Source organism: Gigantopelta aegis, chromosome 1 (genome assembly GCF_016097555.1).
Source record: "Gigantopelta aegis isolate Gae_Host chromosome 1, Gae_host_genome, whole genome shotgun sequence".
Classification (NCBI taxonomy): Eukaryota; Metazoa; Mollusca; class Gastropoda; order Neomphalida; family Peltospiridae; genus Gigantopelta; species Gigantopelta aegis.
The window spans coordinates 43,442,924-43,587,102 of record NC_054699.1 but is presented as its reverse complement, the minus strand read 5'-3'; the positions used below and the strand labels follow the sequence as shown (position 1 = coordinate 43,587,102).

Sequence of the window (144,179 nt, the reverse complement as noted above, 5' to 3'; positions counted from 1 at the left end):
AAATAGATGTGAATGGGGGGGGGGGGGGGGGTGCTGACCAGTGCTATACGCATTTATCGAATCGACTTAAATTTGATAGGCTGGTCCTGTCGACTGGCATCAAGGGATCCACTGAAATACACCACATAGCCTGGTCCTGTCGACTGGCATCAAGGGATCCACTGTAATACACCACATAGGCTGGTCGTATCGAGAGGATGCTTTGTCGTCAACCACAGCATAAGAAACCTTTGTGAATTAGGCCCCAGGGCCCCGTTCCACGAGATCAACTTAAGTGCATAGGGTAGCTATGCGCTTAAGGTAATCTTAGGGCTAAGATCGCTTCGTGGAACGGAGCCCTGGACGGTTATCAACGCTCTCTTAACGTCAGAGACCAATCTATGTAAATTCTGCGCAATCGCTGCCTACCAAACGGTGGTCGATGATTCTCGCTCTAATACCACAACAATCCTATGTTTGACTTTAAACACATTTACATCGATCATTTGCGAGCTCCCTGATAAAACCATTTTCACATATTAATCATTAATGCACACATTACAGGAAAAAAAAAAGTTTGTTTTATTTAACGACGCCGCTAGAGCACATTGATTTTTTATCTTATCATCGGCTATTGGACGTCAAACATATGGTCATTCTGACACTGTTTTTAGAGGAAACCCGCTGTCGCCACATAGGCTACTCTGAAACACTCATTGCCTTTTATGTTTTCAAATGAGGTCTTAAACGTGACCTGAACCGTGACAGACATGAGAACAGCCCGTAAAGCAGACAGGCTACTAAATACCAAGTGATTTGATTTCGTGAACCAGTCGTGTAGTGTCGGTAATGACCTTAGCCAAGCGCCTCTGTGTCTCAAGGGACCGAAAGGAAAACAGCGCATTATTATACAGAAAGCATAGCGAGTGTTGACGGAATCAAACGCCCCCTTGTCTGAACGACTTCAGACATAGGCATTCATCGGTTGCAAATTATTGGCTGGGGGTAGGGGGGGGGGAGGTGGGGGGGAGGGGGGGGGGGGGGGGGGGATACCACGCAGTCAACGGGGAGGGACGTAGCCCAGTGGTAAAACGCTCGCTTGATGTGCGTTCGATCTGAGATCGATCCCCATCGGTGTGCCCATTGGGCTATTTCTCGTTCCAACCAGTGCACCACGACTGGTATATCAAAAGCCGTAGTAGGCCTATGTGCTATCCTGGCAGGACCATAGCTAGCAGCGGCGGCTGGGGGGGGGGGGGGGGGGGAATGGGGGCTAGTTGCCCCGAAAAAAATCCTAACTACGTCCCTGCCTGTCTGTGGAATGATGCATATAAAAGATCCCATGTTATTGCTCGAAAAATGTAGCGCGTTATACGTCAAAATTACTAAATGTTTAACATCCAAAAAAGGCGATGATTAATAAATCGATGTGCTCTAGTGGTGTCGTTAAACAAAACAACCTTTAGCTTAACCGCCGAGCCATTGAAAAGCAAACTATGCACTAAAGATTTTTCTAGTTTGTTTTGTTTAACGACACCATTAGAGGACATTTATTTTTTAATCATCGGCTATTGTATGTCAAATATCGTCTTATAGGGTGTATACTACCAAATCAAATCCCATAGACGACAATAGTAACATATGTGGCTAAAACTCCTACCTGCAACGTATCAACCGACATAAACGCCACGGATATAAATACTACCACCCCTCACACTTAAAGTGAATCAGAAAAAAATGGGGGTCAAGCTGCTCGTTTCTGAGATAACGGGTAGCGTCTATGACTACCCTAGTTCCGCACAAAATTCGAGTACTTTTTTTTACAGGTACCCCATACATGTTTCAAGCACAAGGCTACTTGGACACATTGGTACTAGATGAAATAAAATTGCATTTTTTTTTAACCCAGATAAAACTATTATTTTTTACAACCAACACACTCACATTTATAACCAATCACAGGACTTGTGGTGTTCACTTCTCTATCAAAAGTTGGGTGCACCTCGAACTTTGACCCAGCCGGAAGTTATTTGGTCTAGTACTACCTAAAAAACCACGTTTGTTTGGTTTAATGACACCACTATGTCAAAAGTATTAGTCAGGTTCATTATGTCAATTAAGGAAAAGACTATAACATGAGCAATATGGAAACCAATGTGTACATTTGCGCAGATGCCCGTATGGCCGCCATTTTGGATTTTCAAAATGGCCGCCGTAAAATAAGAATTTCCAGGTATCTCAGCTTCTAATTGACATAGAAAGTCCAGTTAAAATGTTAATCCTATGTTTTCGAGCCCAGGGAATCCAAAAATGACATCAAATAAGTGATAAGAAACATCCAAAACCAAGAGAAAGTATATTGCCAAATGAAACAATTAACATATTTACATTGTCGGTTAAGATATGTCTATCTCAATTGAAGTCGTGAAAATATGTCCTGTATCTCATGAACAGATTACATATTATTATCATCATCATCATCGTCATCATCACTGTCCTCATTTCCAATGTTACAGTCTTCATCATTTGCACATTCTGTATCGCACAAGCACAGTTCTGTGCACGGTAAGTTATTCCTTCTGCATGAACATCTGTGCATGTCGTGTCAGAGTTGGAATATGCTTTTTTGCTTCATCACTTCCACCAAGCATTGATATGTAGGTTGTCCCGATGGCATCCATGGGTAGATAAGCCTTGTTTTGTGTTTAGAAATCAACGAGGTTGATCAGTTCAATCAAGCATGGTATTTGCATAAGTTGGTTTGTATTTGTAGACTTGGCTTGATTACAGGTGTCATCCCTCAGGACATGGAATACGTGTCATGTCCAGCATACTTTGTGGTATCTCACATCAATCGCATGAGCGTCACTTGGTGAGATTGCACTGTTTAGTCTTGTCATCAATGCTGGATCTTGAGATATTTCAACAGCTCGTCTAAGTGCCTTCCCAGCGTTTTCAGTTCGTAATGTGAACAGATTCTGATCATCATCCTTTTGACAAAAGAAGCAGTGAGCCTTTGTCAAAGGTTCTGTCGCAGATCTAGTGAAAGGTGCTGAGTTGCCCGGTGTTTCTGATTCCTTCATTTCAGATTTTGTTCTTTTATGTCCACGTTTTTTTCGCAACATAGCTTCCTGTAGACATGGCATGCTGTAAGCGGTCCCTTGCTCGCTGTATGGATATTTGATTTGTGGCATCAGAATAACAACCACGATGCCACCTAGGTTTCTTTTTAATGAATGTTTCTTTGTTGAATTGTTTTAGGTGTCCATGGATGTTAACATATGTTGCATCCTGTAAGCTGGCCCTTTCTTCCACTACATCGAGTAGTTTCTGATATGATTCTGTTCTGGGATTTTGAACAAGCGTTCCTTTACTGGCACTAGACTCCTGACAAAGAATACACAGTTTCCAGTCAATTGTGTGCATGGATGACTTGACAAAACATGGCTTGCCTGTTCCTGTGTCTTCATTCATGATGATTTAGGCACTGAAAAGAAAGAAAACACACCAACACCAAGTTAAGCATGCACTAGTTATGTCAGTATTTGGCTGGAACTGCTGAAAGAAAATTATAGACTTTAGTAACAATATTTTTGCCTAAACATGAACTCTTCCTTCCGTTGACAACTGGCTGAAAATAAATCGTATATTAGCAATAACTTGTTCCTATATCTTCTGTACTGAAAAGAAAGAACCACAACCATATAAAACAAAACCAGGTTAATCATGTACTACACGTACTTGTGTGAGTGCTTGACTATATCAAAACATCTCTTTTGTAGCAATATTTACGACTTAAAATGAACTCTGCCGTTAACAATCGGCTGAAAATGAATGACATATCAGGCATAGAGATTTTAATATGCCACCAGTGGGTTCCTTGGGCCTGAAAACATAGGATTAACATTTTAAATGAACTTTCTATGTTAATTAGAAGCCGATACATCTGAAATTTTTTATTTTATGGCGGCCATTTTGAAATGGCGGCCATACGGGCATTAGTGCAAATGTAAACATTGGTTTTCAGATTCCTGATGTCATAAGCTTTCCAAAAATGTGCTGCTTTGCTAATCTCCATACATTTTGAACAAACGTACATAATGAACCCGACTATATGGTAATTTTGACATAATAGTCTTCGAAAGGAAACCCGCTACATTTTTCCATTAGTAGCAAGGGATCTTTTACACAGATAGGATAGCACATACCACGGCCTTTGTTACACCAGTCGTGGTGCACTGGATGGAACGAGAAGTGGCCCACCAACGGGGATCGATCCCAAACCGACCGCGCATCAAACGAGCGCTTTACCACTGGGCTACGCCCTGCCATGAAAGACAAACTATATGCACTAAGCTTTGCATGCATCTTCGTGACAAACACATTAAGAATTTAGAGTAAAGCTGTTAACGTCAATAATTGACAGACTGCTGCGATCCTATTACTGTGTGCTACATACAGAGCGTCTGCTACACACAGAGCGTCGTTTCCATCTTGCATGGGAAGAGGCCTGAAGAATAACATAAACGTCCAATGACGTTGGGATTACAACTTACAGGTTGTTGTTGTCGCAAGTCGAACAGACATCTCACACGCGTCGTGATATTGATTAATTATTTATATGCATGCACACATACATAAACAACAAGAAAACACACACACACGCACAACACGGGGCGGGGGGGGGGGGAGGGTAAACTCCCCCCCCCCCCCAGTGCTGGAGTGAATTTATACAAACACACACACAGAGAGAGAGAGAGAGAGAGAGAGAGAGAGAGAGAGAGAGAGAGAGAGAGAGAGAGAGAGAGAGAGAGAGAGAGAGAGAGAGAGAGTAAAAAAAAGAGTAAAGTTTGTTTTATTTAACGACGCCGCTAGAGCACATTGATTTTTTCTCTTATCATCGGCTATTGGACGTCAAATATATGGTCATTCTGACACTGTTTTTAGAGGAAACCCGCTGTCGCCACATAGGCTACTCTTTTTACGACAGGCAGCAAGGGATCTTTTATTTGCGCTTCCCACAGGCAGGATAGCACAAACCATGGCCTTTGTTGAACCAGTTATGGATCACTGGTCGGTGCAAGTGGTTTACACCTACCCATTGAGCCTTGCGGAGCACTCACTCAAGGTTTGGAGTCGGTATCTGGATTAAAAATCCCATGCCTCGACTGGGATCCGAACCCAGTACCTACCAGCCTGTAGACCGATGGCCTGCCACGACGCCACCGAGGCCGGGAGAGAGAGAGAGAGAGAGAGAGAGAGAGAGAGAGAGAGGGGGGGGGGGGGGGAGAATTTCGTACCTAATCTGAAGGATTCAGTCAGGGAATCCTCAAAACTAGGTGACTGCCATTAAGCGTAATGCACGTGCTATACGTGTAATATGTAAATTTCCGTTTAGTTTCAGACGATCTTCGCCGTCTTGACAGAATACATTACTATCACTAGTATCGGATTTCTAAGGCTTAAATTAGACAATTCGATAATGCACCATCTTTGGCCTCGTGGGCTAAAGCGTCGTACTTGTTTACATTGACCAATTCCTATTAATGCTGGTTTAGAATTTTCGAATCCCAGGGGCGGATCCTAAGGAGGGAACCAGGGGGGACCTGTCCCTCCCCCTAAAAAATAAAAGTGCCCCCTTTTTAACAATTTATTTACAATTTCCATTGAAGTGCCCTTTTCAGGGAGTTCCTCAATGTATCCATGGTCCCCTCCCTATAATGTTTCCTGGGTCCGCCCTTGAATCCTTGACCTGAACACACAAAAAGTTAAAATTGCATTGCTTCACAGGTGTTGTTTCTTGAAAAATAATCTACACCTAGAATAATAGTGATATCTTCAAACGAAACAAACTTTTAAAAAAACAAAAAACCCACCTGAACAGGATATCGTATAACGGAGGAAGCGAGACGGAGCCCTGTGGTAAAGCGCTCACTTGGTGCGCGATCAGTTTGTGATCGATCCCCGTCAATGGGCTCATTGGGCTATTTCTTGCTCCAGCCAGTGCACCACGACTGATACACCAAACGCCGTGGTATGTGCTATCCTGTCTATGAGATGGAGCATATAAAAGATCCCTTGCTGCTAATCGAAAAAGAGTAGCCCATGAAGTGGCGACAGCGGGTTTCCTCCCTCAATATCTGTGTGGTCCTTGACCACGTCCGATGCCATATAACCGTAACTAAAATGTGTTGAGTGCGTTATTAAATAAAACATTTCCTTTCTTCATATAACGGGGTGTTAAGGGACGAAAACAATGAGGGCGATCTATCGTAAATGGTTAATTAATACTTACAGCGTTTAAATTGTTTTTACTTTTAAAAGGAACATACCCTAGTTTTTAAACACCAAGGCATATTTTGTTTAACTATTATAGCCGTTTTTTAAAACTGAAATCATACTTTACTTAGATTTTATGGTTTAGATTATCAAATTTCCGTACATTCGAAGTGTTTTTGGTCATCCTGGCGTTTTTAATATCACAAAATGCATTTATCATATTTTTAAAAACGCACGTGCGTCTGAGATGTAACAGTTATGGAGTCGAATTTTAGTTTATTTTTAGAGGATATTTCACCATTTTAAAGTCACAGACTCGTGTTTCTCTCAATTGTAACTTTATCCAAATGTGTTACAGGTTTGTAGATAAGTAAACTTAGTGTTAATTTTCGCGGGTTGAAACTAGGGTCCGTCTCTTTAACACGATTTTAAGTTGGCTTCCTTTTCTTTTTTTAACAATTTGAATACCGGTGTTGTAAAAAACGAAAAATCGGCATCATCACTGACCAGTCTGAATAACTGGGATAACTAATAAAATAGAACACAAACAAACGTGAGTGTGTATTGGTCCCCACGAGGTCCAGCTTTATTTACACGTCAATTACTGGACAGTAAAACACGAAGCAGGAATGCCTCCTTCATCACACTGGTTTTCATTCAACAAGATCCAACACCTCGTAACGATAGGTTAACATCAATCTATTAAACAAGAAATTCCAACAACAAATATGGTCTAAAGAGAGAGCCCAACGAAATGGCCTTTCTGGACAGATGACCTTGATAGTTGATACAATCTTGACCAAGCACCCTGTGCTTGATTATATATATATATATATATATATATATATATATATATATATATATATATATACATACACACACACACACACATTAGCTACGGCGGCAAGTGAATGCTTAGCGAGTGAATTTTATTTTCTAAACACCAACCATTATTCCGTCCTGGAAAGACAACTATGTAAGCTGAGGTGTGCGCCCAGGTCAGTGTGTTTGAATCTTAATTGGATATAAGCACGAGAATAAAAGTTAAAAGTTGAACTGGTGACTTTACATCTCCTCAACGATGAACAAATATTAATTTATTCCCATGCTTATATTCAGGCACGCTGTCGCGGAGCATGCACATCGGTATTCCGAGCTCTTTGTTCAGGACAGCCGTTAATGGTTAGCTGTAAATGAATACTGAGAGAGGTTGTATTGCAATTCTACATTTGGTCATTAGGACCTGTTCTGGGTTGAAACCTGCACTTGTATCCGAACAAGGTTGACATGCCCACCCTAGACACAACCTCTCACCTTGCAAATGGCACCGATACTGATGATGATGATGATGATGATGATGATGACAGGGCTTCTAGATTATAGTAGTCCCACTCTCATGGCTAGTGATATTCAATGTTGGGATAGTAAGTAACTACTATTACCATGCCCGATGGCTAGTGAAATTTGTTTGTCAAAAGCTGCAGTTAAGTCTATTTTGTAAATATGAATATTTTGCCCCCACCACAACCACCCAATGTTAGTGTTTTAAGCTCTATCTCCCTCTTTAAGTGACATATCCGATTATTACTATTAATTAGTAAAATTGTATTAACTTAAAGTAAAGTAAAGTAGGGCTAGTGAATTTTTAATCGTGGCTAGTAAATTAAAAACAAATCACTGATCCCATGGCTAGTGGATTTTTTTTAATAACAATTCTAGAAGCTCTGTTAATGATGATACAGCAATCTAGGGTAAATCTTAACTGTTTATCTAAAATGAATTATCTAAAATAAAAAAATAAAAAACAAGATTTTTAAACAAACAAAAATAAATTCTTTAAAGATTATTTTTTTTAAAAAGAAGAAGAAAAGTACAAAAATCAGTTTTTTCTGATGGTCTCAAAAGTTGTAGAGATTATTTGGGCAATTGTGCTAAGAGACTGACGATTTATACGTTTCTAATACATTTGTACTAGCAATACGTTTTAAACCCATACCAAATCACATAACTTTTTTTTTTAAATCAGTAAAAATACGAGTTTCTTTATAAATTATCATCAACAAATTGCATAGGCTAAACCTTATTTTACAAATAAAAAATGCACGTATGAAGACAACTGATGGAAGGAAGACAGGCGCGGATTTAGTGGGGGGGGGCCCCAAGGGCCCATTTTTGGGGTCAAGTTTTTTTTTTTTTAAACTATAACATACACTAGAGTGGAATTACACAAAAATGCACTTATTTCCCAAGAGTCTTTAAATTATATTTTGTTTCGATATTTCTTCCCATTTACCGGCAGCCGCAGTCAACGAAAAACCAAGCCCAATATGGGAAGGAGAGATGACCACTTTAACTTTAAAAAAAAGAAGAGACCAGAGTTTATGAAATTTTGAAGATAACAAAAACAGTATGACAGTACCAAAAACATACGTTAATATAGCTATTTTGTTACTCAGATGCGAGGAAATCGCGTTTCAGGCCACTTAAATTTCAAAATTTCGCGTGGGAGCATGCCCCCGGACCCCCTTAGGAATCTCGGGCGCTTCGCCCCCACCCCCCCCATTTCAAAATCCTGGATCCGCACCTGGAAGGAAATGTTTTATTTAACGACGCACTCAACACACTCGTTGAGTGCGTCGTTAACTAAGTTCACACTCTGTTATGGTTATATGGCGTCAGACATATGGTTAAGGACCACACAGATAATGAGAGAGGAAACCCGCTGTCATCACTTCATAGGCTACTCTTTTCGATTAGCAACAATGGATCTTTTATATGCACCACCTCACAGACAGGGTAGTACATACCACGGCCTTTTATATACCAGTCGTGATGTACTGGCTGGAACGAGAAATTGGACCGACCGCGCATCAAGCGGGCGCTTTACCACTGGGCTACGTCCCGTCCCGACAACTGATGGAACAGCCAACGCAGAGAACACACTGTCCTACCTTTAGTCTGAGTGTACTGCATTATCGATTACTTCGATAGCGATGGGCTACATCCCGTCCCGACAACTGATGGAACAGCCAACGCAGAGAACACACTGTCCTACCTTTAGTCTTGAGTGTACTGTATTATCGATTACTTCGATAGCGATGGGCTACATCCCGTCCCGACAACTGATGGAACAGCCAACGCAGAGAACACACTGTCCTACCTTTAGTCTGAGTGTACTGCATTATCGATTACTTCGATAGCAATGGGCTACGTCCCGTCCCGACAACTGATGGAACAGCCGACGCAGAGAACACACTGTCCTACCTTTAGTCTTGAGTGTACTGCATTATCGATTACTTCGATAGCAATGGACTACATCCCGTCCCGACAACTGATGGAACAGCCAACGCAGAGAACACACTGTCCTACCTTTAGTCTGAGTGTACTGCATTATCGATTACTTCGATAGCAATGGGCTACGTCCCGTCCCGACAACTGATGGAACAGCCGACGCAGAGAACACTGTCCTACCTTTAGTCTTGAGTGTACTGCATTATCGATTACTTCGATAGCAATGGGCTACGTCCCACCCCGACAACTGATGTAACAGCCAACGCAGAGAACACACTGTCCTACCTTTAGTCTGAGTGTACTGCATTATCGATTACTTCGATAGCAATGGACTACATCCCGTCCCGACAACTGATGGAACAGCCAACGCAGAGAACACACTGTCCTACCTTTAGTCGGAGTGTACTGCATTATCGATTACTTCCGATAGCAATGGGCTACATCCCGTCCCGACAACTGATGGAACAGCCAACGTAGAGAACACACTGTCCTACCTTTAGTCTGAGTGTACTGCATTATCGATTACTTCGATAGCAATGGGCTACATCCCGTCCCGACAACTGATGGAACAGCCAACGCAGAGAACACACTGTCCTACCTTTAGTCTGAGTGTACTGCATTATCGATTACTTCGATAGCAATGCAGCTGAGACTGTTCAAGTATTTTGTCTTCATCGCTGTATTAAAAAAACCCGAGATTAATCTAGATAATGTGATGGCAATTTGTTAAACATTTTCATTTACACACAATTTTTTATTTTTTTAAATATATTTAGAAAAAAAGTGTTTGAGTTTGTATGGGTTTAAAAGCCAGTAATATGTTTCATCATCATCCATTAAAGGCTTTTGTTGGAGATATCGCTGGCACTATAATTTACGATATCTGGTTTGTTTCAGCGCTAAACCTACCATTAGTGACGTCACTCCACTGCCGTTCTGCTAGTTAACGAGTCTACCGCTGACATTCAACCCACATTACTGACAGCTGTCGCAAATGAAAAGAATAATAATGGATGATAAAAAGAATAACCCCCTCGTGTCTTGTGATATCATAATTTATCAGCACTCGTTGATAAAAGTTTAAAATCCTCGGCAAGCCTCGGTTTTCATACTTTTATCAACTCGTGCTGATAAATTATGATATCACAAGACACGAGGGGAGTATCCTCTATATATGTTTGAACATAATTCATTATAGAGTTATATGAAAATTCATCGGTTCCTTTTTCACGCAAATAGGACTATAGGGCCAGTGGGTTTAAGGAGAATATTCCACGAGAACAATAAAATGTCCCCCCCCCCCCCCCCCCGCCAAGTTTTTACGGTGCATACTTTTTTTTCTTTCAATGAACCGTTCAAAAATGCGCTAAAAATTCCTTAAGAATTTGCGCACTACTTTCCGTTTTGACTTAATCCTACGAGATATTCAAAACTCAATAGCACCTGCGCCCAGGACAGATGTGCGCCACAACAGCTTGTTCTGAATGTGCACGTGAAACCCTATGACATGATATAACAGTGCACCATACATGTACCAATTCAGTTCACACTCTGTAGGTTAATGACAATGAAAACGAGCACCTGTCATATCAGCCATTCCCTTAAGAGTCGGACCAGACAGATGCAAATTACACAAATTACAATCAACCAGACAACTGATATGTTATCATTTTTACTTCACCTACAAAAAGGTACATGCACTGTTGTTATGACAATCGTGTAATATTATTTTTATCCTCCCAAATAGTAAACGGTCGATGTATATATTCATGAAATAAAAGTTTCTGTGCATGTATTGTACAACGTATATGTTTAACGTGAGCAAAATCAAATGATTTCTGTCATTAGTAAACATTTTGAGACAATATGCCCAATTACGTTGATATTATCATGTTTGTCAAATTTCAACCTTTATTTTGCAGTTGGTTGGAGACCGTTTTATTTCGTGCATAAGAACTTTTTTCTGTGAATATATAAAGAGAATAACCAGTTACCGTCTTAAGATATCGGCTTTATCTTGTGAGTGTTAAAGTGGCATTCCCCATTCGACTCGAGCAGGATAACGCCAAAATATGCATCTTAACACAGTAACCAGTTATTTTATTTATTCTGCAATCCTAAAAAAAGCCAAAAATGTACAAAATTAACCATTTCATTACACAACTTTATCGTTTTTCTATGGGTAGCAGGCTCACACATGTCGAATGCCGTATTGCCTACAAAATCTACACACCAAAGCATACATTCTTAAATAATTAATTTCTTATTTTGACAACAAAAATTATCTTAGAAATGTTTAAAAAACCCCCCAAAAAACCATCAACTAGAAAATAAAATAACAAGTAACATTAAACAATACACCATTCCTTTGCTGATCACAACTAGTGTAAAAGTAAGTCCATCCCAAAAAGCTATGATATTTTTGGTCAGTGTACATAGTAATTTATCTCGACAATATTACATATAGGGATTGCTCAATAAAAAGAATTGCCTCCCACCTCTACCAATACTGTCAGGAAAGAACACGAGTCTGGGACGAATCTACCACAGTAATGATTCAGGGCCACACACTCTGGAGTGTGGGGTGTGGGGGGGGCGTTGCCTCCCTGTGAATCTAACTATTTTTTTAAATCCAGAAAATGGCATACACATCTCAGGATTTAATTTGTAGTGTTTCTTTTGCTTATAAAAAGTAGTGCCCCCCCCCCCCCCCCCCCGGATTTTGATCAAGGTACGGCCCAGTGATTCAATCATTAAAAAGGAACACAGGCAGCCAAAAGTGACTTCGCCAAGTTTACACGTATTAAGTGTCCTCTTTAAAATGATGACATATATAGAGAAAGTTACAAAATAACAATTATTTTCATGACAGGCACATTTGGTGAAGTATGTACAGAAAAAGGAATGTTCGGAGGGTTTTTTCTCTTCCTGTATGGACATTGCTACTTGCCAACAAGTTCCTTCCACCAATTTACAATGCATTGTAGCAAATTTAACTACAGCGAAACCCTTCTAAAACGGACACCCTTGGGACCAAGACAATTGTCTGGTTTTAAGAGGTTTAGGAAGGTTACGTTCTGTACTGGTTTCTAAAAAGGGATTCTGTAAAATGTCCAGTTTTAAGAAGGATCCGGTTTAAGGAGGTTATGTCTGTACTAGTTTTAAAAAAGGGATTCTGTAAAATGTCGGGTATTAAGAAGGATCTGGTTTAGGAAGGTTACGTTCTGTACTAGTTTTTGAAAAGGGATTCTTTAAAATGTCCGGTTTTAAGAATGATCTGGTTTAGGAAGGTTACGTTCTGTACTAGTTTTTGAAAAGGGATTCTGTAAAATGTCCGGTATTAATAAGGATCCGGTTTAAGGAGGTTATGTTCTGTACTAGTTTTTGAAAAGGGATTCTGTAAAATGTCGGGTATTAAGAAGGATCTGGTTTAGGAAGGTTACGTTCTGTACTAGTTTTTGAAAAGGGATTCTGTAAAATGTCCGGTATTAATAAGGATCCGGTTTAAGGAGGTTACGTTCTGTACTAGTTTTTGAAAAGGGATTCTGTAAAATGTCGGGTATTAAGAAGGATCTGGTTTAGGAAGGTTACGTTCTGTACTAGTTTTTAAAAAGGGATTCTGTAAAATGTCCGGTTATAAGAAGGATCTGATTTAGGAAATTACGTTCTGTACTAGTTTTTTGAAAAGGGATTCTGTAAAATGTCCGGTTTTAAGAATGATCTGGTTTAGGAAGGTTACGTTCTGTACTAGTTTTTGAAAAGGGATTTTGTAAAATGTCCGGTATTAATAAGGATCCGGTTTAAGGAGGTTACGTTCTGTACTAGTTTTTGAAAAGGGATTCTGTAAAACGTCCGGTTTTAAGAAGGATCCGGTTTAAGGAGGTTACGTTCTGTACTAGTTTTTGAAAAGGTATTCTGTAAACGTCCGGTTTTAAGAAGGATCCGGTTTAAGGAGGTTACGTTCTCTACTAGCTTTTGAAAAGGGATTCTGTAAAACGTCCGGTTCTAAGAATGATCCGGTTTAAGGAGGTTATGTTCTGTACTAGTTTTTAAAAAGGGATTCTGTATAAAATGTCCGGTTTAATGAAGGATCCGGTTTACAGAGGTTTCACTGTACTAGTTTCAGCGAATTGTAAATGAAAGATCATGAAAAATATCCTCTCTTACTTGCAAATAATTTTAATTGATAAAAACTGAACGAGACATTCAGTAACATTAGATAAGAATCACCTCAAACTGAACGAGACATTCAGTAACATTAGATAAGAATCACCTCAAACTGAACGAGACATTCAGTAACATTAGATAAGAATCACCTCAAACTGAACGAGACATTCAGTAACATTAGATAAGAATCACCTCAAACTGAACGAGACCTTCAAAAACAAAAAACAACAACAAAAACCGCCCAGTGAAACATGATATTTAACAAGTGCTCCAACCTCTTCCAAATTAATGATCTGCGTCTTTAACTACATGGACACTTTGAATTTCACGACTTAACAAGTGACCCACCCATCAAAATGAGCTGCAGTGAAACCCCTTTAAACTGGATACCCTCATCACCAAGACAAATGTCCGGTTTTAAGAGGGATCCGGTTTAGAGAGGTTAACTTCTGTCCTGGTTTTTAAAAAGGGACTCGGTAAAACGTCCGGTTTTGAGGGAATTCCGGTTTACAGAGGGTCCGGTCTTGAGAGGGTTCACTGTACACTGAAGGTATATAACATGGTTACAGTTAAAAAAGTAGTTTGCTTTGTTTAACGACACCACTAGAGCACATTGATTTATTAATAATCATTGGCTATTGGATGTCAAACGTTTGGTAATTTGACTTATATTCTCAGAGGAAACAAGACATTTTTTCATTAGTAGCAAGGGATCTTTCATATGCACAATCCCACAGACAGGATAACACATACCACATGCCTTTGATAAAATAGTTGTGGTGCACTGCCTGGAATGAGAAATAGCCCAATGGGCCCACGAACGGGGATCGATCCTACACCAACCGCGCATCAAGTGAGTGCTTTACAGATAATGCATCACCCCACCCTGCTGAAAAATCAAAGTAATATATTAACTGCCTCTACCCTCATTGCTGTCTTTGATTTTGATCAGGTAACATGGTTTTGTTATTCCGATTTATTCCAATTTGTACACATTACTTGAAAAAGATGCAATTTTCATATTCATATATAAATACTCTATACAGTACTAGGTAAAACAATTCTGGCTAAAGCATTTTCAATATATGGCTAATAAAAATTCCATTGGGCTAATATTTTGGCTACAGGTATTTTTGCTCCAGGGTGAGCCCGGACTTTACCACTGGGCTGTGTCCTGTCCCAAAGAAGGCAAGGGATGTTTATTAACACCCCAGCACATTTTACACTAAAACTGAAGGTGTATAACATGGTAACAGTGATGGCTGGTTTACATCATCAGAGTAGAAACCCACTTTATTACCCATATGGTTTAAAATGTCTTGGTACAAATCAAAGTGATACATCCCACTAGAATGCCAAGTGGAACGTACCACTTAGTGATATCACACAACAACAACATCATTGACTGGCTCACTACAACCTTACAGGAATGTCAGCCAAGCAAGTTGAGCGATATAAATTAAGATCGACTATGGATAATAAATAGGATATCAAACTCGCTACCATTTGGAATTATGTTTATGTCCCTTGTGAAATAATTTTCATTGTCACTCACTAAAACTCAAGACAATTGAACACTATTTCACTCAGGACATGATACGAAATGGAAGCTCGTTTAATATCTTATAAATCCATTTGGTTTAGGTAATTTAAAGGAGAAATCAAAGCTATTCTTAGCATGAACAAAATCAGTCAAAAATGAATTGTGCGTTTCAATTCAGAACTCATTAATAAGTGTCAGGTTGCAATTTGTCACCACCTACCTAATAAGTAAAATGCACCAGGTAAATATAAAATTGCACGTAATACTTTCTAAGCATAATAACCCTGTGGTATGCGTTTGATACCTGAAATTCATCTGTATTGGACTAATACACACACATGTAATACAGCCTTGATAACATACTGGGGGAAACCACACAGCAACAGTCATAACACGGACATGACAGAAGAACCAAAAATTTAATGGAAAAGCAAAAATAAAAGCTTACCTTTTTTCTACAAATGTTAGTAGCTGCAGATTTGCATTGATGAAATAAAATCATTTAACCAATAAAAATACACAAATAATGTGTCTTCTCATGTGTGGCAAAAATGTGAAATGAAACAAAGAAATGGACTAGACAGAAAAATAGAAAATTAAAATGAATTCTAAAACTGAATATCAGTTTTGTGCGTGTGTGTCTGGGATATCACATCTAATAATAATGATAAAATTACACACACACACACATACACACATATATATATATATATATATATATATATATATATGAAAGGTTTAACAGGTGAAAAATGGCATACATGTGTTTTTAGTCACTTAAGACATCTATGCTGACCTACAAACACTTGAATTAAATAAAATCATAAGATGTACAAATATTAATATTTCAAACAGTTTTTTTTATATAATTAAAGGTTGTTTTGTTTAACAACACCACTAGAGCACATTGATTTGTTAATCAACGGCTATCGGATGTCAAACATTTGGCAATTCTGACATTTGCATCATTAAAGCCAACATTAACATGTCAGAAATTAAAGGGATTCCCCAAGAACCTATTTACATATTTATACACATACTTCTCCCTGTTTGAATGTTTTCAGAAGCGGTGGTGTTGTGGTCAAGTCATCGGACATAAGGCTGATAGGTACTAGGTACTAGGTTCGCAGCCCGGTACCAGCTCCCACCCAGAGTGAGTTTTAACGACTCAGTGGGTAGGTGTAAGACCACTACACTCTCTTCTCTCTCACTAACCACTGACAACTAACGACTAACCCACTGTTCTGGACAGCCCAGATAACTGAGGTGTTTGCCCAGGACAGCGTGCTTGAACCTTAATTAGATATAGGCACGAAAATAAGTTGAAATTAATGAAAGCCAAAAAAACACCTTTATAACCTAAGTGCTGTTTGTAAGGTTTTATCACGGGTGTGACAATGACGGCAATACGTACGTAAATAATAAAGGCAACCATCCCAAATGTTAACGAGTACCAGCTGTGGTGATAAGTATTAGAATGAGTAGAATCGGCAATAATACAATCAAATAACACAGTGAAAGTAGGAACAATGTTAACAGTTGTATTACACATGTATAAAAAGCTATTATAAAATTTTTCTTCCACAGAATTTATTTTGTACAGTGGGGACGGGACGTAGCCCACAGGTCAAGTACTCGCTTGATGCGAGGTCAGTTTGGGATCGATCCCCATCGGTGGGCCCATTGCACCACAACTGGTACATCAAAGGTCTTGGTATGTGCTATCCTGTCTGTGGGATGGTGCTACTAATGGAAAAATGACTAAATGTCAAAAGACTATATGTCAAAATTACCAAACGTAACTTAACAAGGGGAATATGACATCATTGGTAATATATGACATCATATTAATGTGACAGAAATACATGAATCTAAAGTGACAGAGAAGAAACCTGCAGCTACCATAGAGGCTAGTTTTCATTTGCTACCAAGACAGCTTTGATATGGACTTCTCCACACACAGGACATTGCATACCACAACATGTTATACACAGGTCACCAAGTGCTGGTTTCTTATGATTTACTTCATGAACAAACTTAATATACAACAAACCTGGAATCATGATAAACAAAAAAACAAAACAAGTCAGTCCATATTAATTGCATAAAGTTTAAAAAGCAAACACTTGTTATTTTTCAAGGCTGTTCCTGAATACTAATGATCACGTTGGGGAGGCAGGTGGCACTGTATTATTTAGGGGGGTTGGGGAGGTCTGCTGTTATTTTTTCTCTTTACAATGGACAAGGAAGAGGGGCAACCACGTACACTTGCTGTCATTGGTATGATAAACTTCAAACCCTGCATGTAATCGTTAAGTACTAAAACATCGCCAAGATATACGATCCAGCCTATACATAAATGTAGTCGCCTGCCCCCACACACGTGATCAATTCTGGAACATCCTGCAAGATATAAAACCCCAACCTATACATACATGTGACATGGTACATGTACTAAATACAGTTCAGTTCGTATTCCACAAGTACAATAAAAGTTTGTATTCCACAGCAGTGAGTATTGCAATGCTAGAATAATAATGTTGCAAGCATACTGGGCGCCTAGCCTTCAAAAAGGACTTCATTTCCGCGTCGCTGTCGACATCTGTCTAATGTCACTGTACATTTTTGGTCCGTTCACACTGCGCGAGAACACCGAACTGAAGTTCCCCGACTCCAACATGGAACTGTCGATGTGGCAGTCGAAAGTCTTTTCAAACGCTTCAAGGAACGGTCCGATAACTTCATCAATTGTGATTGGCCGGTCCATTTCTTTGGAAAGGGATGTCACTTCCTTTTCTGGAATTCCACAGGCCTCAATGTGCTGGAACCACGACAGATCCGTGTTGCAGTTGAGAGAGATGCCGTGTGTCGTCACGTACCGCTTTCCATGCACACCTGAAAATGTCGAAAATATTTTAACAATTAAAAAAACACAAAAACCCCATCTACAGTTGAATCCCGTCAGTTGTCAAGAAAGTGTTCAATTCAGTGAGTAGTTCGATCTAACCATTCCTTAGATTTCACGGTAACGATTGTTTCTGGTACCACGTCAGTAAAATCACGGAACCTAAATTTCATTTCCCACGATTATTATATTGAGTACAACTATTCAACAAAAATAATATAAACATTTTCCGATGGGTTTCCATTATCATATGGCACAGAACTGAAAAAGTGTTTCCCATGAAGTTTGAAATCCTATGACCTGGGGCCCAATTCACAAAGGTCTCTTGGGCTCTGCTAGACAACAAAGCATCCTCTTTGCAAGTCTTTTAACACTGCACTGCGAGATCGCAAAGTTGCGAGAGTTTAGTGAATTAGGCCCCAGAACCCTAACCATGTGGTGTATTCGACCCTTCTCAGTTTGGCCTAATGAGTTCTACTGTATTTATAAAATTAGCAAAATTAACTATACTAAGACAAAATAAAGTACAACAGTCTGGTACTGATGCATTGACGTTAACAGGCACCGAAATAAGCAAAGTGCCTGATAACTGAGGTACAGTATTAATAACTATTATATCATACATCATCCCTGCCTGCTACCGATTTGATCGGGCTGCTGGTGCTCCCTTGCACCTGCCAGTGCAGGCGGTCCCTCCTCTCCCCTCCCCCCACCTTTCCCGTCATGGACAGAGGAACCGACCAAGGCCGGCTCTTGTGCCCACGACAGGCGTGTGCTACAACAGTTTGTTCTGAATGTGCACGTAAAACCCTATGACATGACATGACATACATCATCACAGGCACAGATGCAGGATCTTTTAATAGAGGGGGGGACCATAACCCGTTGTTGTTTTTGAAAATAGAATTTAAAGGTCCTTGACAGGTGGATGGGATAAGTTTGCATTTTTTCTGTATTCTGTAATATAGTAGGCTCTCATTGGGTAGAACTCGGAAGGGTCGAATACACCGCAACGCTCGAACCAAAAACGAGGTCCCGAGTTACACTTACACAATGGTGACCAAATGCTAAGATCAAACTACCCTATGGGTCAAACACTTTCTTGACAACTGACGGGGTTCGAGTCAACAGGATTCAACTGTGTATTGTTTGAACAAAAATGGGGGGGGGGGGGGGGGGGCAGGCCCCTTAGGATCCCACATAGAATCCACGCCTGCTGGTAACCTATAGTTTATGACTATAGTTCATGGCATCAACAATTTTCATCATAAACTCTTCACAAACACACCGATACTTTGTTATTCATTCACATCACTGTTCTCGGTCTGCTGATACAACTATGTGGAACTTGTAATTAAACCGTGCTCACATAACTGATCAAAATTTAGAAAGAAATGTTTTATTTAACGACACACTCAACACATTTTATTTATGGTTATATGGCGTCGGACATATGGTTAAGCACTACACAGATATTGAGAGAGGAAATCCACTGTCGCCACTTCATGGGCTACTCTTTTCAATTAGCAGCAAGGGATCTTTTATATGCACCATCCCACAGACAGGTTAGTACATACCACAGCCTCTGATATACCAGTCGTGGTGCACTGGCTGGAACGAGAAACAGCTATTACCAATGAAATAACAAGCCTTAAATAGGAAGTAAAGTACGTCCAGCTGCTACAAATCATTACTGTAAATAGCAGTCCAAAAGAAATATTATATCCTCCTCCGCCCGCTACTGACCCCGGTCGAGCTGCTGGTGCTCTCTTGCACTTACTAGCGTGGGCGGTAAAGCCTCCTCCCACCCACCCCAATCCCTTTCATGTCCTGGGCCATGTTCCACGGAGCGATCGTAGTACTAAGATCACCTTAAGTGCATACAGTAATTATCCAGTTACAATGATCTTAGCCCTAAGGTCGCTTCGTGGAATGGCGCCCTGGACGAGTTTTAACGACTCAATGGGTAGGTGTAAGAACACTACACCCTCTTCTCTCTCACTAACCACTAACAACTAACCCACTGTCCTGGACAGACAGCCCAGATAGCTGAGGTGTGTGTGTGTGTGGTGTGTGTGTGGTGTGGTGTGGTGTGGTGTGGTGTGTGTGTGTGTGTGTGTGTGTGTGTGTGTGTGTGTGTGTGTGTGTGTGTCCAGGATAGTGTACTTGAATCTTAACTGGATATAAGAACAAATTTAAAATAAACTGAAATGATATCAATAAATAAATTAATTTGTTATGTATAATGACACCACTAGAGCACATTGGTTTATTAATCATCAGCTATTGGATGTCAAACATTTGGTAATTCTGACTCATAGTGTGCTCTAGTTGTGTCGATAAACAAAACAAACTATAACAGCCTGACAGTATCATTGTATCTACATGTTTACTGGGAGCACTGAAGCTTGCACCATGTTATGTAATTGCAGCTGTTCGCTCATGATGCCAAGGAGACAGAATATAGATCCTGGTAGATGAATTGTGGGACCTGCAACAGGGCACAGTGTGAAAATAACCAGATGTTGGCCAGCCAGGATTTAGCTTAGTTGGTATACTAGAACACTTGTAATATGTGCTTGTGTTATGGATTGATGAATGAATGGATGGATGAATGAAGGGAGGGAGGTATGGTGGAATGAATGGAAGGATGGATAGGTGGATAGATGGATAGATGGATGGATGGATGCATGGAATAAAGGTATGGAATGAATGAATGTATGGATGGATAGACAGACGGATGGACAGGGATGGATGGACAGAGGGATTGATGGAATGGATGTATGCATGGATGGATTGATGCATGAATGGATGGATGTATGCATGAATGGATGGAAGGGTGGATGGCAGGGTGGATGAATGGCTGAATAGTTGAATAGATGCATGGATGGAAGGATGGATGGATGGGTGGGAGGAGGGATGGAGGGGTGGATGGATGGATGGAATGAAGGGATGGAATGAATGAATGTATGGATGGACGGACAGATGGACAGAGGGATTGATGAATGGATGTATGCATGCATGAATGGATGGATGGACAGGGACGGATGGACAGACAGGGACGGATGGACAGACAGAGGGATTGATGAATGGACGGACTGATGCATGAATGGATGGATGGGTGGATGGCAGGGTGGATGAATGGCTGAATGGTTGGATGGATGCGTGGATGGATGGATGGATGGATGGGTGGGAGGAGGGATGGAGGGGTGGATGGATAGAATGAATGAATGAATGAATGAATGAATGAATGAATGAATGAATGGATGGATGGATGGACAGGGACGATGGACAGACGGATGGACAGAGGGATTGATGAATGGACATATGCATGCATGAATGGATGGATGGATGAATGGATGTATGCATGGATGAATGGATGGCAGGGTGGCTGAATGGCTGAATGGCTGCGTGGAGGGATGGATGGATGGGTGGGTAGAGGGATGGATGGGTGGATGAATGGATGATTTAGCTCAATTGATAGAACACTTGCATGGAGTGCTTGGGTTATGGATGGATGGAGACTCGGTTGATATTTTCCATATTAAAAAATACTAGTGACGAATCCTCTATGTATATGGTGAGTGTACTGAAGCTTGCACTGTCTAGTAGGTAATTAATTGCAGGCTGTTTGATCACGATACATATCCATCATTTATCCATCCATCTATCAGTTTAAAACTCAGCAGTAAGAACTAATCAGTCATCTGTCCATTCATCCATTCAAAACTCAACCATAAAAGGTAATCAACTACATGTTCATTATTCATTCATCCATTCATCTGTTCATTCATCCATCCATCCATCCATCCATCCATCCATCCAACCATATGTCCATCCATCTCTTCATCCATCCATGCACTCACCCTCAAACCCAGCAGTAATAGCTATCCAATCCAGGGTTTTAGATCTCACTAACTTGGGCACAAAATAATTACGCCCAAAGTAAGTACAAACGTGCTGACCTCTTGAACAATATTCCACCTCAAAACCACTGAAACATTATGTTTAATTAGATTAAAATAACTTGAAATGCATTTCTGACAACTACAGGTGCTGTTAATGATCTAAACGACCTTTCTGCACTGAGTGAGTGCTCCGCAAGGCTCAGTGGGTAGGTGTAAACCACTTGCACCGACCAGTGATCCATAACTGGTTCAACAAAGGCCATGGTTTGTGCTATCCTGCCTGTGGGAAGCGCAAATAAAAGATCCCTTGCTGCTAATCGGAAGAGTAGCCCATGTAGTGGCGACAGCGGGTTTCCTCTCAAAATCTGTGTGGTTCTTAACCATATGTCTGACACCATATAACCGTAAATGTGTTGAGTGCGTCGTTAAATAAAACACTTCTTTCTTTCTTTCTGCACTGAGAAAAGACAAAAGTCCTTGTGCCCAAGTTAGTGAGACAGTGCACTACAACTGGTGTATCCATGGGATGGTGCATATAAAAGATCCCTTGCTACTAATGGAAAAATATAGCGGGTTTCCTTTTTAAGACTATAAGACATCCAATAGCCAACGATTTAACTTTACATTGGGAAAGGTTGTAACTCAGTGGCAGGGCACTTGCCTGAGCTGCGACAGGTTGCAGGATTGATCACTATCAGTGGCAGGGCACTTGCCTGAGCTGCGACAGGTTGCAGGATTGATCACTATCAGTGGACTCTTGATCCACCCCAGGGGCAGGGCACTTGCCTGAGCTGCGACAGGTTGCAGGATTGATCACTATCAGTGGACTCTTGATCCACCCCAGGGGCAGGGCACTTGCCTGAGCTGCGACTTGCAGGATTGATCACTATCAGTGGACTCTTGATCCACCCCAGGGGCAGGGCACTTGCCTGAGCTGCGACAGGTTGCAGGATTGATCACTATCAGTGGCAGGGCACTTGCCTGAGCTGCGAAAGGTTGCAGGATTGATCACTATCAGTGGACTCTTGATCCACCCCAGGGGCAGGGCACTTGCCTGAGCTGCGACAGGTTGCAGGATTGATCACTATCAGTGGCAGGGCACTTGCCTGAGCTGCGACAGGTTGCAGGATTGATCACTATCAGTGGACTCTTGATCCACCCCAGGGGCAGGGCACTTGCCTGAGCTGCGACAGGTTGCAGGATTGATCACTATCAGTGGCAGGGCACTTGCCTGAGCTGCGACAGGTTGCAGGATTGATCACTATCAGTGGACTCTTGATCCACCCCAGTGGCAGGGCACTTGCCTGAGCTGCGACAGGTTGCAGGATTGATCACTATCAGTGGCAGGGCACTTGATGAGCTGCGACAGGTTGCAGGATTGATCACTATCAGTGGACTCTTGATCCACCTCAGTGGCAGGGCACTTGCCTGAGCTGTGACAGGTTGCAGGATTGATCACTATCAGTGGACTCTTGATCCACCTCAGTGGCAGGGCACTTGCCTGAGCTGCGACAGGTTGCAGGATTGATCACTATCAGGGGCAGGGCACTTGCCTGAGCTGCGACAGGTTGCAGGATTGATCACTATCAGTGGCAGGGCACTTGCCTGAGCTGCGACAGGTTGCAGGATTGATCACTATCAGTGGACTCTTGATCCACCCCAGGGACAGGGCACTTGCCTGAGCTGCGACAGGTTGCAGGATTGATCACAATCAGTGGCAGGGCACTTGCCTGAGCTGCGACAGGTTGCAGGATTGATCACTATCAGTGGCAGGGCACTTGCCTGAGCTGCGACAGGTTGCAGGATTGATCACTATCAGTGGACTCTTGATCCACCCCAGGGGCAGGGCACTTGCCTGAGCTGCGACAGGTTGCAGGATTGATCACCATCAGTGGACTCTTGATCCACCCCAGGGACAGGACATGGCTCAGTGGTACAGCGCTCGCCTGATGCGCAATCGATCCTAGATCGATTCCCGTCTGTGGGCCCATTGGGCTATTTTCCCGTTCCAGCCAGTGCTCCACAACTCGTCCACAACTCTTGCTCCTTTATTAGTAGATTATATCAGACTCCCCCCACCCCAACCCCCCCCCCCCAAAACAAAACAAAAAAAAAAAACATTATACCATATGACAGTCCCTACTCAAATGGAAATTGCATCCTAAGGTATTTCATATTATTGCGATATTGGCCGTTTAATTGAATATGATCATCCAGTGGAATCTCAGAGATATGCAGCGACCCAGCCTTCCATGCCAGCCATATATTGCCCCACAATTGATACATCAAAGGCATTTATAACTGGAGTTTGACTACAGATGAACAACAACCGCTCATGGAAGCAGACCATTCCTCCCTTCAGACCACACCATCTTTATTCCAACAGGCCATACATGTTTCTTTAAAAAAGCATTGTAACAGCTGTATTTAGCAGGCCATATTTTTTTTTGGCCTTACAAAAACAGCTGGCCTTTATATCAGCCTCTTAAGACTCATTTTTAGAACTTTTCCAAACACAAAAAAGACAAAACTATTTTTACCCAGAAGGAAATGTATTCTTTAAAAATTATTTGAACACGCAAAGAGACATTTCTTATTCCTTTAGTGATTAAAAAATTCATTTCTGTGTGTATAAAAATCAACTTGTGCCATTTTTCTCAAAGGCTGTGAACATAATGAGTTATATAATTAAGCTAAAAGGCTAATGACACTTTACTTCCTATTTTAAGTCCTGCATTTGTGATGTATATGTGATTAATCTAAATCTATTGAACACAAAATATGTCACCCACTAATCTATAATGCAGCGAGAATAAGTGCTCAGTGGTTGGAGTATCCTGGACAGATGTGACAAAAGCCGAGCACACTTCCACATGCCTCAATATTAACAACCCACTCGGTACCACAAGGACTCCAATAGTGCAAGGTTGGGTTACAGCCAGTCAAATCTTTCAAGGACGGCTTTCACAGCCATGAGAAAGAAAGGAAAGGAATGTTTGTTTAAATTTTGTTTTGTTTAACGGCACCACTAGAGCACATTGATTTATTAATCATCGGCTATTGGATGTCAAACATCGGGTAATTTTGACACACACACACACACATATATAGATATAGATATAGATATATATATAGAGAGAGAGAGAGAGAGAGAGAGAGAGAACATTTTTCCATTAGAAGCAAGGGATCTTTTATATGCACCATCCCACAAACAGGATAGCACATACCACAGCCTTTAATATACCAGTTGTACTGGCTGGAATAAGAAACAGCGCAATGGGTCCACCGACAGGGACCAATCCCAAACTGATTGCTTTACCACTGGGCTACGTCCAGAACATTTGTTTACAAACACCCGAGTAGTGAAAATTACTTGGCTATTTAATATCTGTAACATACATGGTTACTTTTCAGCTTTAATCTGTGTGCCAAAAATTAATAGCAATTTGGTGACTTAATCAGAAAATTTGTCTTGTTATTCAGAGCTATAGCTTCGATTCCACCCCCAAAATTATTATTTTAAAACCCCAAACACTGGTCTATGTCCTGCCCCCAGAGGTTTACAGTTTTAAAACATCAACAAATGTACCAGAGAAGAAAGGAAATGTTTGATTTAACGACGCACTCAACACATTTTATTTATGGTTATATGGCGTCGGACATATGGTTAAAGACCACACATGTTGAGAGAGGAAACCTGCTATCGCCACTTCATAGGCTACTCTTTTTGATTAGCAACAAGGGATCTTATATATGCACCATCCCACAGGCAGGATAGCACATACCACAGCCTTTGATGTACCAGTCGTGGTGCACTGGCTGGAGCGAGATATAGCCCAATGCGCCGACCGACATATACAAGAGAATGCAAAAAAACAAAAACACCTTACCGATTGCAGCAATTTTCCTGTCTTTCACCCAGACTCCCGTGTGCGTGGACGTCTGCGCCGAGACTCCGAAATATTTACAGCTCCGGACGAGTGTTTTCTCCAGGGATGATATGTACCACTTCATGCTCGGCTTGAAGTGTTGCAGGTTGAGGATCGGGTACGCCACCAGCTGGCCCGGGCCGTGGAACGTTATCAGCCCGCCGCGGTTAGTCTGGTAGAACTCTGCTCCCAGACTTTTCAGTTTGTTCTCCGTTTCGTACCCGTACTCGGAGTTGCGGATTCCGACCGTGTACACCGGGTTGTGCTCCACCATGAGGATGACGTTCTTAGGCCGCGTCGATGGGTGTCCGGCTAGCGCGTCCAGGTGCTGGCGGGCGTAACGCATCTGAACATCATTGGCCGCGAGAAATCCCATCCGTCCGAGGTTGATGACGTAGACCAATCGTTTGGAAACCGAGAGCGCCATTGGTTAGTCTAGAAGAAGAAGAGGAAGTTTGTGTAGTGATGCTACTATAGAGCACACTGATTGGCTATTACATCGGCTATTGGATGTCAAACATTTGGTAATTTTTACATACAGTCTAAAGGAGGAAACCCGCTACATTTTTCCATTCCCTCTGGTTCATCTAGAAAATCATACTTGTTTAGTGAACACTGTCACACCTGTTGGGTTCTGGGGCCTAATTCACAAAGGTCTCTTAGGCTCTGCTAGACAATAAAGCATCCTCTTTGCAAGTCTTTTAGCACTGCACTGCGAGACTGCAAAGTTGCGAGAGTTTAGTGAATTAGGTCCCAGGTCTTTAATCGGGGCTCGTGCCTATAATAAAACTTCGAGTCCAGACTCAATCATTGATGACGACACATGCATACCGTAATTACCTTCTGTGACTCCCTAATAGATAATGTGTATTTTTGTGCTGGGGTGTAGTTAAACATTCATTTCTTCATTCACTGACAATTTGTATGGAATGAATGAATGTTTAACGACACCTCAGCATGAAAAATACATCGGCTATTGGGTGTCAAACTATGGCAAGTCAAAACATGAAGTGATCTTGCCAAAACATGAAGTGATGATCAACATCAATATAAAAATTCAAGAGTCAAATATAACACAGTGTAAAGAACTGTGCAAAAATACAAATATCACAGATAGATCAAATTAAAATTTAGAGTAAAATTCAGTATCATGCAAAAATTGTAAAAGTAATTCTGGATGAAAACGAAATGATTCCATCACATTACTTTGGCCAAATATATCTTTTCGAGTTTCGTTCAGATGCTTACACTCCACCAAAATGTGGTGCACCGTCAGAGTACACTGACAGTGCTCACATTGAGGTAGAGGATCTTTCTTTAAGAGAAATGACTGGGTCAAATACCGTATTGTTCCTATTTGTAGCGCCCGGGCGCGATGCAAAACACATAGGGGGCACGCTAATTAGAGCACTAGAACACGTTTCGTAATACGTGTGAAAAATCCTCGTATCAAACTGTCAATGCGTCTGGCTCGCTGAGACATCAAAAGCTTTGCCGCCGAGTCACTCCACCAGTGACGTTTTCTTGTTGAAAGTTAAATTGTTGACATTTGACTCCAGTTTGCAGTTTGCAGTTTGCAGTTTAGTTAAAGTTATCATTTACCCGTTTTTTAAACGGTGTTACGGTGTCGGTGTAAATACCTTTCGGTATGTTTGTACTTCCGTTTTGAACAGCGTTAACAGAGTGTCGTGCATTCATTCTGCATGGAGATAACAACGACATACATTTGATAAACGACATGTGTGGCATACTGTTCGCCCATACTAGTGTCGTAGTGCTTCACCTGCTTGGATTTTATTTGTTTACCGATTATAATCATTGCAAGTCGGCAGTCAGGTAAGCCAGTTTTACTATTTTACGGGTACCGTTTCATGATACATTTCTCGTGATCATAGGGGGCGCTTATATTAGAGGGGGGCGCTACAAATAGGAACAATACGGTAGGTATGACCGATACGAGCACGACACAGGACTATTTCATCCTTCCTGCCCGAGACTGACAATTTGTATGGCGTTACAGTATCAGACTCTTATTAGTTTGGTGGGTGGAATGTAGCCCAGTGGTAAAACGTGCACTTGATGCGCGGTCGGTCTAAGATCGATCCCCATCGGTGCACCCATTGGGCTATTTCTCGTTCCAGCCAGTGCTCCATAGTTGGTGTAACACAGGCTGTGGTATGTACTATCCTGTCTGTGGGATCCATGGTGCATATAAAAGATCCCTTGCTGCTAATCGAAGAGAGTAGCCCATGAAGTGGCGACAGCAGGTTTCCTCTCTCAATATCTGTGTGGTCCTTAACCATATGTCTGACGCCATCTAACTGTAAATAAAATGTGTTGAGTGCGTTGTTAAATAAAAACATTTCCTTATTACAGTGAAACACCTCTAAACTGGACACCCTTGAACCAAGACAAATCCGGTTATTAAGAGGGATCTGGTTTAGAGAGGTTACGGCGTGTCCTGGTTTTTAAAAAGGGACTCTATAAAAATGTCCGGTTTTGAGGGAATTCCGGTCTTGAGAGGTTTCACTGTAATTTGTTTTGTTTAACGACATCACTAGAGCACATTGATTAATGAATCATTGGCTATTGGGGGTCAAATTTAGCCTAGGTAGTACTGCTGTCGCACTGGCTACCGCAGATCAAGCGAGCACTTTACCACTTACATGCATGTATTCCCACAGCTAACTCGCACACCTGTCAAATTTAGTCTAGGTAGTACTGCTGTCGCACTGGCTACCGCAGATCAAGCACGCACTTTACCACTTACATGCATGTATTCCCACAGCTAACTCGCACACCTGTCAAATTTGTCTAGGTAGTACTGCTGTCGCACTGGCTACCGCAGATCAAGCGAGCACTTTACCACTTACATGCATGTATTCCCACAGCTAACTCGCACACCTGTCAAATTTAGTCTAGGTAGTACTGCTGTCGCACTGGCTACCACAGATCAAGCGAGCACTTTACCACTTACATGCATGTATTCCCACAGCTAACTCGCACACCTGTCAAATTTGCCAGTTGTGAATTTTAAAAACAATTGAACTGGAAAATTTTATTTACATTTTTAAAGTTTAATAGGTGATCTATAGTTTGGCCACATTTGTCTGTTATTCAGAGCTATACAACCCTGATTCCACCCACCCCCAACATGACCCTAAAGAACAAAAATTTATTTTTAACATCTGAATGTAGCAATATACTAAAAATTAAGTATATATTATGACTCAATTTAATCTGTGTTCACGAGTACATACATGTACATACATTTATTTAACACTTAAATGATTGTAAACATTCATCCACACCCCCCCACCCTACCCTACCCCCTCTCCCCCCCCCCCCCCCCCAACCAAGAAAATCCGAGGTCCACTCTTGAGACAATGGTGGAAGTATGAAATGTTTAATGACACACTCTAGAATGCAACTTAATAATGAAGCTAGGCTTATGGTCAAGGACCACAGATATGAGAAAGGAAACGCACTTCCACAACTTCATGGCTACTCTTCCGATAGCAGTGCTCACAGAATCCTTTATACATGTGCACCATCCCACAGACAGGATTGTACATACCAAAGAGGGGCGAAATGTAGCCCAGTGGTAAAGCATTTGCCTGATGCGTGGTTGGTTTAGGGTTAATCCCCGTCAGTGGGCCCATATAAAAGATCCCTTGCTACTAATGGAAAAATGAAGCAGGTTTCCTCTGTAAGACTATGTCAAAATGACCAAATGTTTGACATCCAATAGACGCCGATTAATAAATCGATGTGCTCTAGTGGTGGTGTTAAACAAAACAAACATTTCTTTGTACATACCTTTGCTACACCAGTAGTGGAACACTATAGCTGGAACCCAAAATAGCCCATCAGACCCACTGATGGGGATTGATCCTGGAGTGATCAAACATTGGTTGAGTACTTCACCACTGGGATATGTATGTCCCACCTCAACCTGGGGCAAGAACAGTAATTGATCACTTGCCTCTGTTGGAACCAATGAACTGTCATCGCTTGTCACAGGGGGGTGGCAGTACAGACACAATCACATATATATGTATCAGTGTGCCACGGGTGCAGAAATTGAAAATAATTCACTAGCCCGACGGACCAGAACTAACTAAAATTTACTAGCCTGCCCGAATTTTTACTAGTCCGCCAGTTTATACAATAATATATTATTAATACTATTATAATATACAGTGTCTTTAGTGACAAACATTATTAAGAACACCTGGAAAGTGATCAACATCACGTGGCAAACAAAATAAAACAAAAGATAGATCACCTCTCAGACTGGTAGTTGCATTTTTTTACTTATCTGTCAGAAACTGTACTCGCATTTGGCGAGTGGGGACGAGTACTTTTTGCACCCCCTGGTGTGCGATTTTGGTTTCAAAACTATAAATTCCCTGTTTACAAATCTTTCGAGCCTGCCACCAACCCAGCAAGCCCAGACGTGCATCTCCAGTAGAACAGAAGATACACTAAATGTTTTGCATGAAACCACGAAAAAGATCACTATTCAAGACTGTGATTTGCCATCATTTTGAGATAGATGGAAGGAAATGTTTTATTTAATGACGCACTCAACACATTTTATTTACGGTTATATGGCGTTGGACATATGCCATGGTAAAGGACCACACAGATATTGAGGGAGGAAACCCACTGTCGCCACTTCATGGGCTACTCTTTTTGATTAGCAGCAAGGGATCTTTTATATGCACCATCCCATAGACAGGATAGCACATACCACAGCCTTTGATGTACCAGTTGTGGTGCACTGGCTGGAGCGAGAAATAACCCAATGGGCCCACCGACGGTTGAGATAAAGTTGACTTTGTAATTTGTACAACCAATTTTTATGAGCCATGCGGGCTCGTATGCTAGCTCAAGCTACAGTGTCGTACGTGATTTTTGCAAGCCTTGGGCTTCCGGACTCTCCTCAAAATAGCACACTGTGTATTAACCATGTATTTGAAACAAGCACTTGTCCGTTTGTCCTGACAAGTGAAAATCTGCTGTAACAAGCAAAATTTATAATGCTGTTTCATTTTGAGCAATCAAAAACATTGTCCTTGTATCCAGCCAGTGCACCACGACCGGTATTCATCGAAGGTTGTGGTATGTGCTATCCTGTCTGTGGGATGATGCACATAAAAGATCCCTTGCTGCTTGTTGAAAAGAATAGCCCATGAAGTGGTGACAGCGGGTTTCCTCTCTCAATGTCTGTGTGGTCATTAACCATATGTCTGATGCCATATAACCGTAAATAAAATGTGTTGAGTGCGCCGTTAAATAAAACATTCCCTTTCCTTTCCTTTGTCCTTGTACTTTAATAAAATTACTTAAGTGAAAATATTGGTGGACAAGTTGATTTCGAGATGTACTTATCTGGTGGACTAGTTAAAAATTTACACCTATTTCTTTCACCGTCAACTAAACTGAGCACACTATTTTAATTTATTCTGTGGGGGGTGCAACTGCCTTCTTTGTCCCCCATCCCCTTTAAATATAGCCCCCTCCACCCTGTCTCAGTATGGCCCTGCTAATGTGTGGCAATGAAACAGTTGTCTTTCTCGAGATGAGATTTCCCATCTCCAATAGCCACTTATAGTATATTATCTTTGCTTCATTACATGTGGATGTGTACACTGTATCGTGTAAACACTCAAGTACAAAGGCTTGGTCTGCTAGTGATTTATTTCGGGAACCCAGGAGCTACGGGGGCAGGGGGAACAAGGATTTATTTTGTGAACCTAGAGGTACATGTACCAATGATAACACGTTGGCCCTTTTTGGTTTTAAAACTAACTTGCATTTTGGTAGGTGGGTGTGGGTCTAAATGCAGACTTGGATCTAAGGGGGGGGGGGGGGGGGGGGGGGAACAGATTTATTCAAGAAACTACATGTGGAGGTATATTGCACATGTACCAATAACATGTCGGCCCTTTTTCGTGGTTTTAATTTAAAACTAACTTGTATTTTGGTGGTGGTGGTGGCCCTTGGGGGGGGGGGGAGGTGTCTAAATGCAGAGGTGGATCTACACTGTTCGTGGGGGCAGGGAACCCAGCCAGCCCCAAATATATTCAAGTGCCTATTTTTTTATGGCTTTAAAAAAAAAAAAAAAAATTATTGGGTTGCCCTTTTTACAAGTTGGTCCATGAGCTTAATATTACTACTGTGCAATGTTCAACCTTTATCTACAGTACTGCGGTGCCACGAGGCCACGGAACAGTGCCTATTCTTCACAGTACTGTTTTCTAGTCTACAATGTTCAACCTTTATCTACAGTACTGCGGTGCCACGGAACAGTGCCTATTCTTCACAGTACTGTTTTCTACTCTGCAATGTTCAACCTTTATCTACAGTACTGCGGTGCCATGAGGCCACGGAACAGTGCCTATTCTTCACAGTACTGTTTTCTAGTCTACAATGTTCAACCTTTATCTACAGTACTGCGGTGCCACGAGGCCACGGAACAGTGCCTATTCTTCACAGTACTGTTTTCTAGTCTACATATCTAAAGAAAAAATAAGCTATTCAATGTTTAGCAATACTTGAACACTTCAACCGAACTGTTGAACCAACAGCTAAAATTATGTACACGTACATGTATGTATATAAAACATGTTAATGGTGAACTGTAAGTTTAGAGAAAAAGACTGCTGGAAGTGACACAAGATTTTAAATGGAAAGAAAGAAAGAAAGAAATGTTTTATTTAATGACGCACTCAACACATTTTATTTATGGTTATATGGCGTCAGACATATGGTTAAGGACCACACAGATTTTGAGAGGAAACCCACTGTCGCCACTACATGGGCTACTCTTCCGATTTGCAGCAAGGGATCTTTTATTTGCGCTTCCCACAGGCAGGATAGCACAAACCATGGCCTTTGTTGAACCAGTTATGGATCACTGGTTGGTGCAAGTGGTTTACACCTACCCATTGAGCCTTGCGGAGCACTCACTCAGGGTTTGGAGTCGGTGTCTGGATTAAAAATCCCATGTCTCGACTGGGATCCGAACCCAGTACCTACCAGCCTGTAGACCGATGGCCTACCACGACGCCACCGAGGCCGGTAGATTTTAAATATTTCCATCCCGTTAGCATCAAGCACGTTTGTCATCTATAATGTGATTTAGTGCGGGGCGTAGCCCAGTGGTAAAGCACTCACTCGATGTGCTGTCAGTTTGGGATCGATCTTCATCAGTGGACCCATTTGGCCATTTCTCGCTCCAGCCAGTGCACCACAACTGGTATATCAAAGGCCGTGGTATGTGTTATCCTGTCTGTGGGATGATGCATATAAAAGATCCCTTGCTGCTAATCGAAAAAGAGTAGCCCATAAAGTGTCGACAGTGGGTTTTCTCTCTCAATAACTGTGTGGTCTTTAACCATATGTCCGACGCCATATAACCGTAAATAAAATGTGTTGAGTGCGTCGTTAAATAAAACAGTTCCTTCCTTCCTATACTGCCAGTTAGTCTTTTAGGACAGTGTTAGGCCTCGAATACCTTCACTTAAAGTAACACACGGTGGATCTAACCAATCACACCAGCAGGTGCATGTGCAGGGGAGAGGATTCAGGAGGAGACCCTACTCTGTTCAAATTCCTGGACATGTGTTTGACCAGGGTCCTGTCCCTTTTTCAAAAATATCCAAGTAGTGGAAATCGCTGGGAGCAAGTAAAATTGAAATGTTATACTAGACAAATCATAAAGTAGGCCTATGCCTGAAACAGGAGGAAAAGTATGCCACTTATGTGGACTGATTTATACTTTTACTATTCAATACACAACATTTCTTTGGTTGTTGTTATATTGCAAATATATGTGAAACATGGCATTATTTGTGCTGAAATTAAAAAAAAAAAAAAAAATTAAAATGGCATTTTTGCGTCCTTTAAACTAGTTTTGAAATGGTGTTGTGCTCTTAAAAATGAAAATATCTGAAAATTTGTAAAAATGTTTTCCATTATGTTCGTCGCCCTGCATAGTGCTGTCTCTAAAATCGGTCTTTGATTAGATGGTATCTCTTTTCCAAATTATTCTTCTTTAAGATAATTTTCCAGCCACGATGAAACAGTAATGATATATTTAAAAGGCCATTATTAACTGTAAGTTTAACATGGTTTCAATTAATGTAGCCAATTTAATTAAAGCCACACACCCTAGTTCCATCCAGCGAAAATAAATTATAATTTGGTTAATCTACAAACCTGTAACACACTTAGATCACGTTTTTATCAAATGGGAGTGAAAAAGCAGGTTTTATATCGATAAATACTATGGGAATCCCCATGTCCCAATTGCTTGAAATAATTTTGAAAGTTAGTATTCTGATGTCACCGGTAGATGTCGCTCGAAGCAAAACAATTCCTACCTCACAACAAATTTCACAGACTTGGGGGGCGTTCCTTTCACCTCTCCTGGACATGTTCCAACTGTTCTGTCCAGTTTCTTTGTTTAGAATAATAATGTATATCCATTGTGTTGTGATCATCATAATGTTTTTTAAAAAATAAAATTAAAATGTATTTATTAAAATGTATTTATTAAAATCTAAAAATATAATTAATTAATTAATTATAAGTTACATTGATATTTTGAGGTAAGTATTATTACTATTACTTTTATTATAAAAGACAGAAAGGAAAAAGAATTAATATAAAATGCACTGAACCTGAAATACTTAAGATATATAGGCCTATCCTATGGAATCATAGTCATGATAGTGCACAGGGCACGTAAGGCAATACTTTTCTTCACACTATGCCTACGACGCTACGTCACTCAATAAATACAAATCATGGGCATATAATTTTAAAATATTTCTAAACAGGTTCAGATAATAATTAATTCTTGCTCATCTGCAACTTATTGATACGATAGTTTTATATATCTATAAAAAATAAAAAAATAAAATAAAAATTAAAAAATACCAAACACTGTTTGAAACAGTTAAAATTCAAAGTGAGTTGCACTCTATATTTACTTACAGTTGCAAGCAGCAAAGCGATTTCTTGGCAAGAATTATCCGGAGGCAAACCATGCAGTATTACAAAGAGAGACTAAATCTGGAAAAGTCCACCTGCAGACACAACCATCTTGTCAAAGTGAAAACAAAAGAGAGCGATTGTTTTCATACGGTGTGCAAAATGTCCACAAACTGACGGAACGTGACTGACAACACGTGCAGACGAAAACCAGCGACGAGAGTAACTCGGGTGATGCACGAGGAAATGGGGAAGCTTTCTCAAATGTCGTCTGCTAGCTAACAGCGCACGTTATAAACCGGGTAGCGCTAAAAGCATTTATAAATATACTACTATTAGTATCTATTCAAACTCGATCTAGCTTTACATAAGACCCACGCTTTGATGTTTACATCAGAAAAAAACATACCGTGACAGAGTGTGTAAAAAATATTTTCATTGGACAGCCAAATACGGCTTAACCAATCAAACGTCAGAATATTGGTCTAGTTAAATATACTACTAGAGAAATGACACCTTGAAAACAACACAACAACAAACACCGAGCGATCGGCCTGTTGTGGTTAAGCCATCGGGCATAAGGCTGGTAGGTACTGGGTTCACAGCTCGGTACCGGCTCCCACCCAGACTCAAAGGGTAGGTGTAAGACCACTACATCATCTTCTCTCTTACTAACAACTAACCCTCTATCATTGACAGACAGCACAGCTAGCTGCTCAGTAGCCCGAGTACTCTGACTGTGAGAGAGCTAGACGGACATTTGGACATATGTCCGTCTAGCTCTCTTACAGTCAGAGTACTCGGGCTAGCTGCTCAGGTGTATTCCCAGGACAGCGTGCTTGAACCTTAATTGGATATAAGCACGAAAATAAGTTGAAATGAACACCTTTCTCGCCGAATGAAAAGTACTCATACCGTTTTCTGATATCACTTGGTGGAATGATTTCTGCTCGTATAAAAAAGGTTTTCAAAACGTTAATTCGAAAGACTTTTTGGGGGCGGGACGTAGCCCAGTGGTGAAACGCTCGCTCGATGCGCGGTCGTTCTGGGATCGATCCCCGGCGGTGGGTCCATTGGGCTATTTCTCGTTCCAGCCAGTGCACCACGACTGGTATATCAAAGGCCGTGGTATGTACTACCCTGTCTGTGGGATGGTGCATATAAAAGATCCCTTGCTGCTAATCGAAAATAGTAGACCATGAAGTGGCGACAGCGGGTTTCCTCTCTCATTATCTGTGTGGTCCTTACCATATGTCTGACGCCATATAACCGTAAATAAAATGTGTTGAGTGCGTCGTTAAATAAAACACTTCTTACTTTCTTTCTTTCTTTCGAAAGACTTTTGAAATCGTTAACCCATGGACATTAGCATTATATATACGTGTGGCGCTAGCATAGCGATATTGCATTCTTAAAGGGACGTGTTTTTGATCGTTCTAATATTTGTACTAGGTTAAATTTAATTTTATTTCCTAAAATATGTTTTGTTCGTACGTACGAAATTATTTGAAGACAGAATCCAGTTTGGGCTTCTTACAAATATTAAGACGACCAGAAACACATTGAATATACAGACACTGATATTCTAAACAAGAAAATATATTTAATGTGTAAGTTTAATCGTAGAAATATTTTATTAGTCGGAAACATCTTACAATGGAGCAAACTCAGGAATGTCCCTTTAATACAGCCTAACAATAACATGACAGCGCTATATGTGAGAAAGTTAAAAGTTTGTTTTGTTTAACTGCACCACTAGGGCACATTGATTTATTTTTGGATGTCAAACATTTGTAATTCAGACATATATAGTCTTAAAGAGGAACCCACTACATTTGTTTCACTAGTAGCCTAGCCAGGAATCTTTTATATGCTCCATAGGATATCACATACCACGGCCTTTGATATACCCCCGTCGTGGTGCACTGGTTGGAACGAGAAATAGCCTAATGGGCTAACAGACGGGGATTGATCCTAGACCCGACAGCGTATCCGCCCCTAGAACTGTTTACGGTCTATGTGTGTAGCTTAGGCCTAAATAGCTGGTACCGCTGGGTTCATAATGAGTAGGGAGAGGTCAGTGGTAAAATGCTCACTTGATGTGCAGTCAATCTTGAATCGATCCACGTTGATAGACCAACTGGGCTATTTCTCGTTCCAACCAGTGCCCACGACTGGTATATCAAATACTGTGGTATGTATCTGTGGGATGGTGCATATAAAAGATCCCTGGCCTAGTAATGAAAAAATGTAGCGGATTTGCTCTCTAAGACAATATAATGGCATAAGCGTACGAGACGGAGGGGGAAGCAGGGAGACCACTACCCCCCCCCCCCCCTCCACCCACCCACCCTCCCAGTCCTGGCGAAAATCCTCAAATTCGCGCAAAAACGATGGGGAAAAAATCATGCAACATTAGCTGTCCTGAACACTTTCCACCATGTATTTCTATCATTTTTCTCATAATATTAGTTGTATTTAAATCCATGTACAAATGCGTAGTCTGTCAGTAATGATAGTATGAATAATGTGGTTATCCAGATTCGGGCACTTTCGTTTAATTCGGGCAAAAATGAGCCTGCTGCCCTTCAAAAATGGGAGCCCGTACGCCTAGCGGTGTCGTTAAACAAAACAGACGGGTTTTTGTTCGTCACGAGGTGTAGAAGAGTGACACTGTACGAAACAAAAACCGATCGACAGTCTCCCGGCAGCGACGATATTTCGATAGTGGGACTTTAAAACCTATTGTTATATACATGGGCGTACGACCCTGGGGGGGGGGGGGGGGGGGGGGGGGTCCAAATTCGGGCAAAACAGTGGGGAAAATTCGGGAAAATGTTGGGCGAATCAACCCCTCCAGCCCCCCTAAATCAAAGAGTCCCCATACGCCCATGGTTATATACATATATAATGCAGGTAAATCCTTAACGCACGAAAGTCAAGCACTAACATACAGATAAAACGAAACAAAAGATTGAACTTTGCTCATTTCAATGACCATCCACACCAAATGACATACGTACACAAAGAATGATAACCGGAAAAAGAAAGAGTTTGTTTTGTTTAACGACACCACGAGACTGATTAATGATAACTGGAATTCAAAGAAGTTAAAAAGATATTTGTTTAACGACACCTCAGAGTATTTAAAACTACTGTTAATTAGTGCAGTATGTTTCTAACATGGTTATTTTGGCCAACCCTAGCCATTAAAGAGACGTTCTCGTCATGTTTTTCATCGTAAAACGTGTGTGTGTGTGTGTGTGTGCCGGCCTCGGTGGCGTCGTGGTTAGGCCATCGGTCAACAGGCTGGTAGGTACTGGGTTCGGATCCCAGTCGAGTCATGGGATTTTTAAATCCAGATACCGACTCCAAACCCTGAGTGAGTGCTCCGCAAGGCTCAATAGGAGGTGTAAACCACTTGCACCGACCAGTGATCCATAACTGGTTCAACAAAGGCAACGGTTCGTGCTATCCTGCCTGTGGGAAGCGCAAATAAAAGATCCCTTGCTGCTAATCGGAAAGAGTAGCCCATGAAGTGGCGACAGCGGGTTTCCTCTCAAAATCTGTGTGGTCCTTAACCATGTCTGACGCCATATAACCGTAAATAAAATGTGTTGAGTGCGTCGTTAAATAAAAAAGTGTGTGTGTGTGTGTGGGGGGGGGGGGGGTATTTGCACGTTGGTCCCCCAACTTCTGAAATTGGGGGGGGGGGGGGGCATGTTCCCCCGTCCCCTACCAAGTAACGCCCATGTCCATATCTGAACAATAAGAATACCAAAATGATAGGTTTTGTTTCCTAAATTAATTTTATAAATAAACTGAAAGTTTCAAACCCATCCAGTGTTGCAGAAACAAACAGCTGCAATGTAATATTTATATACAAGTGTCCACTCCCAAGTTCAAATTCATTTAATTTAAACTTATTTTCGTGCTTAGGCTATATCCAATTAAGGTTGAAGCACGCTGTCCTGGGCACACAGCTCAGCTATCTGGGCTGTCTGTCCAGGACAGTGGGTTAGTTGTTAGTTGGTTAGTGGCTAGTGAGAGAAAAGAGGGTGGGTTGGAGCTGGTACCGGGCTGCGAACCATGTACCTAACAGCCTGTAGTCCGATGGCTTAACCACTGCGCCACCGAGGCCGGTCCAAATTCACAACAGTCACCCTAAACACAGTTTTATTTCCATTAATAACCAGGGGTGTAAATACTACCCTTCCGACCGGGTTTTTTTATTTATTTTTATTATTATTATTATTTTTTTTTTTTTTTTTTTTTAGTCAACATCACCACAGGCAGCGACAATTTTTTTTATTATTATTATTTTTTGTCGTCCCGTCGGGCGGACAGTTATTTTACATTTATATTATATTAATAGTCCGAGTCAATTATGTTGGGTCCGGTAGGTTTTGAATCGGACCGGCAGAATCTGTAGCTTGTCGGACCAAATATCCTGCAAGAATGTCAACCAATTTCGACCCCTGATTATATATAAATGGGCCTATTTATTTTTTATTCATTAAATATTCGCATTCCCAAGACAATTGGTTCCGTGACCTAATGTTCAGAACACCGGCGTCTCGCACGCACTGCCCCCCCCCCCCCCCCCCCAAGTGGAGGAGGAAATTATAAAACTCGGGCAAAATCGATAAAGATATGAGCAAATATGATCTGATGGTGCAAAATAAGGTGGCCTGAAACCTTTTCACCATGTATTTCCAACTTTGTAACCCGCAATAGTAGTTGTAATCCATGAAAAAAAAAGGGCGGGACGTGACCCAGTGGTACAGCACTTGCTTGATGCGCGGTTTGTTTTGATTGATCTCCGTCAGTGGCCCATTGAGCTATTTCTCGACCCAGCCAGTGCATCACGACTGGTATATCAAAGGCCGTGGTATGTGTTATTCTATCTGTGAGATGGTGCATATAAACGATCTCTTGCTGCTAACGGAAAAATATAGCGGATTTCCTCTCTTTGACTACACACACACACACACGCAAACACAGTCACACACAAACAACAACAAAACAACGAATAAAACAAAAACAAAATCATTCAGTCCTACATGTATAATAACTTGAAAATAATTCTAATTATACATATAACAACTTGAAAACCTTGCGAAATTATCGATTTGGTTTTTTAGGGATGGATTAGGGAATTATTAAATATTAATACTCATTATATTTGTACATTTTACACCTCAAACGTACGTGTGGTACAAAAATTCCATTTAGTGCAAGACGAAAAAAAGTTTGTTTTGTTTAACGACACCACTAGAGCACGTTGATTTATAACCTATACATGTGATTTCTAAGCCCCATCCCAGTCCGCTGTATTTTCATAGGAACGCGCTGCACCTCAGCGCCCATAAGCCGTCAGGAATGAGGGTTGTTCCGCCCTTACTCCTATTCGACCCCGAGTCGTTTCGCCCTTATTCCCGTTCGCCCCGAGTCATTTCGCCCTTAGAATGAGTCGTTTCGTCCTCCATTATGAGTCGTTTCGCCCCTATGCATTGGGGTAGTACTAGTATGCAAAATTTGGTATATAAAAATAATTTTACCCATAATTTTTGTCGTAATAATCACCTAATAGGCAACAAGGTTGTAGACTTAAACGTAAAGCGAAACAAAATGTGGACAACTACAATAAATTGCTCCTACCTTTATTTTTCGTTAGATTTTACCCACATTTTGTCCAGACAGAAATCTTGAAAAAACAATTACTATGGCATGGATTCCACATACTAGATGATAACCATGTCACCTGTATCAACTTCGCAGAGATCGCATAGGGCAAAAAGCATGTAATTTTGTGCCGGCTGCCATTTTGACTTTTTATGGAATATTCTACAAGAGGGGTGAAAGGATATGACTTAATCTAACAACCGTTGAATGTAATAACATGTTATGATATAAATGCAAATGTGATGACGTCATATTATTTTATTATTATTAATATTATGATTGTTTAAAGATACCACTAGAGATCATTGATTTTATATTAATATTTTAGAGTCTTTCACCCCTCTTGAAGAGTATTCCACAAAGAAAACAAAAATGGCAGACGGCAGAAAACTGCATGTATTTTACCCTAAACTGGCTGTACGAGAACAGACATCGATATGTTACGGTCAGTTCAAGACTATACCGCAAACAGTCGTCTGTAAACAGTGGATTTTTGTTATGAATAGTTCGGTTTCACAAAACTTTGGAAAGTGCCACAATGAACCATTTTCATGTACATGTATATAATGTGTTAAATATAAAACAAGAAACAAATGTGTTCTTAATTTTTTTTTTCTGTTCATGAATATTTTGGTACAGTAACTTTTGTCCTGAAGCACTGAACGGTTCACCAACAACCTGTAAAATTAAGACAATAAAATTATTTTATTAAAATTTACTAACGGGAAATTTGATGTAAATATTTAAAAACAATACAATTATACACAGACATGTAAATATAACATATGATTTGCTAAAAAGAGGTTGCCCCCCCCCCCTCCCACACACGTACACCAAAGCACTTTATAACTAATATGTCCTATCGACAATATCATTGTGTAGGCTAGTCTTTGTACTTATTAATATCATTAACAAACATAAACATGAGGGCGAAACGACCATGTATAGGCCTAGAGGGCGAAACGACCCGCTATTGGGACGAAACGACACGGGGCGATCGGGAATAAGGGCGAAACGACCTGATAACAGCCGTCAGCGTAACCACTACGTCACCGAGGTCAGTTATGTGGATATGTTTTTATAATTTAATTTTGGTCTCATATCTACTTAATGTTCAAGCACGCTGTTCTGGACACATTTAAGCTATATCGATATGCCTAAAGGCCATACGGTATTAAAGTTAATATGATATTATTTGAGTTGTCAGTTCAAACTGGGTTTGTTAGTGAGAACGAAGACGGTGTAGTGGTCTATGAACCGTTAAAACTGAATCTGGATTGGAGCTATTGCCGGGATGCGTACCCTATCAGATCAGACGATTACTTAACTATTATGTCACCATCGGCGTCGTGGCAGGCCGTCGGTCTACAGGCTGGTAGGTACTGGGTTCGGATCCCAGTCGAGGCATGGGATTTTTAATCTAGATACCGACTCCAAACCCTGAGTGAGTGCTCCGCAAGGCTCAATGGGTAGGTGTAAACCACTTGCATCGACCAGTGATCCATAACTGGTTCAACAAAGGCCATGGTTTGTGCTTTCCTGCCTGTGGGAAGCGCAAATAAAAGATCCCTTGCTGCTAATCGGAAGTGTAGCCCATGTAGTGGCGACAGCGGGTTTCCTCTCAAAATCTGTGTGGTCCTTAACTATATGTCTGACACCATATAACCGTAAATAAAATGTGTTGAGTGCGTCGATTTCTTTCTATTATGTCACCAAGGATTTATTTCTGGGAAAGCCCGAATAGTTTTTCCGTAATCAGTATAATAGTTACGGATGTAACGAATGATCCGATTCCTTCTTAGCTTAACCGGAAGTAAAGTTCATCCAATCACGTATGTTCTTTTATAGGCTCACCGCGAAATTCAAAGTAAAGGTCCATATATCAAAACAATGGCGGAAGATTGCATACTCGAAGTTGTTAAAGAGGATGGTAAGTCAAGGATCGGTCTTTGAAGCATATCGTTGTAAAACCGAACCAAAGCTAAACGTAAACATGCAGATAAACTTCTGAGATACGATTTTATTTTCAATTTTGCTGATCAATACCAAAAACCGGTTGCTCACTTGAAAGTTGCTGGTTAATTTATACCAGTTGTTTCCGAGTTCGTTATACTTATAGCGTCATTGATTTGGTTCCTTCTTAGTCCGATATATCTGCCTTAAAGTTTGACAGCAGGTATATTCCACAGAAGTAAGGCGATCTCGCCACCGGCGTATCTCGCTCGGGTGATTTCGCCACGGGCGAGATAGCCGAAAATTCCATTCAATGTTGGCCAAAAAAAAGTTTGTTTTGTTTAACGACACCACTAGATCACATTGATTTATTGGATGTCAAACATTTGCTAATTTGTACATAATCTTGCAGAGGAAACCCAGTTTTCCATTTCTACCAAGGGATCTTTTATATGCACCATCCCAGACAGGATAGCACATACCACAACCTTTGATATATCATTTGTAGTGCACTGGGTGGAACGAGAAATAGCACAATGGGTCCACCAATGGAGATTGATCACAAACCGACTGTACATCAAGCGAGCACTTTACCACTGGGCTACGTCCTGACCACAGTGTAGGGCGAAGTCACCATACATTATACATTGTATGCAACTATTTGCGATTGTGGATGTTTAAAATGTGAAGTAGAGTAGGTTTAACCAAGAAACAGAACGACTTAATGATAACAAGTACATTAAATTATTTTAGTAATATAAATATACAACTTATGTAGGCCTATATTATATATATATATATATATATATATATATCTATATATATATATATATATATATATATACAGCAATTTTGCCCAATAGTACATGGGATTCACAGCTATCTCGCTCAGCCAAGAATGGCAATTTCACCCAGTTTCAACCGGAATACGTTTAACCATCAATAATGGAAATTTTGCCCAGCTTTAAACAACTGGCCGAAAATAGAAACTATAGACATCAGGTCTCGTTTGATATATTTATTAGCTTGCTATGTACATTAATATCGGCTGATGTAGTAAGGAAAACACTGAACACAGAAGAAAATTGTGTCGGCGACCTCACCCAAGCTTGGCGGAATAAACCAAAATAAAAACCAACAACAGAAAACAAAAAAACATGCACTGAATGATAATAAACAATTGAAACATCCTCAATTCCATGTATAAAGTATGGCGACTTTGCCCAACACTAAATGGAATTTTCAGCTATCTCGCCTGTGACGAAATCACCCGGGCGAGATAGACCAATCATGAGATCGCCACACTTCTTCCACAATGTTCCTTCGAATCATAGTACTGAAAACACTGAAGTAATTTTAGATGAATTTTTATAAAAAAAAGCATTAAAAGGGATTATAGATTGTCACAGATTTACAGGACCGTAATTCTTGAAATATGGATTATAATAAAAAAAATTACATTCATCTGGTATTCAAACCTACTATTGTATCACCCAAAACATTTAATTGAACCATGATGAAAATCCATTACAACCCTCTCAGCAGTTTCCATTTTTGAATCTCGGAAATATCCCATGATATTGTTATCAAGTCCTCTGTCGTTTGAGAGATAGACAGACATTTGGACAAATGTGATCTCTCTGGGGCCCACTCATAAAGCACTGATATATCAAAGGAAGTGGTATGTGCTCTCCTGTCTGTGGGATGGTGCATATAAAAGACATCCACGAGTACAGGCTGTATTGTCGTACTAGACACCAGTGGTTGCAAAATAAGGCGTCGCATGCAACGTTTACTACCCTCATTTCCGACGTCTATTTTCGCCACAGTTGCTCAGACTCCAGTTCATATTTTCTTGGTTCTTTCTTGTCTGAATGTATAGCTCGGCTTCTATGGGTTAATTTCTTCAGGAAAACTTTGAGTTTCCCACGAATACAGCATTCCATTACTGCTCATTGCCTTTGTTTTTAAAATATATTTTGTTTTGATACATGAGCACACTAGACCCAGTGATTTTCCGCGATCGCGGAAAATGGACGGAATTCCCATTGTGAAACGGAATTTACATTGGGAAACGGAATTGCCATTTTCCGCAAAGTTAAAAAAATTAATGCTATTGCACTATTCCCACACGCTGTAAAACTGACGATTGACCCGTGCGCAGTACTATTGGCAAACGCTAGACTGGATTATGCGCTTCACGGTAAACCAAATGGTCACATTGGGAACCAATCAAATACTTCACGAATGTTAGCGAAACACTTGGGGCTGGTTTACTGCTTAGTCTGTTGCGCCTGCGCAGATGGGACAGGTTTTTTTCCCAGGAGTAAGTTTAGCCAGCGGTTTGTCGCTAACGCTTGTCTTGGAAGACAGATTTTTACGCTACACATTAAACCGAATGACCATTTCGGGAACCACCAGTCAAAATATGTTTGCAAACGTTTAGCAAAAAACGGCTGGCTGAACGTTGCAATGTTAAATTATTTCTGCTGTGTCGTGCGCATACTTCAATTTGCAGACAGCGTTAGACTCAAAGAGATGATAAAATAAATGTTTACGTTTTGTAAACCCTAAGCCCCGTTGAATAAAGCAGTGCACTTAATTGTTGGACAATCATGCATTATGTAGTTATTATCATTGTAGCCTTTGCGCCTGATGTGATTTATCGCTACTAATATGTAGGCTTATTTTGATTTCATGACAAATAGCGACGCATGTCGACGCCATTCAGTTTTTCGGACTCTTTAATTTGTCACAACTTGTGTTAGTTCAATTGTTAATTACATATTGTAGTCAGAAACGGAAATGAAACAGAATTTACAAAAACATGAAACGGGAAATAGCTTTTTTTTTAAAACGGAAAACCACGGAGTCATACTTGTTCTATTCTTGGGCCAACAATTTCACCAACTATATGCATTACAAGTGGACTACATTGCACACTTCTGTGGTAACAGACTCCGGTCCATAGAGCCCCACCCCTCCCTCCCCACGTGCCCCCATTACTGAGTGTGTGTAGCTCTCGATAAACCCCCAACTCCTACTCTGTCAGTTCCAACGCCTACTAGTACTTCGTTTTGCAACTGCTGGACACCCAAAAATTTCTTTCTCGCAGAAACAGCAAGAGATTTTATCAACATGAAAATAAGATTTAAAGTAATTAAACATGTTATTTCGTTTAGATATTATTTGCTACAGTAAGTGCTGTCTGTCACCTGAAAACCATGCATTGTGAACAAAAAGTTGATTGAGAACAAAGTATGAGTTGTGAGAAAGCAGCATATCGTAACTGATATATGCGACCTGACCAATTGTTCTCTACTTATTCCGAGGGCTGTATATCCAAACTGAAAAAAGATATACTAGTTTCGGTGTTTATGTACCTCTAGGTAGACAATGTACAACTAACCATGAATATCCCAGTACATGTTTAGCCTAACTATTTGGGATTGTCACTGATTAAAATCTTTGTTTCTAAAATAAATAAACGTACATGTATCAGGATTGAAAATTAACATGAAAACCATGGTCGCTAGCAGGGCCAGTTGAAGAAAAATCTTACTGGCCCTTCTCACATTCAACTAGCCCTCCAATTTAACTGCACACCGAAAATCAACACCAGAATTGTCTTTGTTGAATAACAACCATGCTTAATAATAACCAGGTATATAGTCCGTTTCCATCAAAAGGAAAATGAATTGGCATGTAACATCGTAATGAATAAAGTTAAAATTCGTATTAAAAACATATTTTTTACGTTTTAAACCCATACCAACCCAAATAACATTTTTGAAAAAAAATCCATTATATATATATATATATAAAATATTCTTTACAAACTACCATTAAATGATACAGATTAATGCAAGAGGGATGAACTCTCCAGTAAAGGATTTCCTCGGGAGTGGCTGTCCTATAGACAAGGCACTAGATAAAGATTGATGGATCATCCACTATTTTGCCAAATACCCATTCGACTGCATTGTGCAGAGATACGGCCCTGATCTCGTATTATGGTTTTGTCTTTCAGATTACATTGGACGTTCCATCAATTGCCTTAAAGGGACATACCCTAGTTTTTAAACACTAACGCATATTTTTGACTATTATAGCCGTTTTTGGTAATTTATACCATACTTTACTTAGATTTTATTGTTTAGATTATCAATTTCTGTACATTCGAAGTGTTTTTGGTCATCCTGGTGTTTTTAATATCACAAAATGTATTTCTCATATTTTTAAAAACGCAAGTGCGTCTGAGAAGTAACAGTTATGGAGTCGAGTTTTAGTGTATTATTAGTGGGTATTTCACTATTTGAAAGTCACAGACTCATGTTTCTCTCAATTGTAACTTTATCCAAACGTGTTACAGGTTTGTAGATTAACTAAACTTAGTGTTAATTTTCACGGGTTGAAACTAGGGTCTGTCCCTTTAAAGCCTGTATCAGAAAAAAATTAACCTATGCAGTTTTATATAAATTTTATTTTATTATTATTTACACTAATTTTAAAAATTATTTCAGATGGTATGGGCTTACAATTTAATAAATTAATATGTTTTTATATGAATTTTATATTTACATGCCAATTCATTGAATTTTGGAATAATCCTTGTAGTAATGGAAAAGTTCATTGTTAGTGTGAGTTAAAACTACAAGATAATTTTTTATTTTGTCCCAGAATAAAATACTAGTAAGCTAATTAAATAGGATTAATTTGCACCATAACATTTAATAATATCAAAAAGTAGGTCTACTAGATAATTATGGCGTATTTAGTCCGTTTCAGTAACCCGACGACTTTAAAAAAAACCTTCAAATGTCTGCAATATGTTTTTGATCTATATTTGTTTACAGCTATATTTGTTTACAGCCCCAGACCAAAATCGTAGAAGCAAAAACTGAGTGTGGTCAGTCCGGCGCTGTAAAAATATAGAACATGTTCTATAATATCGTCATCTGCCAGATCTGTTATTCGTGCCAGTAGAGACGCGGTGTTTTTTGTCACATTGGTTATTCGATTCAGTTTCTTTTTTAACTGGCAGTACCTAAAGACTCTAAAATCAATGGTCGCCCAACAGACCACCTTTGTAAAATACTTAGTCGCCCTTAGCCAATAAATGTCACCACAGGCGACTGGGCGACTGCTAATTTTCAACCCTGATGTATGTAAGCTTATCATTCAATGCATGTTTTTTCAAAATTATCATTTTAATAATTTGTTTCTGTTTATTCTTCACTTTGCTGAGGTCGGCTTTAAAAAACCCCTTGTCACAGCATTGTTGTATGTATTAGATTGTTAATTTGTTTATATTTAAAGCCTCTGATCCTAGGTTTTAGACAGTGTGAAATATTTTTAGCTATTATGACTATTACAGCTTTTTACCATTAACTTACTCTTGAGTTACAACTTTTTCACTTAAAAAATTAAATTACCAGTTTTGGCAAATCCATTGTTTCTGGGCCCTGCTTATATAACTTTCAGAGTCTGGACTCAATCTGAAATGACGTCACACGCATGCTATTTGTATGGCGTTGTCATGGTGATAACGTCTCAGATTCTATTAGTTTCAAGTTTAGAGTAAACGTTTTGTAAGCCAGACCTTGTCATTCTGGTGTTTGTAATTGTAGCTAAAAATACTTTTTATATTTGTGAAACAAAAAGGTATGTAGCTCTAGGGTTACTATCTTTCAAAATTCATTTGTACATAAATATTATAGTCAGTATTTCTTGTTATCATGATTTCAATTAATAGTTATTAATAATTAATTATCTCAAGTGATCTAGAAATACATACATTTCTCATCCTTTCTTAGTGTGAAGAATTAAAGCTGATAGTTTGGTTTTCTTTATTTCTTTTGTTTTTTCATTCTTTCTTTGTTTTGCATGTTTTAGTTTTTGTTTTGGTGTCTTTTTCAGTTTATAGAAAAGTTGGAAATAGGTGTATTGTGAAATCCCATTGTGAAATTATTCGGCACATGCAACAAATGAACCATGGTAGGTGGTTACATTAAGGCTTGGCGAATGTGTCCTTGAACGCTTTATGTAATAAATGGCCTTTCCTTATCAGATCAAATAGTAATATTATATTCATTATTCATAGCAACCAGGCACAGTGCTCACAGGCCCCAGGTCTAGACTCATAGCTTTGAAATAGCCTCAACCATACAAAATACATGTAGCATGTAATGAAAATATGGAGACTGTTGGTCTTGTCTGGAGTAAAAAGGTTTGATATTTATACGGACAAGTCCACAAATGTAACCCATTTCCTTTTGTTTATTTGCTTAAAAAGTCAGCTCCTTATAAAAGTGCATCCTAAGATTTAAATTTAATGCATGAGCAAACAATGTGTTGCACATAATGCCATTATGGGTGTACAATTGAAGGGATCATTGATTGAATGATTGTCACCATTTTCAGAGGCCTGGAAACCAAGACACCTTTGTGTCAGTGTGTTATTATAGTGATAGTATATACTATAAGTACAGGATTTGAGCCCGGCAAGAAATACAAAGTTTATAAATGTGTAGCTAAATTTTATAGGTTGCTAAGTGTAGCCCAGTGGTAAAGTGCTCACTTGATGCATGGTCGGTTTGGGATCGATTCCTGTCGGTGGGCTCATTGGGTTATTTCTTGTTCCATCCATTGCAAATGAACTGGTATATTAATGGCCGTTGTATGTGCTATCCTGTCCGTGAGATGATGCATATATAAAAGATCCTTTGCTACTAATGGAAAAATGTAGTGGGTTTCCTCACGATGTCTCAGTGTTCTAGCTAGCAATAAATAGAGGGGCACTGCGCCCTGCCCCCGTTTTGTGCTGCCCTGATTGTCGCCGCCCTTCCCTAATTCATTGTCAAATAAAAATATAAAATCTTGCTTTCCTCTCAGTGTGTACAGTGTTGTTACGAGTCTGAATTCCCAACTAAAAAATGTTTGACAATACATTGTTTGGCCACAGTTGTGAAGCCGACAGCAATAACGTGGTATGTTTTTTCTTTTCACTGCCCTTCCCTAATTTATTATCAAATAAAAATATAAAATCTTGCTTTCCTCTCAAAGCGTGTACAGTGTTGTTATGAGTCTGAATTCCCAACTAAAAAAACTTTTGACAATACATTGTTTGGCCACAGTTGCGAAAGACGACAGCAATAACGTGGTATGTTTTTTCTTTTCTATTGTTAGTCGATATGACTGCAGACGAGTGGACAGGCAGTCTTACAAAGCTTGAATGCGAAGTAATCCTCACACCGTCAGGCACGTAACCACACACCACCTAGCAAACACCTAGTTGAAAGTAGACTATCATGATAAACTTCGACAGAACGTCAAATGCAAAATTTATTTTGATAAGTAAATTTTTGAAAGTAAATTTTGCCTTTGCAAATACCCAGACCAAGATACATATAGTTTTAACTGATGTCAGTAGTCCTTATCAATAACACATTGATTGCATCTTTATAATATGGCACAGAGTTAACTAGCAACACTGGTTATTTGGTCTATGTAGGCATAACTGTGTTTTATTAAAAGCATGTCTTCAAAAGCTATTTAATGAAATCTATCTAGAGACTAGACCGTGACATTGAATAATAGCCGTTTTTAAATGCAGTGAGCAACTTGTTACAAATATGTCCTTATGTCAGTTTTTTTAATTTGTTTGTTCTTTTATTTCTTTTTTTCTTTTTATTTATTTCCAATCATTCTCTTTTTTTCATTTATTTCATTTCATTTATTTAAAATTACATTTGGGCATGATATTAAATGGTATAAATACTATATATAATAGAAAAAGAATAGGATTTTTTAGGTAATCCAACCTTTTGTAAAACATTTTAAAAGTTAAAGTTTGGTTTTATTTAACGACACCACTAGAGCATATTGATTTATTAATAATCGGCTATTGGATGTCAAACATTTGGTAATTTTGAAAGTTAGTCTTAGAGAAAAACCCACTACTTTTTTCCATTAGTAGCAAGGGATCGTTTATGTACTCCATCCCACAGGCAGGATAGCACATACCACGGCACATACCAGTCGTGATGCACTGGCTGGAACGAGATTTTTTTTAATAGTGTCTATATTTAGTACATTAGTACAATATTATAATATTGCATACGGCGATGAATGTACTGTTTCATCAAACATCCAAATTTAAGAATAATAAATTTAGGTTTAGAAATTGATTGTCCCCATCCCCCAAAAAACGTTTTGTAAATTAAAACCAGCATATATATTTCTACATATATGATCATATTTATGAATGTAAAAAATTCGATCATATCCAGCACTTGCCTCAAAAATAAGATTTTCGCGCCCTGCCCCGTCAAAATCCTAGCTAGAACACTGTGACTATATGTCAGAATTACCAAATGTTTAACATCCAAAAGCCGATGAGAAATAAATCAATGTCCGTGCTGCCACTCTATACTTTTTAAAAAGTATTATGTACTTTTTTTCTCGGAAATACTACTTTTTATACTTTTTTAAATACTTTTTTCTCATGAAAATATTTTTTTATACTTTTTTCTGCAAAAAATAAGTTAGGAAATCCAATTTCAAATTTGACCATCATAAGATTTGTGCTTTGCTAGTCTTTTTTTTTTTTTTAAGAGTGGTTTGTTCTTTGTAGAGCCAGGTAGCCCTACTCCCATGGCTAGTGATATTCATTGTTGGGCTAGTAAATAACTACTACTGCCATGCCCGACAGCTAGTGAAAAAGATTTGTCAAATGTTGCAGTTAAATCTATTTTGTAAATATTAATATCCTTCCCCCACCCCCAAACGTTAGTGTTTTCAAGCTCGATCTCCCTCTTTAAGTGACATCTGATCATTACAATAACTATTATTTAATAAAATTGTATTAACTTGAAGTAAAGTAGGGCTAGTGAAATTTTAATTGTGGCTAGTAAATTTTTTAAATCACTGGTCCCATGGCTAATGGATTTTATACAAATTCTAGAAGCCCTGATAGAGCTCAGGGCCCATATTTTCGAAGCCATCTTAGCCCTACGAAATCGTAAAACCATCGTAGGGTGTGATGTCACTACAGCACACGCCATAGTGACGTCATAGCTTACGATGATTTGACGATTTCGTAGGCTAAGATGGCTTCGAAAATAGGGGCCCTGGTCCTGTTGCTCTGAGTGACCGAGTGACAGGGTACTGAAATATACAGAACAGAGTGTTCCAAGACTAGCTCTGCCATTCGCCAAAATTTTACAAATTGTGAAAACAATGGGCGAATTTTATTTCAATTTGGTGAACAATTGAAAATTACAGTAATTATATTTTGTTGGAAAATAAAGTGGGTTTTTGTCATTTTGTGAAGTTTTAATGGATAATTTGGTGAAATTTTCTACTTGCCCAGAGCTAGCCCTGTGTTTAACAATAAAAAATCCTCACAACATGGTATACACCATTCCTTGAGGTTGGTCATAAGCAGCAAACATTAGTAGGACAAAGGTAGTGAATGTCATATGGTTACCCATTGGGGTAAGTTGATGAAAAATATACTTTTTTTTAGGCGATTTTGATACTTTGTTTTGCAAAGATTCCCTTTTTTTTTTTGAAAATGCAGAGTGGCAGCACTGCAATGTTTTCTAGTACATGTCATTAAAGGAATGCTTGTACATGTAGACTGGTATGCATATTCAACAATATACAATGTACATTATTGCTCAATATCAACAAGTATATTGTTATATTTAATTAATAAAACGGTTACATGTGACAGCTATTATTATAACGGACACAGCCATTTTGTTCCATCGCAGTGAATACACACTCTGACGAGCGGTGGTTACGTCACGCTTAACCCTACTGTACTGCTTAAATTGTATGTATCTGTGTGGTTATACCGTCATGTGTTTGGTTTTGTGTATCTTTGTGTAAATAACCCAAGCCTGTCACCCTTGTGTACACACATATAGTCTTTCGGCACAGTTTTACCACTTGGCATGTTTGCATGTTCATAATTTATTGTTAAAATCAAAAGATTATAATGCATACATGTGGAAGTAAATGAGTATTTAACATGTACATGAAGTTGGCTAAATTTGGCTACACGTGTGTGTGTATATATATATATATATATACACGTATATATATATTTTTTTTTCATCCCTAGCCATGCAAGACAGGTGTATTCCATGACAACCCATGGATGTGGAATAAATCGGTCTTGCATGACCACGTGACTTCTGTTGTTTGAGCTGATATTAACATTGTGTGACGTCACGTAAACGGCAAAATAATGCAAGAAATGCTTTTTATATTTCATAAAAACAAGGAAACATGCTGTCATAATGAAATTATACTATCATTTTTGGTTTATACTTTAAGTATAAACCAATCATTTCAATAGTTATGATTATTTTATTGTAAGATAAAAAATTAAAAATGTAGGTTTTTCACGTTTTTCCAAAATGCTTGTTTTTCATCTACTGGATGGGAGAAAAATAATCCTCCATTATGTATCCATGTGGGACAGGGCTATTCCACCCTCGGGTACATAATATGACGACGCTTGCTGAGTCCCAGACAACAAATTATGTACCCTTGGGTGGAATAGCCATGTCCCACATGGACACATATGAAGGATTCTTTTAACATATATATGTCTGTTAATGATAAAAATGCACATCAAAATGATAAAATTAATTTGCAATTGCTTTTGTAGTAGCATTCTGATTGGTGAGTTTGTTTTGTTTAACGACACCACTAGATCACATTGATTTATTAATCATCGGCTATTGGATGTCAAACATTTGGTAATTTTGACATATAGTCTTAGAGAGGAAACCCGCTACATTTTTCCTAATGCAGCAAGGGATCTTTTATATGCACCATCCCACAGACAGGACAGCACATACCACAGCCTTTGATATACCAGTCGTGGTACACTGGCAGGAATGAGAAATAGCCCAATGGGCCCACGGACGTGGTCCGAGTGGTGAGATGCAATTTGTGAGAGCTGACATTGATAAATTAACATTGTAACATTTGCTGCTCCCTTGTCCATAGATGAGAACATCAGGTGACAGATAACTGGCGGGTCAGATCTAACTCGGCTGGTAGAGCTGCTCTCACCTGAGGTGAATGGACCAAACGATCACATTAGTGGACCCATTATCTGATTAGGTTCACACTTTCACTCGCCTCCAGTTGGGCATCTTCGTAAATCAAGGCTAATATTCGTTCCTCGTATTCAGCCTTGATACATGTAGTCAAGATTACTGATATCCACTACTAGCGCCCTCTATTGGAAGAAAATTTGTAACACCGATTATGTCCCTTACACGATGACATCGCTGACCAATCACAGCATCGGTAACATGTGACAAACTTGAAAGCCATATCAGTGTTCGCCAACATGGAGTTTACATAACAAGGGAATCTATAAGGAGCGTTGTGATTCGTTGCAATCAGATCTCATCGCATCCAATGAAATTTAAGCATTTTGTGGCACGATTTTTTGACGACATGTATCAAGGCTGAATACGAGGAACGAATATTAGCCTTGATTTATGAAGATGCCAGTTGGTGTGCGGGTGGGTTGGGGTGCGGGGGTTGGGGTGCGGGAGGGTTGGGGTGCGGGTGGGTTGGGGTGCAGGAGGGGAAAGTGAATTAATGTTTGTTTCACTAAAACAGCAGGGCTTCTAGCATTTTTATAAAATCCACTAGCCAAGGGATCAGTGATTTTTAAAATTGACTAGCCACGATTAAAAATTCACTAGCCCTACTTTACTTTATTAAGTTACAATTTTTACTAAATAATAGTAATAATGGTTGCACTATACCAATTAATTTCCGGCTGGGTCGAAGTTCGAGGTGCACCGAACTTTTGATAGAGAAGTTAACACCACAAGTCCTGTGATTGGTTATAAATGTGAGTGTGTTGGTTGTAAAAAAAATTAGTTTCATCTGGGCTAAAAATGTATGCAATTTTATTTGATGTAGTACCACCGTGTCAAGTAGCCTTGTGCTTGGAACATGTATTGGGTACCTGTAAAAAAAAGTACTAAAATTTTGTGCGAAACTATGGGTGTTGCAGAAACATCTGGTTATACCGAAAATGAGCCATGAAAGGTACCATTTTCTGCAGTTAATACTTTGAGGTAGGGGTTGTAGTACTGATATTTATGGGTCACAGTTTGGTTGATATATTGCATATAGTGTTTCTAAACACAAACGTTAACATGGTCGCCTATGGGATTTGAATTGGTATAGTCCAACCTAATGAGCTATATGTCACCTAAAGGGGGCGATAACCCTAACATTGAGGGTTGGGATGTGGGCAGGATATTCATATTTACAAAACTGACTTAACTGCAACATTTGACTTCTTTTTTTACACTAGTCGTCGGACAAGGTAATAGTAGTTATTTACTAGCCCAACATTGAATATCACTAGCCATAATCTAGAAGCCCTGAAAACAGGCTGGAAACCTAGTCAAACACATATTCATGACAAGTTGACTTTCTTATATCACATCCATTGAGCTGATTGTTTTTGTTTTTTGTTTTTCTCGTTTTTCTCGTTCCAACCAGTGCACCACAACTGGACAAAGTCCATGGTATGATCTCTTGTTGCATTAGAAAAAATGTAGTAGGTTTCCTCTGATGATTACAAGTCAGAATTACCAAATGTTTGACATCCAATAGCCGATGATTAATTAATCAATGTGCTCCAAACTTTTTCTTATATCACCTGACATCGTTAAAAAAGGTTGTGGAAAAAGTGTAAAACAGAGGCTCAGTTTGTAAAGGATATTTTGCAGCATCAAATTGACTTTTCAGACTGAGCCTCTAATTACTAGTATCATTTTTTGTACTCACATGAGACATAAGCTATTTATGGGTCAAGTAACATTTAGTTTTTGTGTAATCAGTCATGACCATGATATCCTAAACTTAAAACACAAACAAAAAGTGGGTTTAAAATGCAAAAGGAGACATGTAAATTAGACGATTGTTCTCACAGTTTTCAGATGGCTGCACATTATCTTCATGTTGACACTGAGGTCACAACTTTAGCATAGATGTCACACATTATCTTCATGTTGACACTGAGGTTAAAACTTTAGCATAGATGTCACATATTATCTTCATGTTGACACTGAGGTTAAAACTTTAGCACTTATGTACACTCAATAAATGAATTCATGAATGTTTATCATGGTTAAATATTTCAAATATTGCATTTCTGGCTTTATATTATAGTAGTCCAGGGTGGTTATTAGTCCCATACCAGTCCAACTGAAGGAGACTATAGGTTTCATCTCCGTCTGGCTGTCTGTGTCCGTTTGTCTGTCCGTCCATCTGTCTATCCCACATAGTTTTCTGGATTTTTTTTTTTTTTTTTTTACAATGCCTCGAGATATTGAGCTGAAATTTTGTTTATAGCTTTATTATGTACTATTACAGATCAAGTTTAACTTTCATGGCGATTTACCCATATTGGACAGTTTTATGGCCCTTGAACTTAGGAGACACGAAAATTTGTTTTCTTGAATTTTTTTTGGTCAATTCCTCAACATATTTAACTGAATTTTTTTTTGTATAACTTTATTATGTTCTGTTATAACGTTTACTAATTTTTTATGTTTCCTGAATTTAGGAGGTGCGAAATTTTGTTGGGTCTGGTAGAGAACATGTATTACTTTAGCAGTACTCTCAGAATGCTTGTTAATGTATATGTAGGAGGCTGTAAGAGATATGTAGGAGGCTGTACATGGATGTATCTACTGAGTACAGTGACCGAGGCGTATTTATAACTCAAACAGGGCTCGAACATAATGATCGCACCGACAGCCTACTTACCGTAGGTCGGGAACATTACTGGTTAAAAATTCCTGCCATCGGTAAAGCTCCTCAACGGTGGCAAACTATATATATACCAGGGGCCTAATTCACTAAACTCTCGCAACTTTGCGATCTCGCAGTGCAATGCTAAAAGACTTGCAGAGAGAATACTTTGTTGTCTAGCAGGGCCTAAGAGACCTTTGTGAATTAGGCCCCAGGGCCCTGTTCCACGAAACAACCTTAGCCCTAAGATTACCTTAAGCGCATATCTACCCTATGCACTTAAGTTGATCTTAGGGCTAAGATCGCTTCGTGATTCACTATTTTTTTATGTTTAGTAAATTCTTTGTCCCTATATATTTTCAGATGACAAAGAGCTAAAGATCGTACTTGTTGGAAAAGAAACCCAGGATAATGAAGACCTCACTAGAGCTCTTACGGTACATCAGTTTAGGTTAAGCATGCAGTCTGGAGTATATAAAGTTGTAACATATAGGTGTTTAGACAGGATTATGACAGTTTTTTTCTTATTTTTTTTTTTCTTATACATAAAACCATTTCACATTATTTTTCACAACTTGTTTACAATTACCTGTATATATTATAGGTCACATTCACATACAGAATAATACAGTAAATAGCAGATGTGTTAATTGTACAAACATCTTTCAACTGATAAATGACCTGCCATTATTTGTTAGTATTAGTAGGAGCATTTCTGTTTCACCTGCTAGATCCAAAAATGGACTGCTTTTCGCTTTTTGCAGACTTTGTATTTTAAGCTCTGAAAAGGTACTAGAAAATGCCTTTTAATAATCATTATGGGGAGGGACGTAACCCAGTGGTAAAATGCTCGCTTGATGTGTGGTTGGTGTGGGATCGATCCCTGTTGGTGGGCCCATTGGGCTATTTCTCATTCCAGCCAGTGCACCACGACTAGTATATCCAGGGTTCGCACGCATCCTGGAAAACCCTGGAAAGTGCTTACATTTAATTTTCATCCTGGAAAGTGCTTAAAACTCCTGTAAAAATTAATTACCCCCCCCCCCCCCCCCCCCGAAACCTGGAAAGTTTTATTATTTTATATATATATATTTTTTCATTTAATAATAATTATTTGGAAAATATATTTATAAATAATCGCGTTTGACGTCTGGTTCAATCAACAGTAATTATAAGAGGTCGACTGTCATTGGTCAACTGTTAAAATATATACACAGTAAGAAGGCTTGGACATAAATAACTTGTGGTTGGTTGAATAAATTATGTAACTATCAGCAGTCTTGTTTCTGACGTTTGTAAGTTCTGTCAAAGATATTATCATAGGTCATAGTATGTGATATCCTGTCTGTGGGATAGTGCATATAAAAGATCCGTTGCTACTAATAGAAAAATGTAGCGGGTTTCCTCTCTAACACTATATATCAAAATTACCAAATGTTTGACATCCAATAGCCGGTGATTAATAAATCAATGTGCTGTAGTTTTCAAAAATCATTTAAAGACATTGCTAACAAAGTGTTTGACCTCTGTTGTACATATTTCATATTAGTGAAAACTGACATATTTCCTTTGTTTATGTAGACGCTCGAGGCAGACATTGTGAACTCGGAGACTGGGTTGGAACACGTTCAAGATGCCAGCGAGTTTGAGACGATGTTCATCCTCACCAGCTTCGAGGGGGACGTCTACCACAAACTGCATCGAGCGGAGGCGAGAATACTCGGGCCTGCCGCGGTCATCTCCTCCATCAGAAATAACGAGGTACTGTACACGACACCGCGGTAAAGTCGACTACCCACCATTTCTTAAGTCTGTAATTGTGTTAGACGGGTGGCAGAGGTGAGAATACTCGGGCCTGCCGCGGTTATCTCCTCCATCAGAAATAACGAGGTACTGTACACGACACCGCGGTAAAGTCGACTACCTACCGTTTCTTAAGTCTGTAATTGTGTTAGACGGGTGGCAGAGGCGAGAATACTCGGGCCTGCCGCGGTTATCTCCTCCATCAGAAATAACGAGGTACTGTACACGACACCGCGGTAAAGTCGACTACCCACCATTTCTTAAGTCTGTAAGTCTGGGTGGTGGAAACTAGCTTAATTGATAGAATGAATGAATGAATGTTTAACAACACCCTAGCATGAAAAATACATCGGCTACTGGGTGTCAAACTGAGGTAAGTGCAAAAATTAAGTGATGAACAACATCAATATAATCAATCGGTAAGAGAGCTCGCCTGAGGTGCTTTGGTCAAAGAATTAAATGTCTATAATAGACCCATACATGATATGATGGACATATACAACCATTATTACCGATTTTACTTATTCCGAATACTCATCACAACTGGTGCTCGATAATGAAGATTCATAATTTGGCACAGTTGCTGGTACTTCGTTTATAAACAGCATTTACATCATAAAATTAAGAGAAGCATGCATTTTTCTTCAGTAAAAGGTTCAATGTTGAGATTTTAAAAGTAAGTGCGTCCAACTAAACAGCGAGAAGTAGCGTATGAATATGTAAATAGGCTCTTGGGGAATCGCCCAAATTTCCGACACGTTCATGCTCGTTTTACTGCTGCAAATGGATTTGATTAGCCAATCAAATTTTGTGTTATATGCAGAGTGAATGTAGCTTAGATATCATGTTCTTTTACAAATCAAGTTTAATGTTTATGGAACTTTGTTTATTGTACAAGCAATTTCATGTGTTTAATTTAATAATTAACAGCTGTGGTATGTTCTTTCCTGCCTTTGGGAAGTGCATATGAAAGATCCCTTGTTACTAATTTTAAAAAAATGTAGCAATGTAGTACTTTTTCTCTGAAGACTATATGTCACAGTTACAAATGTTTGACATCCAGTAGGCGATTGGATTAACCAATGCCTTCTAGTGATGTCGTTAAAAAAATTTTTTTTTTAACTTATTGATAATTTATTTTATTATTGCTGTTTGACATTGCAGACTCTCCCGTTCACAAGCCGGCCTCTGTTCTGCACCGCCATGAAAGGACTTATTCTCTGTTTCACCGGCTTCAAAGTTCGGGATCAGTTGGTAAGTAGCTTGTCCTGCTCTCTCGTTTCACTTGCTTGATTAGGGCTAGCTCTCACACTCGCCAAATTCGCCAATCGCGAATTTTAGTATACTTTTGGTGAATAAATTTCATGTAATAATTGTTATTCTGTTAGAAAAATAACTGGGGTTGTTGCAAGTTTTGAAGTTCAAACAGATGATTTGGTGAACATCTCAGCTCACCCAGAGCGAGTCGTGTTGGTGATGCCTCTTTGTTCTATGATTGACAGTAGAGGGGGCTGGGTGCTCGTCTGATGCGCAGTCGGTCTGGGATCGATCCCCATCGGTGGGCCCATTGGGTTATTTCTCGTTCCAGCCAGTGCACCACGTCTGTTTTGTCTTTGATCTTTGGGAAAGTGTTTTAAATGATCCTTTGCTGCTTTTTGATAGGTGTACAGTTGGACGTAGCCCAGTTGTGAAGCTCTAGTCTGATGCGCAGTCGGTCTGGGATCGATCCCCATCGGTGGGCCCATTGGGTTATTTCTCGTTCCAGCCAGTGCACCACGTCTGTTTTGTCTTTGATCTTTGGGAAAGTGTGTTAAATGATCCTTTGCTGCTTTTTGATAGGTGTACAGTGGGACGTAGCCCAGTTGTGAAGCTCTAGTCTGATGCGCAGTCGGTCTGGGATCGATCCCCATCGGTGGGCCCATTGGGTTATTTCTCGTTCCAGCCAGTGCACCACATCTGTTTTGTCTTTGATCTTTGGGAAAGTGTGTTAAATGATCCTTTGCTGCTTTTTGATAGGTATACAGTGGGACGTAGCCCAGTTGTGAAGCTCTAGTCTGATGCGCAGTCGGTCTGGGATCGATCCCCATCGGTGGGCCCATTGGGTTATTTCTCGTTCCAGCCAGTGCACCACGTCTGTTTTGTCTTTGATCTTTGGGAAAGTGTATTAAATGATCCTTTGCTGCTTTTTGATAGGTATACAGTGGGACGTAGCCCAGTTGTGAAGCTCTAGTCTGATGCGCAGTCGGTCTGGGATCGATCCCCATCGGTGGGCCCATTGGGTTATTTCTCGTTCCAGCCAGTGCACCACGTCTGTTTTGTCTTTGATCTTTGGGAAAGTGTGTTAAATGATCCTTTGCTGCTTTTTGATAGGTGTACAGTGGGACATAGCCCAGTTGTGAAGCTCTAGTCTGATGTACGGTTGGTCTGGGATCGATCCCCATCGGTGGCACTAATGGGCTACTTCTTGTTCTAGCCACTGCAACCCAACTGGTATATCAAAGATTGTGGTATGTGTTGTCCTGTCTGTGGGTTGGTGCATGTAAAAGATCACTTGCTACTAATTGAGAAATGTAGCCGGTTTCCTTTTAAGTAAGACTACATGTCAGAATTACCAAATGTTTGACATCCAGTAGCCGATGATTAATAAATCAATGTGCTCTAGTGGTGTCGTTAAAGAAAACAAACTTTTAACTGACCTTTTTCCGTAGGTGTAACTTGTGTGGTGGCTGCAGGTTTCTTCTAGTTCTCTACTGACCTAGTGTTGAAATATCTGTATGTTAAACATCAAGTAGCCATAGTTTAGAACATGCTCTGGTGTTGCTAAGCATATAGGGTCGAATTTACAAAACCTCTTTTAGACTTACATGTGTGTAACTACATACATTTACTGTGGCCCATACTCTTTTCCTGTTGTTGCAGAGTTAATGCCCCATAAAGTTAATAATATCTCCCCCCCCACCCTGCTTCCGAAGGTGGAAAGTTGGTGCCAGTTTTAGTGTTTTGAATATTAAGTATTGTTTTTATATTTTTTAAATATTGTGTTGTTTTAATTGAAGAGGATGCACCTTCCAACTGGGTGTTGGGTAAAAAACTGTGCTGTCATACTGTAACCATTAATGGTTGTGGTATTGGTAGATATCGTCATTCCTTAATCTTAAAATACATGCTTAAACAAATATTGCTTTCATCTCGTTTTGCCAGTGTCACCTGGTAGATCTGGTCCACCACATGGGAGGCAGTGTGCGAAAAGACATCAACTCTAAAGTCACACACCTCATAGCCAACGCATCAGGAAGTCAGAAATACAAGGTAGGTTGGCTTTTCATGATCTCAATACCCTCCCCCACCCCACCCCCCACAGTGGCAGTGTGCGAAAAGACATCAACTCTAAAGTCACACACCTCGTAGCCAACGCATCAGGAAGTCAGAAATACAAGGTAGGTTGGGCTTTCATGATGTCCATGCCCTCCTCCTCAATCTTGTAGCATTAGAAATGATGCTGGGGTGTAACATTTGATATTGCACATTTGATATTTTATTTATACATAATCATCATAAAATTGTTCTGACTGTATTCTTCAGTATAGGGGAAAGGAAGAGATTGAAGTCTGACTGACTTACCCAATATTAAATATAAACATTACAAAAGAAAGACTAAACATGTTCAGGATACACAGACTTGAAAATGCCTTCAAGGTGATTTACATACACTCATGTCACCTTAGTCTGCGCGGCACAAAAGTCTGCGCACGTTAATGACGTTACATTATGTCTCGAAACAAGTGTCGGGGTATGTTTGTAAACAAACAAACAACGTTAATTTAATTCACAAAACCGTTGTTAAAACAACACATCTTGATTGTGAATATATGTATAAAACTGGTTGATAACACTTTTATTGAAAAAAACTGAATTAATGCACTAAAAGTATACATAATACTGTTGGCAGCCTCGATCAACGTGTTTTTCTATCACCTGTCAACACGTGTCTGTCAACATTGTAATGATCAACCTTCAACCTTGCATATCAACTTACATAAATTTACATAGAAGCTTCAATACATACCTTATTGTAATTTATGAATCCATAAATCAAATGAATGTCTTATTTAATCTGTTAACGTAAACATCCAAGCATACTTTGAATTTCCCTCCGAGTGACACAATGCAAAATGGCTGCACACAGACTTTGAAGATTGCACTGACAGCATGGCCTATTTTAGCTATAGTCTGTTTCAAAATTATCATTGATTGTCCTATATGTCTAACGAACACTATTTGTGCTCATTTACACAGTTAATAATAGAACATTTTTGTTGAATAATGATCAAATATTTTTACATTGTTTTTTTTTAATGTCATTTTGTGTTGTCCAAACTAAGGCGCATGGAACACCATTTATATTTATCTCATTTACACAATGTAAATGTTTCTGAAACAGACTATAACGGAAGTGTTTGTTATTTAGAACTTATATAAAGTCGGATCCATTGTTTGTTGCTGTTTTATGTAAACATTAGCGACAGAAGTGGTTGTTTTAATGTTTGCTGCGCAGACTTACGTGCCGTCATGCAGGCCAGTAAATGCAGGGGGGCCCCACTAAAAATGCGCTTATTACTTGAGTTTAAAAAACATTAAAATTAAAATAACTTTAGTTGTAATACGTTTATTGTTCCATTGTACTGTGGCAGTGAAATAAATATTTTTAAAGAAATATTTTAACTTTAAAATATAACACAAATGCTTAGGTGCGCACACTTAGGTGCCACCAGTGTACTTGAAAAATGCTTGAATTTTATACTTATGAAATATATAGTTAGAAAGTACTTGCATGTTGAAATTTCAAAAAGTCCAATAAATTTAACACATTTCTGTTTAAAGGTGTACTTTTTGTTAATTTTTCTTTAACATGGCTTCTAGAATTTTTTTAAAATCCACTAGCCGTGGAATCTAACTTAAAACATTTACTAGCCATGATTAAAAATTTGCTAGCATTGCTTTAAATTAATCACAATTTTACTAATAGTAATAATCAGATATGTCACCCAAAGAGGGAGATAGAGCTTAAAAACACTAACATTGAGGGTTGAGGTGGGATCAGGATATTTATATTTACAAAATAAACTTAACTGCAACATTTGACAAATGTTTTTTCGCTAACTGTCGGACATGGCAATAGTAGTTATTTACTAGCCCAACATTGAATATCATTAGCCATGGGAGTGGGGCTACCATAATCTAGAAGCCCTGTCTGGCATGGTGATAGTAGTTATTTACTAGCCCAACATTGAATATCACTAGCCATGGGAGTGGGGCTTCCATAATCTAGAAGCCCTGTCTGGCATGGCAATAGTAGTTATTTACTAGCCCAACATTGAATATCATTAGCCATGGGAGTGAGGCTACCATAATCTAGAAGCCCTGTCTGGCATGGTGATAGTAGTTATTTACTAGCCCAACATTGAATATCATTAGCCATGGGAGTGGGGCTACCATAATCTAGAAGCCCTGTTTAATTAAAGTTGGAATGGAAATTGCATATCCTCAACAACAACAAAAACGTTTTTAGTTTTTTTTAGTTAACATGTTAACATATTGATTAGCGACAAGTATATTAACAACTTTATTATTGTTACCTTTTTTGTGTTTCAGTTCGCTGTCAGTATGGGCACACCTATTATGAGTGAGGACTGGATCCACAGAATCTGGACTGAGCGAGATGACCTTGACATCAAGGCTGACAGCGAGAAAATGGTATGCATAGATCTGTCTTTATCTTGTCAGTTTATACACGGAAGCAACCCCTGCAGTTGCCCACGGCAATCGGCAATGCCGTGGAGATTGCTGTGGAGTTTTTAGTTCTCCATGGCACTCTTTTGCCTTGAATTATCTACAGGTTTTTCTTCAATGGCATGTTTTTTTTACCGTGGACATTTTGTTCATTGCAGAGGTTGCCGAAGGTGCCTTTTACAAACTTAATATTTTAGCGTTGTTCCAGAAATCGCAAGTATGTCTGACACCGGTTTTTGTTATTGTTTTTTTTTTTTTGGCTACATTAAGTTATTACTAGACAGCGTTCAAGATTAAAAATTTGGGGCAGTATCCCAGTTGGATACTAACATTTCAAAATCTGGTATCCCACCTGAGAATTTAGTATCTCACTTAAATGAAATTCATAAATAACATCGTAACAAACTTGGACGACACTGATATTTAACTTCACCGGTAAATGACAACTTTCATTGTTTCAGTAAAAAATTAAAACGCAGGATTAAAAAAAAACAAAAAAAAACATTATATGCTATCCCGGTGGGATACTGGGTTATTAAAATCTGGTATCCAAAATTAAATTCTGGTATCCCCGGGATATCGGGATACTGTTAATCTCGAACACTGCTAGATGTTGCATAGGAAAGTTTAAACAGGGTGTGGTGGCCTTGTAGTGGGATCCCCCCCATACAACAAGGCCTTGTATATTATATTAATACTTTTAAATATTTCAATACTGATGTACTGTAGGGGAGATTTAGAATGATCAGGAACTGTTAAAAAGGCCTTGTATATTATATTAATACTTTTAAATATTTCAATACTAATGTACTATAGGGGAGATTTAGAATGATCAGGAACTGTTAAAAAGGCCTTGTATATTATATTAATACTTTTAAATATTTCAATACTGATATACTATATTTAGATTAAAACGTCTCAGACCACCCCTATATAATCAGTTCTGAAATGTGTGCGCATGAATGTGCTTTATGTACAGGGATTTATCCAGACATTCTGTGGGTCCGAACATAGGTCCCTTCCCAAAAGAAAGTGGCAGTGAAAATTACCAATTTCTATACTAAAACTTCCCAGTATATATATATATATATATATATATATATATATATTTAATGATGTCTGTTGTAATAAATTAATTTAACAGTGGTGTACTGTGTCATTCAGTGGCCTGAAAACATCCCAAGTATGACCTATTTGCGTTCATTTTCCCAATCCCATCGAACATGGGACCCTGGTGAAAAATTGTAGATAAATCCCTGAAGCGTTTTCCTAGTTTGTTGTTGTGTGACTTGCAGTGTAGTACAATGCTACCTGACAGTCACAGTCACAGTCACAGTCACAGTCAAGTCAGTGAGTCGGGTCATCGGCTGACTCATCCAGTCTGCTGTTTTTGCTTCCTGTTGTCAGCATCAGTACACACATCAGCACAGGACGTTACTCACAGTGGTAGGGTTGCCTTGAACTATGTCCATTCCCATTGCCTATAGTGTTAACAGTGTATTGACTCACTCAGGCAGGACACATGACTTAATAGGATTCAGCTACGTCCGATGATTGTTTATGTACTGTCTTGTTTGTGGTGAAAATGAATGCAAACAGGTTTCTTCATGGTAAATCAACAGTATTTTTCTAATTTGTGATGGCAGCAGGTTTGTTCTCTCATTCTCTAGACCAGATGTTTTTTTATATTTAATTTTTTTTTAATAAAAAACAATCTTAAAGGGACATTCCTGAGCTTGCTGCATTTTAAGATGTTTCCGACTAATAAAATATTTCTACGATTAAACTTACATATTAAATATATTTTCTTGTTTAGAATATCAGTGTCTATATATTCAATGTGTTTCTGGTCGTCTTAATATTTGTATGAAGCCCAAACTGGATTTGTCTTCAAATAATTTCGTATGTACGAAAAAAAATTATTTTAGGAAATAAAATTTAACCTAGTACAAATATTAGAACGATCAAAAACACGTTTAATATACAGCCACTAATATTGTATGCAGACAAATATATTTGATATGTAATTATAATCATTAAAAAGTCTCGGTTAGTCGATAACATCTTACAGATTGCAGCAAACTCAGGAATGTGCCTTTAATCCAGTAGTGGCTGATTAAACTGTCAGTGTGTTTTTAAATGTGCAGGCGTGAAAATAAATATGTACAGGTTATCACAAAACATGGGTCTGGTTTGTTGTGCAACATATTTAAATTAAAATGTGCATTATTACTATAAAAATCCCCTCTCCCCCCTCCCCCGACACACTAATACTTTGTTATTCATTGTTCTTATCATACTAAGGGAGGGATTTAGCTCAGTTGGTTGAGTGCTCGGCTGAGGTGTTTATGTCGCAGGATCAAACCACCTCGGTGGATCCATTCAACTAATTGGGGTTTTTCTCAATCCAACCAGTGAACCACAACTGGTCAAGTGCCGTGGTATGCTTTCCTGTCTGTGGGAAAGTGCATATAAAAGATCTCTTGCTGCTAATGGACAATAATATGTCCAAATTACCAAATGCTTGACACCCAATAGCCGATGATTAATAAATCAATGTGCTCTAGCAGTGTCGTTAAACAAAACAAACTTTTAAACTTTTATTTTCTGTGAAGACCAAACATTCATTTGTTTCAGCTGTGCTGCTATTGACAGCTGCAGCTTCGTGTTTTCATTGACAGGTGGCGTTAGTTCTCACGTGGTTTGTAAATAGACGACAATACGTCTCAGTTCATTCAAGAGACACTTACTGTTGTATTTACTCTGTTTATCAGCTATTAATAATCAGCCAGGTCACGGTCTTCCAGCCCTGACGTAAGAGCAGACAGTCAGCTGTATCTTGTTGAATACTTTCCTGTTCAGTGTATTATTGGCAGTCTGATGATGCATATGTCCGTACTGCATGTGTCACTATGAGATATGAGATAGTCATGTATTGTGTAATCTAAATGAGCTATGGATTCAGACTTGACCACCAATGTTGGTAAGTACAGGGATTTATCCAGGCATTCTGTGGGTCTGGACATAGGCCCCTTCCCAAAAGAAAGTTGCTCTGAAAATTCCCGATTTCTATGATAACAATTCCCAGTAGATATAAAGGGTCAACGGGAATAACCTTCCAAACAGATCTATTTTATAGTCAGCATTATAACGGCCGTGTTTGTGAAGGTTGCAATGACACACTGAATTAAAAACATAGAATTACAAATGTAAGGTAGGCCATTAAAAGTAGTTGGTAAATAATGCTTTCTTAGGCATAAATATTCCATGATTGCAGAGTTGTAAATGTTAAAAATTAAAAAATATCATCTTGCTAAAGATATGACATCACAGTTTAATTCTGTAGACCCTTCATATAAATATATACATTTAATTATGTCTATATATACTGCATCATTCAGTGGCCTGAAAAAATATCCCAATTATGATTAAATCACGCTAATTTTCCAAATCTTATCAGGCATGGTACCCTGGTGAAAAATCTTGAATAAATTCCTGAAGTAAGAATACATTAGTACATATGTGTGGTGTAGTGTGGTATGTGTATAATGTGCATACACATGTATGCTAGGATATATGTGTCTGTATATAATCTGTATATATGTGTCTGTATATAATCTGTATATATGTGTCTGTATATAATCTGTTTATTCAGTGAATCCTGTCGAAACTGAATCTTGCCGGGGACCTAATATTTATCATATTTAAACAGGATCGGTGTTTACAGGGTCATGTGTTAGAATTTAGGAAATTTGGGACCATAAAATTTGGTTTATTCAGGATCCGATTTAGACATTATTTAAAATTCATGTTCTGTAATGGGTTAGTGAACAGTAAATAAAATATTTATTTTGTATGTTTGCTTGGGTAATGAGCGTTGTTTTTTTGTGCATTTGCTACCTATATGTACCAATGTTGAAATAAAAAAAAAAATAATTAGGAGAATTGAGAAATGCAGAATGTTGCCCGTTATTTAGTGTTTGTTATTTTTGTGTTTCCCGTTTTTCAGTGGTTAATGTTATTTTTGTATGTTTCCTGTTATTCAATGTTTGATGTTATTTTTGTGTGGTTCCCGTTATTTAGTATTTGATGTTATTTTTGTGTTTCACTTGCAGATGTCGTACCGACTCCGTCCGTTCTTTGAATGTAGTATTAGTTTCCTGGGATTCTCCGCAGAGGAACAGAAACATATGGAGGAGCTGACTATTGAAAATGGTGAGAAAACAATGGATAAATAGAGAATTCTCAATGACCTTTGAAATAATAAGTGATTTATCCAGGCATTCTATGGGTCCGAACATAGGCCCCTTCCCAAAAGAACGTGGCACTGAAATTCCCAATTTCTGTACTAAAACTTCCCAATATATGTATATATTTAATTATGTCAGTTCTAATAAATTAATTTAACAGTGGTATACTGCATCATTCAGTGGCCTGAAAACATATTCCAAGTATGATTTACTAGCACTAATTTTCCCAATCCCATCAGACATTGGAACCCTGGTGAAATATCCTGGATAAATCCCTGGCAATACTGTTTATCTTGCACAAGTCAAGTGATCATGTCTATGGCGAACCAAGGACCATATCAGTTCATGTATGCACGATAAAGGTTATTACCTAGTTGCAAGTTGGGTATTCTGTGTATAAGACATTGTCATTATGATACAGCCAAACAAAATACATTTCTGGTCTCTGGTCAGCGAGCAGTGAGTTTGACCCTCCCACGTCAGCATATCCCCCCCACAGTATGACGTCGATTTTTGCCAGGCTTTTCTTGCTATGACGTAAAACGCACATTTGGAGCCAAAATGCCATCACACATGAACTAGGACGTGCATTCTGATTTCAGTTTAAATATGACACTTATTTCGGTATCAAATATACCCATCTTTTCTGTGCAATCCATGCTTAAAAAAAAAAAGAAAAAAAAGAAAGAAAAAAAAGAAAAGCTGCCTGAATTCTAGGCAACATTTGTTTGAATATTTTCAAACAATATTGAAATGTATATGTTTGTCAAGCTAAGATCAAGAGACAGTGGAATGTGAGTGCAGTGGTGCAGTAACCCCCTGCCCCACCCATACACACACGCACCTCTGGAATCAAAGTTAAAGTTAAAAGTTTCTTTTGTTTAACGACACCACTAGAGCACATTGATTTGTTAATCATCAGCTATTGGATGTCAAACATTTGGTAATTTTGACAGTCTTTGAAAGGAAACCAGCTTCAATTTTTCATTAGTAGCAATGGATCTTTTATATGCACTCCCATAGACAGGATAACACATACCACAGCCTTTGATATACAAGTCATGGTGCACAGACTGGAGCGAGAAATAGCCCAATGGACCCACCGACGTGGATCAATCCTAGATCGACCATGCATCAAACGGATGCTCTACCAGTGGTAGAGCATCCAGAGATCTCTGGAATGAATTTCCAAACACTGTATGCTTCCAACAACACACTTGTCTTGGGTCTAAGATCAGTATTATTGCTACACCAGCGACACAATCACCAGAACACTAATTTCAGGTTTTCTTATTTACTGTGATATTTCCCCTGTGAAAGAGAGCAAATTTTTGCACTTCATCTCTGTGTATATATGGGTGATAAAAAAAATTGATATAACTTCAGTTATGTCACTTGATTAAATTGGTGTTATTCAAACCTTTTTTATGTGCATGTGAATAATTTCATGAACTACCATATTTAGCACCCTCTTATTTTATTTGTAAATAAAAATAAATTCTAGATTAAAAAAAAGAGAAAAAAGGAATGTGCTTGTTTGAAAACACATAAAACATCCCTTGATAAATCAATGTGCTCTAGTGGTGTCGTTAAAACAAACTTTAAACATCGGAATGTGTTTAGTGGTCATTTCTGGTATTAAGAGGCAATTGCATATTTTATCTGTTAATAAAAAAATCTGTTGTCACTAATCTTGGCACAGGGAAACAGACCCCTTTCTTCTGGGAAGGGAGAAGCCACTTCTCTACTTTTTCGATTTAGTTTAGGACCTGCATACATGTTAAATTGTATATATTTCTAACCATGATTTCCTAGGTGGTCGGTACGAGGCTCTGGACAGTGAGGAGAGCACCCACTTGGTGGTGGATGACCACAACGTCAAGGAACTGCCATCCGACCTCAGTTTGCCTCAGTATGTGGTGCGAGCAGAGGTACGTGTCACTAATATCTGTACGTTAGTATGTGGTGCGAGCAGAGGTACGTGTCACTAATATCTGTACATTAGTATGTGGTGCGAGCAGAGGTACATGTCACTAATATCTGTACATTAGTAGGTGGTGCGAGCAGAGGTACGTGTCACTAATATCTGTACATTAGTATGTGGTGCAAGCAGAGGTACGTGTCACTAATATCTGTACATTAGTAGGTGGTGCAAGCAGAGGTACGTGTCACTAATATCTGTACATTAGTATGTGGTGCGAGCAGAGGTACGTGTCACTAATATCTGTACATTAGTATATGGTCACTAATATTTGTACCTGAGTATGGTATACAGAAGTATTTTTGATAATTTTTGTAATTATTATTCAATGTGCTCTAGTTGTGTTGTTAAACAAAACTAACTTTAACTTTTTAAACTATAAATTCATTAAATTGTGTATAATAATAGCATCTGCTGAAAAAAACCACTGATGATTTTTGCAGTTGTAGCCAAAACTGTTGACACTGTTTTTTTTTTTTCTTTCAGTGGTTTTGGGGCGGGATTCAGATGGAAGCGTGTGCTGATGAGGCAATCTACACGTTCCACAAGGTGAGTGTGATGACAACATGTGGTTTTATTCAACTCTCTGTGTTGGGCACCTACTGATTAATAATACTTACCTTACAGGGCAGAAGTGTCACCTATTCAAAGAATTATATCAGATTTTTGTTGAAACAAACTGTTCATCCTTCCATGTGTCCAGCCAATCAGCCATTCAATTCTCCATTCTGTCCATCCTTCTGTCCGTCTGTCCATCCATCCATCCATCCATCCATCCATCCATCCATCCATCCATCCATCCATCCATTCATCCATCCATCCTGACTTTGTTTGTTTGCAATACCTTAAGATATTAAGCTGAAATTTTGTGTGTATCTTTATCATCTTCTGTCCTTGAATTTAAGAGATATGAAAATTTGTAGATTGCAGTGGAAAGTATAATTCTCCACGGCACTTTTTAGCCTTGCACTATATTCAGGGTTTTTTTTCAATGGCAGGTTTTTTTTTTCAGCCATGGACATTTGTTAATTGTATAAGTTGTTTTAGCAGTACTGTCGGGCGGGACGTAGTGCAGTGGTAAAATGCACACCTGATACACGGTTGGTCTAGAATTGATCCCTGTCGGTGGGCCCATATCTAGCAGTTTGCTTAGAACATCGATTATTTTAGATTGATGCCACGGGAAACCAGCTGATAAAAACAGACATTACTCTTGTATAAATGCAATATCCAACCTGTGCTGACCAACCGGCCTTTGTGGCCCAGTGGTTAAGTCATAGGTTGTTAGACTGATAAAAGCGCTGGGTTCGAATCCCGGTACAGGCTTCCACTCAGAGTGAGAGAGTGTTTGAGTCTTGAGTGGATGTAAGAATGATATTCAGTTAGAAGTGTAAAACGGACGGGATGTAACCCACTGGTAAAGTGTTTGACTGATCCATGGTCATTCCAGGATCGGTCCTCATCAGTGGGCCTGTTTCTCATTCCAGCCAGTGCACCACGACTGGTATATCAAAGGTCGTGGTATGTGCTATCCTGTATGTGAGATGATGCATATAAAAGATCTCACGCTACTAATGGTAAAATGCAGCGGGTTTCCTCTGTCTGTGTCAAAATGTCCATATGTTTGATCTCCAATAGCCGATGATTAATAAATCAATGTGCTCTAGTAGTGCCATTAAACAAAACAAACATTCTTTCTTTTTTTTAGCAGTACTCTCAGAAAGCTTATTAAACAAAGAAAGGAATGTTTTCTTTAATGATGCACTCAATAACATTTTATTTACGGTTATATGGTATCAGACATATGGTTATGGACCACACAGATATTGAGAGAGAAAACCTGCTGTTGCACTAGCTGGAACGAGAAATAGCCCAATGTGCCCACTGACGGAGATCGATCCCAAACCGACTGTGCATCGAGCGAGCGCTTTACCACTGGGCAACGTCCCACCCCTTGTTAAACAAATGTTCCTGTTGTATTTATTTTCTATTTGGTATTTCAGCCCGTGCTGCCGAGTAAGTGCATGTCTAACAGCAGTCTGCCCGGTTACAAGCTGGGGAAGAGGAAGCGCCTCAAGCAGCTGGTGGACGAGGGCGAGGTCGAGTTCCTGTCCAGCAAACGGCGATCCAGCGAGCTCGGGATCTCGATGAGCCCCAACTCCTTCCTCGACGCCTCACACACGCCCGACAAGTCTGACTACATCACCGGTAAATAGAGAATAACTAGCTGATGACGCCAGATATCGGCTTTATCATGTGAAGGTAACAGTGGGACATTCAGCCTGAACAGGATAAAGCAGATATCCGACGTCATCAACTAGTTATTATCCTTATCCTGCAGACCATAAAAATTAAGATGAAAAGCTATTATTTCTGTTATTTCAGCTACATTGTACGATGACCTAAGAGGTAAAATAAGCGTATATGACTTAACCATCATCATATTCTGTCAATAGAAATGGTGGTTGCAGGATAACTCACCATTAACTGTTTACTTGGAGGGATGGGACGTAGCTGTGGTACAGCGCTTGCCTGACGCGTGTTCAATCTAGGATCAGTTCCTGATGGTGGGCCCATTGGGCTATTTCCCCTTTCCAGCCAGTGCACTGCGACTGGTATATCAAAGGCCGTGGTATGTGTTATCCTATCTGTGAGATGGTGCATATAAAAGAGCCCTTGCTGCTAATGGAAAACTGTAGTGGGTTTGCTCTGTAAGACTTAATGGGCGGTCGGTTTGGGATCAATCTCCGTCGGTGGACCCATTGGGCTGTCAGGGTTTTTGCCAGAGGGTAAAATGGGTATGGCGCCATACCCAGATTTTTTGCAGATTTTAATTTTTTTTTTTAACCTTTTGACAAAATTAATTACTCTTATCATTAATGTATTACTTTCTTAACCCTAACCCTAAACTCAACCTATTTTCTTTCTGCGAAAGGCCTCTCACACACACACACACACACACACACACACACACACACACACACCCCGTTGACTGTGGTTGCATTCAATTCCATAGTGCCATACCCAAAGATTTCTTTCTGGCAGAAACACTGGCTGTTTCTCGTTGCAGCCAGAGCACTGCAACTGGTGTATCAAAGGCTGTGGTGTGTGCTTTCCTGTCTGTGGGAAAGTGCATATAGAAGATCCCTTGCTGGATTAGGAAAAATGTAGCGGGTTTCCTCTGATGACTAAGAGTTGGAATGACCAAATGTTTGACATCCAATAGCCGATGATTAATTAATCAATGTGCTCCAGAGTTGCTGTTAAATAAAACAAACTTTAACTTTGTTATGTAAATTGTGTAACACTGGTTTGAATGACAAATACCCGAATGGGCCCACTGATAGGGAATGATCATAGACCGATTGTGCATCAAGCGAGCAATCTGCCACTGGGCTACATCCTGGCCCTTGTTTAAAGGCCGAGTGACGCACATCGAGTGACTAGAAATTGCTCATTGCCAGAAGTCGTTTTCTAGAAATGATTTATCACCAAGTAGCAATAGTTCAGTTATATATACTAAAATACCAATAACAAGTCTGTTGAATAAAGTGTGTTTTGCAAAAAACTATATACAGAGGATTGGTCAAAAGTGTTTTTTAATGAGAAAAACATCAACTGTGTATGTTAGATGGTATTTATCCTATAACACTTTTCAGTGTTCGAGATTAAAAATTTTGGGCAGTATCCCAGTTGGATACTAACATTTCAAAATCTGGTATCCCACCTGAGAATTTAGTATCCCACTTAAATGAAATTCATAAATAACATCGTAACAAACTTGGACAATACTGTTACTTAACTTCACCAGTAAATGACGACTTTCATTGTTTCAGCGAAAAATAAAAACCCAGGATTAAAAAAAATACAAGCAACATTATATGGTATCCCGGTGGGATACTGGGTTATTGAAGTCTGGTATCCAAAATTAAGTTCTGGTATCCCTGGGATATCTGGATACCGTTAATCTCGAACACTGCTTTTAAAATAACATTTTAGTTTGATATTTAGTAAATCACAGTTGAATTCTATGATCACCTTAATTGGTTATATTTTATCAGGATTGGCAGAAATATAGTCTGACATCACACACTTTAACTAAATCTTATCAAAACTCTTATGCTCAAGGGTATAGATCTTGTTGGCTTGTAAACATATGACCCATTAAAGGAATGCTAAAGCAAGGCTTTTGGGCTGGTGTGCATATTCAGTGATACATAATGCACATTATTGCTTAATATCAACAAGTATAATCGCATAGTTAATTAATAAAACGGTTAAATGTGACGGCTATTATATATAACGGGCGCAGCCATTTTGTACCATCCCAGTGAATACGCCCTCTGGCGAGCTGGTGGTTACGTAATACCTAACGTGTCACGTCAGGAATTAGTCTTCAAACTGAAGAAACAAAACATACCTGATTTTTACGGATGCATCGCAATGTGCTGTAATAATATCTATCCCAGTAACAGCAACGTGTATATGTGGTTTATTTTTCAATACAAAAGAAACCACCATTGTCAAAGTGTTGAAATAACTGTATTATATTTTGTATATAAATTAACCCACGTACTGAAATAATAGTCGGAGTGTTTTCTTAGTTAATTGGTCTTTTCTTTCCGTGGCCTGTACCTATGGCTCTTGATTGGCAGGTGTATATTTAGACGGTCCCCAGACACTGTCTAGACACACTAAAAAGACGTGCCGCTTTTATTAAGATCACAGGGTATTGTGTGATAACCTCAAATCGTAATGGACTTTACCAGCTTTATTACTGTAAGTAATTCTGTAAACCCTTGATTAAGTAGACTTTCCCGTCTAAAATCACAAAACTGACCAATTACGTAGTCCCAAAGAAAAGAAAATTATCACTTGGGTATCGTGAGTGGTCGTTTTTGCTTGAACGTATCCTACCAACAGGCCTAATAATATGCATTTTGTTATATTGATGCAAATTGAAATATACTCTTCAAAAAAAGAAACGCAAAAGGGTACAAATGGGTTATAACTCCGATTTTATGTTTCCTACCTGTTCATGCTTTGTGAATATAAGGTCATTGCATGTCCCAAACACATTCCCACGGTTACATTCGATAAAACGCAGCTACTGTACAATAAAGTTCCAAAATGTGAATATTCGCAAAAACGCAGCCACGTGCAAACCATGTCACCACTGCACGTGCGTTGTCTGCACGTGCAACATGAACACCGACAGTATAAAAGTGCAGGGTGTTCGCTTGCCTGGCCTCTGTATCTGGCCGACAGTTGACAATCCAGGACATGCCACGTCTCAGTGAACCGCAGAGAAACAATGCCATCGGCCGACTAGACGCAGGCGAATCCAGAACGGCCGTTGCCAGGGCATTCCATGTGTCCCCAAGCACCATCTCCAGACTGTGGGACCGTTACCAGCAACATGGATCAACACGTGACCTCCCTAGATCCGGTCGACCACGGGTCACTACCCCTGGGCAGGACCGCTACATCCGGGTACGCCACCTTCGGGAACGATTGACTACTGCCACCTCCACAGCCGCAGCAATACCAGGTTTGCGCAGGATATCCTACCAGACCGTACGGAACTGCCTACGTGAGGTAGGAATTCGTGCCAGACGTCCAGTTCGAGGTGTCATCTTAACACCACAACACCGTCGACTCCGACTGCAGTGGTGCCAGATTCATCGACAATGGCCTCAACTGCGATGGAGACAGGTGTGGTTCAGTGACGAGTCCCGATTTCTGCTCCGACGTCATGATGGAAGATGTCGCGTGTATAGGCGTTGTGGTGAACGTTATGCGGCAAACTGCGTACAGGAAGTGGACAGATTCGGCGGGGGTAGTGTCATGGTGTGGGCAGCCATCTCACACACTGGCAGAACTGACCTGGTCCACGTGCAGGGCAACCTGAATGCACAGGGCTACATTGACCAGATCCTCCGGCCACACATCGTTCCAGTTATGGCCAACGCCAACGCATTGTTCCAACATGACAACGCCAGGCCTCACACAGCACGTCTCACAACGGCTTTCCTACAGAACAACAACATTAATGTCCTTCCTTGGCCATCGATATCACCGGATTTGAACCCAATTGAGCATCTATGGGACGAGTTGGACCGACTCCTCCGACAGCGACAACCACAGCCCCAGACCCTGCCCGAGCTGGCAGCAGCCTTGCAGGCCGAGTGGGCCACCATCCCCCGGGACGTCATCTGTACTCTGGTTGCTTCAATGGGCAGGCGGTGCCAGGCAGTTGTCAACACACGCGGAGGCCACACCCGGTATTGACTCCAGATGACCTTGACCTTGGTGGTGTGTCCTATCACTTACTCACAATGGACTAGAGTGAATTGTGAACAATCCTGCAACATTTGGTAATTATCGGACTCACCATTCAATAATTAAATCAATTCTCCAAATGTTACGACAATGTGGTTTTGCGTTTCTTCTTTTGAAGAGTATATATTTAGTTAAATAGTTTATTATACTATCAAGTCATTTATGTTGTTTTACAAGTCAAGTTGATGAAAGCGAAGCGCCTTGTCGTAAATTAGAGCATTTGTTTACACTGTGCATAATACAGACATTGGACCTGAGCTGATGTCAATTCGTCACAAAAACTAAACAAATGGCTGCCCCCAGTTAGCAGGAATAATCACGTTTTTTTATTAATTCTAAAATTATGCGTTTTTCATTTGTTAAAGTGGTAGTATGTGTTGGTGGTCCGGGTATGCATCTTTCCAACACATAAGGCTCCTGTTGGAGTTTAGTCTACCTTTAGAGTGTCAGTATGTGTTGGTGGTCCGGGTATGCATCTTTCCAACACATAAGGCTCTTGTTGGAGTTTAGTCTACCTTTAGAGTGTCAGTATGTGTTGGTGGTCCGGGTATGCATCTTTCCAACACATAAGGCTCTTGTTGGAGTTTAGTTTACCTTTAGAGTGTCAGTATGTGTTGGTGGTCCGGGTATGCATCTTTCCAACACATAAGGCTCTTGTTGGAGTTTAGTCTACCTTTAAAGTGTCAGTATGTGTTGGTGGTCCGGGTATGCATCTTTCCAACACATAAGGCTCTTGTTGGAGTTTAGTCTACCTTTAAAGTGTCAGTATGTGTTGGTGGTCCGGGTATGCATCTTTCCAACACATAAGGCTCTTGTTGGAGTTTAGTCTACCTTTAAAGTGTCAGTATGTGTTGGTGGTCCGGGTATGCATCTTTCCAACACATAAGGCTCTTGTTGGAGTTTAGTCTACCTTTAGAGTGTCAGTATGTGTTGGTGGTCCGGGTATGCATCTTTCCAACACATAAGGCTCTTGTTGGAGTTTAGTCTACCTTTAAGAGCACACACAAAATTAAACAAGTTAATTTATACACCAAAATATCAAATGTGTTTATGACATGGATACTATGGGTACATTTTACAATAAATATATTTAGTATATATTAGATAGCCTATCGAATAAAACAACATGATACTTTTCAAAGCACATACCTACTTTGCTAATTGATTGTCTTTGTTTCAGAGTCGAAGTTGGAGAATAATGAGAATCACATGATCGCTAACAATGCGAAGCCGTCGGCAAGACAGCTCGTCGTGAAGGAGTTACTGCAGACGGAAATCAACTATGTGGGCATCCTCAACACTATACTCAATGTGAGTGTTAACCTTCACATGGCTGCATTTATTTGTGACAAAAACCACGGTCAGGGGTACAAATTTATAACTTGTTTTACTCACATATTGTCATTTGAAATTTGTATAAATACATATAATATTTATACGTTTATATTTGAATTGGTAAGTACTATTTAAGTTCTCATTGATGACTGATATAAGGGTAATGTTTCAAGGATTGTGTGTTTTTCTTGCCAGACGTTCAAGGCACAGATAGAGAAGCCCGACCAGTACAACGGTCCGCTACTGCCCCCGCCGGCCGTGAAGATCATCTTCGGTAATATTCCACCCATCTACGACGCTCACTGCAAGATGCGGGCCAAGCTGCAGGACGTCATCGAGAACTGGAGGGAGGACATTTCTATTGGAGACGTCATCCTTCAGCATGTAAACATTTAGAACCCAATTTACAGAGCATTGTTTTCTTGTATGCAGGTCTTTAACAAGGCCTCTGAGAACTGAACATTTGCAAAAACTATCAGCTAACCCATTTCGTTTTTATGTAACACTTCATGATCATGTAAATGATGTCATAAATTCACTGCGCGAACCAAAAATGGGTTACGCAAACTACTTACGCGAGTGAGATACAAACGAAACTCGCTTTAGTAATATTCAGAGGCCTGTTTAAGCATTGTTAATGTATGTAGTTACACATGTGTAAGTCGTAAACAGGCTGCGTTAGTTTGGCCCTTATTGGTTTAAAGTCTTAAATACTTTTTGAGGGTTTTTTTGTGTTAAATTTGAAGAGTAATTTTTAAAAACCAAACTTCTGTTTATTGCTCTGAACTGTCGAAAAAGAAACTATATAAAATAAAATGTTGTCATAGTATAACACTGTAATGGTAAACTATCTTTAAATTAATTGACATTATTTCTTACATTTGCAAAGTCTCTCCGTGACATGGTATGTTAAACCAATAAATGATATTTACTTCTGTTTATTTCTGTTAACTGTCGAAAAAGAAACCTTATAAAATAACATTTTATCATAATACAACACTGGAAAGAAATATGTAATGGTAAACTATCTTTAAATTAAGTGACGTTATTTGTTAAATCTGCTAAATCTCCCGTTGACATGGTATGTTAAATACCACCAGATTCGATTTCTGTTTGTGTTTAGTGACTGACACCTGAAATGATGTATTGGTCAGCCTGGAGATACATGTTTTTATTTTTGCTACCAGGCTGATGCTTTGACGACGGCATACCCTCCGTTTGTGAATTTCTTTGAAAATACAAAGAAGACGATTCTGGAGAGTGACAAAACCAACCCAAGATTCCACGCTTTCCTCAAGGTACGTTCACAGTGGTTACGATAGTGACTGCCGGCCTTGGTGGTGTAGTGATTGTGCCATCAGACTCGAGGCTGGTAGGTACTGGGTTCATATCCCACCTGAGGTAATCAGGGATTTTTCATGCCAGTACTGACTCGAACCCAGAGTGAGTGCACTGCTAGGCTCAATGGGTAGGTGTAAGGCCACATACACTGAGTTTTACCCACTTAAGGGGTGTGATTACGGGTGTGTCTCCAGAGTGTATGACCCCACATGGGGGATGATTACCCGGTATGCATTGCAGGTGCCGTGTACCCCGGGCTCCAGTGATACGGAGATAGCTTAACTGACAGCAAGCGTGGAGCACGGATCTGTCAAGTAGTCCCATACCGAAATGGAAATACTGCGCTTCACCATTCATCTCATCATCATCCGTGTTTGTGGCGTTTAAAATAAAGAAAAAAGGATAGCTGTTGGCAGTTCAACTTGCTGCTGTTGCTTATTCAACATACAATAAATAGGGATGTCGTTTATAAGTGGAAAGCAGTGTTTTGGGTCACCTTGTATCCAATTCAAATAATACATCGTAAGTGTTTACCAGCCAAGTATTGATATTTTACAGTTGGATATGCTCGTGTTGAAACCTATTTATGTAGTCTGTGCCGGTAAAGGCGAGGGTCATTGAGCTACCCTCCAAACTCGCCTGGAAAGGTTTTGAAGAGCGGCAACTTGATCGTCTTGCAATAAAATGTTTAATAAATAAAAATAAAAACATGTCATTACTCATCTATCACCATTTGAGGAAATTTATCTTCAGCTAGTCTTGATTTTGTTCATGGTGAGGACTGCTTACACGTACATGTTTGAAAGCTCATTCCTGATTGGTTCAAATTAACCACTTGTGTAAGGTAAATATTTGAGAGCAACCAATGAAATTGCATATTTATTATAGCCAACTACCAGTAATAGAATAATTTTTTTTTTTTTTTTATGACATTAAATTTTTTTAACATTGCCCAAATGTTTGTAATATTTTTGATTTGTTATAAAGGTTTGCTTGACGCGGCCGGAGTGTGGAAGACAAACATTAGAGGAACTGTTGATTAGACCCGTCCAGAGATTACCCAGCGTAGTGCTACTGTTAGGAGGTAAAATCAAAGTTTGTTTTGTTTAACGACACCACTAGAGCACATTGATTTATCGGCTATTGGATGTCAAACATTTGGTAATTCTGACACAGTCTTAGAGAGGATTGTTTGTTTGTTTTGTTTAACACCACTAGAGCACATTGATTTTTGAATCATCAGCTATTGGATGTCAAACATTTGGTAATTCTGACATAGTTTTAGAGAGGAAACCCGCTATATTTTTCCATTAGTAGCAAGGGATCTTTTATATGCACCATCCCACAGACAAGATAGCACATACCACAGCCTTTGATATATCAATTGTAGTGCACTGGATGGAACGAGAAATAGCCCAATGGGTCCACCGACAGGGATCGAGCCTAGACCGACTGCACATGAGGCGAGTGCTTTACCACTGGGCTATGTCCCGCCCCCATATTGTTGGTTTATTTATAATACTAACAGTTTGTATACAGTACTAACAATGCGTTCTGATGAACATATTTACTAATACATGTATTCTGATTATTACATCCAACCAGGATCATACATCAGGGTTTGTAGTGGTCTTTAAATTCATTGAAAGTCTTTGAATTTGAAAAAAAAAACATTTTTAGGTCTCTGAAAGTCTTTGAATTGTAATAAAAGTCGTTAAAAGTCTTTAAATTCTCACAAATCATAGCCAAAGCAAGGATGCTATCTTTTACAGCTGCATGCACTTGATATTTTTCAGTTACAAGGTTTAATCTGCCATGATCCATGTAAAAAAAACCTCAATTATAATTTTACCATGGACAGCAACGTAAACAAACTGATTTGATATTTTTATCGCGTGGCGGGATGTAGCCCAGTGGTAAAGTGCTCGCTCGATGTGCGGTCGGTCTGGAATTGATCCCTGTCAGTTTCTCATTCCAGCCAATTCATGACGACTGGTATATCAAAGGCAGTGGTATGTACTACCCTGTCTGGGATGGTGCATATAAAAAATCCCTTGCTGCTAATCGAAAAAGAGTTGTCCATGAAATGGCGACAGCGGGTTTCCTCTCTCAATATCTCTGTGGTCCTTAACCATATGTCTGATGCCATATAACCGTAAATAAAATATGTTGAGTGCGTCATTAAATAAAACATTTTTTTTTTTTTTTTTGTCTTTGACCGCTGTTTAAAAGTCTTTGAATTTGTTTGGTCTTTAAGGCTATGGACCCTGTACATGCATACCATTCCATGTTTGCATGTTTTATAAGTGTTCTAACTGGTAAGTATGAATGTTTTTCTAGCAGTATGGGTGTGGAATTTTTTTATCAATGCCTACATCTCCCGAAATGTGATCATGATTATTCTGTGTATAATAAAACATGTCTCGAACTTAACGATGTCATTGAGATATAATTTGATGTAAGTCGGAACAATCACCGATAGCACTTTTCTGCTGCTGGATGAAAATTACTGTCATCGGTAAAGCTCCTCAACGTCGCCAAAATGTATACATCTGGTTTATATTATGTGCCAGTATTTAACATTTTCAACATTTCAAATATATGTACATACAACAAAATAATCTTTCAGTCATGTTTATATGCTGCAAAAGTAACTTTAAAAACAGGCTCAAAATTGCCGTCTTTAGGCTATTTCAGACATGGCAATTTAAACAGACTATTGCCATTAGTGACAAATTGTGTTAAGTTCGAGTCCGGATAAAACAGTATAATGTTTTTCTATGAATATACTCTTAGTGGCTTATGGATTATGAGCATACTGCTAATTCACTGCCGCGTGTGTTTATAGATGTGTGAAGAGATGTTCTCGTTTGGTTTTAGATATCAAGAAACACACAGACTCAAAGAACCCAGACCATCAGAAATTGGACGAAGCAATTTCCAAATTGAAAGGCATCATGACGTGAGTGTTATACAGATTAATTGGGTGACAACAAACTGTTAGCATATTGGGGTGTGTCCTCGGGGCCGCTGGTATCCAATACGGTGGCAGTGGGTCTCGTTTTCTTACACACCAGTTGGTGAGAACACCATGTGTTATTTTTGATAACACATAGTTGTTTACATACGTACGTGTTCTAACAATTTCAAGACATACGACTGGCTGCTCTTAGGTGATGACCAGGTCACCAATGCCATACATCCCATAAAAGAAACAGCACAGTGGAAATCAATTACACTGTGATGTATAGTTAATCTGGCAATTGTGTGTCTGTGACTCGTAAGTCAGTGGAACAGCTGTAAATAACTTTTAGTTGAAAAAGATGTTAAAATGTGCTTAAAACCTGGGGTTTTTTTTTTTGGATATGTAAGAAATAGAGCAATACATTCATATCCGTTAGATACCATTTGTCTCACAACTCGTTTAAAAACCTATCAAACTCACTTTCGCTTGTTAGATACATTTTAAAACAACTCGTTGTGAGATAAATGGTATCTTAACGGCCACTCATGTATTATTGTCTATTTAACTTGAGATCTCACTAATTTGAGCACAACAGGGACTGTTGTCTTGTCTGAGTGCAGGAAGGTCGATTTAGTTCAGTATCATCATTAACAGCTGCTGTAGAGTTGTCAGTATTTAGAAATGTATTTCAAGTTATTTTAATCTAATTAAACTTGACATTTCAGTGATTTTGGGGTGAAATATGTTGAGGTCAGCACGTTTGTACATGTACACGAGTTGGGCGTGATGATTTTGGGCATATGTATTTTGGGCCCAACGTTCAGCGTCTCATTGTTGATGCAATCTAAAGCCCAAGGGCCCCGTTCCACGAAGTGATTTTAGGACTAAGATCAACTTAAATGCATACCTGCGTTATGCACTTACGGTGATCTTAATGCTAACGTTGCTTTGTGGAACAGGGTACTGCACACTAGACAGACCAAGAGTCACCAATGTACAATTATACAAAACAGCTGCAGGTTTAAAAACAAATTCAATTCATTGTCATGCCTGTATTAAATAAAATGTCAAAATATAGATCAATAGAATCTATCACCGTTTTGTGAGGTATAGATAAGGCAATTCTAACCCAAGGGACAAAATGTTTTTTGCAAAAATATTTTTTTCCGAGGGTTGGAATTGCCGTATCTATACCTCACAACGGTGATTAATTCTTTTTCTTGCCCATTTAATTTCAGTAGCAAAACATTAACTTTGTAAACGACAGTTTGTTTATTGTAGAATGATTCGTAACTATTTTTACCTACAAACTCATTTAATCATACGCAGGGGGAAATATAGTCCACCTCATGATGCAACGACAAAAATGTAACAACTTACCAATAAATATAAAGTTGAAAATATTAATTTGTTTACATATATGATACAACATGAAATGGCAAACAGAATTCTGAAAATCATGAGTTATGACATCAATCGTCGTAAAACATGAGTTATGACGCCACGCGTATGTAGAAATCATCTAGCCCTCAGGTCAGACAGATTTATCTAGCACCATACAAAAGCTGGATAGCCCTGTCTAGTGGGCGAGAAAATACTTTATGGCAACAACATCGTCTGTTATGTTTAGCTTAACATTAATGTTCGACTCCATTTGTCACAAACTGTAAGTCCTATATCCATGAAACTTGATTTATAGTTGTATTTATGTATGTTCATCACAATGCTTATGGGTGTATCCCACCAAACGAAATCCCATTAATGACAATAATAACATGTGTGGGTAAACTCCTACCTGCAGCGTATTAATTAACATATACATGACGGATATAAATATTACCACCCTTTACCCTTGAAGTGAATAAAAACAAATTTGGGATGAAGCTGCTCATTTCAGACATAATGGGTAGCACCTATGATTTTTTTGATTTTTTTTTATAACAAACGCACTCACATTTACCACCAATAACAGGACTTGAGGTATTCACTGCTCTATCAAAAGATGGCTGCACCTCAAACTTTAACCCAGCAGGAATTTATTTGGTTTAGTACTACTTTATGGAGGGCGGCAAACTTTTAATACTTTTTGGGGTGTGGTGTGGTTCAAAGATGCATTGAGGTAAGCATCTATGAATACAATTCTCAACATCAAATAAGTTTATGGCATGCAACAAATGTAATTATTCGTAAATCTTTTTATTAAAAAGTGACCCTTTTCTTTAATTTTGATTTGTTTAAATAATATATTAAAACCTGTTTGTTTTCTCTTTTTATCAGTTACATCAACGAAGACAAACGAAGAACAGACAATCAAGTGGCAATGTTTGATATCATGAAAGAGATTGACAATTGTCCAGTAAGTTAGGATTGCAATACTGAAATCCTCAGTGTTTTGTTTAACGACACCACTAGAGCACATTGATTACTTAATCATTGGCTTTTGGATGTCAAACATTTGGTCATTCTGACACGTAGTCATCAGAGGGAACCTGCTACCTAATTTTTGATTAGCAGCGAGGCATCTTTTATATGCACTTTCCCACAGACAGGAAAACACATACCACGGCCTTTGACCACTTGTAGTGCACTGGTTGGAACGAGAAAAAACCCAATCAATTGAATGGATCCATTGAGGTGAACAAAAACCCCACAAATCTGCTGTTAGTTTCATGCTGCATTCATTTCATTTCACCAGAGTTGTGTGGATCTAATTTTGAAGCACAAATATGTGTTATATATATCCTGTCTAAGCAGTTTTTAAATACTCTGTATTATCATTCCAGAATTTACAAACAAATATCCAGGGCTCGGAATTTAACGATGGCACTGATGCCAATTGCCATTTTTGAAAAATAAATTGTACACAGGTAAAGCTCCTCAACAGTGACAAAATGTATACAACTACAAGTAGGTGTACATTATCTGCCAGTATGTAACATTTGTACTTTTTCAAAAATTGCTGTGAGCAGGGTCAAAATTGCCATCGGTGGGCCGTTCCACCCGTGGCAATTTTTTTTAATACTGCGTATTATCGTTGCAGAATTTCCAGTATGCTGTCTTTAATTTGAAACTGAGTTGTTGTTGTTTTCAGGCCACATTGATTTCGTCTCACCGGAGTTTTGTGGACCGAATCGACGTGCTGGAGCTGTCTGACCACCTCAGTGGGCGGGGCAATCCACTCTCTTTATTTATCTTCACAGACAGCATAGAGGTGGGCACCAGTCATTGATTTTCTCTTAAGGGTTAACTACAGTGAAACTCCTCTAAACCAGATGTCCTCGGGACCAAGAAAAACGTCTGGTTTTAAGAGGTATCTGGTTTAGAGAGGTTCTCTTCTGTACATATATTTAGAAGGGGGGGGGCGCAAAAAATGTCCGGTTTTGAGGGAAAGAAAGAAAAAAAGAAATGTTTTATTTAACGACACACTCAACGGTTTTGAGGGAATTCCGGTTTACAAATGGGTCCAGTTCTGAGAGGTTTCACTGTATTATAAAGTTAAAACCAAACAAACAAATGTTTTGCTGAGTTGTAGTCAAACATCAGGAGATGACATTACCTATGTTTTCATTTACATTAAAGGCATAAGCATACAAGATGGGGGCGGGGGGAGGGGGGGGGGGGGAGCTGGGAGGCAAATGCCCCCACAAAGCTGGAGCAAATGTGGAAATTCCTGCAATTTTTTTTAGAGAAATTTGTGCCAAAAAAATTAGACAGATGCTGGCAAAATTAGCTTTCCTGGAACCTTTATCTATGTAGCCTTTTTCCATAATTCTACCCATTGGGGTTTTTTAAATAATATTTTATTGCTTTTTAAAAGAACAAATGGATTAGGCACAAGTTATACAACTTACTAGGCCTTCTCCATAATACATACATATTACGACTAATATATTTTTGCAATTTAAATTTAAACAGAAATAAATATTATTGAAAGGGTGAAAGAAAGAAATAATAAAGGAAACAGAAAAGAACCACAATAAAGTTTTCTATGTGTTTGATAAATAGACATCAGGTTTGCTAAAAGAAAACACAAACAAGGCATCACAATTATTGCATATGGCTACAAAAAAAAAAGAAAACAAAAAAGTAATAATGTTAAAAATCCATACATTATTTACTAATTAAGGGAAACGTTTTGTGTCATTTATATTCTTATTTACATGAAAATATATTTCTTTATTGCCTTCTTCACTTAGAGCACTTTTACCATTTAAAACCAGTTGTAAATCTGTTGGCTGAAATCTTTGCAATGAATTCGTCTTTGCCTTTTATATAAAATGTATTCACAGAAAAAATGAAACCTTATGAAACCTACATGTAGTTTGTTCCACATGTAATATTCCTAAAACGTAGATTTATGCAACGCTAATTTCTACTTTGTCTGGGTTATGATTGGTACATATCACTGACACTTTTCAGATATGTAAGAGACGAGTCAAAGTGCTACATTCAACCAGGAGTCCTGCAGCCTACAAGACGCCACAGAAAGCTTACAAACACATAGAGATGATGTCGTTAACGACGATAAAGCGAGTCTTAAATGTCATAGAGTCCGATGGTAAGTTCAAAACATCACAGGCCGACGGTAAATTCAAAACATCACAGGCTGACGGTAAGTTCAAAACATCACAGTCCGACAGTAAGTTCAAAATATCACATTCAGATGGTAAGTTGAAAACATCAGTCAGATGGTAAGTTCAAAACACCACAGTCAGCTGGTAAGTTCAAAATGCCACAGGCAGATGGTAAGTTCAAAACATCACAGCCTGATGGTAAGTTCAAAACATCACAGTTAGATGGTAAGTTCAAAACATCACAGTCAGATGGTAAGTTCAAAACACCACAGTCAGATGGTAAGTTCAAAATACCACAGTCAGCTGGTAATTTCAAAACACCAGTCTGATGGTAAGTTCAAAACATCACAGTCAGATGGTAAGTTCAAAACATCACAGTCAGATGGTAAGTTCAAAACATCACAGTCAGATGGTAAGTTCAAAACACCAGTCAGCTGGTAAGTTCAAAACACCACAGTCAGATGGTAAGTTCAAAACACCACAGTCAGATGGTAAGTTCAAAATACCACAGTCAGCTGGTAATTTCAAAACACCAGTCTGATGGTAAGTTCAAAACATCACAGTTAGATGGTAAGTTCAAAACATCACAATCAGATGTAAGTTCAAAACATCACAGTCAGATGGTAAGTTCAAAACACCAGTCAGCTGGTAAGTTCAAAACACCACAGTCAGATGGTAAGTTCAAAACATCACAGTCCGATGGTAAGTTCAAAACATCAGTCCGATGGTAAGTTCTAAACATCACAGTCCGATGGTAAGTTCAAAACATCACAGTCCGATGGTAAGTTCAAAACATCACAGTCCGATGGTAAGTTCAAAACATCACACAGTCGGGGAGGGCAGGACGTAGCCCAGTGATAAAGTCCTTACTCGGTGTAAGATCGATCTCCATTGGTGAGCCCATTGGCCTATTTCTCATTCCAGCCAGTGCACCACAACTGGTCTACCAAAGGCCATGGTGTGTGCTATCCTATCTGGGATGTGGCATATAAAAGATTCCTTGCTACTAATGGAAAAAAGGTAGTGGGTTTCCTCTCTAAGACTATATGTCAAAATGACCCAATGTGCTCTAGTGGTGTTGTTAAACAAAACAAACTTTACTTTTCACACAGTCAGATGGTAAGTACAAAATATCACAGTCTCATGGCTTCTAGAATTGTTTTTAAATTCACTAGCCATGGGATCAGTAATTTAAAAAGTTTACTAGCCACGATTAAAATTCACTGGTCCTACTTTACTTTAAAGCCGCACACCCTAGTTCCATCCAGCGAAAATAAATTATAATTTGGTTAATCTACAAACCTGTAATACACTTAGATCACGTTTTTATCAAATGGAGTGAAAAAGCATGTTTTATATCGATAAATACCATGGGAATCCCCATGTCCCAATTGCTTGAAATAATTTTGAAAGTTAGTATTCTGATGTCACCGGTAGATGTCGCTCGAAGCACAACAATGCCTACGTCACGACAAATTTCACAGACTTGGGGTGCGTTCGTTTCACCTCTCCTGGACATGTTCCAACTGTTCTATCCTGGTTGTATCCCCTCTCCAGATATCGTAAGACTTAGCAAAATTATTTTAAGGGTTTGTAACGTTTTGTATTGAGACACTTACTTGTCTGAACTTTATTGTTACTGAAAATGTTCACGAACTGTGAAGAAAAATCTCACAAATGAACAACAACAAATCGGATGTTGATTGCACGAACCGTGCACAAGAAAACAAACCGAACCAAAATGATAACGGTCACGTGGTATACCAACGTCTGTGACATTGAAATTGAAATATCTCGTCTAAAAATAGATTAGACCTTGTCTGCTCAACGGTTTTTTCTCAAACATGTGTGCGTTTTTAAGAAATAAGAAAAATACATTTTGTGGTATTACAAAAACCAGGATTACCAAAAAACACTTCAGGTGAATGGAAATGTATATTCTAAATAATAAACGGTAAGTAAAGTGCAATTTTATTTGTTAAAAAATGGGTTTAATAGCGAAAAACAACGCCGTAATGGTTAACAATTAGCTGTAACTAGGGTGTGTCCCTTTAAATTAAAGGGACACACCCTAGTTACGGCTAGTTGTTAACCATTACGGCGTTGTTTTTCGTTATTAAACCCATTTTTTCACAAATAAAATTGCACTTTACTTACATTTTATTATTTAGAATACACATTTCCATTCACCTGAAGTGCTTTTTGGTAATCCTGGTAATCCTGATGTTTGTAAAACCACGAAATGCATTTTTTGTATTTCTTAAAAAGCCGCGTGCACTCGAGAAAAAACTGTTAAGCAAGCGAGGTCCAATCTATTTTTAGAGGGAATCTTCCTGTGTAAACGTCACAGACGTTGGTATACCACGTGACCGTTATCATTTTGGTTCAGTTTGTTTTCTCGTGCACGGTTTGCGCAATCAACGTCCGATTTGTTGTCGTTTGCTTGTTGTTCATTTGTGAGATATTTCTTCACAGTTCGTGAACATTTTCAGTAACAATAAAGTTCAGACAAGTAAGTATCTCAATACAAAATGTTACAAACCCTTAAAACCAATAATTTTGCTAAGTCTTACGATATCTGGAGAGGGGATACAACCAGGACAGAACAGATGGAACATGTCCAGGAGAGGTGAAAGGAACGCACCCCAAGTCTGTGCGCACTCTGTGAAATTTGTTGCGATGTAGGCATTGTTGTGCTTTGAGCGACATCTATCGGTGACATCAGAATACTAACTTTCAAAATTATTTCAAGCAACTGGGACATGGGGATTCCCATGGTATTTATCGATATAAAACCTGCTTTTTCACTCCATTTGATAAAAACGTGATCTAAGTGTGTTACAGGTTTGTAGATTAACCAAATTATAATTAATTTTGCTGGATGGAACGAGGGTGTGCGGCTTTAATACAATTTTACTAAATAGTAGTTATAATCAGATATGTGACCTAAAGAGGAAGATCGAGCTCAAAACACTAACATTAGGGGTTGGAGTGGGGTCAGTATATTCATATTTATAAATAGACTAAATAACATTTGATTTTTTTTTTTACACTAGCCGTTGGACATGGCAGTAGTAGTTATTTACTAGCCCAACATTGAATATCACTAGCCACGGGAGTGGGGCTTCCATAATCTAGAAGCCCTGTCTGGCATGGCAACAGTAGTTATTTACTAGCCCAACATTGAATATCACTAGCCACGGGAGTGGGGATTCCATAATCTAGAAGCCCTGTCTGGCATGGCAACAGTAGTTATTTACTAGCCCAACATTGAATATCACTAGCCACGGGAGTGGGGATTCCATAATCTAGAAGTCCTACAGTCTGATGATAAGTACAAAATGTCACAGCATCAGATGATAAGAGTTGAATGGTAAATACAAACTTTCAAAGAGTCCGTAAATACTAACTGTCATAGTCAAACGATAAGCACAAAACAGTAAAGGTTAATGTCACAGAAAGCCTACAAACACATCCAAATAATGCTGTAAATGTTAGTGAGTGTTAAACTCACAGAAAGCTTACATACCCATGGAAATGATATTGGTACTTATTTAAAAGTGTGCATTAATGCTTTTCAGGGTCTGGTTGTATATGAAATAAAAATATAATACATTTTGAAAATAAAAGATTCAATTTTTTTATAGGATTTTATTATTTTGTTTTAGGATGACAGTTAAAAAAAAAAAAGTTATTTGTATTGAAATTTGTAAAATAATCTTTGTAGATTGCCGAGGTGTGTTTGCGTTCATCACACGGAACAACATGGAGTTGAAAGAGAAACTCTACAGCTTCATGCTGGACATGGAGGATGTCTCGAAAACCGACAAGCTTCGAGATCTGTGTAAACACCTCGCTAACACACTGTGTCGTACAGACTACGTAAGTGTAAACACCTCGCTAACACACTGTGTCGTACAGACCACGTAAGTGTAAACACCTCGCTAACACACTGTGTCGTACAGACCACGTAAGTGTAAACACCTCGCTAACACACTGTGTCGTACAGACCACGTAAGTGTAAACACCTCGCTAACACACTGTGTCGTACAGACCACGTAAGTGTAAACACCTCGCTAACACACTGTGTCGTACAGACCACGTAAGTGTAAACACCTCGCTAACACACTGTGTCGTACAGACCACGTAAGTGTAAACACCTCGCTAACACACTGTCCTACAGACCACGTAAGTGTAAACACCTCGCTAACACACTGTGTCGTACAGACCACGTAAGTGTAAACACCTCGCTAACACACTGTGTCGTACAGACCACGTAAGTGTAAACACCTCGCTAACACACTGTGTCGTACAGACCACGTAAGTGTAAACACCTCGCTAACACACTGTGTCGTACAGACCACGTAAGTGTAAACACCTCGCTAACACACTGTGTCGTACAGACCACGTAAGTGTAAACACGCTAACACACTGTGCTAAGACACGTAAGTGTAAACACCTCGCTAACACACTGTGTCGTACATACCACGTAAGTGTAAACACCTCGCTAACACACTGTGTCGTATAGACTACGTAAGTGTAAACACGTTGCTAACACACTGTGTAGTGTTTTGTTTCCAGTATGTATTACCATGGTGATTGTTCACAACTGTAGTGTTTTGTTTCCAGTATGTATTACCATGGTGATTGTTCACATCTGTAGTGTTTTGTTTCCAGTATGTATTACCATGGTGATTGTTCACAACTGTAGTGTTTTGTTTCCAGTATGTATTACCATGGTGATTGTTCACAACTGTAGTGTTTTGTTTCCAGTATGTATTACCATGGTGATTGTTCACAACTGTAGTGTTTTGTTTCCAGTATGTATTACCATGGTGATTGTTCACAACTGTAGTGTTTTGTTTCCAGTATGTATTACCATGGTGATTGTTCACATCTGTAGTGTTTTCTTTCCAGTATGTATTACCATGGTGATTGTTCACAACTGTAGTGTTTTGTTTCCAGGAGACGTTACTTGCCACAGTGAAGGGAGATGAGCTGAACATCAACACCAAAGACCTCAGCAATAAACTAAGCAAAGCTGTCAAGTAGGTTTTTTAGTCCCCTCTGGATCCATTTGGAGGGGCTATAGGTTTCCTCTCTATCCATCCATCTGTCTGTCTGTCTGTCTGTTCCTCTCCATCTGTCTGTCTGTCTGTCCGTCCATCCATCCCACAAATAGTATTCTTGATATTTTTCCCACAATGCCTCAGGGTATTGAGCTAAAATTTGGTATATAGCCTATTCATGAAGAGTTACAGATCAAATTTGACTGAAGTTTCATGGCGATTTACCCATTTTTGACAGATTTATAGCCCTTGATCTTAGGAGATACAAAAATTAGTTTTCTTGACCTTTTTGTTTTGAATACCTCAAAATATTCAGCTGAAATTTTGTGTATATAGCTTTACCATGTACTGTTACAGATCAAGTTGGACTCTCATGGTGGTTTACCATTGTTTACAGAGTTATTGCCCTTGAACATAGGAGATAAGAAAGTTTGTTGGACCTGGTAGGAGAGGCATATTTCTTTAGCAGTACTCTCAAAAAGGTTGTTTAATTTTAAGGAGTGTGTGATATCTTGGATTCTTACACACCTATTGGTGCCATGCATCCAATGAAAAACAACATGGTGGAAATCGATTACACTGTGACGTATAGTTAACCTGACAATCATGTGTCTGTGATGCGTAAGTCAGCTACAAGTGCAATGGTTGTAAAATAAAGTTTTGAGTCGAAAAAGATGTTAAAATTTGCTTAAAACCTGGTTTTTGAGAATATGTGAGAAATAGAATAATACATTTATATTTGTTAGATACCATTTATCTCCCATCTTGTTGTTTAAAAAGATATTAAACTCGTTTTCGCTTGTTAGGTACGTTTTGAAATGTAATCGGTGGATCCATTCAACTGACTGGGTTTTTGTCCTTTAACCAGTGCACCACAATTGGTCAAAAGTCGTGGTATGTGCTTTCCTGCCTATGGGAAAGTGCATATAAAAGATCCCTTGCTGCATTAGGAGAAATGTAGCGGGTTTCCTCTGTTTACTACGAGTCAGAATTACCAAATGTTTGACATCCAATAGCCGATGATTAATTAATCAATGTACTCTAGTGGTGCTGTTAAACAAAACAAACAAACAAACAAAGTATTACTTATTATAACTATTTGTTTCATGTATTTAAAGTTTGCTTTGTTTAACGACACCACTAGAGCACATTGATTTATTAATCATCGGCTATTGGATTTTAAACATTTGGTAATTTAGACATATTGGCTGCTACATTTTTCCATTGGTAGCAAGGGATCTTTTATATGCACCATCCTACAGACAGGATAGCACACACCATGGCCTTTGAAATACCAGTCATGGTGCACTGCCTAGAATGAGATATAGCCCAATGGGGCCATTGACTGGGATCGATCCTAGCCAAGTGCTTTCGTGTATTTTGTATTTTTTTAATTGGCTTTTTTTTTTTTTTTTTCTTTTTTTAGGTTTGGCAAGCGAGTCAGTAGAGCATTTTCTTTTAACAAGACTCCGAGCCGGTTGAAGCGAGCGATATCCAGTGTCACACACAAAGGATTCAGTCCCTTTGTTCGAGAGAACTCCGTCACGCCGGGTGATCTCAAGGGGAGACGACTGGCCAGCACTTTCGATCTGACTGTAAGTGTTGTTTATCTTGTTCAGTATGTGATTTAAAAATATACACATTAAGTTACTGCCTCTTGTTGAGGCAGTTGGAAGGCGAGATGAACGTGGGTGTTACGTTTTCTACAATGCTGTCAACATTTTGTGTACCTCTATGTTTTTTTGTTAAGTTTTATGTTTGTCATGTATTATAATTTCTAGATCAATTTAAGTTGTGATAGTTACACCCATGGATGTACAGCTCAAGGCATGTTACGAAAAGGACTAGACATAAAGTTGAAGTTTGTTTTGTTTAACGACACCACTAGAGCACATTGATTTATTAATCATCGGCTATTGGAAGTCAAACATTTGGTAACATTGACATATAGTCATAGAGATGAAGCCCACTACTTGTTCCATTAGTAGCAAAGGATCTTTTATATGCACCATCCCACAGACAGGATAGCACGTATCATGACCTTTGATATACCAGTCGTGATGCACTGGCTGGAAAGTGAAATAGCCCAATGGGCCCACTGATGGGGATCGATCCTAGACTGACCGCACAGCAGGTGAATGGTTTACCACTGCGCTATGTCCCACAAGCCAACACATTGTGTACTGCGATGCCGAGCATTCACCACTTCATATTTCAATCTACTATTTAATACCTGGGAATTCTGAGTTACAAAGGTGGATTTTTTTTTAGATCAAGTTAGATTAATCATGAATTTCATTAAAAACAAAACCCTTTTTTTTTATATATATTTATAGATTTTTTTAGTACTGGATGAATTTTTTACAAAAAAACACATTGAGTGGGTATAAGTTTATAATTTTACATTTATAAATACATTAAATAATGTTCATATGGGGAATTTACGGTAAATACTATTTTCATGTTTAAAAAAAAAAAATGTTAATGATATTTTAGATCAGTTAATTTGGTTTAAAATTAGTTTTAAAATCTATAAAGTCGCGCTTACTTACATGCAATTGGTACAATCTAATTAAAATTAGCTCCACTATTACATGTGGATCTAACACCAGCCAGTTGGAGCTCATGTCCACCAATCAAAACCTTACTTGCAGAATCCTGCCAGTGATTTAAAACTAACAACACTGCGTAGTGCCCAATGTCCAGGTAACATTTCGTCTGTAAATAATAATTTAAATATTGACCAATCACACTTCGCCTTTTATAACGTTATTTGGGAGCATACAAATTGTAAAAATATCGGGCGAGTCTATTTTAGTGGCCGCAGTACAGCGAACCATACCAATACGTATGGGGTGGGTTATCAGTCTTCAATTTTACATTAAAAATTATTTATTTATTTATAAAATTTAAAAAAACTAAATCAGTCTTCAGTTTTACATTACAAATTATTTATTTTATAAAATAAAACATGTTTTAAGGCATTCGTAATTCACACGAAACATGTCGTATACCCTCAGGATAATTTGGAATATTTTCAAATTATTTTTAAATCACTGGCAGGATTCTGCAAGTAAGGTTTTGATTGGTGGACATGAGCTCCAACTGGCTGTCTTTAGATCCACATGTAATAGTGGAGCTAATTTTAATTAGATTGGCAATTGGTATTAGCTCTCCGGTATTCATAGCCATTATTCCCAATCACAATGTTTTGCTGACCACAACTGTTTGTTTTTTCCAAATGAACTACAATTCATATCCCAATATTTTGTTAATTTTGTGGTTGGTAAAATGGTCAAATGTATTATCTAATTACCTGTCACAGTCAGCTATTGATTCCTTTAAATGTCTGCAATGTTCAGTAATCGTTGTCTAGCGTAAATACTTGCCAAAAAGAACTTTTTCAACTTAAAATTCCCAACTAAAGCTGCCATAATCTCAATTAATATATTCCCTGTTCTATTATTTCCTGTCCGTGCCGTGTGTAAAATGGCGGGAAATATGAACTGGGGAAGGCACTGTACAGTGTGTTGACTTGCGTGACTTTGGACAAGATATCTTGCCTGACGTATCTCGAAGGTTAATAAACTAATTTATGCAATTCTTTTGAAACGGACTTTCTTTTTAAATTAAATAAGTCAGTTTATGGAGTTGTCAGTTCCTAATACGGTGTAGAATAATAAACTTATTAAAGTCTTGCCCTGACTTGTCCATCGTATTAACGGAGTATTCACATTGCAGGATTCTTCACCTACCTTGAGCCACTTTGATGACAGCGATTCCATCAGTTTAGGAGCCTTTTCTCTGCAGGTGAGCTATAACATGATAAAGATTAGGCACAAATTAGATGACATGACAAGATTTGATATTTTGGTGAGATTGTGAGTTTACAGTGATTTATTCAGGCGTTCTGTGGGTCTGAACATAGGCCCCTTCCTAGGCCCCTTCCTAGGTCCATTCCCAAAAGAATGTGGCTCTGAAAATTCACAATTTCTGTTCCAAAAATTCACAATATATATATATATAGAGGTTATTACCAGAGTGTTTTTCTGTATCGTCAATATCATATATTAGGAATAAAAATGCCAGAGGCTCGCATAATACAATTTTTATTCCTAATATATGATATTGACGATACCGAAATACACGAGGGTAATAATCTCTTTATCATATAAGCTCATGCTTAATACAATGTGTTTTTGTAAACCGTAAACGCAACTTTAATTCCAGTCCACCATTACTAGATATTCAAATGATGTAACAATATGTGGCGCGGTGTATTTTTTAATGGAAATGACGACAAACTCGAATGACGTTATTTTGGATGTCCTTACATCAAAATAAAGTTATGCCTAACGTTTTTTGTTTTCTGAATGCTGGACAGCTTTCAGTGTCAAATTGCCATTGAAATGTTTTTATTTGATGACTATGAATGCTTACGTCAATCATGGAGTGTCACCCAAGTACGTTTGCTTAAATGACAATAAACTTAGTGCCGAGACCTCGACTAATTTACATCTGGTTTGCAAAGTTATCAAATTCTTAAAGTATGTGATCTGAAAAATATCACATACTTTGACTGCACTGAAAGTGAAGATATTATATAATAAATATCTATATATATATATATATATATCTATATCTATTTATCCTATAACTTACCCATGATATCCATGTCATAAGCCCATGTGATAATTTACTTTATTAACCCGGTTAATAATGGTATGCAAATTTGCAAGGTCTCTAGGTAATGTGTTGCTGTGCTGTTACAAGCCAACAAGAACCATGTACCTGAGCGTAACGTTTTCAAAGATTTGTTTAAAATGCATGACGTCAAACTAATCTGTGCTAATCCTGATGACGTCATATTATCGATGACGGCGACTTTAGTACTGTGATTTACTAAAAAATTAATTAAAATGTTATCTTACAAGTGTTATAGGATAAATAGATTTCGCTACTCGTGTTTTTAATATGTAAAATATCAACCTCATCTAGTTAATCGGTATTTTTCTTGGCGGAGCCTCGACAAATACCAATTAACATAGACTTGGTTGATATTCTCCATATTAAAAAATACTCGTGACGAATCCTCTATATATATATATATTTAATTATGTCTGTTGTAATAAATTAATTTAACAGTGGTGAACTGCATCATTCAGTGGACCGTAAACATATCACAAGTATGATTTACTCAATCCTATTAGACATGGGACCCTGGCAAAAAATCCTAGATAACATAATAATCTAAGAAACTACTCATAAAAGTTCTGTGACGTGCTTCAAACAATGAATATCATGACATCAGGAGTTCGAGAATTTCAGCAAACTGCCGTAAATTGTAAATATGTCAGTGGCGTGCTAAAGTGGGTAGTGTTTTATAACGAAAGTTGATGTGGTCATGAAGAAAATAGCTGAACACGTTGAACGATGGAGAAAAAGCTGGTTATAACATTACCATCAAGCACATATGACGTACATCTAGGTCAGGGATTTCCCAATGCACACAGTTTTCCAAAACATTGATGATATTAGCTAACATACGTTTGTTTGGCTTTTCTGACAAGCGATTACAGCGTTTGCACGAACGATCCATCATTTATGTTGATATTGGTTTTGCATAACCGACAGACGAACGACAAAATCGTTTATGCCACGTTTTATGCCCCTGATGATGTCCTGAGTGAAATAATTTAAGTTGTCATGAGCTTTATGGTCTTGATCTTGACTGGATTCATCTCGGGAGAGATTATGTGAGTCACATGTTAACAGTGTTTTTCTAACTTTATTACAGGAAGAAATCTCGCCGAGGTCATTTCAAACTCCGTCTAAAAAGTTAACCAAATACACAACGCTTGGTCCCAGCTCGGCAAAGAAGTATTTATGATGGTGAGTTACTTTTGAATTGAAGAAATTCCTTTAAAGGGACTGCCCTGAGTTTACTGCCATTGTAAGATGCCGTGAGTTTACTGCCATTGTAAGATGCCGTGAGTTTACTGCCATTGTAAGATGTTTGTGGACTTCAGCTAGGAATCCATGTGTACGTGATGAGTAATGCATAGTGCGTGGTGCGTATTGGAACGATCACAGAGGAGTTCGAGAATTAATGTATTGTGCATCACGCCACACACATCACGCATTGTGAACATATAAACAAGTTTGTTTTGTTTAATGACACCACTAGAGCACATTGATTTATTAATCATCGACTATTGAATATCAAACATTTGGTAATTTTTTACATATATTCTTAGAGAGGAAACAGGCTACATTTTTCCATTAGTAGCAAAGGATCTTTTATATGCACCATCCCACAGACAGGATAGCACATACCACATGGATTCCTGGCTTTACAGAGCCTTTTTCACATTAAGAACATACATTAAGAACATTTGTTTTGTTCAGAATATCAGTGTCTGTATATTCAGTGTGTTTGTAGTACTTGGCTAAAACTTAATTTTTCTTCCCAATAGATATATATATATACATGTGTGTATATATATATATATACATGTGTGTGTGTGTGTGTGTGTGTGTGTGTGTGTGTGTGTGTGTGTGTGTGTGTGTATACATATATGTATATATGTGTGTGTGTGTGTATATATATATATATATATATATATACTGAAGATCACTATTGAAGGGTCACTCATATTGTTAGTACTACACACAAATTATGAAAGAAGGAATGTATGGCCTTTGTGGATTAGGCCCAGAGTGAGGTTTCCTAAGTAGCATTTGGATTTCAATATGAGTAATGGTATTTCCATTTAGAGGCCACAACAAAATGGTAAAAGTTATGCAAACACATGTACCTACTATCACCCCAACAAATGTCTGAAATTCTGTACGTTGTGCCCGTACAATGCGTTCTCACCATGGGTATTAAAGTGCATGATTGCCATCCACATTTTCACGCACACTTCAGTTGAAAAACCCTTATCTATCAACTTGCCCTGTTCCAATTACTAATGACATCATTAGCTTATTTTCATTTGATCCCAGAAAAAAGAATGTAATTAACCAATCACAATATGGAACACATTCACCATCAGTTTACAATTACAGATAACTCATTTCATTTTGCATAACTTGTTAAACCATGTATCCTCGAATAACCGTGAACCAGCCTAATTACCCACTGAGCTAAATCTTGCCTCTTATGAATGAACAAGGACAGTAACAGTTATAGGTAGTTCTATCATTTGAAATTCTGGAAAACAGATTTTTTAAAAATCTTTGTTCAAAGCTAATCCTGACTTTGAAAACATGGTAGATATTAGATGATTTAAAAGTATCAAAATGCGGCCTCTCTACACAGGTGGCTTCTAGAGCTGGTTTGACTGTACTCATTCAGTTTAATAAACTACTGTATAATACTTTATTTTCGCATTTTTCGCGTGTGAATGAAATTCGTGAAAATATATTCCACGCGAAAATAAACTTTTTATAAAGGCCGACCAAAAATAAATAAAAATATGTAGTCTCGTTCAACTATACCACATTAGTTTCCGATGTACGAGGCTAGTAGTAACAAAGTGGTGCTCCCTCCTGTCACGGAACAAACCACAAAACAAAAGCTGTTTAAAACTTTAAATCAAGAACACGATTGTAAGTACATACATGATAATAAAACAATACTAACACTAAAAAGCTTTATGCTGTTTTCCTTCGCATGTGCTAGCGATCAGTTCATCGGACAGAGTATACACGTGTTCAGCGACGGAAGTAAACATGCATTATCACAGTATATTAAAAATGTGGAAGCGGAAAATCCGGACTGGGCTATGTTCAGATGTTTCACAATTTTATTTTTGTTTTTGGCCTGTTAGCCAATCACAAACCGTTTTGAATTAGTATTTTGACTGCAATAAATATTGTATTAAAAGCAAGATATTTTTATGATTACAGGGCTCACCCTGGATCAAAAATACCTGTAGCCAAAATATTAGCCAAATGGAATTTTTATTAGCCATATTGAAAATGCTTTAGCCAAATTTGTTTTACGCAGTACTGTATTGAGTATTTATATATGAATATCAAAAATGTATCTTTTTCAGCTAATTGTGTACAAACTGGAATAAATAGGAATAACAAAACCTCAATGGGGTTAGGGGCAATTAATATATTACTTTGATTTTTCAGCGGGGATGGGGTTATGCAATATCTTCAGTTTGAAGCTAGTACCCATACACCCACCCCCACTTCTAAAGCCTATGACATTAAATTAACAAACATACAGAAATATGGGGGTGGGTTGGATGTTTATGGATGGTGGTTTTTTTTTTCTTTCTTCCTTTTTTCTCAAATAAAAATTTGAGAGCTTTTTTTTTTTATATAGAGCTCATTATTTCTTTAAATAGCAATCTTTATGTTAGTTTCAATTGCTTTTTTTTTTTTTAAGTGACCCATCAATTCCCCATCCCAAACAATTTCATAATTTGTGCCATGTTATTGCGGTTGATTTCAGCTGTTAAATGCTTGTTGTGATTTCTGCTTACAAAATTTAAATACTGCATGTTCATTTCCGGCGATCGCGATCTGCATGGGTACAAAATTAACAAAGACAAAGGAATAAACAAAAACTGCAGTTAGGTATTCATTGATGCGAATAACTATTGTTTTTCTACAAATTTACATCAAGATTTACTTTTGTGTAATTGTATTGTTTAATGTCCGCAACGATGTCTCTTGACACGCGGGTGTCGGCCGACTCTGAAGCGTGATGTATATATTCCACCGAGAGCTGTCCTCAGTTCAGCCAACGAACGTTCTTCCTAACGTTCGCGAACTATTTGTTCTATGGTGTTCGTCGTGTCCATTTGGTTTAACGTGAAGCGCACAAACCAGTCTAGCGAATGTTTTGTTTTCGCTCGGTCTGGCTGAATTTGGCCCTTGAGATGGCCTACATGTCTTTCGGCCCTGGACTGGCATGTGTATTCAAATTGACATGCATTGTCGGTCTGTTTTTATTACAAAGTGAAAATAACAAGCTACAGATCTTCCAGACATTGCTGTCATACATGCTAAATGCATACCATTAAAATTAATAACTGTGATTATTAAAATACGCAAACATCATAAGGGACCGTAACAAAAGTATATTGAAGCCAGAGAGACTAAGTTACTTAGTCTTGATTCTGACCCCCCACCCCCCTCAAAAAGACTAAATGGGCAGTTGACTTTGGCTTCATCCAAATTGACGTTACAGAACAAGGTTTGGAAAAGACCAAAGGAAGACAGTAGTAATATAAAAGATACAAACAGTATTTATTCATGAATGCACATAGTGAAACAATGTTTTTAAACAGTGATATGAGGCCAACCAAGGCACTCTGAAATGCTTTGTAACTATTAAACTATACATCCAATGACAATATGCCCATTGGTATCTTTCATCAGACGCCAATGACATAAGCTCCAAGTTGGCCTATTTCTCAAGTCATATTTTCCAGCAATTTAAGATAATTTATGCTTCTTTTCTCTTCTTTTTTGCTGTTGCAATTGCCGTTTTTCGGCTCTATTCCAGCGCTTGATGTGCAAGGTAGAGATTTTTTAAACAACTTGTATTGTTGTTAATATCTTGATGCAGAGTTGAGTTGTTCCTGTCAAGTCTCTTTTTGTTAATTAGAAGTTACAATATATCGTGAAATGTTTTAATGCGCTGTTTATTGGGAGAAAATATCACACGCACCCACGACACGACGCCACACACAAATTTCGATAAGTGAAAAAAGACAAGTGACTCTTATTAAAGAAAATCATCCTAAACACGCTCAAGATGTATAACAACAATTGTTTGTTTGTTTTTTGTTTGTTTCATTACTTTATTATTTATTAGTGTTACACATAATTGCCAAACCACTTGTCATACTAAGAGAGCCAACTCTTTACGATCGTTACAACGGCAAGACCTGTGTGGTACCAACATGGCCGTTATAACGAGAGTTGACTGTAATACATACCTAGCCACCTTGATATCCTGCTTTGCATGGGCAGTAGGTCGACAATAAATACCTTGGCCAGTGTTTTGAAGCCTTTTGGGTTGTGTTTGTATGATGATTTTCAAGTTCAAAGCAAGTGAAGCCAAAAGTGATAAAAGACTAAATGGAGATGTTGAAATCGTAAACCCCCTCCCCCCCAGACTAAGTGACTTAGTCTCTCTGGCTTCAATATACTTTTGTTACGGTCCCTAAGGCCTACGCTGTATTCTGCATGACACCGTTTCTCGTTACCGGTCGCGAGATCGCTATTATGAAAATTGAATATTTGGTAGTATTATTATGTTTGAGGTGTCGGATAGATTATGTTCACATCAGAAGACAGAAAATGGCTTAGCCAAAATTTTAGCCACTTGCAAATTTTATTAGCCATTTTTTTTTTAAATTAGCCAATGGCTAATTTGGCTACCGACAGCGCGAGCCCTGGATTAAATCAAACTCAATTATTTTCAGTTATTGAGTTGTCATAAATTTATTTGTGGAGTTGTCTCCCCTGAACTGGAACAGATGGTGTAACAGGGAAGCATCTATAGTCCTTCCCACAAGGAACGCCTTTTTTCATACTTTGGAATTTACTACAAGTTATTTATTTCTGAGCCAACTATTAAATTGCACATAAAAATAGTATATTTTTCTTATTTCCAAAACACTTACTTTTCTTCTTACGTCAAACAAAACTGAAATTATTTACAAAAAACATTTTGGTAGGAGGATGGGATGGACTATAATAGTACATTGGTTTTGTCGCGAGTACCTGCTAAAGACTTGACAGCTTCTCACACTAACAACTTAATTTAACCTTAAATACAAAAAGCGGTGTTGCTGCGCATTTCATTACACCACAGAACTGGTGTCAGTTGAAAGTGCGGCTGGAATGGTTTTAACCTGACTTGTCGTGTTTACATGTCTGCGGTAAGAGAAACATGAATAATGCATCCCAACTGTATAATACTGACAGTAGTAGTGTAGTACAGTGCAGAAACTAACTAGTGCAAGTCAACAGCAATTTAAAGGGCCAGTCCTTAGTTTACTGCCATTGTAAGGTGTTAATAACTTTATTTGGTTTCTTTTGTTTAACAATACCACAGTGGAACTAAAGTACATGTATTGATTAATTAATCATCGGCTATTGGATATCAAACATTTGGTCATTATGACTAGTAGTCATCAGAGGAAGCCCGCTACATTTTGTCGAATGCAGAAAGGGATCTTTTATGTGCACTTTCCCACAGACAGAAAAGCACATACCACAGCCTTTGTCCAGTTGTGGTGCACTGGTTGGAACGAGAAAACCCCCATTCAGATGAATGGATCCACTGAGGTAGTTCGATCCTGCAACGCAAGCACCTCAAGCGAGCACTCAATTGCCAGGCTATGTAAACAGGAAGGAAATGTTTTATTTAACAACGCACTCAACACATTTTATTTACGGTTACATTATATGGCATCAGATATATCGTTATGGACCACTCAGATCTGTGTTATTAGCTATATTTCCCTCGAACTGGTGATCCATCAAATATTAAATGGGAACCACTAAAAATGATCAACTATTGCTGCGCTTGCATATTTGGTTATTACAACCTTCGGATTAATTATTTAGTTTGAACGAACTATAGATGAATCGGGGAATCACAACAATAGCCATGCAATCCTTTCTTTATGTTGTTTGTTAGGTGGCTATCGGTAAGTACAGCTAGTTTTACGGTAACTGTTAGATGAACCGTGATACCAATCAAACAATTAGTGCACAAATGGGCCTCAACATAAAGTGTTACTTTGAACACGTCTTCAAGACCAGTTTTAAATAAAACAATGGGTGAGTTAATCAGCTATTGTCACTTCAGCAAGCACACATTTAATTAATACGGACAAGGGCTTCTGCATCACACAATCGGTGTAATTCTAATAAATTCTTTCACTCAAATATTTTGCTGTATAACACATTGATGAATATTTTTTAAAGTTTGCAGTTACCAAAATAATATGTATCTAATTCAACTTTTTTGACCGTTGTTACGGAAATATCTGATACATACATTTCACCAATTTAGTAGTGATACATTTGATTTAATTTGTTTTAAAATTAAATTGATATTAAACCTAATTAAAATAAAATGATTGTAAAATAAACAGTCTGTTAAGTTATGTTCAGTTAAAATGATTTAATTCAATTTAATTCAGTTCAGTTCAGTTCAATTCACCAGAGGCTCACATAATACAATTTGTATTCCTAATATGATATTGATGATACTGAAACACTCTCTGGTAATAACCTCTATCTATTCTGACATAGTGCTTTTCCCTTTGATGTCGCATGTGTGGTAATAATTATGATACAACTTTGGCACGTCACCATTGGATGATGGAATTAAAGTTGCATATACAGTTTACACTTTTTAATCCTAATACAGTAGAATCTCGTTGGGTTAAACTCTGAAGGGTCGACCACACCGCAACGCTCGAACCTAAAACGAAATCCCGAGTTATACTTACATGATTTTGACTGAATTGTTGGGTCAAACTACCCGATGGGTCGAACACTTTCTTGAGTACCGACGGGGTTCAAGCCAACAGGATTCAACTGTATTTAATATTCACTGTACATGGGTAGTACTAAACCAAATAACATCCGGCTGGGTCAAAGTTCGAGGTGCACCTAACGTTTCATAAAGTTGTTAATACTACCAGTCCTGCCATTGGTGATAAATGTGACAGTGTTTGTTGTGATACAATGTGGTTTTATCTGGCTAATAAATTCCTGTTGTGCTTAAAACATATGTGGGGTCCTAATAATAATAGCATGACAAGTTTTGGGCGAAACTAAGTTAGTCATAGATGCTACCCATTATCTCTGAAATGATAAGCTTAACCCACAAGTTGTCTCATTTACTTTAAAGGTAGGGTCAACTCAAACAAGAGCCTTATGTGTTGGAAAGATGCATACCCGGACCACCAACACATACTGGCACTTTAGCAAATGAAAAACGCGTAATTTTAGAGTTAATAAAAAAAAAAGATTATTCCTGCTAACTGGGGGCAGCCATTTTGTTTCGTTTTTGTGACGTCCGGTGAGATAGCTTAGGGCGAAGTGACGTCAGCTCCTGACCATCTCCTGTATGTACAGTGTAAACAAAAGCAGTAATTTTCGACAAGGCGCTTCTCTTTGATCAATCTGACTTGTAAAACAGCATAAATGGCGTAATAATACAACCGTGTCCGGTGTATCGGCGCGTCCGGTGATTCGGTGCACTTGCCTTGGTATTTTGCTTAAGTACGTTTAGGAAGTTGTCATGTTCTCGATGTTTTTAACGAATTAAAGTTCAATTCCTTTTTTCAATGGTTAATCAAGTATCAACATATTTGTTAAGGGTGCAATTATTTTTTTTATTTTTTTTAGAATTATCAATAATTATATCATAATTTCAAAATAAATCATTCACCTGTTTTGGTGTATATAAATGCGAAGTAGGTCAGCCTTATTGATATTAAGAATGATAAAACCAGTCTAAAACACCTTTCCCGCATTTTTAAAGTATAAATGTAATTATTTTTGTTCAGTTATTTTTATTTAAACTGAAAAGGAAAACACAGACAAATGCAAACAAAACGAAAGTTTTACACCTTAATTGACAGTCATTTCAGTTCATAATTGTCACATTGTTATAAAAAATAAAAGCGAAATAAGATCCACATGTGTGCACAATCTACCCAAGAAAAATAAAATCCATGTAGGCATTTTAGCCATGCATGACAATGAACATGTATGCATCTGCAGTACTGTGCCACTCAAGAAAACGATTCCGAAACTGATCATGAGATGGGTCATGTGTGATCGTTCATTTTCATAGTAATATTTTTAACAAGACAAAACAAATAAGTACTAAAATAATTCTGGGACAATAGTGTAATGTTTAAGGCTAAAAGTGAGGTCATGGGCGGTCTATAAATAGCAGGGTCAACAATCCACATCTACTGTGCTGAATCACCGGACATGCAAATCGTTTCAGATACAAGGGGGTGCCTATATTTATGCACCATTTTAAAATGTTTATTTACTACAGACACAAACCAATTTGTAGTGTATTTCAGATTATGCACTGCTTCATTGGCGAGAGACACATTTTATTAAGTATTTCACAGCGTTCACATAGAAAATGGTCCTTGAATGCTTAGGTGCGCCGATACACCGGACAGCACTGTATAATAAACTATTTAACTAAATATATTTCAAGTTGCATTAACTGAACAACATGGGGTTATAGTACTTTTCTCTGTTTAATAATCCAAAGGAAAAATGTACACTATTAGGCCTATTGATATGCTACTTTGGAGCAAAAACGACAACCCACGATACCCAAGTGATAATTTTCTTTTCTTTGGGACTACGTAATTGGTCAGTTCTGTGGTTTTAGATGGAAAAGTCTACTTAATCAATAGTTTTACAGAATTATTTACAGTAATAAACCATGTCCATTACAGTTTTAAGGGCGACAGGTAATATTCCACAATACCGGTATGTATTTTTGTGTCAAGACAGCGTCAATTAATTGGCTCGTCTGGTTACCAATCAAATACACCTGCCAATCAGGAATCACAGATAGAAGCAACTAACAGTAGAGACCAATTAACTAAGAAAACACTCCATGTATCATTTCAGTACGTAGGTTAATGCACGGGCAAAACATTGTTATTTGTTTCGACTTGTTGTGTAGCCACTTTGACAATGGTATTTTATTTTGTATTGAAAACTAATATATATAGTGCTGGATATACTTATTGCTGGCTTACTGGGATGTGTATTATTACAGAACATTGCAATGTATGACTATTTATCATCCCGCAAAAACCAGGTAGATTGTGTTTCTCTAGTTCTAAGGCTCATTCCTGACGTTAACGTGTTAAGTATTACGTAACCACCAGCTCGCCAGAGGGCGTACTCACTGAGATGGTACAAAATGGCTGTGCCCGTTATATATAATAGCCGTCACATTTGACTGTTTTATTAATTAACTATACGATTATATGTGTTGATATTAAGCAATAATGTGCATTATATATCGTTGAATATGCATACCAGGCCAAATGCCTTGATTGTCCTCTCCTTTAACTATACGATTATACGTGTTGATATTAAGCAATAATGTGCATTATATATCGTTGAATATGCATACCAGGCCAAATGCCTTGATTGTCCTCTCCTTTAACTATACGATTATATGTGTTGATATTAAGCAATAATCTGCATTATATATCGTTGAATATGCATACCAGGCCAAATGCCTTGATTGTCCTCTCCTTTAACTATACGATTATACGTGTTGATATTAAGCAATAATGTGCATTATATATCGTTGAATATGCATACCAGGCCAAATGCCTTGATTGTCCTCTCCTTTAACTATACGATTATATGTGTTGATATTAAGCAATAATGTGCATTATATATCGTTGAATATGCATACCAGGCCAAATGCCTTGATTGTCCTCTCCTTTAACTATACGATTATATGTGTTGATATTAAGCAATAATGTGCATTATATATTGTTGAATATGCATACCAGGCCAAATGCCTTGATTGTCCTCTCCTTTAACTATACGATTATATGTGTTGATATTAAGCAATAATGTGCATTATATATCGTTGAATATGCACACCAGGCCAAATGCCTTGATTGTCCTCTCCTTTAACTATACGATTATATGTGTTGATATTAAGCAATAATCTGCATTATATATCGTTGAATATGCATACCAGGCCAAATGCCTTGATTGTCCTCTCCTTTAACTATACGATTATATGTGTTGATATTAAGCAATAATCTGCATTATATATCGTTGAATATGCATACCAGGCCAAATGCCTTGATTGTCCTCTCCTTTAACTATACGATTATATGTGTTGATATTAAGCAATAATCTGCATTATATATCGTTGAATATGCATACCAGGCCAAATGCCGATTGATACACTGCAGGTAGGAGTTTTAGCCACATACACATGTATGTTACTGTTGTCGTCCATAGGATTTGATTTGATGTAAGTCATTAACATGTCTGTTGGTTGGCAACATCTTAATAAAGGCAACAATCTTTGGACACACCGGGACCCCGTTTTACAAAGCGATTAGCCCTAAGATCACCTTAAGTCCATAAGGTAGTTATGCACTTACGTTAATCTTAGCGCTAAGATCGTTTCGTAAAAGGGGACCCAGACCTTCACTCCCTTTTCAGTTTGGGTTCATTTGTAAAGTTCTACTACTTAAATTGCTTTTCAAAAACCCCCAAACTAACAAGTCTTTATTTTCATACAGGAATTTTTTTTTTTTAACAATGCACTAAACACATTTTATTTATGGTTATATGATGTTGGACATGTGGTTAAGGACCACACAGATATTTGTTGGGCTATTCTTTTCGATTAGCAGCAAGGGATCATTTATACTACTCAAAAGAATTTAAGGGTCAGACGATATTTTCGACATTATTTTCTGAATGTCAGTTATATTAGCTAGACCATAATGTCACGCATGGTATTGTTCCATTTTGACGAAAGTGGGTCTAAGCAACCCATAAATGAATTAAAATCCACTGTCATTGACACTGTCGACTAGTTCTAATGGCGAAAACATGCTTACATTTGCACGTAAATTAGGGCGAAAACGAAAGGTCTGCTAAGTGCCCATAATTTGCTTTCACAAAGCGCTTCATTTCCGTATAATTGGAGCTTGCGTTCGTGTACGGTGCACACTCCAAATTCGACAATGGTACGACTTCAACTGACTATCGAAGATTGAGGAAGGGCTATTGCTTGGCTTCAGGATGGCAATATGCAAAGAAATGTTGCCCTGAGACTTGGTGTCAGAGTGTCGTTGGCCGACTGTGGCAACGGTACCAAGCAACGAATTCTGTTCGAAATCGTCCACGTTCGGGAACACCCCGAAGCACTACAAATAGAGAGGACCGCTACATCACCAATATGGCTCTACGTCAATGCACAACCACTGCACGCCAATTACGTGACAATCTGCGGACCGACTGGAACTCGAGTGTGATCAAACCATACGCAATCGTCTGAGAGCCAATAATCTACGCTGCCGTCGCCAGGCTGTTCGACCACCACTCCTACCACGTCACAGAACGGCCAGGCGTCACTGGTGCACGCTTCATCTGCGGTGGCAACGTGTTCAGTGGGGTCGAGTGATGTTCACTGATGAGTCAGGTGTAGTCTCCAATTCAACGAAGGTCGGGTTCGTGTCTACAGACGTCCTGGGGAGCGCTTCGCTGACGTTAACGTTAGACGTCACCGGTTCGGTGGTGGCAGCGTCATGGTGTGGGGTGGCATCTCTATCCACCACAGGACCCCCCTCTATGTGGTGGATGGCAATCTGAATGGAATCTGCTATCTGAATGAGATTATCCGGCCGTTGGTTCTCCCAGGCCTTCAGCAGATTGGCGGCAGGGCAGTTCTGCAGGATGACAATGCCAGACCCCACCGCGCCAGGGTGGTAACGGACTTTCTCAGACAACAAGGTATCGCCAGGATGGATTGGCCAGCATATTCGCCTGACTTGGCCCCAATAGAGAACGCCTGGGACGAATTAGGCAGGAGAGTTCGAGATAACCATGCCCCTCCGGCCAACCTTCATGATCTGGGTCAACTTCTTATGGCAGAGTGGCAGGCCATTCCCCAAGAGTTCTTCAGACGTCTGATCAACAGCATGAGACAACGATGTGTCGAGTGTATTCGCGCCAGGGGTGGATTCACACACTATTAAACGAATGTTCTAATGTGTAAAATCCATGTTTGACAACCTTCAACTTTGACAGCATGTCATGTGACTTTCTTGTATACGGTGATGTTTATTTGTGTTTTTTTTGTAAATATGGAACAATTTAAATAAAAAAATTGGTATAGTTTACATCATCAATCTAATACACTCTGAAACTTATTTGGTTATAAATTTTTGACCCTTAAATTCTTTTGAGTAGTATATATGTACCATCCCACAAACACGATAGTACATACCACAGCGTTTGTTACCCCAGTTGTGGAGCACTGGCTGAAATGAGAAATGGCCCAATGAGCCCACCGACGGGGATGGATCCTAGGTCGATCACGCATGAGGTGAGCACTGTATAACAGAGCTAGGTCCCGCTCCCCTTATTTCCATACAGATTTTTTGCACTAACTTCTTGGAATATCTAAAGGTTTTATGAATTGCAGAATTAATTACTTTATACGGATGAAGGTTTTGTTCCCATCCTGGAGTGGGATTTATCTCAGTCGGTTGAGCACTCGACTGCGGTGCTTGCGTCACAGCATTGAACCACCTCGGTGGATCCATTCAGCTGATTGGGTTTTTTCTCATTCCAACCAGTGCACCACAACTGGTCAAATACCGTGGTATGCGCTTTCCTGTCTGTGGGAAAGTGCATATATAAAAGATCCCTTGCTGCAGTAGGAAAAATGTAGCAGGTTTCCTCTGATGACTATGAGTCAGAATTAACCAAACTTTTGACATCCAATAGCCAATGATTAATTAATCAGTGTGCTCTAGTGTGGTGGCTAAACAAAACAAACTAACTTTTTATCCATTCCAAGTGGAGCCCGACTACAAGTACATATAGTTGTGGTATGTACCATCCTGCCTATGGCAAAGTGCACATAAAAGATCCCTTTATCGATGGGAGTAGCACATGTGGCAGCAGCTGCAGATTTACTCTCTGTTGACCAAGTATCACATTAAAGCCGCACGCCCTAGTTCCATCCAGCGAAAATAAATTATAATTTGGTTAATCTACAAACCTGTAACACACTTAGATCACGTTTTTATCAAATGGAGTGAAAAAGCAGGTTTTATATCGATAAATACCATGGGAATCCCCATGTCCCAATTGCTTGAAATAATTTTGAAAGTTAGTATTCTGATGTCACCGGTAGATGTCGCTCGAAGCACAACAATGCCTACATCACGACAAATTTCAGACTTGGGGTGCGTTCCTTTCACCTCTCCTGGACATGTTCCAACTGTTCTGTCCTGGTTGTATCCCCTCGCCACATATCGTAAGACAGCAAAATTATTGGTTTTAAGGGTTTGTAACGTTCTGTATTGAGACACTTACTTGTCTGAACTTTATTGTTACTGAAAATGTTCACGAACTGTGAAGAAATATCTCACAAATGAACAACAAGCAAACGACAACAAATCGGACGTTGATTGCGCGAACCGTGCACAAGAAAACAAACCGAACCAAAATGATAACGGTCACGTGGTATACCAACATCTGTGACGTTTACACAGGAAGATTCCCTCTAAAAATAGATTGGACCTCGCTTGCTTAACAGTTTTTTCTCGAGTGCGCGCGGCATTTTAAGGGGGAAAAAAAATGCATTTCGTGGTTTTACAAACATCAGGATTACCAAAAAGCACTTCAGGTGAATGGAAATGTGTATTCTAAATAATAAAATGTAAGTAAAGTGCAATTTTATTTGTGAAAAAAATGGGTTTAATAGCGAAAAACAACGCCGTAATGGTTAACAACTAGCCGTAACTAGGGCGTGTCCCTTTAACAGTATACTGTTCAAATTGGGCTAACATAATCTTAAACAAAAACACCTGTTTTACCCAGCCTTTTCCGCTGCCAGTGTGATCAAAGTTAAAGTATGTTTTGTTTAACGACACCACTAGTGCACATTGATTTCTGACATGTAGTCTTAGAGGAAATGTGCAACATTTCTGTCATTAGCAGCAAGGGTTCTTTTATATGTACTTTCCCCCATGCAGGACAGCACATACGGCAGCCTTTGATAAACCAGTCATGGGGCACTGCTTGGTATTGGGGGGGGGGGGGGGGACTCAGAAAATGGGTGCACCGAGATGATCCTATCCTACAACCAACGCACCTCAGGCAAGTGCTTTACTGTCAGCTTAGGGAAAAAACCCTAAGACTGCACTTTTATTACTAAATTGTAGTTCCATAAAACAAAACAAAAAACCAGTGAATATAGTTTGAAAGTTGTGACCCACCCCGGGATTACTAATCTGATTACTTTGTCAACTGCTGTCAAGTGGCGCTCTCTGGTGTCAAGGCAATATCTCAATCACCGAGACTCCGTTCTTTATTTTATTAACACTTGACATGTGGCCTCCCTGGGACGAGGAAGGTCTTGCCTTGTTGTAAACTATACCATGAATTTCAGACCTTGACATTTAAGGAGTGTTATCACTCTCCATCCCCCATCACTCCCCCTCCCCTATCACTCCCCCTCCCCATCACTCCCCCTCCCCGATCACTCCCCTGATACTAGTTCATTGACAGTAATGTTTTGCATGTAGCATGTGAGTATATATGGTGTCAAGAATGATATGGCAATATCTTAAATAGCTCCCCATAATCTATTTTTAATTTAATTGCCAGTAATTATTTCTCTCTGGGTTTTTTTTCATGCCGAAGTCTGCAATATGCTGTCATGTCATCTCAATATGCTTTTAAAAAAAAGAAAAAAAGAGGTTGCATGCACAATTCCTTGAATTCTAGCAGAAAGTGACCGGCCTGGGTGACACAGTGGTTAACCTATTGTGTTTCAGGCTGGTAGGTGTTGGGTTCGCATCCCATCCCTTAGTGCTGTTGTTTTTAGTCCCCTACCGGTCCAACCAGAGGGGACTATGGGTTTCATCTCCATCCGTCTGTCCGTCTGTCCTACATAGTTTTTCTGATGTTTTTATTTACAGTGTGTATAGCTTTATCATGTACTGTTACAGATCAAGTTTGATTTTCTTGGCGATTTACCAATTTTTGCCAGAGTTATGGCCCTTGAACTTAAGAGATATGAATATTTGTTTTTTCCGGATTTATTTTTGTGCAGTTCCTCAAGATATTCACTCTAAAACTATGTGAGAATTAGAAACAATGGTTGACATCCAAAACTAATTTTTTTTTTTAATAAATAGAACTAAATTGATTATGAATTCAACATCACAAATTTAGAAGAAAAAAATCAATCAATTTATGATAAGTAAGAAAATTGAATTATGGAGATTTGTTTGTGTTGGGGGGGGGGGGGGGGGGGGCTGTCATTAAACATTCATTTAAACATCCTTTTTATCTGGTTGTTCATGAATTAATTCTTAACCCCTAAGGGGTCGTCCATATAGTACGTATGCAAAAAACTAAATATTTTGTACCCCTCCTCCCTCCCCCCCCTCCTTGTACGCATGACATACGCAGTGGGCCAGACTTCCCACCCTCCCCGTATGCATACGCATAAAAGTACAACGTATTACAGAATATCACTGACAGAATCACAAGCAATTCAAGTTTAATTGACACATAATTTTTTCTTTCTTTTTTAAAAAATTATTTTTGTTAAATTTTTAAATTATTATTAATGAAGTTTGGCATGTACACGAAATGTGATAAAAAAAAACCTACTATAGTTACATGTACAGTGTTGTTTTCCCTTTTGGTTCCCCTAGCGTACATTCATTTCTACTCAAATTGACAATATAATGGCTTTTTGCTTATGTATGTATGTACGTATGTATGTATCTGTTCTGACTCCCCTTTCCTGGTGTACACATTGGACTGGACCCCTCCTCCCCCATCAGTGCCGTACGTATTATATGGACGGCCCCTAACTTATTTGCAATAGTATACCTTATTACATTCCAGTTAATTTTGGAAGGTGGTGTTGATGTAGTTTACGACGTGGTCTTTCTGGCAGTGTTTTTAATTCCACAGCCACGCAAATCAACCAAGGCTGTTGCGAAATTAGCATCCCACCTGTGGACTTCCATTAATGAAAAACCTCATTTACATACGACCTAGATTAAGATTACTTGAGATATATTTGCCTGGTTTAGGTTCCACAACAGTAGTAAGACCTGATGATTTATTAAAAATGTTACAGTGTTAAAAATATTTCATATATGATGGCTTAAAATCTGAAATTAATCGGACAGAAACTGGGACAATAAAAACAAATGTTTAACGTTGGGATGAACATCCATGGGTATAACTACAATGTGTGTACACGTACGGGGTTATATCACTTATGTTTCCAGACTCCAATAATGGGCACCACTCCACCATTCTCCAAAGGCCACACGTATGGTGTTTTCCTATATAAAGAACCCCTTCGTGTTACTTGGTAGAAAGAGCACACATGCATGGTCGCTGACGACGGTGGAATTGTTTGGTTTTTGTTACATGAATGGATTGTGTTTCTCACTCTTTAAGTATGTGTGTTTGACATTGAAGATCCCCTACTTGTATTTTTACTTACTGAGGTGATTTCATCTTGTGGGAATTCCACCCAGAATTAATTTTAAAGTTTTTAAAGCACTTTGATTTCTATATAATAAAAGTAAAGTCTCTGTTTAAAACCACAAGTTTAAAATGTCAGCGTTTCATCAACTAAATGTTGACATTGTCAGAAGAATTCATTCTTAACCCCTAATTTATTTTTAGTTGATAATTGTATTATATTACAGTGTTCGAGATTAACGGTATCCCAATATCCCAGGGATACCAGAATTTAATTTTGGATACCAGACTTCAATAATCCAGTATCCCACCGGGATACCATATAATGTTGTTGTTCTGTTTTTTAATCCTGCGTTTTTATTTTTCCCTGAAACAATGAGTCGTCATTTACTGGTGAAGTTAAGTAACAGTGTCGTCCAAGTTTGTTACAATGTTATTTATGAATTTCATTTAAGTGGGATACTAAATTCTCAGGTGGGATACCAGATTTTGAAATGTTAGTAACCAACTGGGATACTGCCCAAAATGTTTAATCTCGAACACTGTATTATACATGTACTTTCCCCCACAGCTCTTTGCACTGTGGTTTTACATAATTGTATAAATAATATTTTAAAATACTTAATTTTGTAACACCTAACAACTGATTTGTATTTTTGTGTTGGGTTCATTCATCTAGAGGGTTGGATCTATCTTAGTCTATAGAGTACTTGACAATCACCCACTTGTATATTTACTTATTGAGGTGATTTCATCTAGAGGGTGGGATCTATCTTAGTCTATAGAGTACTTGACAATCACCCACTTGTATATTTACTTATTGAGGTGATTTCATCTAGAGGGTTGGATCTATCTTAGTCTATAGAGTACTTGACAATCACCCACTTGTATATTTACTTATTGAGGTGATTTCATCTAGAGGGTTGGATCTATCTTAGTCTATAGAGTACTTGACAATCACCCACTTGTATATTTACTTATTGAGGTATTTCATCTAGAGGGTATCTATCTTAGTCTATAGAGTACTTGACAATCACCCACTTGTATATTTACTTATCATCTAGAGGGTTGGATCTATCTTAGTCTATAGAGTACTTGACAATCACCCACTTGTATATTTACTTATTGAGGTGATTTCATCTAGAGCGTGGGATCTATCTTAGTCTATAGAGTACTTGACAATCACCCACTTGTATATTTACTTATTGAGGTGATTTCATCTAGAGGGTTGGATCTATCTTAGTCTATAGAGTACTTGACAATCACCCACTTGTATATTTACTTATAGAGATGATTTCATCTAGAGGGTTGGATCTATCTTAGTCTATAGAGTACTTGACAATCACCCACTTGTATATTTACTTATTGAGGTGATTTCATCTAGAGCGTGGGATCTATCTTAGTCTATAGAGTACTTGACAATCACACACTTGTATTTTTACTTATGGAGGTAATTTCATCTAGAGGGTTGGATCTATCTTAGTCTATAGAGTACTTGACAATCACCCACTTGTATATTTACTTATAGAGGTGATTTCATCTAGAGGGTTGGATCTATCTTAGTCTATAGAGTACTTGACAATCACCCACTTGTATATTTACTTATTGAGGTGATTTCATCTAGAGGGTTGGATCTATCTTAGTCTATAGAGTACTTGACAATCACCCACTTGTATATTTACTTATTGAGGTGATTTCATCTAGAGGGTTGGATCTATCTTAGTCTATAGAGTACTTGGCAATCACCCACTTGTATATTTACTTATTGAGGTAATTTCATCTAGGGGGTTGGATCTATCTTAGTCTATAGAGTACTTGACAATCACCCACTTGTATATTTACTTATTGAGGTAATTTCATCTAGGGGGTTGGATCTATCTTAGTCTATAGAGTACTTGACAATCACCCACTTGTATATTTACTTATTGAGGTAATTTCATCTAGGGGGTTGGATCTATCTTAGTCTATAGAGTACTTGACAATCACCCACTTGTATTTTTACTTATGGAGGTAATTTCATCTAGGGGGTTGGATCTATCTTAGTCTATAGAGTACTTGACAATCACCCACTTGTATATTTACTTATTGAGGTGATTTCATCTAGAGGGTTGGATCTATCTTAGTCTATAGAGTACTTGACAATCACCCACTTGTATATTTACTTATTGAGGTGATTTCATCTAGAGCATGGGATCTATCTTAGTCTATAGAGTACTTGACAATCACCCACTTGTATATTTACTTATTGAGGTGATTTCATCTAGAGGGTTGGATCTATCTTAGTCTATAGAGTACTTGACAATCACCCACTTGTATATTTACTTATGGAGGTAATTTCATCTAGGGGGTTGGATCTATCTTAGTCTATAGAGTACTTGACAATCACCCACTTGTATTTTTACTTATGGAGGTAATTTCATCTAGGGGGTTGGATCTATCTTAGTCTATAGAGTACTTGACAATCACCCACTTGTATTTTTACTTATGGAGGTAATTTCATCTAGGGGGTTGGATCTATCTTAGTCTATAGAGTACTTGACAATCACCCACTTGTATATTTACTTATTGAGGTGATTTCATCTAGAGGGTTGGATCTATCTTAGTCTATAGAGTACTTGACAATCACCCACTTGTATATTTACTTATTGAGGTGATTTCATCTAGAGCGTGGGATCTATCTTAGTCTATAGAGTACTTGACAATCACCCACTTGTATTACTTTACTTATGGAGGTAATTTCATCTAGGGGGTTGGATCTATCTTAGTCTATAGAGTACTTGACAATCACCCACTTGTATTTTTACTTATGGAGGTAATTTCATCTAGAGGGTTGGATCTATCTTAGTCTATAGAGTACTTGACAATCACCCACTTGTATATTTACTTATGGAGGTAATTTCATCTAGGGGGTTGGATCTATCTTAGTCTATAGAGTACTTGACAATCACCCACTTGTATATTTACTTATTGAGGTGATTTCATCTAGAGCGTGGGATCTATCTTAGTCTATAGAGTACTTGACAATCACCCACTTGTATTTTTACTTATGGAGGTAATTTCATCTAGGGGGTTGGATCTATCTTAGTCTATAGAGTACTTGACAATCACCCACTTGTATTTTTACTTATGGAGGTAATTTCATCTAGAGGGTTGGATCTATCTTAGTCTATAGAGTACTTGACAATCACCCACTTGTATATTTACTTATGGAGGTAATTTCATCTAGGGGGTTGGATCTATCTTAGTCTATAGAGTACTTGACAATCACCCACTTGTATATTTACTTATTGAGGTGATTTCATCTAGAGGGTTGGATCTATCTTAGTCTATAGAGTACTTGACAATCACCCACTTGTATATTTACTTATTGAGGAGTACTTTTGTATCTAGAGAGGTTGGATCTATCTTAGTCTATAGAGTACTTGACAATCACCCACTTGTATATTTACTTATTGAGGTGATTTCATCTAGAGCGTGGGATCTATCTTAGTCTATAGAGTACTTGACAATCACACCTTGTACTTGTATTTTTACTTATCTATAGAGAGACAATCACCCACTTGTATATTTATTTCATCTAGAGGGTTGGATCTATCTTAGTCTATAGAGTACTTGACAATCACCCACTTGTATATTTACTTATTGAGGTGATTTCATCTAGAGGGTTGGATCTATCTTAGTCTATAGAGTACTTGACAATCACCCACTTGTATATTTACTTATTGAGGTGATTTCATCTAGAGCGTGGGATCTATCTTAGTCTATAGAGTACTTGACAATCACCCACTTGTATTTTTACTTATGGAGGTAATTTCATCTAGAGGGTTGGATCTATCTTAGTCTATAGAGTACTTGACAATCACCCACTTGTATATTTACTTATAGAGATGATTTCATCTAGAGGGTTGGATCTATCTTAGTCTATAGAGTACTTGACAATCACCCACTTGTATATTTACTTATTGAGGTGATTTCATCTAGAGGGTTGGATCTATCTTAGTCTATAGAGTACTTGACAATCACCCACTTGTATATTTACTTATTGAGGTAATTTCATCTAGAGGGTTGGATCTATCTTAGTCTATAGAGTACTTGACAATCACCCACTTGTATATTTACTTATTGAGTAGGTGATTTCATCTAGGGGGTTGGATCTATCTTAGTCTATAGAGTACTTGACAATCACCCACTTGTATATTTACTTATTGAGGTAATTTCATCTAGGGGGTTGGATCTATCTTAGTCTATAGAGTACTTGACAATCACCCACTTGTATATTTACTTATTGAGGTGATTTCATCTAGAGGGTTGGATCTATCTTAGTCTATAGAGTACTTGACAATCACCCACTTGTATATTTACTTATTGAGGTGATTTCATCTAGAGCGTATCTATCTTAGTCTATAGAGTACTTGACAATCACCCACTTGTATATTTACTTATGGAGGTGATTTCATCTAGAGGGTTGGATCTATCTTAGTCTATAGAGTACTTGACAATCACCCACTTGTATATTTACTTATTGAGGTGATTTCATCTAGAGGGTTGGATCTATCTTAGTCTATAGAGTACTTGACAATCACCCACTTGTATATTTACTTATGGAGGTAATTTCATCTAGAGGGTTGGATCTATCTTAGTCTATAGAGTACTTGACAATCACCCACTTGTATATTTACTTATGGAGGTAATTTCATCTAGGGGGTTGGATCTATCTTAGTCTATAGAGTACTTGACAATCACCCACTTGTATTTTTACTTATGGAGGTAATTTCATCTAGGGGGTTGGATCTATCTTAGTCTATAGAGTACTTGACAATCACCCACTTGTATTTTTACTTATGGAGGTAATTTCATCTAGGGGGTTGGATCTATCTTAGTCTATAGAGTACTTGACAATCACCCACTTGTATATTTACTTATTGAGGTGATTTCATCTAGAGGGTTGGATCTATCTTAGTCTATAGAGTACTTGACAATCACCCACTTGTATATTTACTTATTGAGGTGATTTCATCTAGAGCGTGGGATCTATCTTAGTCTATAGAGTACTTGACAATCCATTTTTACTTATGGAGGTAATTTCATCTAGGGGGTTGGATCTATCTTAGTCTATAGAGTACTTGACAATCACCCACTTGTATTTTTACTTATGGAGGTAATTTCATCTAGAGGGTTGGATCTGTCTTAGTCTATAGAGTACTTGACAATCACCCACTTGTATATTTACTTATGGAGGTAATTTCATCTAGGGGATTGGATCTATTTTAGTCTATAGAGTACTTGACAATCACCCACTTGTATATTTACTTATTGAGGTGATTTCATCTAGAGCGTGGGATCTATCTTAGTCTATAGAGTACTTGACAATCACCCACTTGTATTTTTACTTATGGAGGTAATTTCATCTAGGGGGTTGGATCTATCTTAGTCTGTAGAGTACTTGACAATCACCCACTTGTATTTTTACTTATGGAGGTAATTTCATCTAGAGGGTTGGATCTATCTTAGTCTATAGAGTACTTGACAATCACCCACTTGTATATTTACTTATGGAGGTAATTTCATCTAGGGGATTGGATCTATTTTAGTCTATAGAGTACTTGACAATCACCCACTTGTATATTTACTTATTGAGGTGATTTCATCTAGAGCGTGGGATCTATCTTAGTCTATAGAGTACTTGACAATCACCCACTTGTATTTTTACTTATGGAGGTAATTTCATCTAGGGGGTTGGATCTATCTTAGTCTATAGAGTACTTGACAATCACCCACTTGTATTTTTACTTATGGAGGTAATTTCATCTAGGGGGTTGGATCTATCTTAGTCTATAGAGTACTTGACAATCACCCACTTGTATATTTACTTATGGAGGTAATTTCATCTAGGGGGTTGGATCTATCTTAGTCTATAGAGTACTTGACAATCACCCACTTGTATATTTACTTATTGAGGTAATTTCATCTAGAGGGTTGGATCTATCTTAGTCTATAGAGTACTTGACAATCACCCACTTGTATATTTACTTATGGAGGTGATTTCATCTAGGGGGTTGGATCTATCTTAAGCCCTGTTCTCATGCAGACATTTACTCTTGTAAGTATATTTGCGTATGGATTATAAATAGACCCGTGAGCAAAAGTATATTTACTTTGCGTTCACATGTAGAATTGTAGCAGGTGCAATTTGATATAAGCATAGCTCAGTTTTGTTCAAAACATCAGTTGGTTAATAGGATCCAACATGAACAGTTTACTGCTTGCAAAGAAGAAGAGAGATGTTCAGTATTGTTTAAGTACAAGTCTTCTTTTGGGGTTAACTCAGGAAAAGAGAATTTGGATGAGAGAGCGATCTCGTAACTGGTGGCAATACATTGTTAAGGAAACATTTGATAATGATCAGTGGATTGAAAACTTTCGTATGACAAAAGAAACATTCTATTTTCTATGTGAGGAGCTTCGTCCACATTTGTCAAAACTGGTTACAGCAGTGCGAGAACCACTCTGCCTGGACCATAGGGTTGCCATTGCTGTCTATTGGTTGGCCTCTTCTGTGGAATATCGAACTGTGGCAAATCTCTTTGGCGTTGGTAAAACAAGTGTTTGGAAGTGTATTCATGATGTCTGCACTGCTCTATCTGATTCTCTGTTATCGAAATATATCGTATTTCCAACCGATGCAGCTCTGAAAACCGTTATCGATGGATACAATGAGATTTGGGGTTTTCCGAACTGTGGAGGTGCCATCAATGGTACCCACATTCCAATCATCTGTCCTACCTCGGCACATGGAGATTACCTAAACAGAAAAGGTTGGTATTCAATAATCCTACAGGCAGTTTGTGATCATAGATACATTATAACAGACATAAATGTTGGTTGGCCAGGAAGAGTACATGATGCCAGGGTGTTTGGAAATTCAGAAATATTTTACAGAGGCGAGGTGAATGAAGTGTTTCCACAGTGGCTTAGGAAACTTAATTGTGGGGATAAAGAAATCACAATGCCTGTTGTCCTTCTAGGTGATGCTGCCTATCCAATGAAGAATTGATTACCGAAGCCTTACACTAACCAAATGAATCTAAGAATATCACAGAATGTGTTCAATTACAAGCCGAGTAGAGCTAGGATGACAATTGAAAATATGTTCGGGCGTTTAAAAGGTAGATGGAGATGTCTGCAGAAGAGACTGGATGTTGGTGTTGAATTTGCCAGTACCGTAGTCACAGCATGCACCATTCTTCACAACCTCTGAACTACGGAACGAACCACGCGTCTTTGTACAGGTAGAGGAGAATGGTGATGAAATGGATGGAATGGATACTGGGGAAGAAGCTCAAGTGAATGCCACAATTCTGAGAAATGATCTAGCAGCATATTTCGTGAATGGTTGAAAATGTACTTTGTATGATGTGATGAGGATGCTATCGGGATGACTGATTTTCTGAGTACGATTCATTTGTGTTTTAAATAATATACTATATATAAATAACAGACAAAATCTGTTTCTGTGTTATATTTTTATTTTGAAAAACAATTCGCCAAAAAATTCACAACGTTATGGAATTGCAATGGAAATAATGTCATTTACTATAATAATTAAATGGTTCGCTTCTTGTCCAAAGTAACAATAAAATCATGTGTACTCAATGTGGTATTTAAAACATCAATTTCAATTAAAACACAAATAAAGGAAAATACCACAAAACAATATGCCGACATCTGCGTTTTTTTTAAAGGAAGAAAGAAAATGTACTTGTAGCTCTCATTTAAAGTCATGTTTTACTACATTTGATGCAATGATTTACATATGGGTATAAAATATGATTCTCCTGTATCATCGTAAGAAATATTACACTGCCTACTAGCTGTCATATTATGCGGCGTACTGTAATGTTGAGGCATAGGGACTGGGTTGTGGGTATCATATGAAGAGGACGGGATGTTCTGTGGAAGTACATGTTGCGCATTCATTCTTCCAATTATCATTTGCATCATTCGGTACTGGTGCTCTCGCTCTTCACGTTTCTGTCTCTCTTCCGATTCAAGTCTCTGCTTCTCAATTTCTATTCTCTTCAGTTCGGCATCCGTTTTCTTGTTCTCTAATGCTAAAAGTGTGGTTTCAAATTTACTGTTGCTGTCTGCAAATGCTGTCATAACAGTTGACAAAGCAATTTCTAAACGTGTTTTCTTAGGCTTTATCTTTGATGATTTGTTTTCTTTCACATGCTGTTTACTCTTTGTTTTACCACTTTCCTTTATTTCTTCGTCCCCTTTCTTCTCTTTTTCGCCATCTGTACTTTCTTCATTTCGTCTGTCATTTATATTACTGTTAACATTATCATTGGCTGTAGAAGCAATGGGTTCTTTGTTATCAGTGTTGCTGTCATCAAGTAGTTCTGTATAGTCTATATTTTTGTCTTCTGTATCATCTAATGTGTCACTTTCTGAATCATCTATGCACGATATTGTTCTCTTTCTGTTCACGCTCTCTATTAATTTCACTGGCGACGATGCAGGACGTTGACCTAAAATGTCATTCAGTTTTGTATAAAACTTACAGAATTTTCTTCCGTTACCACTAATTTTCAGATTTTTCTTGCATTCCCTGAATGACCTTTTCAATGTGTGCATTTTAATTTTGCATGACAGCATTTGATAAATTGAGACATTGTTTCTTTTTGGATCATCTAATTGGTTTTCTACATCATTTTCCTGCCACAGGTTGAGTAAACATTCAGTTTCCTCGTCTGTCCACGATGAACCGCGTGTACCCTTTGCCTTCTTAGCCATTATCAATAAAGAAATTATGCAGTTTTAAAAATTAGTGCCGACTTAACTACTAGACAGTACTGGTCACGTGATGTCTGGCTGCCAGTGTCAGAAATGTCAAGATATGAGTCTGGTGAAATGGATTGAAATTGTGTCACGCCAGACGGTTGTGAAATCTGCATTTAGTTTTTTTACTCATGTGAGCAAATAACAAATCTGTTCTCATGGCAAGATTTGCGTATCTAGTAAATTTAGTTATACGCAAATATACTTTTGCATGACCTCTGTTGGTCGTGCAAATAAAATACATGAGTAAAAATAAACCCGTAAGCAAATGCGTTCTCATGACAGATATACTCACCGTAAGTATATTTACTTACGGGTTTATATATACTCACGTAAGTAAACAACGGCATGAGAACAGGGCTTTAGTCTATAAAGTACTTGACAATCACCCACTTGTATGTTTACTTATTGAGGTAATTTAGTCTAAAGGGTGGGATCTATCATAGGTAATTCTGCAGTATTTGTCGTTGCAATATTGACCTCTGATTATTATTTTTCCCATTCCAACCAGTTCCAAATCAATGTGCTCTAGTGATGTCGTTAAACGAAACAAACATTAACGTAACTTTTTAATTTTGTCTATTTTAATAATTGATAGCTGGATCTTATTGGCTTTGTGTTCATCCGATAACAAAGCGTGACCTGCGTGACATCACCTCCCACCTATATGTACTGGGGTCCAGTGTTGAGTACATTGTACTCAATGCTATTCATTCCAAAAGACATCAACCTCATGCCTTGTCTTGTAATAGCGATATCGATTCCTGTGCCAAATTTTCTTATTGGATTCAGCACGGGTAACAGTCATTTGAAGGTTTGGTTTTTTTTGGGGGGTAATGAATTGAAGAAAGAGCTAGTTATAACCAACACCATTGCAGTATTGACTTGCAGACATCGATTAGAGGTGATTTCATGGTGATGTGCATAAAAGACGACGGTTTGATTGAAATGGGATCTTGAAATCCACCGTGCTTTATCTCTGTTACATCATCATCGGACAAAACCCGATGGGTGATCGTGTGCCGATGAATTCTCATCTGTGAATAAATCCACGGAATGAAGTTTCCTTTTAATGTGCTACATGTACTGTGGATGCTTCTGCAAAATTAATCTGTTTTTAACACACACATCCCCCATCATCACCACCACCCCCAACCCCACCACTACCCCCAAAAAGCAAAAAACCCCAAAACAACCCTGGTATTGTTTTTAGTCAATAATCATTGACAGTCACAAATTGTATGTGTTCATTCGTTCAATCATTCAATCATTCATTCATTCATTCATGCTGTGTTTGGGATACATACATGTACTTATTTTGGACACAATGTTTGTTATCTTGGCTATGGTGGATTCTAAAGGCCTGCATTCATTCATCCATCCATCCATCCATCCATCCATCCATCCATCCATCCATCCATCTACCTCTATCTATCTATCTAACTATCTATCTACCTATCTACCTACCTACCTACCTACCTACCTACCTACCTACTTACCTACCTACCTACCTACCTACCTATCTATCTATGAAACATGCATCCACTCATTCCAGTTTAATTTCATGTTGATATTTAATCAAAGGACGCTTGAGGACAGATATTAGAGGTCTGAGAGAGAGAGAAATCTGTGTTAAGGCATGGCTCCTTGTCACGTAGCCCAGTGGTAAAGTGGTAGCTTGATGCACGGTCAGTCTAGGGTCGATCCCCGTCAGTGGGCCCATTAGGCTACTTCTTGCTCTAGCCAGTGCACTGGGTATATCAAAGGCCATGGTATGTGCTATCCTGTATATGGGATGGTGCATATAAAAGATCCCTTGGCAGTTACTACTAATGGAAATATGTAATGGTTTCAAATTTCCTCTAAGATTAAGTGTAAAAAGAAATGACCAACCGTTTGACATCCACTAACTTACGATTAGTACATCAATGTGCTCTAGTAGTGTTGTTAAACAAAACAAACTGTAACTTTGGAGGCTCCTTCCCAGTGGGCAGTGCACTCGCTCTGTCTAATAGTCGGTAGTGGGACACGAACCCAAGACCTACATGTACAAGGCCTTTTAATATTGTGGCTTAAACACGGCGTGCCTTTGGCTGGTGAAAAATGATTCGCTTTCTATTCCCATTGTTTTTAATCACACATTTACATGCAAATAGATAACAGAGCTGTCCACATAGTCTGGATTGGAATTACAGCTGGGCGGTATACCGTATATACCGTTCGGTATCGGTATCATGTCAATACCGATCTACAGTACCGAACAAATATCAAAAATACAATTTTTGTATTGAAAAATGTTTTATGTCATTTAGTAAAGCACTAACAATATCTGATTAACGTAAACTATCTCAAAAGAAGAGAGATGAGACCTTGTATGTGGAATTTAATTTTACTTAAATGAAATTAGTGGGTAATACTTATTAACTTGGGCATGCAGAGTATACCGAAAATACCACTCGATATCGGTATTTGTATCGGTACCGAATACCATAATGATACAGAGGTAAATCGTCCCAAAAATACCAATACCAAAACTGAAATTTCAATACCGCCCAAATACTTGTACCGCCTCCCACTGCTGACCTAGAGCTAGTTTCATCGGTTCAATTGGGGGTGGGGGGGGGGGGGGGTAAGGGGGCCTCCCACTGCTGACCCAGAGCTAGTTTCATCGGTGGGGGGTGGGGTGGGGGGGGGGGTGGAACAGGTAAGCACTGAGTTCAAATACTTGTACCGCCTCCCACTGCTGACCCAGAGCTAGTTTCATCGGTTCAATTGGGGGGGGGGGGGGGGGGGGGGGTGGAACAGGTAAGCACTGAGTTCAAATACTTGTACCGCCTCCCACTGCTGACCCAGAGCTAGTTTCATCGGTTCAGTTGGGGGGGGGGGGGGAGGGGACAGGTAAGCACTGAGGGTACCGCCTCCCACTGGGGCTAGGGGGGGGGGGGGGGGGGGGGGGGGGGGTGGAACAGGTAAGCACTGAGTTCAAATACTTGTACCGCCTCCCACTGCTGACCCAGAGCTAGTTTCATCGGTTCAGTTGGGGGGGGGGGGGGGGGGCGCAGGTAAGCACTGAGTTCAAATACTTGTACCGCCTCCCACTGCTGACCCAGAGCTAGTTTCATCGGTTCAGTTGGGGGGGGGGGGGGGGGGGGGGGGACAGGTAAGCACTGAGTTCAAATACTTGTACCGCCTCCCACTGCTGACCCAGAGCTAGTTTCATCGGTTCAGTTGGGGGGGGGGGTGGGGGGGGGGGGTGGTGGAACAGGTAAGCACTGAGTTCAAATACTTGTACCGCCTCCCACTGCTGACCCAGAGCTAGTTTCATCGGTTCAGTTGGGGGGGGGGGGGGGGGGGGGGTGGTGGAACAGGTAAGCACTGAGTTCAAATACTTGTACCGCCTCCCACTGCTGACCCGTAGCTAGTTTCAGTGGCTCAATGGGGGGGGAGTGGGGGGACAGGACGCCATATAACCGTAAATAAAAATGTGTTGAATGCGTCGTTAAATAAAACATTTCTTTCAATAGCCGATGATTAATAAATCAATGAGCTCTGGTGGTGTCGTTAAACAAAACAAACTTTTAACTTTTATTAGTGCCGGGGTATTCTTAAACACTTGGTTCTCTTCCACCTGTCAGTGGTCAGTTTTAACTTTTTTTAGTGCCGGGGTATTCTTAAACACTTGGTTCTCTTCCACCTGTCAGTGGTCAGTTTTAACTTTTATTAGTGCCGGGGTATTCTTAAACACTTGGTTCTCTTCCACCTGTCAGTGGTCAGTTTTAACTTTTATTAGTGCCGGGGTATTCTTAAACACTTGTTTCTCTTCCACCTGTCAGTTGTCAGTTTTAACTTTTATTAGTGCCGGGGTATTCTTAAACACTTGGTTCTCTTCCACCTGTCAGTGGTCAGTTTTAACTTTTTTTAGTGCCGGGGTATTCTTAAACACTTGGTTCTCTTCCACCTGTCAGTGGTCAGTTTTAACTTTTATTAGTGCCGGGGTATTCTTAAACACTTGGTTCTCTTCCACCTGTCAGTGGTCAGTTTTAACTTTTATTAGTGCCGGGGTATTCTTAAACACTTGTTTCTCTTCCACCTGCCAGTGGTCAGTTTTGCAAAGTTTTACCTTCTATGTGTATCTTGCTAGACTCTGATGTTGGAACCATCCCTTTTATTAGTGCCGGGGTATTCTTAAACACTTGGTTCTCTTCCACCTGTCAGTGGTCAGTTTTAACTTTTATTAGTGCCGGGGTATTCTTAAACACTTGGTTCTCTTCCACCTGTCAGTGGTCAGTTTTAACTTTTATTAGTGCCGGGGTATTCTTAAACACTTGTTTCTCTTCCACCTGCCAGTGGTCAGTTTTGCAAAGTTTTACCTTCTATGTGTATCTTGCTAGACTCTGATGTTGGAACCATCCCTTTTATTAGTGCCGGGGTATTCTTAAACACTTGGTTCTCTTCCACCTGTCAGTGGTCAGTTTTAACTTTTATTAGTGCCGGGGTATTCTTAAACACTTGGTTCTCTTCCACCTGTCAGTGGTCAGTTTTAACTTTTATTAGTGCCGGGGTATTCTTAAACACTTGGTTCTCTTCCACCTGTCAGTGGTCAGTTTTGCAAAGTTTTACCTTCTATGTGTATCTTGCTAGACTCTGATGTTGGAACCATCCCTTTTATTAGTGCCGGGGTATTCTTAAACACTTGGTTCTCTTCCACCTGTCAGTGGTCAGTTTTAACTTTTATTAGTGCCGGGGTATTCTTAAACACTTGGTTCTCTTCCACCTGTCAGTGGTCAGTTTTAACTTTTATTAGTGCCGGGGTATTCTTAAACACTTGTTTCTCTTCCACCTGTCAGTGGTCAGTTTTGCAAAGTTTTACCTTCTATGTGTATCTTGCTAGACTCTGATGTTGGAACCATCCCTTTTATTAGTGCCGGGGTATTCTTAAACACTTGGTTCTCTTCCACCTGTCAGTGGTCAGTTTTGCAGAGTTTTACCTTCTGTGTGTATCTTGCTAGGTTCTGATGTTGGAACCATCCCTTTATAATTTTTCAGGATTTTTTACTGCAAGTTCCTTACAGATCAACAATTAAAGACGTAGCATACATACATATATTAGGCATTAACAATAGAATATAACTTTAGAAATTGAACAGAAAAGTTGTAATTTAAGACAAAACTACTCCAACGACTAAGCCATGGACATTAAGTCGAATTTCACAAAGACATGCAAGACCGTTTTCTGAAACAACACCCAACATAAATGTTTTGTGTCGAATCAAACTAAGGCAGCATTGAAAGTAGTTGCATTAAAGCATTCAATAAAATGATGGGGTTTTTTCTTTTACAATAATAACAAATTACTGAATGTTTTTTTTTTCTTTTTTCTTCTTTTGTTATTTTTTAAAACTACATTATAAACTCTTAACTGGGATTAGCCAGAGGTTACGGCATCCGTACGACGCATGTTTTTGTAGACGTCATCTCCGCAGAGTCACTTAGTGTTTCTCAAAAACGATTGTTCTCTCACGTGCGTGCATTGTTAAGGAATTCTCCAAGCACAGGCCGCAGACAGTTTGAGTACCCTGCTGAGTCATCAGCCAGAAGAAGCTTTATGTGCTGATTAGGAGAGACGTTTTGTGGACGAGACAAATCAATAGACTTCCCACCAAACACAGATCTACTTTTACATGTCATTTCCACCTGTATGTGTTTCAGCTGTTAAAGCATAACACTTACTGGCGTTGTGACAAATTGTTTAAAATTGTTTAACAGTCGCATGTAATACATTTTGCTGGGGTTTGGGCACATGACAAGTCCTAGGTTTTGTTTGTTTGTTTGGGGTTTTTTTGGTGGGTGAAGTTGGATGTGGTTTGGAGGGGTATTAACCAATGTGTAAATTTGAAAATTGCATGTTTATTAACTTTTATGTGGGGACCATAAATTGTGTTGATTTCATGTTACTACATTGAGGTATTAATTTTGTTTGTCTTCTAATTTCTTTGTTTTTATTTATTATTGTGTGTGTGCATGTGCATGCACATGTACACACATACACACATGCACGCACACACACACATAGAGACAGTCAGACAGACAGACACACACACACACATTCTAACACACACACACACACACACTAACACACATACACACACATATAACATGCACACACACATACAAACACTAACACACACACTAACACACATACACACACAAACACACATAACAAGCACACACACATACAAATACACACACACACATACACACACACATACACACACATGCACGCATGCACACACAGTCAGACAGACACACACACTAACACACACAGAGACACACACTAACACATACACACTAACACACACAAACACACATATAACACGCATGCACACACACATACAAATACACACACACATACAAACACACACACACGCACATGTACACACACACACACACACTAACACACACAAACACACATATAACACGCACACACACATACAAATACACACACACACACACACATAGTCAGACACACACACACACACACACACATGCACACACACATAACACACATATAACACGTGCGCACACTTACAAATACACATACAAACACACACACACTTACGCACATGCACACACACACACACACGACACACTAATAGACGACTTTACAATAACAAAAGTACTAATAACAGGGTGGTCAAAATTTGAATTCACAATTTTTTTTATATTTGCCTGCAGTTGTAGTTTTAGAAGTATTTTAGCACTGACGTGCTGTAGATAAATGTATGGGGTAAATTTGGGAGGAAATATGGTATTGTGTATGTAAACATTTGACAGTTTTTCAGTTACATGGTACATTTCCATGTACCGGTATGTACATGTGGTACAATATGTACTGTTTTTAGCCCCATGGCACCTTGTTATTTGTGTGCCATGAACAAGTTTAAAGTTTTAAACTAAACGTTGGAATTTTAATATAATAGCTTTTAAGACAAATATATATTTTATTTGCAGTATTTACTTATAAGACAAAATAGTTTAGTTTTTTTCAATATGTTTTAACTGCAATCACCAACCTGTCACTTAAATCAGACTTTTGTTTTTGAACAAGCCAGGAGAGGGGGAAAATTGGAAGGGCAGGGGAGGAATGGAACCCCTAAACATATAAATATTAATAAATTATAATATGACTAGGTGTCTTGAGTGACAATTAAAGTTTAAGGTTTGTTTTGTTTATCAATATGACTAGAGCACACTGATTTATTAATCAATAGCGACTGAATGTCCGACTTTTGGAAATTCTTACATACATGTAAGGAGCCGAATATACGAAGCCTATTTTTCTTAAATGCAGGTGTTTAAGCATTGTAAATGTGTGTAGTTACACATGTGTAAGTCATAAACAGGCTGCGTAAATTTGGCCCATAGTCTTAAAGGCAACCCACTACATTTTTTGGGATCATGTCTATGTTCCCTCAGCTCCATGTTCCCTCAACTGACCCTAACCCTAAGGCTGAGGGAACATAGAGTTAAGGAACTGAAACCCTAACCTTGAGGGAACATAGAGCCGAGGAACCCTAACCCTAACCCTGAGGGAACATAGAGCTGAGGAACCTTAATCCTGAGGGAACATAGAGCTGAGGAACTCTAACCCTAACCTTCAGGGAACATAGAGCTGAGGAACCCTAATCCTAACCCTGAGGGAACATAGAGCCGAGGAACCCTAACCCTGAGGGAACATAGAGCTGAGGAACCCTAACCCTAACCCTGAGGGAACATAGAGCTGAGAAACCCTAACCCTGAGGGAACATAGAGCTGAGGAAGCCTAACCCTAACCCTGAGGGAACATAGAGCTGAGGAAGCCTAACCCTAACCCTGAGGGAACATAGAGCTGAGGAACCCTAACCCTGAGGGAACATAGAGCTGAGGAACCCTAACCCTGAGGGAACATAGAGCTGAGGAATCCTAACCCTGAGGGAACATAGAGCTGAGGAACCCTAACTCTGAGGGAACAGAGAGCTGAGGAACCCTAACTCTGAGGGAACAGAGAGCTGAGGAACCCTAATCCTAATCCTGAGGGAACATAGAGCTGAGGAACCCTAACCCTGAGGGAACATAGAGCTGAGGAACCCTAACCCTAACCCTGAGGGAACATAGAGCTGAGGAACCCTAATCCTAACCCTGAGGGAACATAGAGCTGAGGAACCCTAACCCTGAGGGAACATAGAGCTGAGGAACCCTAACCCTAACCCTGAGGGAACATAGAGCTGAGAAACCCTAACCCTGAGGGAACATAGAGCTGAGGAACTCTAACCCTAACCTTCAGGGAACAGAGCTGAGGAACCCTAACCCTAACCCTGAGGGAACATAGAGCTGAGGAACCCTAACCCTGAGGGAACATAGAGCTGAGAAACCCTAACCCTGAGGGAACATAGAGCTGAGGAACCCTAACCCTGGCCCTGAGGGAACATAGAGCTGAGGAAGCCTAACCCTAACCCTGGCAGGCCATCGGTCTACAGGCTGGTAGGTACTGGGTTCGGATCCCAGTCGAGGCATGGGATTTTTAATCCAGATACCGACTTCAAACCCTGAGTGAGTGCTCCGCAAGGCTCAATGGGTAGGTGTAAACCACTTGCACCGACCAGTGATCCATAACTGGTTCAACAAAGGCCATGGTTTGTGCTATCCTGCCTGTGGGAAGCGCAAATAAAAGATCCCTTGCTTCTAATCGGAAGAGTAGCCCATGTAGTGGCGACAGCGGGTTTCCTCTCAAAATCTGTGTGGTCCTTAACCATATGTCTGACGCCATATACCGTAACCGTAAATAAAATGTGTTGAGTGCGTCGTTAAATAAAACATTTCTTTCTTTCTTTCTTTCCCTAACCCTAAGGAACATAGAGCTGAGGAACCCTAACCCCGAGGGAACATAGAGCTGAGGAACCCTAACCCTAACCCTAACCCTGGGGAACATAGAGCTGAGGAACCCTAACCCTAACCCTGGGGAACATAGAGCTGAGGAACCCTAACCCTAACCCTAACCCTAACCTGAGGGAACATACAGCTGAGGATTCCTAACCCTGAGGGAACAGAGAGCTGAGGAACCCTAACCCCTAACCCTGAGGGAACAGAGAGCTGAGGAACCCTAACCCTAACCCTGAGGGAACATAGAGCTGAGGAAGCCTAACCCTAACCCTGAGGGAACATAGAGCTGAGGAACCCTAACCCTAACCCTGAGGGAACATAGAGCTGAGGAACTGTAACCCTAAGGAACATAGAGCTGAGGAACCCTAACCCCGAGGGAACATAGAGCTGAGGAACCCTAACCCTAACTCTGAGGGAACATAGAACTGAGGAACCCTAACCCTAACCCTGAGGGAACATAGAGCTGAGGAACCCTAACCCTGAGGGAACAGAGAGCTGAGGAACCCTAACCCTGAGGGAACAGAGAGCTGAGGAAGCCTAACCCTGAGGGAACATAGAGCTGAGGAAGCCTAACCCTGAGGGAACATAGAGCTGAGGAAGCCTAACCCTGAGGGAACATAGAGTTGAGGAACCCTAACCCTGAGGGAACATAGAGCTGAGGAACCCTAACTCTGAGGGAACAGAGAGCTGAGGAACCCTAACCCCTAACTCTGAGGGAACATAGAGCTGAGGAACCCTAACCCTGAGGGAACAGAGAGCTGAGGAACCCTAACCCCTAACTCTGAGGGAACAGAGAGCTGAGGAATCCTAACCCTAACTCTGAGGAAACAGAGCTGAGGAACCCTAACCCTAACCCTAACCCTGAGGGAACATAGAACTGAGCCCCATTTTTTCACGAGTCGCCCTATCTTAGACACCAAACAGCTGTAGTTTAAGATGTACTCATACCAACATTCCACTTTCCACTCCCGTTCACTCGCCACCAAGAAAACCAATTTGATAAAAAGTACAGAGCAATTTTTCTTGTATGACTGACAGGCCTGTAGTCTCGGTGGAGGACAAGACACACCAGTAAAGACCATTTCACTGAGCAGCTGTCGAGCCGTAATATATATCACGAGACCCAAGAGCCGCAGCCTCAGCCCAGGCCCGGTCCCGCGGGGACACCATTGTAGATTAACTGTCATGGAATAATAATTTCTCCAGCCGCCCATACACGGAATGGCGTAATGAGAGACTGGGACGCTGCACGCGCGACCACTTCCGTTGTCTCAGCGTCGCAGCGGCAGTGCAGGTCCGTCGTGCTGTGTCATGGAAGCTGAAAATAACTGCGGTGTAATGGTGTTCTGAACGTGGCCATTGTTCTCCAGGGTGCAGTGAAACGTAGTGATTTATTCATATTGTTTTGACATGGTTGTGGGTTAATGTTGGCCAGATAAATAAGATGTATACTAGATGCAGTTTTATGATGTTTAACGACACCACTAGAGCACATTAATAATTACCTTAATCATCGGCTATTGGATGTCAAACATTTGGTAATTTTGACATATTATAGTCTTAGAGAGGAAACCTACTACATTTTTCAATGGGGAGCAAGGGATCTTTTATATGTACCATTATAAAACAGACAGTGTAGCACATACCACAGCAGGGTTTCTGTCAGAGGGTAAAACGGGTATGGCGCCATACCCAAATTTTAACCTTTTGACAAAATTAATTACTCTTTATCATTACTGTGTGATTTTCTTAACCCTAACCCTAAACCTAACTCATTTTCTTTCTGGAGGAGGTCCCCATACTCCCTGTCAACTGCAGTTGCATTCAGCACACATATTGTAAATATTCAAATTCCATAGCGCCATATCCAAAAATATCTTTCTGGCAGACACTCTGCACAGCCTTTGATATACCAGTCATGGTGCACTGGTTGGAACAAGAAAAATAGCCCAATGGGCCACCGACGGGGATCGATCCTATACCGAGCACTTTACCACAGGGCTACGTCCCACCCTGTATGCTTAATATATGTAAAACTGTAAAACTGTAAATGTAGTTAAATAAAAAACATTTTAAATGATAAAATTTACAGGAACCTATGTCACATAAATATTTGTGAAAAATACAATGTGTTACACCTTTATTAATATGCAAGTACACGTATTTTAGTTGCTAAGAAACCCAATTCAGATGTCTTTGTTCAGACAGGTACACATGTACTAGTATTGTGAATAAACATCAAAAGGTCCTCCCTTAAAGGGGCTGGACATAGCCCAGTGGTAAAGCGCCCGCTTGATGCGCGGTAGGTCTGGAATCGATCCCTGTCGGTGGACTCGTTGGGCTATTTCTCGTTCCAGCCAGTGCACCACGACTGGTATATCAAAGGCCGTGGTGTGTACTACCCTGTCTGTGGGATGGTGCATATAAAAGATCCCTTGCTACTAATCGAAAAGAGTAGCCCATGAAGTGACAGTGGGTTTCCTCTCGCTATATGTGTGTGGTCCTTAATCACATCTCTGACGCCATATAACCGTAAATAAAATGTGTTGAGTGTGTTGTTAAATAAAACTATTCCTTTCTTCCTTCCTTCCTCCCTTAAATAAAAAACACATCTGAAATAAATCAGTCATGTGTACTCTTAAAATTATTATTTGAGGCAATTCTAATTATAAAAATTATATTAATATACTGTTGTGTACATGTAACTGCCAGACAGTAAATTAATTGTAATTTAACACACAGACATTTGAGAGTATTTTAATTCCTTTTTTTTTTCTTTTTTTCTTTTTTTTTTAACCAGATATATTACAAATTTATGTATATACACACATGTCATCATTTATTTATTATTCGAACGGTGATCTGTGAAGGGAAAACAGATTTCAGTTGACAAGAAAACTCTTCTGGGACTAACTGGTGGTTGTGTTAGTTTACAGAGACACAACAATGCCATGCTAATGTTCAATGTCACAGCTGGCGGGCCTGCACAGAATTGTTTTGTAGCGTATCGTATCGGACTCGTAAACCATCACTCGAGATGTCATTGATTATAGTCGCCAGGCTGTGGGGATAAGATAGGTTGACAGTAATACACACAACACGATATCGAAGGTGTCTATTCACATTCCGACTCTAAAGAGAATACTTGTTGAGTTAGGGGTGGTTGGAGGGTGGGGGGTGGGGTGGGGGCAGGAGGGAGGAGAGAACCATGCTATTGTTAAGAAGTATGACTAGATAGGTTGACAATACTGACACGTTTGTTCATAGGGTAGAACATTACAATTTACAACACCCCAGCACATTGTTTAGTTTATGATTATCAGTGGTATCATATGGTCGATCCCCGTCGGTGGGCCCTATTGGGCTGTTTCTTTTTCCAGCCAGTGCGCCACAACTGGTACATCAAAGGTCGTGGGATGGTGCATATAAAAGATCCCTTGCTACTAATGGAAAAATGTAGCTGGTTTTCACTCTAAAATTATGTCAGAATTACCAAATGTTCGAGATCCAGTACCCGATGATTAATAAATCAGTGTGCTCTAGTGATGTCGTTAAACAAAACAAATGCTTTAGCACCATATAGCTACTTTGTTATTGTCAGTTAGCAGTCGGTATCCCACATGTGACCAGTGTTAATAACCTTACCTCACCTGATTTCACCTTTGTGTTTTCTTTCTTTTTTCATCCATTCATTTATCTTGAAAAACGATCCTCCACATTTTGGTGGAGTATACTCATCTCAAAGAAACTACAAAAGATATGTTTGGACAACGAGGTGTGATGGAATCATTTCGACTCCATCCAGAACTTATATTACAATTTCTTCGAGATACTGACTTTTATTCTAAATTTTATCTATCTGTGATATTTGTATTTTTTGCACAGTTTTTTTTACACTGTTTTTATTTAACTGTTGAATTTTTTATATTGATGTTGATCATCACTTTATTTATTTGCATTTACTATAGTTTGACACCCAGTAGCCGATGTATTTTTCATTCTGGGATGTCGTTAAACATCTATTCTATTCTATTCTATTTTCTTTTTTTTTCAGACTGATGTCGGATAACTACATGTATATATTGGTTGGTGCTATGTACACAGGAGAGCCACCACAAAACCACACATGTGAAACGGGTACTGACCTACCCCAGATTATCCCTCGTCTGCAAGGTCAAGGTCACAGCAAGTTCTTATAGAAATAGAGAAGACAGCTGCTATAAAATGTTTTAAAAACATTGTCGACTGCGTGACTCGGGATAGACGCATATTGACTCGGGATAGACGCAGACTAAAGACCGTTGTTATGTGAACGTGTCTGCTTCAGTTCGGCAAGGGATCAGAGACGTTGAAACCTGTTCAACTTTGAAACTGTGTGCGGAGTGTCTGCATCCATTACAGATATTAGGGAAACCAGGCATTAGTTGATGAAACTTATTGATGAGTTAAATGTGTTAATTAACTGCATTGATGATTTGAAAAGAATCGGTCATTTATTTTGGTGCCAAATTCACAAGCCTATTTACAATGTGTCTTCAACCACTTCTGCCATTAAAGATTTCTGTTCTTTTTCACCTAGTTGTATACATTAAATATAAAATAAGATATCTTTTATATAATAGGGATAGAAATTTTTGGTATATGTAAATACACGTTAAGTGGCAATAAATTTGTCATGTATGAAGAGAGTATAAGCAAAATATTGTGGAAATATATCAAGTTTACCTATATACAACACATTTGAAATTTTATTCATGTATAGGCCTACTATCTGTGTCAAGTGCCTGTATGTTTTTATTTCAAAGAAAGCCTAGTTCAGTTTTTTTTTTTTTTTAAAGAAGTCAAATCCTGCATTAAAATTGCTTCCTGTTTTTTTTTGCTAAGATGAAAAGGGACCAAGAGATAACTCTCTTGAATAGTTATAACTATGCAGCTAATAATAGTCTTATTCAATTTACTGTGCTAGCGCAACAACAATGCTATACAACCCTGAGTTATAACCTTGAGGTCATATCACATTGTTGTTGTGCTAGCACTAGTTAAGTATGAATAATAAAAAATAAAATAAAATATAATTTTATTATCTAAAGTTAACCTTTAACACAGGCTCGTGATTTTTTTTAAGCCTTTATTTCATACTGCTGGGTATTTTTTGCATAACATAATTTTCATAATCAGAGTTGATTTGGTCTGCAATGCTTTAAAAGTTACTTTTATTAAAGTACATGTTTGATATAAAGGTTTCGGCTTTTTAAATGGGCTTCACATCCTTCTAAGAAATTATGTAGGGTAAAAAAAATTATATAGTTGTGCCCCATTACCACTGAGACTAGTTAATTCTGGATTCTGTTTTTAGTCTGGCCAGATTACTGAAGCCGGCTTTATATCATTTAAATTGTATGTTGTATCCCCTGGGATCAAAGTATCCAATGTATGGATGGCAATATTGATGGAAAAATATATTTATGTGATGGAGCAGTTTGCATGAGTGAACGCTGTAAGTTTGGCTTCAAAGTGGGCGACCGATTTTTTGTTTTAATTTACAGTGTGACTGTTTTATTTAATGTTGCAGTGAACTGTCCAAACTATATTTACGTAGAATTGATAAATAGCATACTGTCTAAATCATACTGATATATAATTGACAAATAGCATACTGTCTAACACATATTGATATGCAATTGACATTTATAGCATACTGTCTAAATCATATTGATACGGAATTGACATTTATAGTATACTGTCTATATTATACTGATATGCAATTGGCATTTATAGTATACTGTCTATATCATACTGATATGGAATTGACATTTATAGCATACTGTCTAAATCATACTGATATGGAATTGACAAATAGCATACTGTCTAAAACATATTGATATGGAATTGACATTTATAGTATACTGTCTAAATCATATTGATGTGGAATTGACAAATAGCATACTGTCTAACACCTATCGATATGGAATTGACATTTATAGTATACTGTCTAAATCATATTTATATGGAATTGATAAGTAGCAGTGTACTGTCCAAACCACACTAACGTGAAATTGACAATTAGTATAGTGTCTAAATCATACTGATGTGGAATTGACAAAGAGTGTATTGTTTAAACAATATTGATGTGGAATTATCAAGTGGTATAATGTCTAACCTATATAAATACAGGATTGATAAATAGTATACTGTCTAAACCATCGTGATGTGGATTTGATAAATAGTATACTGTCTAAATCATATTGATATGGAATTGATAAGCATTGTAATTTTGAATACATACTGATACAGAATTGACAAATAGTATACTGTGTAAACCATATGATGATTGACAAATAGTATACTGTCTAAACCATACTGATAATTGACAAATAGTATACTGTCTAAACCATCGTGATGTGGATTTGATAAATAGTATACTGTCTAAACCATCGTGATGTGGATTTGATAAATAGTATACTGTCTAAACCATCGTGATGTGGATTTGATAAATAGTATACTGTCTAAATCATATTGATATGGAATTGATAAGCATTGTAATTTTGAATACATACTGATACAGAATTGACAAATAGTATACTGTGTAAACCATATGATGATTGACAAATAGTATACTGTCTAAACCATACTGATAATTGACAAATAGTATACTGTCTAAACCATACTGATAATTGACATAGTATACTGTCTAAATCATACTGATAATTGATAAATAGTATACTGTGTAAACCATACTGATAATTGATAAATAGTATACTGTCTAAACCATACTGATAATTGACAAATAGTATACTGTGTAAACCATACTGATAATTGACATAGTATACTGTGTAAACCATACTGATAATTGACAAATAGTATACTGTCTAAACCATACTGATAATTGACATAGTATACTGTCTAAATTATACTGATAATTGACAAATAGTAGACTGTCTAAACCATACTGATAATTGACAAATAGTATACTGTCTAAACCATACTGATAATTGATAAATAGTATAGTCTAAACCATACTGATAATTGACAAATAGTATACTGTCTAAACCATACTGATAATTGACAAATAGTAGACTGTAAACCATACTGATAATTGACAAATAGTAGACTGTGTAAACCATACTGATAATTGACAAATAGTAGACTGTCTAAACCATACTGATAATTGACAAATAGTAGACTGTCTAAACCATACTGATAAGTGGAATTAACCAGCGGTGTAATGTCTAAACTATATCAATACAAGACTGACAAATAGTACTGTATACTGTCTAAACCATATTGATGTGGAATTGATAAGTATTGTAATGTCTAAACTATATCAATACAAGACTTGACAAATAGTACTGTATACTGTCTAAACCATATTGATGTGGAATTGATAAGTATTGTAATGTCTAAACTATATCAATACAAGACTGACAAATAGTACTGTATACTGTCTAAACCATATTGATGTGGAATTGATAAGTATTGTAATGTCTAAACTATATCAATACAAGACTGACAAATAGTACTGTATACTGTCTAAACCATATTGATGTGGAATTGATAAGTATTGTAATGTCTAAACTATATCAATACAAGACTTGACAAATAGTACTGTATACTGTCTAAACCATATTGATGTGGACTTGATAAGCATTGTAATGTCTAAACCATATAAATACAGGATTGACCGGTTTTAATAGTGTCAGTCATTGTAGAGGTTTTCTAGTTGCCAGTGCATACGACTAACAATTTATTTATTCCAACAATGTGTACTGTACACCTTTCACTTGTGATGTACGATTGAAAATGCACAGTCTCACACGGGGAACTCGTTTAGTATTCTCTATTTATCCTATAACTTGCCCATGATATCCATGTTATAAACCCATGTGATAATGTAGTGTATTAACTCGGTTAATAATGGTATGCAAATTTAAACGTATATGCTAATTTGCAAGGTCACTAGGTAATAATGTGTTACTGTGGATGGGTCATTTGTTTACAAGCCAACAAGACCTGTATACCTGAGCGTGCGGTTTTCATAAGATGTAGTTAAAATACGTGACGTGAAACTAATTTGAAACTAATTTGTGCTAATCGTCATGAGGTGACTTTACTACTGTGATTTAGTAAATATCAAATTAAAATGTTATTTAGAAGTGTTATAGGATAAATAGAATTCGCTACTTGTGTTTTTCAATATGTAAAACATGAACCTCGTCTAGTTAATCGCATTTGTCTCGGCAGAGCCTCAACAAATACGATTAACGTAGACTCAGTTGATATTTTACGTATTAAAGAACACTTGTCACGAATCCTCAGTGTATACAATTCTTGGAAGTCCACGCTGGTAATGTGGTGTGGAGAAGGAATGTTTTGTTCACTATTGTGTTGTGATGTGCTGTGCCATTTTGTAAACTTTTAAATCCATAGACTGCATTTTGTGGCAAAACCCTTTCCAAGTTGCAAGTGTTAATGGTGGTAACTTGCTACATGGGTTCATGAGGTGATGTACCAAAGAACTGATTTTCATAATCAGATGTCCTATTGTGATACTGTTTCTCAACTTCAGCTTCCTCTCACAATCATTTGCACTCATTAAGTCATATTTCACAAAATATTTTGAGTGTATTGTATCAGTAACCAGTTAAGACCCAGTACTATAAATAAATAAAGTTAAAGTTAGTTTGTTTGGTTTAATGACACCCGGCACCACTAGAGCACATTGATTAATTAATCATCAGCTATTGGATGTCAAACATTTGGTAATTCTGACTCGTAGTCATCAGAGGAAACCAGCTACATTTTTTCTAATGCAGCAAGGGATCTTTTATATACACTTTCCCAGACAAGAAAGCACATACCACGGCCTTTGTCCGGTTGTGGTGCACTGGAACAAGAAAAAACATAATGAGCTGAATGGATCCACAGAGGTCCTGAGACACAAGCACCTCAGGGGAGCACTCAACCGACTGAGCTAAAATAACGCTATCTCCCCTTTCCCCACCCCCCACCCCAATAAATAATTGCCAATGGTTAATTGTAATAAATTAAAGTCATTGTGGTGGCTGACACAGAAAGCATAGATGTACAGACTCCTATTTTTGTAGTGGGGGGAGGGGGGGGGGTACTTGCAAAAATACTCAAAATGATTAAAATTTCTTCTGTACAAAGAAAGGTAAATAATGTTTTTAGTTGCTAAAAATTGGAATATCTCAAATGTGTTTGTTAGTATTGGCCATTTTTTAATGTCTGTCAGTTGATTTCCAAAGTGATATTTAATCAATTTCATTCATTCATTCATTCATTCATTCATTCATTTCAACTTATTTCCATGCTTATATCCAATTAAAGTTCAAGCATGTTGTCCTGGGCACACATCTGGGCTATCTGTCCAGGACAGTGAGTTAGTTGTTAGTTGTTAGTGGTTAGTGAGAGAGAAGAGGGTGTAGTGACCTTACACCTACTCATTGAGTCGTTAAAACTCGCTCTGGGTGGGAGCCGGTACCGAGCTGCAAACCCTTATGTCTTATGTCCTATGGCTTAACCACGGTGCCACCGAGGCCGGTATTTAATGAATGCATAATAAATGAGAATCTTCCATGATGTGAAGGTCTGAAATGACCTAAACAAGATTATTAAAATGGTTCTCATTGATAAATAATAAAGTATGTTATGTGTATGCACTTTATCCATTTTGACACAAGTGAATTTGTACCCATTAATTACCTGCAACTTTCATTTTCACAGATACATCAGTTGGTAGCTTACAAGTTCATTAGACCTGTTGGTTTTCATAGTAACTTGGGATAGTAATAATTTACATCTAGTCATGGCATAGTCTATCAGTCATAGGTTCGGGGGGGGATGTCAGGCTGGCTTTTGCACGAATTAAAGCAAAAATGCTTGAATCTGTGTAACAACATTCATTCATATTAGCATTACTACCAAACAGCTACAATGTATATAGGGTTGCAAACGAATCACTACACATTTTTACGTGGATTACAACTAATTTTGAGGGTAGAATGATGGAAATACATGGTTAAAAGGTCTCAGGTTAGCACATTTTGCCCGAATATCTGTATAATTTTTGCCCAAATTTGAGATTTCGTTGCAGCACTTATCCTCCCCCTCTCTCTCTCTCTCTCTCTCTCTCTCGGCACCCCCCCCCCCCCCCCCCCCCCATGCTGTCAGTTGTAGGAAATGTTACAGTCGCAATAGTAGATAGTTATAATGGTAGTGCTATGATAGATTATCGGAATGGGTCGCAGATTAAGTAAGACAAAATACAAAATTTGTACTGTCTAATTGAAATGGTGATAAACCCGTATACATGTAGTTCTGCAGATGTTCTGTCATGAACAGCCATTGCACTGTTTAGCTATTCTGGCTCCATTTTACCTTCTGTATTTTGATTGGTCGAACGAAACGTCATCTGGATGTATGCTATGACTCGTATGACACTGGTTTAGGTTAGAATTACAGTGAAACCCCTCTAAACCAGACACCCTTGGGACCAAGACAGATGTCCTGTTTTAAGAGGGATCTGGTTTATAGAGGTTACAGTCTCTGCTGGTTTTTAGAAAGGGACTGGGTAAAACGTCCGGTTTTGAAGGAATTCCAGTTTACAGAGGATCCGGTCTTGAGGGGTTTCGCTGTACTAACAGAGACTTCGTCGAAATGACCAGTAACATCCATGTTCAGTTTGATTGTTAAATACCAGAGTGATCATGAAGGTTAAAGTTCGTTTTGTTTAACGACACCACTGGAGCACATTGATTTATTAATCATCGGCTATTGGATGTCAAACATTTGGTCATTTTGACATGTAGTCTTAGAGAGGAAATCAACTACATTTTTCCATTAGTAGCAAGGGATCTTTTATATGCACCATCCCACAGACAGGATAGCACATCCTTTGTTATACCAGTGGTGTGATCATGAAGGAGATTGTTTACCCAAATGTCATAACAGATTAACAAAATGGGGGGGGGGGGGGGGGGGGGGGGGTTGTTGTTCAGACCATTTCATCCATCCATCCATCCATCCATCCATCCATTCATTCATTCATTGACTTCAGAGTGACCTAAAAATTGTTCTTGATCTTATTCTTTGATGAAAACTTAAAATAAGCCCCATAATTCACAAGCCTCTGCAAAGTTGACCAGATTTTCTTTTGTCTTGTATAATTGTAAAAAAAAGTAGTTTGGAGTTAGTGGTGCTTTCAAAACATAATTCAAAATAGGTGTTTTGGTAAGCTGATACCAGTGATGCACACCAAAGTATTCATTTCGTAGACAGTTAAATAGATTTTTGTTGCTGAATTAAAAATAAAAAAATAATAATACAAGTTTACAGTAGCAGGTATATGTATATATAGCAGGTATATGTATATATAAGTACTACTTTAGTATCATACAGAATAGGGCAGTGTAGAATTGTGGAGCTGTTTTCAGTAGTTATAAATAGGTTTGTCATGTTTTGTGGAAAAGCATTAAAAGTGTTACTCCTAGTCTCTTATAAATGTAGATACATATTTTATTTATTACTCCAGTAGTCCTGCGTGATAACGAAAAACTCTATTGTAACAATATTGTAACGTACTGTAATATTGTTTGACAGTGCAGTGCTTACTATACTGGTGGAAAGAAATAAAGGATCACACAGATAGCAACAAGAAATAATGACTGCATCAAAAATCAATTCATAATGTCAGAAGTTGACTGGGAACATATAGGCAGCACAGTCAACACTACAGACATTCAAACCTACATTACAACTTGGCATGAAATACAGACATTACTAAGCTAGTAGTAAATTAAATTTGGTGTACAATTTGATGTGTTCTCGTATTTCTTTCCATCAGTATATAAACCAATGATCTTGTCGATTCTAAATATATAACATTTTAAGGCATCTGGGATAATAAAGACAACAATAGAGTTGATGCAAGTTATTATCAAGTTTATGTTCCTTGTGATGTTGGGGAGGGGGGGGGGGGTTATACACTAGTTTATTTGTGACAAGTGGAAGTTAATTCACTCAGGACATGAACTTGTTGAAGAGACAGACCCAATTTTTAAACACTACGGCATATTTCTCACCTAGACCCTAGTTTACAACCAGTAAAAATGGACACTTGAGTGTGGCTAATTTATAAAGCTGTAAAAACATTGGATACAATAGAGTCTGATATGTTGAAATACACTTATAAATAAACTAAAACGCAACTCCATAACC

General features: G+C 38.7%; 3 protein-coding genes and 1 long non-coding RNA gene across 5 annotated transcripts; 1 reads left to right on the top strand and 3 right to left on the bottom strand.

Moving 5' to 3' along the window:
* Window positions 1–11,205: 11,205 nt before the first annotated feature.
* On the bottom strand, window positions 11,206–16,469 carry LOC121375401. The gene is made up of 2 exons (XR_005958308.1): window positions 13,909–16,469; window positions 11,206–13,865 (listed from the first exon to the last, which is right to left on the bottom strand). It is a non-coding gene; the product is annotated as an uncharacterized LOC121375401 (long non-coding RNA).
* An 886-nt stretch (window positions 16,470–17,355) lies between these two features.
* On the bottom strand, window positions 17,356–35,394 carry LOC121375393 (putative lipoyltransferase 2, mitochondrial). The gene is made up of 3 exons (XM_041502824.1): window positions 35,011–35,394; window positions 25,963–26,436; window positions 17,356–18,154 (listed from the first exon to the last, which is right to left on the bottom strand). The coding sequence occupies exons 2-3, from the start codon at window positions 26,426–26,428 to the stop codon at window positions 17,838–17,840; spliced, it is 783 nt and encodes a 260-aa protein (XP_041358758.1). The 5' UTR covers window positions 26,429–26,436; window positions 35,011–35,394; the 3' UTR covers window positions 17,356–17,837.
* Window positions 35,395–42,554: 7,160 nt separating this feature from the next.
* LOC121375378 (protein ECT2-like) lies at window positions 42,555–140,716 on the top strand. Of its 2 annotated transcripts, none has more exons than XM_041502804.1 (24): window positions 42,555–42,622; window positions 56,821–56,894; window positions 58,039–58,218; window positions 59,425–59,514; window positions 61,462–61,569; window positions 63,913–64,014; window positions 68,166–68,265; window positions 70,116–70,231; window positions 70,768–70,830; window positions 72,285–72,489; window positions 77,804–77,934; window positions 78,154–78,342; window positions 79,146–79,256; window positions 80,287–80,383; window positions 82,180–82,261; window positions 84,542–84,620; window positions 85,356–85,475; window positions 86,684–86,822; window positions 90,566–90,720; window positions 91,804–91,886; window positions 93,334–93,502; window positions 95,649–95,717; window positions 97,705–97,799; window positions 135,997–140,716. In XM_041502804.1, the coding sequence occupies exons 1-23, from the start codon at window positions 42,583–42,585 to the stop codon at window positions 97,795–97,797; spliced, it is 2,595 nt and encodes an 864-aa protein (XP_041358738.1). In that variant the 5' UTR covers window positions 42,555–42,582; the 3' UTR covers window positions 97,798–97,799; window positions 135,997–140,716. The 2 variants fall into 2 exon arrangements, with proteins under 2 accessions (XP_041358738.1, XP_041358745.1); XM_041502811.1 differs by lacking the exon at window positions 135,997–140,716 and adding an exon at window positions 121,208–121,759.
* LOC121382134 (DNA ligase 1-like) lies at window positions 121,342–122,978 on the bottom strand. Its single transcript, XM_041511678.1, has 2 exons — window positions 122,075–122,978; window positions 121,342–121,508 (listed from the first exon to the last, which is right to left on the bottom strand). Exons 1-2 carry the CDS (start codon window positions 122,976–122,978, stop codon window positions 121,342–121,344), a joined length of 1,071 nt encoding a protein of 356 aa, XP_041367612.1.
* Window positions 140,717–144,179: the final 3,463 nt, after the last annotated feature.

Bases quoted from the DNA above. Each gene is read 5' to 3' on its own strand.
- LOC121375393 (XM_041502824.1), bottom strand. From the start codon at position 26,428: ATGGCGCTCTCGGTTTCCAAACGATTGGTCTACGTCATCAACCTCGGA. The intron at 18,155-25,962 runs GTAAGGTGTTTT...CGACATTTTCAG, and splicing joins CAGGAAAATTGCTGCAATCG to GTGTGCATGGAAAGCGGTAC.
- LOC121375378 (XM_041502804.1), top strand. From the start codon at position 42,583: ATGGCGGAAGATTGCATACTCGAAGTTGTTAAAGAGGATG. The intron at 59,515-61,461 runs GTAAGTAGCTTG...TCGTTTTGCCAG, and splicing joins TCAAAGTTCGGGATCAGTTG to TGTCACCTGGTAGATCTGGT. The intron at 77,935-78,153 runs GTGAGTGTTAAC...TTTTCTTGCCAG, and splicing joins TCCTCAACACTATACTCAAT to ACGTTCAAGGCACAGATAGA.
- LOC121382134 (XM_041511678.1), bottom strand. From the start codon at position 122,978: ATGGCTAAGAAGGCAAAGGGTACACGCGGTTCATCGTGGACAGACGAG. The intron at 121,509-122,074 runs GTACGCCGCATA...CTTCTTCCCCAG, and splicing joins CCCTATGCCTCAACATTACA to TATCCATTCCATCCATTTCA.